The sequence below is a fragment of the Saccostrea echinata genome, unplaced genomic scaffold (genome assembly GCF_033153115.1).
Source record: "Saccostrea echinata isolate AGI-Se365-2 ecotype Australia unplaced genomic scaffold, CSIRO_AGI_Sech_v1 ptg000022l, whole genome shotgun sequence".
In the NCBI taxonomy this organism is placed as follows: domain Eukaryota; kingdom Metazoa; phylum Mollusca; class Bivalvia; order Ostreida; family Ostreidae; genus Saccostrea; species Saccostrea echinata.
The window spans coordinates 15,819,062-15,963,240 of record NW_026889771.1 but is presented as its reverse complement, the minus strand read 5'-3'; the positions used below and the strand labels follow the sequence as shown (position 1 = coordinate 15,963,240).

The window sequence follows — 144,179 nt, the reverse complement described above, 5'->3', positions numbered from 1 at the left end:
CATTATGAACTACATTTATTGATCCCTATGAGAAATAATCAACCTCTATATTGACTCTGTATGGTTACAGTATTAACCATCTCCCATGGTTATATGTACTACAATTGTGTTCTCTCCACATCAAACTGTACATCTTGAAACACATCATCATTTATTTATGCATAGGCAGGAAAACTTGACATGAAATAATGCTTTTATAAATCAGGTATTTCAAATGATAAAAACAAATTTACATATGATGATAACTGTTTGACAAAAGCACCTCACATGTCATATAACTGTCAAATTATTAAGAATGTTGACATTGACATACTGAACCATAATAAAAAATACGTTACACAACATGTACAAAGAAAATGCGCAATTTAATAGAAAAATAAATTTTATCCTGATGATTTAGGCATAGGTGTGGTAAATGCCACCTTAAACTACTGAATAAAGGTTACAATCACTGTGCTTTTAATCAGGTATTCGAAGTAAAAACTTTTCCACAAATTTCTAGATTGTAATTCATAATTCATGGAGGAAAAAAATGGCCCTTTTGACTTTGTTTTCTTTTGTTATGAACATTCATTGAAAACATTATTATAAAATATTAAGTACAGTGTCAGATGAAATTACATCACCTTTTGAATTTCTGAACAGATGCGTAGAAAATGTTAATTTTTAAAGTATTTTGTTTAGTTACTCAATATGTTTACACTTTGTTATCCAGTATATACTAATCAATATTTCAAAATGAGCAGTTCTCATAATGAAATGGATTGCAAAATTTAACTGGTTCTTCTGAAGTTCACAGAAGGAGAGACTACATGTAAAACATGTGTCTCAAATAGTTTTTTTTTTTTAACTATAAATACACAGCTGCAGTAAAAGATGGTTATAAGAAAGTCACTGGGACTTCAAATTTCACATCTTTATGAGGAATATTCAAGGAACATAGTGGGAAAATCCCTTAGGGGAGTCATGAAAAATTCTTCAAAATCAAGATTCCCTTATAACCGAGTTCTTTATAACTATAAATGAGTTTTACTGTACATTTATTTACATGAAATTTTGATTCACTCTTTTATAAGGAACTAATTGTAAGACTGTTTTCTCACACCAAAGACTGATAGTGTTAACTATCAACGTTTGTTGTATTTTCTTTTGTAGGCAATTTATACTATTATAGTACATTAAACAATATTAACCCACTAAACTTCAAAGAGAAAATTCTCCATACAATAAGGCATTTTCCCAATTTTTTTATCACTGACATAGAGGAATAAGCTTTTAATTACTCGAGTAAATGCAGATATCAGTATGCAAGATACATTGCCATGTACACTGTATTGACAATATTTCAAAACATCTCTGATTTTATGGTATTTTAATACATGTATTACACTTCCAATTCATATAAGCCTTCTCTTCAATACTTAGCAAATAGTAGCAATGTTGAATACCGTTTTTTGCAGTTTACCAGGGTAATTAATTAAATGTCAGGTATTTTATGTTCTGCTTTTCCTTCCTCTTTAGTTCCATTTTGTGACCCTTACAGAATTACACGTGTTATTCTGAAATCACGTCTCTGTTTTGATTTCAAGAACAATTAAACAGGTTAAGAAGCTATACATTGTACACACTTAATGGTCCACTAGTTTGGGATTACCGGTATTTCAGATCAGAATTCAAACACAAGGCCGGACTTGCAAGTCCAAGACAGTGCGTCAATACTCAATAGCTTCACAAAAGATCAGAGCACAGATTTTAAATCCTTCATCAAATTCAATACATTTTAATGAAGGACAAGTCCTAACATGACCTTGGATTAAGTGGGATTTAATTGGCTTTAATTATGCCGACAATTAACATATTAAGAATTTTGTTGATATTTACAACTCTCTTGTAATAAAGATTAGACTGTAGTGCCTTAACTTTTGCCTTTATCATTTTTTTTAGTTTTATCTTTTAAATGTTAAACAATCTACTACTATGTATTCCAGATAATTTCTGATGAATGCTAAATATGTGGACTGAAAACATTTTTTTTTCAAGTTATCAAGTACAATGATGAGTTTTAAAATGTCATATTTTTGTAATTCTAAAATTTCTTTGGTCTTAAATCATTCTGACATTTTCCAATTCTTGATTGTATTTTTTTCTTAACTCTGTATTATATAGTTCTTATATATTCTTAATATTATCCCAATGTTTTTTTTACCATTTTCTTTTTTTAAGGAGTAGTATATGACAAGGAACATGAATTTGATTACAATCAACAATAAAACTTAAGGCCATTCCAAGTTTTTTCTATGTTTAGCGTCCGCGTGCGCCTTGGTTTTTGACACCCCATATCAGAAAAAACAAACAAAATCAGGAGCCCTAAAATTGATTAATCTGGTCAAAATCTTTTAAATTCTTTTAATTATTTCAATTTCTGTAGGTATTTGTCGACAATAAATCATATTGGGCTTATTTTAAGTATTTATTACATTGATTTTGCTGAAGAATAGATCTTTCTTCCAGAAAATTAGATTAACGAAATGAAATGCTTTAAATGGAGTCATTTTTAAGACTATAAAGTCTGTGTTTTATTTTGGGGGGTTATGTGTTTTTTGCGAATAGGTAGGTAGGTTTTTGAAAGATGGGTGGACGCTAAACAGAGAAAAAACTTGGATTCATCCAGGCCTAATTTAAAAAAAAAACTCAAGAAATTTCTACATGATTACTCCAAAGTTTAAAAAATAAGCTAACATACATGACCATAAGTGTCATGTCATCCAAGAAAAAAAAATGCTACAGTACAATCATATGACATGATGATTGTTGAAATGTTGAGGGGGAAATAGTACCAGTATCTCTCTCTTGAGTTTACCCCGGTGGGGATGCCTCAACAAAGAAAGGCTAAAATAGGAGTGACATGAATTATTAGAAAAGATATCTCTATAATGGTCCTTACTAGTATAATATGTCCATGCAAGAAAACACTGAATAAAAAAAATTAGAAAAAGAAGGACTATTGAAAAACATTTTGTTCTCTCTTCACCCTCCTCCAGAAACGGAAAGAAATCTAATATAAATTAAACAGACTGAGATGTAATACTGTTAAGAACACTTATACAAGTCAATGCCCCAGGTTAAAACCAATGAACCAAATGGGTTATAATAACACATTTGGAATATACATGTATCACAAATGGTACTGCAAAAAATGAAGGTTTTTCTTTAAACTAAAAATATTGAAAATCCACATCAAAATATTCAAAAAAGCAACAACTTTTGTTAAAAACGTATTCTTGGATCCTCACTGTATAGGGGATTGGTCCCTCAGAAGATGGTTAACTTCATGGGGATCAATCTCACAAACAGTAGGATTGCTTGCTAAATAGAAGTCATTGCATTTTATAATATGTATATTTATGCAGATTTACGACATTTATAGACAAAATAAAGTTTTCATTTTTTTGGCACAGTAAATTTATACCCCATTTGAGATATTCTATCCCAAATGGGCTATTATATTCCATTTTGGCAGTTGTTGCCAACCTGTTAAAGAATGACATAAGTCCTGAATTGTTTTTTTACACAATACATGGATATGCCTGTGTATGAAAACTCACTACTCTACAGTCTCAACAGCACCTTACTTTCGGAATTCCCGTCTGTGATGTCTATGTTCAAATGAAATCACAACTTGTCCATATCCTATTTGACATGTACTCTACTTTTGTATGAAAAAGAAGAGTTATGTATCGAGGATACTGGATATACACAAATGTTCATATGCACTCTATTTTCATAACGATGTGTCATTTTTTTTTATGAAACGTGTTCATCTTCCCCCCTAAATTCATAGAATCTATACGAAAATTTTATATGATGAACAGAGATGAAATTGTTCTTCAATTTACACGCGAATTCTGGATCATTTCAGCAATTGACAAATCGATCTTTTCCTACCCCGAACAGATCGGCCATTTTCTCGAAATCAAAGATCCATGACAGCACATAGTTCGCTTGAGAAATAAAAATCATCAATTTCCAATTATGAAATCTAAACTATACCTGAATGATGGCCAGAAGACTCAGCTTTAATCTCTTACTGAACGTTAAATTGTTCTCCCTCTCCATGTTTCGTTCACATGCCCATCTAAGCGACCAAGAGAGGAAGTCAACAACACAACATTGACCCCTCTTCTGCGGGTCTGACTATTTACCCAATCAATACATAAAACTACGGAAGCCTGAAATTTAAATAACCAACGTGGTTTTTTATGGCCATAATTCGTTTAGGCAGCATTGGTATTATTTCAATATTTTTTTTATGTGTATTACAATTACACATATCCATATGGTGATCAGCCCCCCCCCCTCCGGGAGGGGGGTCACTATTAAAAAAAAAAAAAGAAGCAAATTTACAATCCCCCCTTCAATAATTTTTTCAGTACATAATATTCATTAGAAAACAAGCCTTTAGAAGTGTACCCCCTCAAATCCTTTTTATTGTCCCCCGCTTTACTGAAAGTCACTATTAAAAAAAGCCGAAGCAAATTTACAGTTGCCCCCCCCCCCCCCTCAATAATTTTGTCAGTATATCATATTCATTAGAAAATAAGTCTTTAGATCTTCTTCTTCTTCCTTTAGAGTGAAGTGCCGCTGCTGCGGTATTTTCTCACTTTGAAGATGTGTGCCCCCTCAAATCCTTTTTTATCCCCCCTTTACTGAAAGTGGGGGATAATAATTTGCGTCTGTCCGTACGCCTGGTATTCTGTCTGTGTGATATATATGGAAATAACGAACAGTATTCAAGCTCAAAGGTCCATTAAATTGTAATGGTTTGGGCCGTGTATATCGGCCTGGGTAGGTCGGTAGAGCAACTGACTAGTGATGCAGGGGTCCCGGGTGCGATTCCCGGTCCAGCCATACATTTTCTCCTTTCCTGTTACAAAACAAAACAAATCAGGAGCAGAGCAAACACGGACCTCTAAAACATCGAGGTGGATCAGGTGCCATGGAGGAGTGAGCATCCCCCTGCCGACCGAGCACACCCACCGTGTGCTCCTTGTTATGATCGGGAAATAACGGAAAAAATCCGTCGACAATTCAGTGGGTAAAAAATGGCCTAATAATTAGTATAAAAAACTTCATGACTTTATGATAGATTGTATTTGCTGACAAGGTCATTGTATCGACCATAGAACTTACGAAATGATGACTTTAAACGAGACTGCTGATATTCTTGTTTCACCAACTTCTTTGTCAATAACCTACCTTGTTTTAGAAATTGTTCATATTTAGAGCATGCTCTTGCGTATCGAATCAACTGAGAGATATCTACCCCGTATGCAGATGATAAAGGTATATTGCTGCATAAGTAAGGGAAGTTGATGATTGAAAAAAAGTTAAAGTCATCACGTTTATCATAAAGTTTTGTTGTTAGATTACCATTAACTTCATTTTCTAGTAAAATATTTAAATATGAAACAGATGTGTCAGACTCTGTGGTATTTTTTTATTTCAAGCTCACCGGGATATATCGTATCGACATAAGAATGGAAATAACCATCATTGTTAATTGACAATACGTTGTCGATATATCTAAATGTCGAGTTGAAGGCCACAGCAAGTGTTTTCTTATTTTCACGTATAAGATTTTGAACAAATTCTGCTTCATATGAATACAAAAATAGGTCTGCTAATAACGGGACGCAATTGGTACCCATGGGAATACCAATAGATTGTTGAAAGACCTGGTCTCCAAAAACCACATAGATATTGTCAATCAGAAACTCAAGCATCTTTTTAATATCAGCTTCAGATTACTTGTGTGTACAATCAGAATGTTTTTTAACAAAATAATTTTGCAAATGACCAATGACAAGGTAAGTAAATTTACGAGTTCCATTTTTATTGAAAAAGCAGCTGTCAATGATGTCAAAAAGCCTGGACTTTCATTTATGGTGGGGAATGGTTGTATATAGAGTTGAAAAGTCGTAAGTTTTTTTGTTGATTTTGGTAAAAAAAAATTGTGATTTCAAATTTTCCAAAACACTTTCGTTTCAGGATGATATCTCAAAAGCCTTTGAGTTTTTGCAAAGAAATTTTATATCTCGACTCCCTATGGCCCAAAGAAAAACTATTGATTTTGAGGTCAAAAGGTCAAAGATCAAGGTCAGAAAGTTACAAATTTCAGATAATAGTTTCCCGCAGATAACTTAAGTTTTCTTTTAGCTTTTTCAATGAAATTTTATATCATAACTTGCAATGTCTTAAAGAAGACGCCTACTGATTTTGAGGTCAAAAGGTCAAACGTGAAGGTGAGAAATTTATGCATTCCTATAACACTTCGTTTCCGGACGATATCTCAAAACGCCCTAGCCCCTTGAGCTTTTGAAATGAAATTTTTTATCTCAACCCCCTATTTTATGTCATAACTCAATGTCTTAAAGGAGATCCATATTGATTTTGAGGTCCGAAGGCCAAGATAAAAAATATACTTTCTGTCTGTGTGTAACCTAATGACTTAAAAGAGATCCCTATTGATTTGAGATCAAAAGGTCAAGTTAAAAAAAATTATATCTTGCAAAAAAATGATTTTCTGGACCCCGTTGTACAAAAGAATTTACTTTTGAATCCAAAATATGTTATCGCAACTTATATTCTTCTTTACATTATATTAAAAAGGGTATATAATCTAGTTTTTTTTTAAATGTTTTACTACATTGTAAGCCCCCCCCCCACCCGCACTAAATTTTTTTCCTACGGGCCTTATGAGGCCAAATTCACAGAAATGAACAAAAACAGTTTTGCAATGGATAAACTACGTAACTTTGTTGTAAACTGGACAGTTTTCGAGGTGTAAACTATAGTTAAGGATTTGTTAACTGTAGATATGTCATATGGTACTCATCGCTGTAAACTAAATAGTTTATCGAAAAGAATGAAAAAATACATGTTTAGAATGGATTTTAATGTGAAATAATGTATATACTCTCGCTTGTAATCTTTAATTAATATTTGCTAACTATTGTTCAGAACTGAAGAAACTATTGTACGTATTTATCAGATGAACTTTATTTTACAGGTAAACTATTTTAGAGTTTTTCACATTGTCGTTGTAACTTGTGAACTATTTCTCGAATATGAATGGCTTTGCAGTAAATCAGTTCAGTTTCAATTATAAAGTAAACTAATTAATTAGGAAAAACAAACAAAATCACTGTTAACCGAAATTATGCATCGCCTTTCAATATTTAGAGTTTTGAAATACATGTATAACTTTACAAAAAAAAAATGAGCAACTTTATTGCAAAATTATAATTCTTGTGATCAGATGCTCGTCCCCAACGTCGGATATCACGGAGACAACCGAGCGCTTGGTTGAAAACTCTGGAGTAACATTTTTTTCAAGAAATAAAAAAAAGTAGATTGTCTTTCGCAGATACTAGTACTTTAAGTAGTGAAAAAATATAGATGAGATTCAGATATATACATATATCACATATTATTAAAAAAAAAGTCTTATAATTGATTTAATTAATATAAAATACAGGTATGAAATATGGAGATAACGAACAGTATTCAAACCCAAAGTCCATTAAAACAATACAAATCGGGAGCAGAGCAAACACGGACCTCCAAAAACATCGAAGTGGGGTCAGGTGCCATGGAGGAGTGAGCATCCCCTGCCGACCGGTCACAACCGCCGTGTGCGCCTTGTTGTGATCGGGAAATAACGGAAAAAATCCGCTGACAATTCAGCGTGTAAATAATGACCTAACAAGAAGTATGAAAAATGTCAGTCAGCATATGACTTAATGATAGATTGTATTTTCTGACAAGGTCATTGTATCGACCATAGAACTTACGAAATGATGACGTTAAAAGAGACTCTTGATATTCTTGTTTCATCAACTTGTTTGTCAATAGCTTACCTCGTTTTAGAAATTGTTCATACATAGAACATGCGGTATGTGTTTTTCATTATCTAAATTTACTATTCTGAAAAAAGACAAGAGGCTTAAGGGCCTTAACGGTCACCTGAGTATAATACAACACTGTAAAGGATCCATAGAAGAAGAAGAAAAAAAAAAATAAAGTGATAGATCACCCCAAACAAGAGAAATAATGTATTTTCACAATATAATCAATAGCACCCCCCCCAACACTGAACCCCTGACCCTGGGGCCATACATTTTACAATCCTTGTTAATCAAAACTAAGCACTTAGTTTAATCTGGTAAATACCTAGGAGCAGAGAAGAAGATATTCAAAGCAATATTGCATTTTCATTATATAATCAATAGCCCTCCCCCTCCTCACCAGAGCCTCTGACCCAGGGGCCATGAAATTCACAATTTTGTTAGAGGTATCCTTGTGTATCATACATGTAGCTATATGCACATAGTTTGTTGCTTGAGAAGAAGGTTTTCAAAACAATAATAATTGGTTGAAATTGGTTCAGCGGTGCCAGAGAAGAAGCTGAAAATGTTCAAATGTTAAAGCATGGCGAACGGCGACGGACAAAAACAGATAACTGGTCACCTGAGTGAACCCTTATATATATGACTATTGACAATTATTCAAGTACTCATTGGCAATTGAAAATTGTTAATTAGTGAGGCGAATACATTGTTTATAAGGATATACTTTTATTCTAATAACTTTAAATAGATAGATTTAAATTAATTTATTAATTTCTTTTTCGGTCTGCTGTACAAGTCGACATTTTTTAAAATCAAATTAAGGACGACAAGAAACGGACAGATTTGAAGATAAGAGTTATTATCTGATAAAAAAACATTTTAGCGGATGATAAAAGTTTACAGGTACGTAAAATCATAGGTCCATATGCATGTCCATTGCTTAGAATTCTTTCCAAAACTCTACCATTCCAATCAAATGAACTGAACAACGAATTTTACCGGCCTATAAGAACCAGAATTTTTAGAACCAGTATAATACAGCATGTTAACTGCTTAAGTAAGACAATTTTCTTAAGAGCATCATTTATATGACTACTTTGTCACACTAAGCGTTGGGAAATCAATATTTCGCTCATGATTTCAAGACATAGATAAAATTAAAAAAAATAAAGATGACAACAGCTACACGTTGTCATGGTTACAGGGAATTTAGTAGTGCTTAAAACAAGTATCGATGGAGCATATGGTCTTTTACACTTTGTCGGGAAATTTTAATATACTTCAATTTCTGCGAAACTGATATGTTTTATCTGAATTGATCGAACTACATGTAGTTATATAAAATCGAAGTACTGAATACTTGCCGAAGCTGTTTACCGTAAGCAAATGCGAATACGTTAAAATTCAGTAGAAACTGTCCTGTAAAATTATAAGCATTTATCAAGACTTAGCATTTCGTTTTCATTTTCAAGTAAGAAAGGGTCACCAGGACAAGTAACGACTTTTATAATTGTTCTCGTTCCTTTAACTTTTTTTTATTTAAAAAGCCACGAAATCCACAAAATAAACACACTACAGTTATTTAAAAAGCTTCAAATTCAATCTATTAAACCATTAATCACGATTCTTAGCTATATAAACTCACTGGTATATATCTCTCCTGTTATTTGACTTTTTTAACATCCTTTCCTATGAAATCTAAAACTCTAAACTCCCATTAAAAAGGACATAAGAATATATCCGTTTATCCGTTATTACATGTAACAAACCCCTGACAATCTTTTCCGATCTTTATACAATAACAAAGGTAATCTTTATTATGGAAACATAATTACATTATAAAATTTGTATTTTCTTTTCCACTGCAAACAAATATAAAAACATTCGCACATCTTTGATAGAGAAAAAGAAAATCTCGAAGTATGAAGTTTCTAAGAAGACTATTTAAAGAAAACGTTACGTAACACCAGTAATTAAAGGGCACTTACATGATAACTAAAGAACGTGAACTAAATTGGTAATGTCCATCAAAATAGAACGTTATAGACATACCTTGGCAGTTAATCGTGCAAAAATAGTTATAAAGCAATATATGTTACTAATTATGGTTAGAATTTACTTCCTTTTGTTCATCGACGTAATCAGAATAATGATGGGTAATCTAATTATTTACGTCATCAGAGTTTAAATGAATCTTTTCCAAAACAAACGCAAGCAAGCATTTTTTTTTAGATAAGTATCAACGGAATATTACGAAAGCCCATTGGGCTCATGTTCGTAGGTTAAAAAAAATATTTTTCGCGTTATAACGCAAAAGTTACGCGTTATAATGCATATATATATATATATATATATATATATATATATATATATATATATATATATATATATATATATATATATATATATATATATATATATATATATATATATAACGTTATTTATGTCTCAAACTTGACTAGCTGAGGGTTACAATAAATGAGCACTTGAAAAATCTTTAATATCCATAAACAATTAGATCATTTAGGAGGCTGGGTGATCATAGACATTTAAGGCTATTAAAGCCTCTTGGAAAGGAGCTATAAAACTATTGGAAAATGCATTAAATTTAACAATAAAGTGCACCACAACAGCGTATGATACGATCACATCACGGTTCCTGGAAAAACATGACTTTATATATAATTTCGCGTTTATTCGTGAAAGTTTAGCGCTATAACGCGAAAATATTTATTTACATACGAAAATGAGCTCAATGCACTTTTGTAGAATATTACTCAAATGTCCGATAATAAAGAGAAAAATTGTCATAGTTTTCCCAGTTTATTAATCTTTTTTCGGTGGAAGGGAAGGTATTTTCAAAATAAAATAATTAAATTTCGTGAGTTCCGGTATTGGTAAAGGTTCGTAGTCAGAGATATTCCTCCCTCCTCGGGCTCTACTCGTGTCATTGAGGGAAAATTGTACACGTAAATTTGTCTTAGTTTCTTTATGAGTTTGAACTGAGACAGAAACACACTTATAGATGTAAACTTTGTGTAGTTAACCCAAAATTGAAAGTAGTGGATACATGGGAAGGGGCTTCATTCAATAATTGAATTGTAAGGATTTCATAACTAGAAATCATACTCATTCTAGCCCGAATAATTCTTCACCTAAAAAGACAATGATCAGCGGAACTACCCCACTTAAACTCATTTCTAATTGAAATTCATGCATAAATCTCGCAAGTTTTGTATCCATGCAATCACATTCTGATACCTAACAGATTTGTTCAAAGTATTCAATCCAATTTTGATACTGAATAGATTTCCATACGAAACAGATGAACGGCTCTCAAGGAAGACATTAATATGCCACAATGGTGCCAAGCTTTCATATTCTAAGTAAGGTTTTTTTTTTCTTTTAAGGAACCTCAAACACTGCTCACTGAAGAGTTCTAATTATACGGCAGTTTATGCAGTTAGAGCAATCTACCCTTTGATATGAAATAAATAAACAGAAATATACAACAAATGACATAATTTGAAATAGATTAAACTATTCTTAACATTATATTAGACCAAGATAGAGTACATGAAAACATTGTTTCCATGTATTTCCCCCATGTACGTAAACAGTAATTTCTGATCATTAGTTTTTCATTATCTTTGAACATTTTTTTTCTGGAGAAATATGGTAGGTACCCTGTGAATTAGATAAATACAATATGTACATCTTTATAAGATACAATTTTCTAAAAGCCAAAAAAAAAAAAATCATTGGTGTATAGAGATTCCTAAATAAAGTAACTGAACGACTGACAACATTTGATTAAATACATTTATAACCGTTTACAGGCAGTGGCAAAACAAAATATGATACGTTATAAACTGAACAAGTATTCTGCACAGTGCTAAGTATTAAAAATAGAGAATATCTTCTTTATGTTTTTGCCAATAATTTTGAATTTATTTTCTTATGGATGAGCAATCTGTGAAATTGATAGAAATTTAAATCGCAAAGATTTTAAGATGATATGACTTTTAAAGTTTCGAGAGGTTTTTTTTTTTTATTTTCCTTGAAGTTCATTGTTTTCCCAGCTATGCCTTACCCGTGTTGGTTCAATAAATGGGCCACTCAATCAACCAAGAAAGCAGGAAAGTAAAGTGCCACATCAATTAAAACTACGATTTTAAATTCCACCAATGTTATTTTTATTTAAGAAACGAGGCTCCTTTCTCATACATGTACAATGTTAAATCAAAAGAACATAAGCTTCATTAATATACTGAGTATATAGAATTCTGGATAGGTCCAATGCATTTGAATTTTCTGCATTTTAATTGCACATGTGTTAATGAACTCAGTAATCATGTATTCTGTGGAAATGATTTTTTCCGTATTGATTACTGTTGACCATTTAATCGTTTGTACATGCTTTTTCACTTTTACAATTTTAAAACTGTTTCCTGTTAATTTTAGCTCAATTATTTTCATTTTAAAAAGTAGGATCTTTGTGCATTAGTTGGCTCACTTTACTTTACCTCATAGAGTCTCTAACATACATGTAATTGCTAATTTATTATAGACTATAATTTGTTAATAGTTTCATTTGCAAAAATAGAACCTTAACTTTATACATGTAGTCTTGCATTCTTTGAAAATTATTTCCATTGACGAATAGATTTCGACTAATTCGATGATTATTATCTAACCAATTTTTGGATAATAAAAATAAAATGAAAATACATTTATTCAGCAATGGAACTCTCAAGCTATAATAAACTAAAACCTATGATATTTTCTTTTCATTGAACATTCATTAGCGCACTACATGGTTCATCGACTCTTAAAACGCAATCCCGAGCCCGTAACAAGACCCTCTAATTTATGTATGAATAATGAGACCCTTGTCACGAAAATGCTATCAATTTCAGTAGTTTGTTAAATGTATATTTTAACTTGTACACATGTCAATATAGTCGATCGGAAATTTTTAAAGTTGTAGAAATATACAGTCTTATGAACAAGTGGCAATGATCCAATACAATCTTTGTCTGCTTTGTCAATTTTAAGAAATCTTTCTCAGTGCAAACTGAGCGATTTCAAATTAATGAAAAGAATTCACAAACCAAAGATTTTCTTATTATACAAAACACTGCACTGAAAAATGTAGAAGTTGGTTTGTATAGGTGTGATCGTTTATTTTTTCTTTTTGTATGAGATAGCTTTCCTTGTTATTAATCAATGTATAATGTTTAAATAATAATTTGACAAAGCGATGTAGATCTATATTAATTTTAAATGAAGACTTAGTTTGTAAACGAAGTACACATATTCAAGAAAATTAAAACAAAGCAGAACCCGATTTGAATACCGCTTTTTGAGATATTATTAGTTCAGTAATTATAACACTCAATTGAAATTAAGAATGGCACTCTTCTGAAATGACTGCATAATTATGAATACATATACACCATTGCTATAGTAAGAATGTGATCGGCTTAAATTCTGAGAGCAAGCTATAAAGTCTAAATTTCAAAAGGTTTGCAGGTGGAAATAAAGAAGCCGGCAGAAGTTTAAGAAAACAAAATATAAATAATGACCCAGATAATTTGTGAGTAAATGTCGAGGACAGCTGGGTTTTACTTACCCATTGTGCGCAGGTTGATTTGTCAGGAGTCTGCGACATTGAAAACAGGAAGGTTCGAGCATGCTTAAGGTCCTGCCATTCTTCCAAACCTTCAAGAGAATCAGACACACAAGAACGATAACAGTCTATTTAAACTTTTTAAAGTTTACACAACTTTCCAATACTATCAATAATACTGTTGACGAAAGGTGAGATTTATGATGAGGTTTTCCTGTACTGTCAGAATTCTTATCGCCATAGGTAACCAAGTACCCTACACGCAAAATACTCTGTGCAATCAAGAAATGGAGCCCTTTAAATTTGCACACTAAATTTTTTTTTCTCCAAAGCAAAGAATTTCCATTGAAATATTAGATAATGTTGCGTATTGATGATTTAAACGGCTAGATTACGTTTTGCTCCATTTAAGCGAGCCCTCAAATTAAAAAAAACAGTAGAGTTCCCTGTCGCCTAGGTCACTGGCCTCTGATGTTTTAAATAAATATACCAGTTTTGAATAATTGATCGTGGTAAACACAAACGAGCTTCAAACACGCTTTGAGTATAAGGGTTTACGATTTCTGTGTTGAAAAGATTACCTTATGTCCTTGCCTTTTTCCTGTTTTCCAAAACTGCCAACGGAATCTCAGACTAGGAAGACAGTACTGGAGAATTATACTGCAAATAAATCCAAATAAATCATTTCAACGTTTTAAAAAAAAATCCAATTGAACACAATATAAGGAATATTCTTCGATTTTTCCTTAAACATAATAAGCAATGACAATGTCTTATTGTATAAAACCAGGAGACATCGTATTGTTATTCACAGCGCCACATACCCGCTATATGGATCTATATACCTATTAAATATTCACACGAAAACTAAAACTGCTGCCTTTGTGTAAGTGCATTGATTTTCGATACATAAATGATAAAATGACAAGGCTTGAACTCAGAATGTCGAGACTTGAACCCCTTTCCTTCTGTTGGTAGCTTGTCTCAGAGACATGATGATAATCTTGATTTTAATATACAACAATCATTTGATTTATTTTCAGTCTGTTTGAACAAGGAACATCGATAAACCCGTTGTGACTTTAGCTTGCCTTTCAAATTTAAATAACTTCCGGATACGTCCTCTCTGACCATTTTCATGCACTTGGAAAGCTTTTTTTCCACCACTGAGCACGGTTTGGATGTAAGAACGAGTTATTAATGAGATGCTGCAGCTAAAATAATCAATATTTTTTTAATCGTTCATAAAATGATACGATTTGGAATTAAGGATTAAAATACGCAGTAGTGCCGATCTAAAGAAAGAAAACATTAAATATACCCAGCGTTTGGTCACTATTACAAATTACAACTTGAAATCACAAGGTCATTGAATTCAATCATATCCTAGTGAAACAGATTATTTGAACAAAAATCACAAAATTATTAATTTCAGGATTATTAGATCATAAATGATTATATGATAAATTATACAAACATTGTAAATTGCAAAATTTCTGATTTATAGAGAATCATGTCGTACGGCCTTGAAACCTTCTTCTTTGTCACTTGTTGCGATACTGTCATGTTCTAAATTTTGTATTTACTCCCACCCGGTAAATTCAAAATTTAGAACATGACAATACTCTAATGATACTTAAAATGTTGTACTGTAAATTTTAATTTACTGAATTGAATAAATATAGAATATATATTTTTGACATAATAACACTCGAGTATATGCATAGGACTTTTCGAGAAAAAAATCTAGAGTCACTGTAAATATTTTGTATAGTTTCTCATATTCTACGAAATGCAACATCTGAATTAGATTTGCTATTTCGATACGTATAAATACAACAACTGAATTATTTTAGTTGCTGTATTGATACCTGAAAATACAACATCTGAATTATTTTAGTTGTATTAAAACCTGTAATTACAAAATATAAATTATTTTAGTTGTTGTATTGTTATGTGTAAATACAACATCTGAATTATTTTAGTTGCTGTTTTGATGCCTGTAAATGCAACATCTGAATTATTTTAGTTGTTGTAGTAAAACCTGTATTGATACGTGAGACAACAGGCAATTGTCTTAAACGAATGCAATTAAAAAAAAAAAAATAAAAAAAAAAGATTTTTTCTTTATCAATAACGCTCGTCTTATTCCACCCTACCCCACATGTAATTCTAATAAAGGAGAGAAAGGCAAAAAGCAATGGCTTCCTGGTGTTTATTTAGTCCGATAATCCTTCCCCATTGTTACATTCTTTACACTGATAATGGAATATTTATTACCTTTGAAGTTTTAATCCGATGTCGCATTGAGTCTAAGACAAACCAAATTTTCTTCTCAGCGACGTATTTAGGATATTTACATGTAATGTTGCGATTGCCCCAAAATCTAATAAATACTACGAAAACTCCGCCTTAAAACAATATTTATTCAGAAAATTTGAATGGATTGGGCAACAGGCAAGTCTATAAATTGTCCGTCCATACAAAAAGTCAAACACCAGGGAAGATCTTTTATCACAGAATTGCGATAGATATTTCACATATCTATGTTATTGATAAAATTAAGCATCATGCTCATATTCATCTAGATCTGTGTCTGTGTGTGTTTTGTTTGTTGGTTTGTTTGTTTTCGTTTTGTAACATTTAATTCAGTTTACATATTGCACACCGTTGACTTCAGTTTTCAAATAGACTGAAAAAAAATCAATAAGATATCATGTAGCTTATAATTTTCATATCTATTTTTTTATTAAGGGGAAAAGGGTTTACAAAGGATTTATTGTATCAATTACAAATATGTAACATGGGATCAAATTTTTTAATCATTAGGATAAATGAATCTTAAAATTTGTATGCTATCGGAAAGCACCGGTGCGCGCCCCTAAAATTGTCAAAATCAAGATAAATCATGGTTCCTTGTAAGAAATTAGTTATCGAAAAAGAAGTGCAAATAAAAGGTTTTACGTCTACATATATATTTTGCAAGTCAGGAACTTCTGGAGTCCTAACTTTAAGACTGATCCCACAGACCTTAAAATATTCGTAATTATATTAATTCTCACCATAGATAACGACGAAAAGAAGTAGAAGAAAATTCCATTTTTGACCTATACGAAATCTCTAGAATCCAGGAGCTTCTGGAGGATTCGCAACCTGGGCCTCAAAGCGACCCCCAGACCTCCTGCATGTCTAATCAGCTGGTGACTCTTTAACTTCGAATCCTGGATCCGCCCCTATAATTTATATTCGGTTAACTTGCAATTTTAATGTTGCAATTCACTGAAGAATTTTTTTTCTACGGACGGAACCCTTATCACCTTTCACTTCTTCAGAATCGGTTGACCAATAAATACTTTAAAAAACTGTTGTTCATTAAAAGAAAAACTAGCCCGGAAAAAGGAAACTGTGTGTTAAAGATACTTTGCATAACTCATGTTCAGTAGTGACAATATTGATTACTTTTAAAAAAAATATCAGATTTCGGATATTTTGATAGGAAATCTAGAAAATATAGTCAAAGAGGACCTTAGACCGAGATTTTCTTGATGTGGGCTTTCTTTAAATCTACATGTATATCTGAATCTATATTTTGATATCCATATCTTGCGGCATAAACGAAAAATAAGGGGATAATTGCCAACCACGTTGTACATGTACTGTTGTATATTTCACGTAAAGCATTTTTATTTCCAGACTTTTTGATGTTAAATTTCAAACAATTTTCCCTCGCATTCCACTTGACGTTTGAAGTGTGACGTATCCTCTTAATGTCAAGGTCCAGAATGCGGCCAAGAGGGTGACGTATACTTGTTTGCCGTAGTCGACAAGCCAGTCGAAAATAACGGTTTTCAAAAGCTACATTAAATGATAGATTAAAATAGTAAATTATTGTTAAAGCAATATTCCAGTGGAGATTCTTTCATTTTCAGTGAATTATGTCCACTAACTACACCGCAGGCTTTCCAATCGATATTTTCTGCACAACTGTCGGCAGGTTAATTTCGTGCACATTTTGTCGAGTTCGTCAAATATGATCAATGTACAAGGAACAGTACGTTTGTTATGAAATTAAGTTTCTTTTCACATTGTGCAATTTTTTTGTCGATGAAATGTCCATAACTGTCTCTCAGGAGCAAAAGTTGTCAGTTAGGTAGTCAATCGTCACTTTAAGCTCATTCCATTTTCTTTGGTCACATTTTTACCCTGCACAGTGGTCCTACACACTCGCGGATTGGGGGGGGGGGTAAAATTTCCAAATAAGGTTACCTGTGTATACATATAAAGGAAAAACTGTCATGATATTAAAATGAGTATATTAAAAATACGGTGAACATTTAAATAGAGAAATGTATAAAACACATTTGGCACTCTTGCAAAAGCAGCAGATAATACATGGATTTTACTTTTCAAGCAATCAGTATCACGGAGAAATGATTTCCTAGGCCTCAGTCATCTATTTCCACAATACAGATTTGCCATCAGTTTTTGATACCAAAAATTATTTAGATAATAAACTACTAAAGAATTACTAAAGAATTAGCAAAGCATTTCACACGGAAATATAATAAAAGCGTGTTCGTATCCTTATTTTATCTGGAAATTATTGAAACTACGAATTTCGGGACGCGTTTGACACATGATTGACACATGATAGAGTTTACTTTGTGAAAGTGCAAGGATGTGTCAATCAAACGCGTCCCGAAATTCGTTTCAATAATTTCCAGATGAAACAAGTTTACGAACACGCTTTTATTATATTTCCGTGTGAAATGCTATAAGTCATGATATTATACAGAAAATTTGAGAAAATATTAACTTCAAATCTGTGTCTAGGCTCTTTTAATCTCGGAAAGTGAAGAAGACTGATTTTGTTTACACATGAAAATAGCGATCGTGAATCGGCAATTTCCTGATGAAGGCAATGTGAAGAATTTTTGGGGAAAATAAAGTGAAAACATCAGTACAGTGAAATGTTTTGAGATTTTTGGCATAAAATACTCTGAGATAGCCCTGCTTAGAAAAAAAGGCCCAAAAGTGGCTTACATATATTGCACGTCTACATGTAGCTCTATGATCTGCTGTATATTTATTTTTTCATCGAGTTGTGCAGCTTCGTGTTAACATGTATACCAGAAAGCAGTTTAGTTTGAATGTTTTTACATTTTGCCGTAGTCGACAAGCCAGTCGAAAATAACGGTTTTCAAAAGCTACATTAAATGATAGATTAAAATAGTAAATTATTGTTAAAGCAATATTCCAGTGGAGATTCTTTCATTTTCAGTGAATTATGTCCACTAACTACACCGCAGGCTTTCCAATCGATATTTTCTGCACAACTGTCGGCAGGTTAATTTCGTGCACATTTTGTCGAGTTCGTCAAATATGATCAATGTACAAGGAACAGTACGTTTGTTATGAAATTAAGTTTCTTTTCACATTGTGCAATTTTTTTGTCGATGAAATGTCCATAACTGTCTCTCAGGAGCAAAAGTTGTCAGTTAGGTAGTCAATCGTCACTTTAAGCTCATTCCATTTTCTTTGGTCACATTTTTACCCTGCACAGTGGTCCTACACACTCGCGGATTGGGAGGGGGGGGGGTAAAATTTCCAAATAAGGTTACCTGTGTATACATATAAAGGAAAAACTGTCATGATATTAAAATGAGTATATTAAAAATACGGTGAACATTTAAATAGAGAAATGTATAAAACACATTTGGCACTCTTGCAAAAGCAGCAGATAATACATGGATTTTACTTTTCAAGCAATCAATATCACGGAGAAATGATTTCCTAGGCCTCAGTCATCTATTTCCACAATACAGATTTGCCATCAGTTTTTGATACCAAAAATTATTTAGATAATAAACTACTAAAGAATTACTAAAGAATTAGCAAAGCATTTCACACGGAAATATAATAAAAGCGTGTTCGTATCCTTATTTTATCTGGAAATTATTGAAACTACGAATTTCGGGACGCGTTTGACACATGATTGACACATGATAGAGTTTACTTTGTGAAAGTGCAAGGATGTGTCAATCAAACGCGTCCCGAAATTCGTTTCAATAATTTCCAGATGAAACAAGTTTACGAACACGCTTTTATTATATTTCCGTGTGAAATGCTATAAGTCATGATATTATACAGAAAATTTGAGAAAATATTAACTTCAAATCTGTGTCTAGGCTCTTTTAATCTCGGAAAGTGAAGAAGACTGATTTTGTTTACACATGAAAATAGCGATCGTGAATCGGCAATTTCCTGATGAAGGCAATATGAAGAATTTTTGGGGAAAATAAAGTGAAAACATCAGTACAGTGAAATGTTTTGAGATTTTTGGCATAAAATACTCTGAGATAGCCCTGCTTAGAAAAAAAGGCCCAAAAGTGGCTTACATATATTGCACGTCTACATGTAGCTCTATGATCTGCTGTATATTTATTTTTTCATCGAGTTGTGCAGCTTCGTGTTAACATGTATACCAGAAAGCAGTTTAGTTTGAATGTTTTTACATTTATAAGAAATTATAATTAAGATGAAATATTAAAATGTCCGACTAGAATTATTATAAATTTGACTTTTTTGTACGAAAGTTACACAATTTTATGAAAGGACAAGATAGGATAAGACCCTTTTTGGCCCCTGGTTTGGGATGTCTCTTAGAATGATGCAACATTTCATCAATAAAAACCTGTTGTCATCCCTGTTACAAAATGAGTATTGATTCTGTTCTGGGATACTCAAAGTCACAGGAAAGTCACAAAATTGTTAATTTCCGAATTTTCTCATTTTAATGCAAATTTCATCAATTTTAAAACACATTTTGTTTCAGAAAACACAGAACACATGCTTGCTTTTCACTACCAAATATATATATTTCATTCATTAGTATCAGATGCATATTGTGTATAAAAATCTCAGATAGACCAGCTTGTGCTCAATATTTCCTGAAATGAAAAGTATCTCAAATTTGAGGAAATTCCATCAGAATTGAGGAAATTAGGAAAAATGTCCTACTTCCTCACCCTCCTGTAGCCTCCCTGTACGCTTTGAATCAACATTAGTGCTGATTTTAAAACAAGCATTATTTTCAGTTCTTAACTGCAAACTATCACAATTTTAACTGTGTTTTGATTTTTACATTAAATGTGGGACCAGATTCGGCCGCGTTCCCATACCCTGTCCTTTAAAGATACTGTAAATAATTTAATATGTTACTACAGAAGGAAATTCTCTGATGAGAATTTTCACATATTTTGATTGTTAGTCTAAAATGTGTTTGTGATTGTAGGAAGGGGTGTAACTACACCTGTGAAGGCTAATTATAAGGTTAAATTATACTTTTGAAATCACTAAATACAGTTGCTTCCAGAGACTTCGGCCCTAGGCCCCCACCAGGGCTTCAGTCGTCCTGGACCCACTGGGGGTCTTAAGGCGGCCCCAGACCCCCTGCCTCTGAAAAAAAATTCACGTCCCCCAAACCCAAGTTCCTGAATCCGCTCGTTCTACACATGATGGGGCCAATGGGAACTTATGAGACCTAGAAATCCCGGGTTAATATGAATTATCATTATTAGCAATAACTATACTTTGCAAGGTAGGTAGGTGAGAAATTTTTTTCTCAGAAAATTTCAATTTCAATGTTGAATTTCCAGAATGCATAAAAAAAAATAATTGCGTACTGGATGATAAAAAAAGTTTTGAGTCTGTCCATTTTTATAGTCAGTCGGTCGGAAGGCAACCAAACAATTTTTTAAAGAAGGCCCTACAGCTCTACAATATTTAGCCATTTTTACCCGAGAGAAATTGTCGGGAATTTCTTCGACTGCGCCACTCGGCCTCCTAACTTGGCAAAATCGCCGAAGTAGGCCACTGAAAAAAAACTTTGGAATGTCGCAATTTGTTTCCTGCGCCAGGTAAAAGGCCCGGTAGGGAGCATCCTATTAGGACTTCAAGAGAGGCCTTCCAGGCCCGTAGGAAGCAATTTCAGTTTGGGGGGGGGGGGGGGCACAGCCATACATTTTCAGTTGACAGTTGAGGGGGCACTACCAAAAATTTCCTGACAAGCAAAAAAAAAAAAAAAAAAAAAAAAGGTCATCAGACGTTTTTATTGAGGGGGCACAAGCATATTGTATCTATGTTTATCTATTTTTACTATAGTAATCTATATATCGGCAAAATTATTGGGGGGCACGCCCCCCCCCCCCCCCGTTTCCTACGGCCATGCCTTCAAAGATACCTTTGAGATTTTATATAATTGATCTCTATAAATTCAGTTCGATGAAGGTTGGGTACTTTTTTCAGTCCTTTCGATAGCACTTAGAAGAGTCTGGGAGATGAACCATGATGGTTGTACTTATTTGCCAAGAAAAACTATCTTTGATTTCTTTTTAACAGGCAAATCGTTTCATAATTTTATTGTCGCTGATGAGAAACTACATGTATTCATGTATATACATGTATGAGGTTATTCGAGGAATCGGAGTTAGGATGTTTGTTAAGTTTCTAAAATCATAACTATGAATTACAGCTTGATGTTGTGATAGATCCAAAAATAAATTCTTGTATTTAACAACAATGGATCGGAACTAATCCATACTGCATACATATACAATATTTTAATTCGGTGAAATCCTGCCCCATGCTAGTTTAATTTAGAGTAAATTCCTTTCAATTCATTTGACATCATTTTTCAATGTGCAAATTATCCACGTCTTTCGTCAAATAAGGTTCAAAGCATAATCAACCCATTGGAAAGCAGTTTTTTCCCTCTTATATAATCAGCTGATAATGGCAGCACTCAGTGTTAGTTGGGAGGGAGAATGTAGTCTTTAAGTTTTAAAACTGCACTCTTTTTTCAATCTCTTTAAGAAAAACAATGTACTCATATGAAAAAAAATCCAGCAAATACAGAAACTTAATTGTTTCAGGAATGTTCTAGTATTAACAACCAATGACACACATCGGCATCCATAGGCACTGTCTTTAATGTGTTTACATATCATAAAATTATGCAACATTGAGTTTGAACATACTTCAAAGGGCATTCTGTCACCTAACTGTTAATGTACCAGCGGAAGAATATGTGTAAATATCAGCAGAACCTTATAAATCGGTCACATCATTAAACGAACAGGCTTCAGGTGGTAGTAAATTCTATAGCTATGCAGTGGAGATCAATTCAGATGACTAAAGTACATATCTATCTTTCGTTCTGAGATCGTAAGGATGTTGTCAAAATTGTGGCAAAATTAAAAAAAAATGAAAGGAAGGGAATAGCAGAGAGTCACTTTTTTTTTATAGTTTGAAGACGAAGCAATATACTCAAGTGAACATGACATATATGTTTTTATTTATGTTATCTAAGTCAATATTAACTTTGCTTTTAGGTGGTTTAGCTCTTACGTAATCGAAAAAAAGAATAAAATAGGATTAATAAATAGGATCTCTTTCACTACATTATTAAAACATTATGAAATATTAGAATGAATGATTTTTTTCTGCTCATGAACGAACCGTGAGAATAACAGTTCAGGTACTGGAAGAAAGATTATTTAGAACGAGTTAAAAAAAAAATCACACACAAACATACAAATGAAAGAAATGAAGAAAATCGAGGTGTATTCTTGGCAATTGAAGTTATTATTTTTTTTAAAATTTAAATCGTGGCCAGATGATTTTTATTCCTAGGTCTAGATTTTGAAATATTTAAATAGTTACCGTTGTCAAAAGATCATGATCTCAATTTTAAGTTTGAGAATAGAAAACATGCTGAAATATGAATGGGTTTGTAAGAGGAATAGATATATATCAGTTAGGTTTTAAATACTTCAGAAATTCCAGCTGTAGGTATGTGAGAATTCCATTTTATAATTATTGTCTGCGACAGGGGCTTGTCATCCTCTCCCCTTTATATTATATTTTTGTAATATCATGGAAAAACGTTACAATATGTAATCATAGCAATAATTGCAACGGTAAAAAAAAAATATTTATGTATATACAAGAAATGACTCTGTCTTCGGATTAAACCTGCAAAAGTTATAGACTCTGTCTAAAACATTTTGTTATGTAATCCTTTGTTATTTTCGGCTGTTATACGCAGTTATACAGCAGAAAGTTCCTGTAAATTTAAAAGTTACATGCCTCAGGCAAACAGTTTGGTTCTTGGGGCCGACAAAACGCATTTGCCCGAGAACACAGTCAATAAATGTTCTGTTATACCTTTCATTTATTTTATTATTATTATTTAACATGTATACATGTATGTCGAACACCAACGAATGCAAATGAGATTTAACTGAACCCGCCCATTGTATGACGTAAGCGGTCCAACATCTCATCGACAGGTCCAATATCTCACTCCGCGGTCAAACATCGATTTTTTTTATGACCGCTCAGCAAAACATTGGAAATGTTAGACTTTTATTAGTATTGATTTATATATGAACAAATTTTTCAAGTTATAAAAAAATAAAAGTGTCACACAAAATCGAATTAAAATAAGTAATGTCACGGTAAAACATCAATGTCACAATGAACCTGATGGAATTCCTAATACATTTTTTTTAACTTTAAAGATTCACAATTCACATTTACACAGTTGATTTTAAGGAATTAATTTTACTTTATTTTACGTTTTAGATTCAAAATTCACATTATTTCTCTTGATCATGATTTTTCGCTACTGAAAGGCATATATCCATGCTTTATATGAATTTCTTTTCATCTAGAGGTACTTTACGAAAAGGTCCAAGACCAGTCTGCACTCAGTCTCCGTATTCTTAGATTTCCCGTCTTGTATCTAATCTATATCTTTTTGATTTAAAGATTATTGAAACTTTCTTATCTATTTCCTCATCAGGAATAGACATAGCTTGTTGAAATTTGGCTTCCTAGCATTCTCACTTTCTATATCTAGGATATCACTCAGAACAATCTCGGTAGCCTATTTAAATGAATTGAATTATGATTAAGAAAAATAAATGCTCTCGCCAACAGAGAAAGACATGTTTATACGGCTTAATAGTGAAAATGACTGATAGCCTTATATTCAAATCTACCTCAAACTGCCCAATAAGTGACTAAAAGAAACTGATTTTATTGTTAAAAATAGTTTTACTTGGGACAGTACATTATGAAGACAATTGCTAATATGAAACATCATCACTGTAAACAAGTTTACCTGATACTATCCAATCTTTCTAACACGTAAGACACAAAATATACAGAGAAATTCAGGAATTCTAAAAAAAACAAAACAAAAAACAAACAAACAAAAACACGCGGATACGTTTTCAAAATTTTGCAAGTACTCGTATATGCCTCATTATGATTTTGATTATATTAATATGTCATAATAGTTTGACAGTTTCAGAAAAGGGTAACTCTATACAGAGATTCGCGGAGAAAGAAAATTTCGTTATTTGGTGTTGGGGAGATAACTCTATCATAATACCGTGTCACGAAAATTTTATCTGTAACATTCATACGTTTCTTCAATGTTCTAGGCCATCAGATGGCTTTGATATATGTTTTCAGTGTATAATTTATCGCAAAGATATTTGATGTTTGAAAAATTTCAGTTCGTCTATGTGCTCACTGTGGCGCCTGAACCTCAGAGGCTCACATAAAGTAATTTGATGAATACCACAATGCATAAAGTTTTTCTTAATAAATGTCGAGGAATAAATCTTATTCAAATGTTCGCCGTCTTTAATATTTTTCAATGTAGATGACATACCGAGCTCCACCTGGAACCTGAATTCTCGACTCCTGGGACAGGAATTTCAAGATCTTTGCAGAGGGCTCAGTAGGTGCTTATTGTGATCGTGCAAAAAGCGTGTCTGCTAACACTGGCTAAATGTCCATGAGTACAAATCTTCAAACGTTAAATAATTTTTTTTCAATATACAGCCAACTCAGCCCATCCCTAAACGCAAAGGACATAAATTTCACAATTTTGGTAAAGCAAAAAGTGGTAATATAATCACAGTTTGGTGTCTCTTAGATGATTATGAATAAAAATCAATTCATAATGAATTTTCAGTATATGACTTAGCCTTACCCTGTGGCCTGAACCAGAAATTACGAGATCAGCAATAATACAATTATGGAAGAGGACAAAGTGCTTATTCAATATTTTAATCGCAGGAACAGTTTGTCTGCAGATGTCCGTAAGAAAAGATGCCATGTACATATGACCACAGGAGTTCGCAAACCTATCAATTTCACCGAAATTTTCAGTAAATATAAAAAATACGTAATACCTATAATAAGAACACCGTATTTTTTTTTTATATTGACCGAAAATTTCGGTTACCAACTTACCCCCGCGGCAGGGCCTGAAATCCAAGGACCAAGAATTGAGTTTGGAATATGGTTGAGTGTTCATTGTAATTATGCAAATTTTTTTCTGCTAAATATTCAACTTATAATATTTTCAATATATTACCAACTAACCCCAATCCAATGGCCTGGATTACGATATTTAATTATTTTGGTAGATTGAGGGCTATCTGTCTTACATTATCATGTTAACAGTTTGCCCATCATTAAATATTTTAAAGCTTGAATGTATTTTCAATATATAACCAACATATTTCACAGTTTTAGTAGAGGGGCTCATTTGCTAACTGTTTGCCTGATTGATGTCCATCCGTAAAAGAGGAGTTTTTCAAAAACATATTGCATTTTCAATATATGAAAACCCTGAATCCAGGGATCATGAATTTCACAATTTTGGTAAAATGCTCATTCATTATTTGCTAAATATAAATGCCAACAGTTTGACTGCTAAAAGAGTAAAGAAGAATTTTTAAGATTGCTCTAATTTTGACCGTTTTTGTCCCACCCCTCAGGGACAATTTTTGTTCCTCTTTACCCGTGAATGTTATATACCTAAATTGATTAAAATGTTTAAAATAGGAAAGGTAAACAATAAAAATATTTAATAAAACATTTGTACAATTATAGTATACCAGAATACAGATAAGTATATAAAGAAGCAACAAAATGTACCAAAAAAATTCTGAATACATACACAGCCCATACAGAATAACATATATTGCATCATTAACTTGAGGAATTTAAGATTTCACTGACATCAGTGATATCTAGACCGATAATGTTTTCATGAATACATGGATTTCAGATACATTGATGTCTATCTGGATTTCCAAAGCATCACCTTCTATTTGGCTTCACGACTGACTATACGTACATGAACTCCCAAACCATGGCACTAAATATAAATGGCTGTTTCCTAGAAATCACATTTAATTATATACGACACTATCCGGGGCACCGAAAAGGTAAGTTCTTCATGTTACATTAAAAGTTGGACTTCAGTAAAAAAATTGGAAGCTTGAAGCAATTACCTCCCAAAAACTTTAAATGTTCATACTGACTTCGTGCAGATTCCTTGAACGGAGCTGTGAAAGCTTATAACTTGGTGGATTCTCGCTCGCCTGTATAACCCTGATTGTCGAAACTTTTATCCAGAGAATCATACGCCGGAGGTTTTTCCACGTCGACGGTTTTGTCTATTTCCAGGATTTGCTGTTCTTCCGGTTCTCTGTATTTATAAAAGTACGCCACAACGATGAAAACAAGTGTGTTAGCTGCCATAAGTCCGGCAAGCATGAAAAACAAATACTCTGTTTTTCCATCGTTCATTTCCTCGGGAAACCAAGCATCTGAAAATAAAAGAGCGTTCATACCGTCATAATTATGTCGAATACAATGTATTCGTAATTCTGCCAAGTAAAAAACCTTGCAATATCGTAAACTTGATGTGTTTAACGGAGACATAAATATCATGTCTAATTATGTCGAAAAATAATATTCACTTTAAGTTTTTAAGTTAACAACAGGCATAAACCGAAATAAACCTTTTTTTTTTGAAAAAAGAAAAGAATTTACTAGATGGAGGAACTTTTTTATTTAGATTTACACCATGATTTATACAGGAAAAAAGGACAACTTCCGTTACAAAATGTAAACTGGTTTCCAAATATTCACCTCCTCTCGATAACTCTCAAACTATTTTTGCCATACCAAGTTCTGCTCTTGCCATTATTTTTTGTTAATTTCATATGCCTGTGCCTCTGATTAACCCTTCTGAACTCTTGGAATATATTGGCGCTATAACTGAACCCACCTGGTGGTTTAGTTCCTGATGCTTCTTTGACTATCTCCAGAATTGCCTCAGACACGTAATTACCTAATCCCGACATCATTAAAAACAAACCCATAACCAACCCCTGCATAAATGAGGGTGCCTGAGAGTATGCAAATTCCAGACCTGAAAATCAAACATTTACAATCTTATTAAAGGTATAACGGCGCAATTTTTTTTTAAATTTTCTTTTCTTTCCGAGAAAGTCATAAAAAATCGTTAAGGTTAAATAAGACAATTTTTCATCATTTTAAAACCTTTGATAAAATAAATAGAAAGATAATAAAAACAAGAGGCCCATGGGCCACAACGTTCACCTGAGTCAATATGGCCCTGCTGTTCTTCATCAGCAGTAGATTGTTTCCTATGTAAAACTTTAATCCCTATTGTGACCCCACACTAGACCTAGGTGTCATGATTTTTCTAGATGTAGTCCCGCCCTACCCCACAGGTTCATGATATGAACAAATTTGAATCTTCACTACTTCAAGATACTTCTATATCAATGTGACTAAACGTGGCTTTGCTGTATAGAAAAAGATATAAGAGAATTTTTCCCTATACATCCATATGTTAAACTCTGATAGTGCATTGTGGCCCCATCCTACCCCAGAGGTCATGATTTGAACTAATCTGAATACAATACATGAGACATGGTTAAACACAGTGATTAAATCAAACAATCAAACAGTTTAAGATCTAGTTAGCTCACTTGTACTGAAAGCATTTTGTCCGTCTGTTAATTTTTAACATTTTGGGTGGGTAGGGTGGGGCCACAATGAGAGATCAGAGTTTTACATAAGAAAATATAGAATTGTTTGATTGTATGTTATTTTACATCCAGTTCGAGAATTTTTCACTCATGCAGAGACTTCACCATATACCGGTGAAGGGCTTCAAATTTTGAGCTTTACTCGGCACTCAGGGCCATTGAGCAGTGAGGGATCTTTATCGTGCCTATGCCTGCTGTGACATGGGACCTCGGTTATTAAGGTATCATCTGAAGGACCCGCAACGTTCACTTCAAAGTGTCGAGCGCTTGGCGAAGGAACAGTTGCTACCTATTTTTATCAACTTAGGTCAGTCGCGGCCGGGGCTCGAACCCACGTCCCACCGATCACGGAGCGAGAGCTCTACAGAATGAGCTACCGTGACGTGACGGTAGAAAACACAGGAAAAAAATCTTTAAAATTCTCTGTTTAAGAATAGCAAAGCCATGATTAGTAATATTGATATGGAAGCATCCTGAGATAGTGAAAATTAAAGTTTGTCCCCCCTCTCCCTTTTCATTACTGAAATGATTTCTACTTCGTCCCAGCCAATGAGCTCAGGTGAGCGATGTGGCCCATTGACCTCTTGTTACTAGTGTTATTTTACTAAAATAACATTGACTTGAAATAATTGAGATTTCCATCGATCCTGAATTATTTGAACATTTGTTCTGCTTACCAGAAACACTGGCAAAAACTTCACTAGCTCCCACTAAAGCAAATTCGGGGACTTGGGCGAAAATAGAAATGTGAGAAGCATTGAACGTGTCCGATGCCAGATCTTGTTGAATATATCCATTATTTTCAATATCTTTCTTGCGATAAATTTCCAAAATCCCTGCCACAAGAACTGAAAGCGCCGATAAGATGAAACCAAAGGCTACAACAAAAAACAAAAAAAAAAAAAAATATCATACGTTGACTGGAATAAGAATAATCTAAGGCAGTCATGCTACTGTTAAGAGAATAGAACTGTTGTTGAAATTTTCAGAATTATTTTGATGGTTAAGCAATGATATCCCATTGGCCAAATTTGTTTATTCGGGCTGATTGCATGAGACATTTGAATCAAACATGACAACGTAATCCAAATAAACTTTAACTGATCACTATGTTTCTTTATCGTCGCACACCCACGGCCAATCGCGCATGTGCTTACTGTAGGCGTAGGCGAGATTAACGGTCCTGAGTACGTCATTCTCTATCCATAGGTTTCTGCCGCTACGCTCCCAGCGTAGCGACAGACAACTCTGGATAGAGAATGTGACGACGTGCCCCTTAAAAGCAGACAAAATCATTTTAAAATATCATCATATCTGACTGTTTCTCTATTTAGAGCCACAATAACCTTTGTCATGGGGTGAGATCATTGTTTCTTTAATATGTATTTCATTTTTATGACGATCTCTTGACAAACTTAATTTGTGACTAAATTTTAAAATTTCAAATTGTCCTATGTAACGGTTAAACAAAATTGTACCTACGTTCCAGAATCATACCGTGTGTGAAAATTGAACTGACCTATTCTTTGTAAATGTGTAGGACTCCTGTTATGCTTAGCCAAAAATGGATAAATGATTCTGTCCATGATAGGAATAAGAATTAGGATGATAATGGTATTGAACACATTCAGCACGGCTATTGGCATCGTTACACTGCCAATTTTGGCGTCCATTCGTTCACCTTGCAGAAAAAATGTTGACTGCATCTACAAAAAAGATGCTTCACAGATTCAGATAAGTATTCGGTATTCTGAATTAGTTTTTCCCTTAATCGATGAAAATTTTTATTGTCTTTAAACCTTTAAATGTCAATTAAGTAAATCATCTGTACCTCGTTCAGAACCCACAAAACATAGACAATCTGAAATTTAGTACCAATATGTCATGAAGTCTAGATCCGAGGTTAATACAATAAAATCTGGTCCCAAAAGTCGTATTTGACTTGTCATTAAAACCCAAATCATTGAATGCGAACTTTATAAGACTCCCATACCAAAATTAGCTCAGTACCTGAAAGCACCTAAACTAAGTGTAGGACTTGCACTCGGGTGAAGGACGAACTTCTGAACGGTTCTGTAAGGGGTTTCATATTTCACATGCGTATTTCTTTTGATAAGACCTTTCTTTGAGTATCAACACTTTGACCTCTTGATCTTGAAGTTAGATCTACTTTTGCAAGACTTTAACTTTGACCATGAGCTGCTACACGGGGGCATAAGTGTTTCACAAACTCATCTTGTTTGGTAGTAGTTTTTTTCAGTCCCTAACTACCAAATGTCAGAGGGGACTGTAAATTTGCACTCTGTCTATGTATAACTAAGGCTAATGTTTTTCAAAAGTACATGTAGATCCAACTCCAAGATCGAGGTCATGTGGTAAAAAATGTTGGTACCCAAGGAAAGCTTTCGTTACAAGACCTCAGAATGGATAACTCGGAAGTCTCTGGTTTTATCCTACATTTATAACCCCAACCGGAAGTTTTGTATCCCGTCTAGAGTCTTAAAATGTATCAAGGTAATTTTCGAGGAATAAATGAGTGGTTTACAATAAAGAAGCTCGACCAGAGATGTCTGAAACGATTTATTTGACAAGAAAAAAGTCTCTCAAAGCGAACGATGTCATTTTAAAGTAGGTTAATGATGGATATATTAACAAAATACGAGGTTGAAGCGGGGGTGCCTGAAATTGAGTTAGGTACCTTGTGGAAAGAAAAAGAAGGATATACGAAACAAGTGCTTGTCTGTGGATCAAAAGGCTAACCTTTTTGTCAGCAACACGTAAAAGTCCAAGCTACCGGTAAAAATGTTCTAGTACCCAGAGAAAGGCCTTGCCACATAAAATACACATTTGAAATATAAAATTCCTAGCAATAAGCGTTAAGAAGTTATAGCCAAGGTTAAAGTTTTTCAAAAGTAAGTCAAACTCCAAGATCAAAGTCATGAGGTAAATATGTTGACACCCAAAGAAAGGTCTTATCACTAGGAATACGCTTGAAAAATGAAAGCCCTTGCACCAACTGTTTAAAAGTTATAGCCAAAGTTTTTGTGGGCAGAAAAACAGATACATGAACAGACCAATGACAATATGTCCCCATATCTCCGATAACTGAGGTATAAAAATCAGAAAGTTAATCTGAGGTTGTATCTTCATTGTAAAAATATAAAAACCTTTGGTATTCCAGTATTGAAGATAAAATTCTAGGGAAAAAATCCTGTCGCAATCTATCTTGACCTTAAAGAAAACTGAATACAGGTTACTAGACAAACCTAAAATTTAACATGGTGATCATAAGTCATATCATAGCTTTAGAACATTATAACTGAATACTTTCAACTAACCTGAGAATAAATGGCCCAATACAAGATGATTAATAAAAACACAGGGATAATTCTAAGGACAGCAACCACCCCATCCACAAAGTCATCTTTGTATTTTCCTCCATTGGCGTTTCGGGCTTTGTCGAAGTTTCTGCAGCCTGCTTGACAGCAAACTCCCAAAGAATCAACGATTATACTACCTACAGACCAAAAATGTTACATATATTAATGGTAATCTGCCTTTAGACCACAAACGTAACTTTTGTTATAATCTGCCTACAGACCACATAGGTTACATGTATTATTGGTAATCTGCCTCCAGAATACAGACTATCTATATTATTGGTAATCTGCCTATGTACAGACCACAAAGGTTACTGATGCTATTGGAACCTGCCTACATATGACAATATATCAAAGATAACATGCAAAATTTATGGATATGAACAACTTGTGTATAATTAATCCAACCTTGGTCTTTACTTGAACTAATGAGCATGTGAACATTTCTTACAAGATGACACTGATAAATGTTTTCATCTCTCTACAGAACATGTACATACATGTACTGTAAACCAACTTCTATTCGCGTGTGAGAAATATTCGCGAGTTTTCGCGACCTACATTTACTCACGAATATAAAAAGCTGCGAACCATTTATTTTGCTTTGTATTTGTAGAGAATGTTTCCTCAGTCGCGAAAATTAATCGTCATATATAGATTTTAAACCGACGAATCGCGAATAAAAGATGACGCGAATATTAGTTGGTTTACAGTATATTTTTTCATTTCATAATATTATAAATGTAATGGATGATGGTACAGATACACTGTTGCATATGACAGGGCATGTTAAAAATTGCACTCATTTGCCTTTCAGTAAATTTAAATGACAATACATGTGTTTAAAATTCATTGCATACCTCCTGGCGGATATTGCTTGTATTTAGATTTCACTGCAACAAAAATGATGAGCGCTATCACCATAGATATGAATGGGATGAGATAGCCCAAACTGAAGCTAATATTTTGTTGTACATAAGCCACACCCAGGAATGCCACGAACGACCCAGCGTTTATGAACCAGTAGAACCTGCCGACACAATAAAACATTAACCGTTATGCCACGGAAGAAATTATTTACAGTTCTACAGGGATTTACAAGCAAAATCGTCATACCAGTTGAAAAATGACTGGACTGCCTCTGGTCCTAGATCTTCTACTTGTTGTGCACCAAATGGACCAACATTTGCTTTTATGCCTCCTGTTCCTATGGCAACGAATACTAGACCCATAAAATAATAAACCCTCCGCATTTCCTGGAAGAATACAAATAGAACTTGAAGCATTATTTACCTTTGCTAACAGTTCTTTGTTTTGATTCATGAAATTTTGGTACAATTTAAAATTTTGATTTCCAATTTAAAAAACGCTATTTAATGCAATGCATCTTACATAAATCATCAATCAAGTTTTATTTTTTTTTTAATGAAAGAAATGCAGAGACTACCGTAGACAAGTCGTACGAGGAGCCATCACCGTCACTTCCAAACCAATCCGTATAGTTCATTGCTGAGGCTGGCAGGAGGAACAGCCCTGAAATGTGCCGTTTAATGCAAATGTCAGAAAACAACTGTACCAAATATTCAGATAACTGGTCGACAAAACTAGCAGTGCAAGTTGTTCAATCAAATGCTAATATGAAGATATGGAATTTCGGTTTATATAGACGTACCTAAGACGTATATCAGTCCAGAGCCTAAAATGGTATTGTATTTTCCCGCCAAAGTGTCTGCGATATAACCACCAATTACAGGGATGATAAACACAGTCCCTGCAAGGAAATAATTATATATGAAAAATGAGAAAAGCTTATTACTTTTTCAATAAAAGAAAGTTTTACTTTCAGACTTCGCAGATTTTATTGTCGGGGAAGAAAGAAACTAACTCCTTTTCTTCATTTGAACTTGTAAAAAGTTTATTATTGATGCCTAACTGCCCAGTAAGGCAAGGATACTTGATTATTTTACCACTACATCGAAGAACACAAAGCAAATTTGCACGAGTAAACATGATACATTTGAATTACTTGACTCACCCTGTGAGTGAATATTGCACATTTTGAACCAGAAAAGCAAAGACTGAGTAAAAAATAACTAACCTGAAAACTTAAGACTCAGTGAGTAAATAAATGAAACACTTTGAATAACTAACCAGTAAATCGAAGACTCACTGAGGCGGCCGTAGTAGTCTCAAGTTCTAAAATCGAGGTGCAATACAAAACCATATTTGCAGTAACACTGTAATATGTTAGTCTTTCACAAAGTTCTGTGAACAATATAGCCACAGCCAAGATCATATGATTCCCCCTCCAGAGAGAAGGTGGGGATATTTTGTCACCCCCTTCCCTGCCACTCGCAGATAACAAAATTGTTCTTTCTTCATCCGGAGCTGCCATTTCACTTGAGTATAGGTCACATGATATATATATTTTTCATTAATGTACTCGAGTAGATAAGTGTATATACCGGGGATACCCCGATGTTTAGCGTATCTTCGTTAATCATAATAAACCCACGTTATCTTTTGTTTGTTTAAATTGTAAATCGCTGATATTGGTAGTATATTTAGAAGTAAAACAGATTTTCCTCTCATCTCTCGAGAATGCAGGATAAAACAGACAGAGGAAAGAGAACAAACTGAGAAGGGGAAGGGTCTATAATTGTGTTTTTAACACTGTAATCATTGGGGTTCTATTATTATGTCGAACGATGTTTATTTGGTAGGACTGTGGCAAAATAATTCAATTCTACCAAGACTAGGAATTCAGTGGTAACTTGTACAGAATCTAAGGTTAGCGGTTCATTTCTTTGACTGTTAACTGACATTTATTGGATTCTTCTTAATTAATTTTGTTGGGGATTAATATCTGCGACTGAGACAAATGAACAACAGAAGAAATGTTTCGCTGTGTGACAAATCTCACAAAATAAATAAATAAATAAATAAAAATCCCAACATCCAATAAAAGTTGGTTTACTGTTGCTTGAAATGTGAAGATAACGAGCAGTGACCATTCTCTCAATCCAGATTATGAGCAGAGACAACATGTGCATCTGAAAACAGAGGTGGGATCAGGTGCCATGGAGGAGTAAGCATCCCTTGACTGGCCACACCCTTCGTTGGCTCTTTGTCATGATCGGGTGAACTTAAAAGTCCGTAGACAAGTCAGTGTGAAAATGATGGCCTAACCATTTGTATAGAGTCAGTTTACATTCGACTTAACGACAGATTATATTTGCAAACAATGTCAATGTATTGACCATAGAATTTGCAAAATGTTGACTGTAAACGAGATTGTTGATATTCTTGTATCATCAATTTATTTGTCAATAGCCTGTCTCGTTTGAGTAATTGTTCGTAGGTAGAACATGCTCTTGCTTCTACTGCAATAGTGCTGACAGTGCGATTGTACTGGACTGGAAATCACAACCAGTATTACTTTATAACTTTTTATGGGATTTACCCATATAATTTTTAATAAGATTTAGAAATGTAGAATATTTCTTCTTTAATTTGATAGAGCTTCCTTATTTCAGTGGAAGTCTAAAAAATAAACGAGAAAAATTTCAAAGGGTAATAAAGTGCACATACTGATTAGTTAGTCATTGGAACGTTTTTCTTTGTAATTATGATTATTTCATAATTTTACATCGATTATTATGAACTTTTTAATTACTAGTCCAAATTCCTTTTTTCAATCATAAAGAAAATACTTTTTATTTCACTTTCCAAGCTTTTCCTTTTAGACAGGGTCTTACCCGAGAACACCAGGCTGACGGTGGCGGCTTGTGTACTTTCCAGTTCCAAAACATTGGTGCAGAAAAGGACAACATTAGCGGTTACACTGTAGTACGTCAAACGTTCACATAGCTCACACATAAGAATACATCCCACCACCAACAATTGTTGTCCAGACATACTCCGCTTCTGCCCCATCTCTTTCTTCTCCTCCATATTGAGTCCGTTGTTTACTCCCTTCTTCAATAGAGGTTCTGATTCGTCTTTGTCTGAACTTGCCATATCAAGGGACTCTGTACCTAGTCGATAGAGGTATTTTGCCTGATAAGAAAACAGTATTTATTTGAATTTTGTCTAAGACTTGCATATAGGTAATGCTGGTATTTAGGTAAAACTGAAATGCCCATGAAGATAAGGTTCCATTGCTGCCTTTAAGGTGGCGGGTATGACTTTCATTGCAGAAAATCGAATTCAAACGGAAGTTTTTTTCTCAATTAAATCATATTTACACTAGTTTTTGTGTCTTTGTTTCTACTCTTTGTACCAAGGTTTGATGATTTTCAATAAGTATTACCTTGTGTGTGGAGGGGGGGGGGGAGTGAATTATTTATTTTTTCGCACCTTGAAATAGTGTAGATGAGTCCTTATCTAATCAGTATATGTATTTAAGTTTGATTTTCACGGGATGTAACATGATTTATCTTTTATTTTGACCTGCCTGTGTAGTGATTTTATGTGACTTTTCAATTATGACACATTAAATTGGAAGTGATGCTAGCCCTGCTTTGCCAAGTTTATTCTAGTGAATGTGAACGAAACTCTATTCATTGTCAATAGCAAGTGGTGATAGAAAATGATTTTAGTGTTTGTTTTGCGTAAAAATTTAAGCTCCCCTTCCATATGAAATACAATTATACACTATCATGAGCAAATAGAGCTAGTTCTAATTTTTAAAGAGAAAAATTAACATGTCAAGGATATCTTTCCCATAAAATTATGAATAAAATTCGTGACTCTTCTATCGAAAGTTGTGCAAAAATAATGTGTTTTCTGGATATTAAGGTCCGAATTTTTAAAGTTGGTAAAGTTTTATCAACTTTGAGGGTTGGCCTCCTCTTACAGAGTGTTGCAAATTTATTTGAAATGTGGCCCTTCTAATCTTGATAAAAAGATTTTGAGCTTTTCCCCCTCTACAGTCTATTAAAAATAAAATTTCTATTGTGACCCCACACTGGCGCTTGCTTCGTTATTTGTTTAATTTTTGAAATTTTATACAAATATACAAATGAAAAAATACAAACTTTATACAAATACAAGAAAACTTTCATATAATCTGAGGTTTTTGAAAAAATGATTTATAAATGTCCATATGCTATTTTTGCCATTTATATGGTATATTCCCTTGGAAGGGAACCTTGCAATACATTTGAAAAATATAATATGTTCAGTTAACCAAAAGCCTACATGATGAGGATAAATCGGTCATATATTGTACTATATTTAATGTATGAATTCATTTTCTTCACTTCTGGAAATCTAGTCTAGCTGGCAACCAGCCTTCCACCAAGTCTGAATTCGTGTTCTCTGGGTCCAGGACTCAGCATTAGGGTTTATTGGTAAATCATTATGGAGTTTATTTTGTAAAATTTATTGATTCCTGACATTGAACAAGATTGTATGCATTTTGGCAGTAAGCTATTTTAGCATTTACAAAACATAATGTGCGTCCCAACAGCTTAGGCACAAGGTGGGGCTAAGTTGATCATACATGTATATTTGATATGCTTTTCTTTAAAAATCTTTTTATCCTTTAATCATCTATAGGAGCAAGCTTCAAAAATATGATAGTTAACATAGTCCTCACCATTTTGTAAAATTCATGTCACATGACTTCAAATTTCCAATTCTAGGTGGGGCGGATTCGAAGTTGGTCATAATCATCTAGAGAAATTCACGTTAATCAGGTGACCATCAAGGCCCATCGGCCTCTAGTTTTAGAAAAAAATTCAGTTGTGGAAATTGTAATTCAAGGTTTGTGCACACAAAATGAAGTCCCTGTTTAAAAAAAATTTTTCAGTCATCAATTTAACAATTTTTTTGTATCCTCAAACCGCAACTATAAGGATTCCACAGCAGAGCAAAACGCCACATGTTTATTTTTGACCAATAATCAGGCCCATAGGAAGCAATTTCAGGTGGGGGGCACAGCCATACAATTTTCAGTTGACAGTTGAGGGGGCACTACCAAAAATTTCCTGACAAGCAAAACGTTTTTATTGAGGGGGCACAAGCATATATTATCTATGTTTACTATAGTAATATATATATCGGCAAAATTAATGGGGGGCACGCCCCCCTGCCCCCCCCCCCCCCCCCCCCGGTTCCTACGGCCATGATAATAGAAGTTACAATTGTGAAATTCAGCACAAGTAAATATTCTGAGTGCAATAAATTCATTTTTTTTTTAAAGTTGTTTCCTTTTTACACTTGATGATTTTCTTATTTCATCTCATCTTTTGTAATATTTTGTATAATACGTTAATGGATTCATCAAACACTTAAATGAACACAATGTCTCATTACAGCTGAGCAATATAAAAAAAAATATTTCCTCATTAAATATGATTATATATGAATCATACATATAATTAACATAAGATTTCGCATGATGCTTTGATTAATTGTTAATTGATTAATTGTTTTACATGTAAGTAATTAGAATGCTAGAAATCTAGGATATTAACTTTTGTTGATAGGGACCAACAGATTTAAGAGGTATACCAAGGACTACCAGACAATATAGTACTTATGGAATTAGCATAAGAATACCTGTAAAAAATTGAAAATAAAAAGGACTCTGACCATTTCTGCGCTTGCTTGTTTTTTCATTAACGAAATTCCTTTCGTATATATATACGAATCACGAAAAATTTAAGAAAAGTTTGCTACAGACCCCTTTGATAACATCCTAATTTTTCCTTTTTAAACTACCTTTTTAAATATTATGTTCCTAAAAATGTTAGAATTCAAATTCCTATAAGTCTCTGCAGAATTACCTCTCATCAGGTAAGAATATTGTATTTTGACGTTTCTACCTCTATATATTAGGCAGGAAATCGTCATCATGGCGAGATTTATATATTTCCATAACTATAAAAGATCGCGGAATAATATTGCATAATCACCTGAAATATTATTACATATTATAAAAATATATACATTACTTGAAATTTTTTATTTTGCAGATCGGAATGCATGTACCAAGCGCCAAAGGACTTAAATAAAAATTGTATTCTTTTGAAATAAGGGGTTCAATTATCAGTGGCACAAGCCAGTACATATTGCACTTTGACCACCTTAGAAAATTATCGAAATAAAACATGACCTGCTTTCCGTAGAATAAGATTTAAACAGTTTCGTAATTTTTTATATCTATACAAAGGGTTACATAAAATTTAATTAATTATACCTCTTATGTAACATGCAATGACATTAAAATGTTATGCACTTGTATATACTTAATATAGACCCTAAATACTACCTAATTGAAATATTACCTTATTACCTGTAATGTCCAAAGAATATTGACTACGATGTTCTAGATAATTGTTTTATTATCCGCCTCCTCTCCTAGCAGCTGATGAATAGGAATCATCCTCTCATTTAGTCTTCATCATGAGTTCATTATTTCCCTGATTAATCACACTTATTAGTTCTAAAATAATCTATCAAGTCTGATAGTGTGTTTGTATCACTCGAGACATTTTAGAGTCATATGATCTTTCACCTATAAATATCCGCAAGTCAATTAGGAACATTTAAATCGAGGTCGGTTTTTGGAATATAAACATGTATGTATAACTGATAGTACATGAATTTCCTTAAAACTCATGCACAATAGGATTACTGTGGGTTTATCTGTGCTATTTCCGGAAATAAAATTATATTTTCCTGAAACCTTACTAAATATACAAAGCTAATAACACGTGAAATTTATTTGCTTAAAATACAGTGTAAATACCTTTAAAGTCACTACAGGTGCTTGGCGAAGCCCCCCCCCCCCCCTTCCCCGCGTTAAGGGTTCTTCGACGTTTTTTAAAAAAAATATTTTTCCATGGCACATTTATAAAGTATTACAATTGAAAAAATTGAATAATGATAAAAATTAAAAAATTAAAAATAAAAAATCCACACCCTCTGATACTAAAAGTGTTCTCTTTTACCATTAGAGAGTGTGAATTTTTATTTAAGGAAAGTTTTAGATTTTAATTTGGATGGTAATACTTTATGAAGTGTGTGACAGAAAATTTTATGAAAAAGCCGAATAACCCTTGGGGTACGTAATGCGGGGAGTTGGGGGGGGGGGCGGAATTCCGTTCACCTAAAAGTATCTGCATGAGACCTACATAGACCTTTAAATAAAATAATTTCACTTGGCAGGATTTGTAGAAAGGAAATAATATAATATATAATAACACAATAATAATTACTATTTTATTTCCAAATCAATTTCACAATAGACTAACAGGAAATTAAGAATTAGAAATTATACTTTTAATGAAAGATATCATCATTTGACTAAAGGTGGATCGATATTTTAAGTAAAAGAAAACGGGGGATATATAAGTAAAGTTAAATTAAAAATATCCAACATGATATTTCTGTACTTCATGAAAAAGAAGCGGTCTGTTCAAGCAGTTAATAGCAATGCATTCAAATATCAATAAACAGAAATTTAACAGCGGGAAATACACGTGTAATCATTTGCACTCATAGGGTATATAAAGAGCAATTTCAAATTTGATCAACAATTTTTAGTTTTATCCATCTACATGATGTCTTAAAGAAAATAGAATAAGGACAACTGTGACGTTACACAATGTTGTCCTGTATAGTTATTGTCGTCAGCGACAATATTGCACCTACCCCAGAACCCTCACCAGATATACCGTTCGACCTTTATGTGGCCGAACAGGATCACTTGATTGTTCAAGAGTCCTATACGTCTTTTTGCATGTAAATACTCTACTAAAGCATTCAACAATACTTTGCTATCTGGAAAACGTGCATAAAACACTTCTTTTGAATGACAATCTCTTAGCGTCTTGGTGGTACACCTGATGGTACAACTTCGGTTGCATGAAACCCTTCTCTAATCTTGCAATTTCTGAAACTATCTTTAGGGCAGAAACAACTGAAAGTACAGTCAACTTTTTGACAAGAGTTTGAGAGAAAGTTCTGTATTAACTGAGAGAGAAAAAATAATCAAATATAATAGAAACTTATTAACATTCCATGTTTCTTTTGTATTTTGGTAATGGGGGATTTCGTCTTAAAATTCTCCTCACTAAAAGTTTTACCATGGTATGCTGACCAATGGGTAAATTATTGACATGGGGAAGCACAGAAGAAAAAGCAGATCTGTGAACATTGATCGTTCTATATTGAAACCCTCCTTAGTAGAAATGGCTTTAAAAATGAAATACTAAATCTATCGGGGCTGAAAATGGATCAGCCTCTCTTATGACACACAAAAAACCCACTTTTTCCAGGCTGAATTGTAAGAAGATGCTGTGCCCTTTCCATATGAGTTGAGGTTTTCAGTCTCTTGTGATAACTGCATTGTTTTCATGCACCTCCTGAGGCATTCTATCCGACTAATTGAAGAGAGTTGTTCCTCATTAGTGGGCGAGGTTCTCCCTTGTCTGACATAAGGAGATAAGGAATTATTGGAAGGAGAATGGCATCCTGAATGCACATCTTCAGAATTGCTGTATACCACGGTTGGACTGGACATGCTGGGCTTACCAGCAGAATTGTTGCTCTTTCGCTCTGGACATTGAAAAATAAGACAGAATGGGTGAGAATGTATAATACCCCTTTATTCCCATCCAGAGTTGCAACAGTGTTTTGTGTGCCACAGCTTCTGAATCTGGCATCCAACTGACAAATAGGTTTAGTCTGGCTTTGATTCTGAATGCAAACAGATCTACCTTGCAATCTATTGTTTTTATTCATAAGAATCTGAAATTTTATTTATACCGTTATAATTCCCAACTACCCTTCTTCAGACACAATTCTCATAGGTCCAAGGCTAACTCATTGCACATCTTGGATACCGTTCCCCATGCATTTTGTTTACTAGTATGTAATTCATAGCTGTCTTGTTGTTTGAATGAGAACGACCATGGTTGATTCCTGCTTCAGAAATGCTTTTACGGCGTGTGTTATTGCTAAAAGCCTTAGAACATTTATGTGATTGTGAATCTCGCTAAGTAACCAAGCACCCCATTCTGACATTTTTGCAAATAGCCCCCCCCCCTCCCCCAACCTAGATTGCTTGCATCTGTTTGAATAGTATAAGTTGTTGTATATACTCTTTCCATTTGTGTCTCAAAATTGTGACTCCACCAAAGTTGATCTCTCTAGGCTTCTAGAATTAAGACAACTTGTGCATTGTAATCTTTTGGCTTTGAATTTGGTTCTCAGCCTTTTGTAGATTACGATAATGTAAGGGGGCAGGGTGTACTGCTTGTGTGCATGCTGTGAGATTTCCTCTGACAATTTCCTTACTGAAACAAGATTTGAACTGACAACCTCTTGATTAATTGATTTATTGTCTTGTTTTCTTTGAATGTAAGGATCGCGTCGTTAGACTGTAGTCTATTTTGAATAGATAGTGTCATTATATTGGTTATATTGGAGTCTAGTCTATTTTGAATGGATAGTGCCATTATATTGGTAATATTGGAGTCTATTTTGAATTGATAGTGTCATTAAATTGGTTACTAGTATATTGGAGTCTATTTTGAATGGATAGTGTCATTATATTGGAGTCTATTTTGAATGGATAGTGTCGTTATATTCTATTTTGAATGGATAGTGTCATTATATTATTTTAGTCTAATTTGAATGGATAGTGCCATTATATTGGAGTCTATTTTAAATGGATAGTGTCATTATATATTGGAGTCTATTTTGAATGGATAGTGTCATTATATTGAAGTCTATCTTAAATCTCAGTTATTCTAGAACTTAAATGGGAAGGGACTAGGTTTGATTTCGAAATTTATCATTAACCCTAAACTTTCTAGCAAATTGACTGCTCTTTTGCCATCTATCACGCCCCTTCCTTTCTCTTATTCATGATCAGAACATTGTCCATGTATATCACTAGTCTCACCCCAACTTTCAAAGGTAACTCATAGAAATTTTCATTAAATTGGCGATGACCCAAGGGACTACTATCATTCCAAACAGAAGACAAAGGAATTGATAAACCTACCCTTTCAAGATTAATCTGAGATATTTTTGATCTTTTACAATGGGAATGGTGAAACAAGCATCTTTCAGGTCAACTTTTATTAATCAGTCCTCTTTTTGAATCATATATCGAACTAGATTGATTTTGAAATGTATATATATAATGTTACAATTGAATTCTTTCAGGTTTATTACAGGTCCCTGCCTCCTCTCTTTTTCTCGACAATATGGGGCTTATGAACCCGCCCAATGTGAATTCGACTATAAATTCGTAACCATAACCAAGTGAGCTCTTGCTGTCATCGCTATCTGAACTTGGTCGTTCGTTTCTCCACTCTTTTCCACGAACCCTCATCAGAGCGAGGTTCTTCATTAGTGCCCCGCACTGGCGTACAAGTATTACCAGTGCCTCGTATTGGCGTATCTCGTGCCCCATATTGGCGTGTTTTATCTTTAGTGCCCTATATATTGGCGTATGTACATGCTCATTTTCACTTTTTGCATCGTCGGAAATTTCGTTTGGCGAGACATGAACCTGTAGTCTGTCAGAAGACGGGGTTCTCCCTAAAGCAGCTCTAGAGAGGAGCTGACTTTGTGCCATTCTAAACATATGCAATGCCTAGTAAATCACGTGAAACATAGAAAGATAAATTTTACGTTCATTCACTCAGAGAGCTAAAATCTAAAGCATTGTTTAGTGGTCACTTAATCCATCTGTACATGCACGAGTCTTTAAACAGCTGATTTTAAACTAAATTTGAAGGCAATTGCAATTTTATATCTTATGATGGTTTCTGAAATATAATCGAAAATTGTATGTCCAGTTTTCATGAGATTACGTTCAATGAAAAATAAATGAATTTTTTTAAAACATTTTTATTTTAACTCCAAAGAAGCACCTACAATAAAATGCTCTTTTTTAGTATACAAGTTGCACAATGAAGAGGGGGGAAATGGTCCGATTAAAAGGATTAATAAACATTTATATATAAAAAAAAAATCTCTCTCGATCGATCGATTGATCGACAGCGATTTGTTTAAATCTTTTATAGCTGTGGTATCTGTCAAAATCTCATTTTTCTAACCCAGAAATATAGTCAATTGCTGAAATATCTATATATCCGTACCTTTAGGACATTTTTTGACGATATTGGCTGTAACCATCTAACATTTTAAAAATTTTGGTTCATTGACTCTTTGCAATGCTATGCAGTCGTCCGTTCTATATGATACTTCTTGAAGCAGGAATTGTTATTGTAATTGAAATCAACACTTGATATTGCTACCCACAACTCCATAACGTTTATCCTTGTTCTTTTGAATCATTCGTTAAACTCTTATCAAAATTTAGCAAACCTAAACTTCACCATTCACTGAAAATAATTAACACTATCTAATTTTGCCATCAATTCTTCTTACACTATTTTTCATATTAATCAACTTGAGTCACAAATTACACATTTTCTCTTTATTGAAACAATTATATAGGAAAGTATATACACTGTACCACAGTATTCTATTCACTTTTATATTCAAAACGTCTGAAGAAACTTCGAATTAGAGAATGTGCCAATTTTCAACCAGCTCTTAAGATGTGTTGATGTTAAAAGTAATGACTACGTTTATTCATTTTCTTCTTCGGGAGAGGGATTAATCAAAAAGCTAGAGATGCCGGACATTACAATGCAGTGCAATTGCACTGCAATATGGTTATTCTTTAGTGAGACAGAAATTTTTTTCTCTCTGTTTTTATTTGCCAAGAAAGATACAATTTTTGCAGTTGCACTTCAATGTTATTTAATTTTTCCCCCTGTTTATTTCACTGAACTAAATTCCCCCACCTCCACCCTTCACAAGCTTCTGCTTTATACTATTTCTGTATGTGATTGGTTGTATTTTTTGAAATTTGCATAATGACCATCTGTTACTAAAGTTCGTTAACTCAGATCATGTCCATTTGAACAACGTGGGGTAAACGGTCACGGCTGTTTGCTCTCATATTATGCAAATGTTCAGTCACTGTTAACCAGCAATAAGTTTGTACACTATAAAAGTGTTTTCTGGGGTTGTGAAATGAATTTACGGGTGATCAAGAGTAAAAGAGAGTCATGTATCTACCATGAGTATTTCTCACAAAACAAAGACAGCAAAGCAGGACCCATCGGGCCATTAAGATTCCATGTTATAAAAATTGGCACTTTTTCGTGCCATGTTAAAGATGGAAATGTACAGATGCACCTCTGCAAGCACAAAAAAAGAAAAATATATATAAATTTAATTTCCATGTACTGCAAACATTGCCCTTTTCCGTTAATGATTAAATTATATAATGCCAAAAAAACCTCTTCCCGATAGAATAATTTTGTTCACTACTAGAAATGTTCTGAAAGAAAGATTTCAATATTGATAGTGTTTATATTTTACAGGTTAATGAAAGATGTTATTTGAGGTACTGAATATAAAACAAAAATGGAAACTACAAAGAAAGCTTTATTATTTTTATATTTTGAAACAAAACTGTTTGCAAGAAACACAAAATTTAATGTAAATTGTTAACCAAAGGAGCAGTGTTTGTCGTTCATGGAAATTCAATAATTTTTATGCATGCAAAGGTGCTTCTGTACATTTCCATCTTTGAAATGGCACGAAAAAGCGCCATTTTTTTTAACGCCCCGATGGGTATTGACGTTGCGCACGGTGTTGGTACTATAAAATCTGACTCTTTAGATGTCATAAAGAAACTGGCGTTTTCAAGATGATAAAGATACTAGAAATTAAAAATGAAATTAATTATTTTATCCAAGGTAATAAATTATTCTAAAAATTCTCTTTTTAATAATATAAAAATATCTTAGCTATGATATGGCTTTATTCATTATTGGTTATTACGGCGAAATTCCCGTGTCCAACGTTACATAAATTATTGTTCGCGCAACTACAAGATATAAAAAGATCCACTTCCAATCCTCTAAATTAAATAAAATTTAGGAAATACAATAATATGTATGCATTCTTTGTGATATTGTTGAATTTTTAGCATCATTTTCTCAATTTCACGAGTTTGGGCTGTATCTACAGTGCGTAAGTAATATGTCCAACAGGAAAAAATCGTTTCCTAAAGTTGACATTAGCCCGCATGGCGATGTGTACTAGACATAAATGCCACACAAAGATAAATTTTGATGAATAATCTTTAAGTACATATGTTTCTAAAATTAGTTATGTTGATAATTGCTATATAACTGCTGATACGTTAATATTAGTAAGGCTTTGTTAAGTGTAGCCATTTTGTTATGCACGTACGAGTCGCTGTACTATTACTTAATATGTCTCAGTTACATATCAAATATACATAAATTAATGTCATATATATACCAATCATTACTGTATCTTGAAAGAACATTTCATACTGTATTAGATAATAACATAATTTTTACGGTTATCATCTACATGAAATAAACGCAAGCATTAATATAGATGTAGCCATTTTGTCACAGGTACGAAAAACGTCATTTTACACACTACATATATACGAATGACGTCGGGAGCGTCAAATTGTATCGCCGTGCTCTTTTTTTCCAATTTTCTGCAGGTCCGGAGTACCAAGTAGGGTAAAAAGTCCTTCTCCAATTATTTTAGAACAATCTTTTGTTTTAAATATTCTGAAAATTTTCATTCAAAGGCCGATACCCCCTTTTTATTTTGCTGCAGCAATATCTAAACATATCACGTTATTGTTCTCTATCTCTCTCTTTGCTAAAATGAGAATGAGAGCCCCCCCCCCCCTCCACGAAAAAGTAAAAGGGTTTCTGAATTTTATTTTTTCTGGCTAGTTTTTTTTTCAATTTAGTAGGGTTCTTAATAGCGAAACATCCCCATCCCTTCTTTTTTGCATGTCAGTACCCCCCCCCCCATTTATAAAGAGCTTAACTACTTGGGGTGAAGAAAAAAAAAAACAAGAAAAGTTTAATTCAGTATAAGGCCATTTAATTTTTTTTTCCCGTTTAGCTATCTCCTATAATTCTAGAACCTATCTACCGATTCAAAAAACATATCAATACAAAAGCCCAAAATTAAAACAAGAACTTTATACCGGTCTTTCCCCTCTTTTTCGGAAAACTGGCTCTTGAGTATAATTTCCCCTTCATCAGAAATCTCACACCACATTCAATTTTCCGGGAAAATCCCTACTCTGTGTAACAGTTATAAAGTGCGATTCCCTCAAGAGCCAATTTACCCCTTCTGCTATAAAATATCATGCCAGTACTTATATATGAGGGGGAGGGGGCGACATATGGTTACAAATGTACTTTCTGTAATTTTTTCACAGGTGCTCTCGCAGTAGACAATTTTAATGAAACTTCACAAAAATTGTAATAAAAAAAAGTCTAGTTGTGTCAACATTTAATTTTTTTAAAAAAAGAGGAATTTTATTTTTAATGGATTTTTTTTTCTCCAGTTATATTTCATAAAACTACATGTGCATAATATTGATTAAGTGTCTCGCCAAGTTTCTGGGGTTTAAAATAGCTATCCAGTATTACACCTCTGTGGTCGAGGGGTCATACCTATCCTACGGCTTGCAAGAGCAGTGCTTCTTGTATTGTATTTTTTTAACTACTAAAACTTCATACTAAAGGATGTTTTCGTTATAACAAAAGATTTGACCTATAGGAGAGAACAATTTCCTGAAAAAGTCACATTTAAAAATCAATGTTCTTTAGTTGTTTTCTATCGTATATTTGTCTAAATTTTTCAAATTTGCATTTTGAACCTTTTTTTTTTTTTTTTTTTTTTTTATTTGCAACTTTGAAATTAACCTACAAAGTTGGTCAAGACAGTATATGATCCGTTAAAGCACTAAATTTTGCGTAAATTTTGGAATAGAAGTCCTTCAGGGCAGGCCTACCCCTAATTTAAATTATGAAATTTTGATAGATTTTGATCTGAAGAATGATTTAAAACAAGGTTTTTTAGGGACACCCCTGCCCTAGGGTCGAAATTCGTAAAAAACTACAAAAAGCGCGAAAACCTATTTCTATCATACTGGATTATATTTATGTCAGACGTATGTTCTCATAGTTAGTATAGCTCAGAGAGACAGACCGTAGACTTTCACCATGGACAATTTTAGCGTCCTGGTTCGAATCCACCTGTTGGCACACTTTTATTTTTTCAAATTTTTCACCTGTATAAACACGAATTTAATTTTTCATACAGGCTTTTTCATTTTACTTCTATTTTCTTCCTTAAATGTATATGTTTGCTGTTGATATAAAAGACATTTATAGAAATGCAGATCATAAATTCTCTTTAACTAAACGCAATCAACCGGAACTATACCTCAGTGTAAGCACACTTTGTTCGAGGACACGAATCATTCACTTTGTGTTACTCGATACTGCAGGTGTCACGAAAAAAAAAAATCATGCCGAGCAAATATTGCTGTGTTTGTCTTTCAAGAACATCTCTGGGTAATAGTACTGGTGTGCCACTGGGAGAGATACTGCGCTATGCAGAGTATAGATGCAGTTCATTCCTCGGGAAAATTGTGTGCATTGGCGACATGTTATGTCAAAAATGCAGGGGACGTTACAGATTAGAAAAGAATGTGGTAAGGTCAGTTAAGGTTTTATGTCCCGTTGCCATTACCCAGGCATCAAGTAAGGACCCTCGTATAAAGGATGTTTCTGTAAATATCGATGTAGGGTCATATGAAGACAGTTGACTAGAACTAAAACGATACATGAGAAACAAGAAACTACACGCATGTGGCCTAAAGTCAGGGACCGGAACGGATATCGATAAGCTTTCTCTAAAGACTGAAACCAATATCGGCCATATAAGTCAACGTATATATTTACCTGGAAGTGATCCTTTGAAAAATTTTTGAGCGAAAACACTCATATTTCTATTAAAAAAACCAGTTGACTTTCATATAAACTTTAGCAATGTCGATATGATTTAAGCATTGATAAAACAGGGGAAAACCTACTCTGAGAGAGAAAGAGAGGAAAATTAGCTCTAGTGTAAGATTCCTGAGTATAGATTCCTGGGTGGGGTGGAGGGCTGGTTATGGGGGAAATCCTATTTTGTACAGCGGTTGTCATAAAAATTACATCATTCATATGTTTTGATTTCATAATTCCATTTTTCTCGTAGAAAGACATATTTTCTCTATCGTAGAAAAATATATTCCTTCGCAAAATCAAGGCTGTAAATGCTAGGTACATTTGTACCTGATTTAACATATTAGAAAAATATAGAAAGAAAGTTTCAATAAAAAAGGCAGGCGGGGGAAGTCGGGAAGGGGGTTCCGGACCCCCCCCCCCTGGGATTTTCAGTTATATTTTTTTTGCTTGTCAAAAACTTCGAGTGTCATATTTTTTTAATTGGCTGGACCCCCCCCCCCCTCGCAAAATTTCCCGGAACCGCGCATTAACCGATTTTCTGTGCTTTTCTCTGATCTTGGTTGTCAGAAACCAAGGCGCATGCGGGGCTTGATAGAAATAGAAAACTTGAAATGATCTAATGGAAAAAAATGAAGGAGAAATGGTTGAAAGAGAAAGCTACTTGATGTGTTTTTCTCTTTGCAAGACAGAGCGTACAAAGTGAGAAAAAAGAAATAGAAAGAGGAATCAAGAATATGAATGGGGATATGTATGCCTGTGACAATTTCATAATAAAAATCTGACAATTTATTAAATATTTATAAGATTATAAGATTTTTAGTGTACGTCTTAATATTTTCAACAAAGATTCAAAAATTGAAAAGTTTGTGCTCTGTTATTTTATTTAGATTTTTTAAAAAAAATTAATAAATAGAATTCACATTAAACAACTAAAATTTTCAATTAACGTTTAAAACGTTGTAACAACGTTATGACTTTCATAACGTTATTTTGACGTAACGTCAATGTGTACCAACACCGTGCGCAACGTCTCCTGCTTTGCTGTCTTTGTTTAGTAAGTAAAACTCATAGTAGATGGCATTCCCGTTACTCTTGATCAGCCGTAAATTCATTTCACAATCCGAGAAAACACTTTTATAGTATACAAACTTATTGCTGGTAAAATTGACTGAACATTTGCATAATATGAGAGCAAACAGCCGTGACCGTTTACCCTACGTTGTTCAAAGGGACATGATCTGAGTAAGGAACTTTAGTAACAGATGGTCATTATGCAAATTTCAAAAATACAACTAATCACATATAGAAATTGTATAAAGCAGAAGCTTGTGAAGGGTGGAGGTGGGGGAATTTATTTCAGTGAAATAAAACATGGGGAAAAGATAAATTCACATTGCAGTGCAATTGCACTGTATTGTAATGTCCGGCATCTCTAGCCTGTTGATTAATCCCTCCCCCGAAGAAGAAAATGAATAAACATAGTCATTACTTTTAACACGAACATATTTTAAGAGCTGGTTGAAAATTGGCGCTTTCTCTAATTCGAAGTTTCTTCAGACGTTTTGAAAATAAAAGTGAATAGAATACTGTGGTATACACTTTCTTAAATAATTGTGTCAATAAAGAGAAACTATGTATTTTTGTGACACATGTTGATTAATAGTGTAAGAAGAATTGATGGCAAAAGTACAACGTAGATAGTGTTGATTGTTTTCATTGAGTGGTGAGGTTTAGGTCTGCTAAATTTTGCAGAGAGTTTAACGTATGATTCAAAAGAACAAGGATAATGATTATGGAGTTTTGCGTAAAAATATCTTGTGTCGATTTCAATAACAAATGCTGCATTAAGAAGTATCATATGAGAGGAACACCTGCATAGCATTGCAAAGAGTCAACGAACAATTTTTTTTAGTTAGATATGATAGTTGGGTTACAGTAAATAATGTCAAAAAAACCTGTGCTAAACGTAAAGATACATGACAGATATAATTAATGAATTGACTCTAATTTTGTGTTTAAAAGTGAAATTTGTATTGATACAACAGCTATGAACACACACACACACACACACAGAGAGAGAGAGAGAGAGAGAGAGAGAGGAATGTTAGCTATATAGCAATTATTCCAGGGAAAAGGAATACTATACGACATCAGTTAATATGGAGATAAATAAATTACCTGTATTCCTTTGCCTTTGTTTTGTTTTATGAGGACTATATATACCTTTTTCATAAACAAAGAATATATTATGGTAAAATATGTATCATATGTCAGATAACCAATATCAGTTTGAGACTGAAGGCCAGGGGATCTTAATTGTACTTCTAGAGTTGAGATTTAATGAAGAGTTGGTTAAAATGTGTTCAACATATATCTGAAATAGCAATTCAAAAGTATTCAGTGAATTCAAATGAATCAGTCTGCAAGTATTTGAATTCAAAACATCATTTATTTATAAGTACAGTAAATAAAAGTAAACATGAAAAGAACTTATATAGCAGTTCAACGATACATTATTCAGTTGAATATAGACACACAAAATGATCTAGTGCCTCTGAAATACTGTATACAGGGTTATTTTCGCCCTTTCATAGTCGCAAACAATTTTGCCCCGTTTTGAATTCGCCCAGTCACAATTCTGTTTAACAAATTATACTGAATTTTTTAATTCGCCCCGTTTTAAATTGTAGGGCGAAAGGGGCGAAAATAAAACGGGGGCGAGCATTTCCCTGTATACAATAAGTATCCTAGCATTTTACTTCTTCGTAAGCCATCAAGTGAACCTTTATTCTCCATTTGAATTTTTTGAATTCGCAAGTACAGGGGACTGGAATCATCTTAATAATGAAAAACCATGAGCATAGCAAACCATGACACAGAATTAGCATATAATGACTAAATGTTGACACGTTTTTTCCAACTCGTCAGAAAAGCCCAAGATGTTCTATCTACCTTGTCTTTCGAATATGAAAAATCTTTTTATCACTGTTAGTTTAATGGTTAACATTTCGGAGGGCTTGAGAAAAAATGCAGTTTGACTTTTGGCCTCAAGACCATAACTGAGAACAGACTTACGTCAAAATTTTGATTTTGAATATCATGAGTTTTACTTAACATATGTGCTTTAAAAAATGTGCAAATTTGAATAATCAAAGATATAACGAAAATTTTGATTTATAATCAAAATAATTTCAGAAGTTATATTGATTTGAAAATTTGTCACTCCTCAGCTATTGGAAAAGTTCAATCAGAACCTTTAACTTCAAAACTATTTAATACAATTCAATTTTTATAATATATTTAAATTAAACAATGCAAAATTTTCACCATTCAATAAAAAAAAAATGCTCACAAATTCATAAAGAAGCAAGATTTATTAGGGACAATTTTTTATAGTGGAAGGATATTTAGAAGAAACTTCTTCAAATCTACACATTTGTTAAATTCAATATTTTGGAACTTTAGCCCCACATATTTTTACTAAGAGAATACTTGATACGCCAGGAAAATTAAATATAGGTCTAAATTTATATTTTTAGAACAAATTTTACACATTCACTCAACGGACTTCGCCAAGAAATGGAGATATATTAAAGAAGTCAAGGTAAAATTTACACCGTTTTTTTTTTTTTTGCCTGAAAATCTCACATTTTGACCAATATCTCAAAATTTACATCACTGACCCCAACTTTTTCTTTCATTATTTTAAACAACACGATACTTCCAACCTATCAGCACTTAAGTCATATAAAGTTTGATACAAGAAAATATTTTATTTGTCTATTTAGATTTTTTATACCCCAAATATGATACTTTTTTAGTGCAAAAAGTCACACAATAATTTATGGGGTACGTATCATTACCGCTACATTTTCAAAATTGTCACTACCGCTACATACTCATTACCGCTACAAAAAAGGTTACATTACCGCTACATTTGAAAGTATACATTACCGATACATTGCCTCTTTCGCTAGCCGGCGGCTTAGATTGAAAGTACAACATATACATACATGTACATAAGACCTGTTTCCCCTGTTCACCACGGGGAAATTGACGGGGACTTTGAGCAGGATGGGTTTTTTTTATTTTTTATTTAAAATCTATTTTATCTAATCAAACATTTTAGAACGTTATAATTCCGAGCATTGTTCATGGATAAAACACACAGGCTTTATATAATTGGTAGAGCTTTGAAGGCCATTTGCCTGGAATCTCTTACAATGAATCGTAATGAATTGAACTTATATTCAGTGGCATAGCTGGCTGATTCGATATGTAGCGGTAATGTCTTGTAATTGGCAAGAGTCTTACTGATAAATTGTATCATTGCTGCGGTGTTTTTCCTTTGATGACCGCTGTGTTTTTATTTTTGATACACCATGACTAACCATGCTCTATCAAGATAGAACACGCCAGGGTAATGATGCAACAATTCCAATGACCCTAGATTAAGAAAAAGAATATAAACAAAGTAGCTGACTTTATAAGCAAAAAACAAGCACTTATAAACATAGTGCAGGTATACCTTTCCTTAGGTCTACATAAAAAAAATCTAAATTTTGCACGTCAATTTTTAAATTCAAAATGAAATTCACACAAGCACATTTTTATAAATGAATGTTTTCGTCTCTCATAAACTTGAAGCGTAACAAACCACACACAATGTAGTACAGGGAGCGAGGTGGATATTCCTTGTTTTCTAATTATTCCAACACAAATCGCTGCATCCAGTAATTTAGAGAATCGCTGTTCATCTCGGTCAAAAGTGGACATTTTCCCGTGCCGCACGCCACTCCTTAGCTTGAACGTCACGAGTGTTAGGATATTTTTTTGAGAGTCTATCAAACGCTGAATTTCATAATCGGACACTTGTACAAACCTTTCATTTTTCGTCTTCGTGTCGACCTCGGGATTGGTGAAATTAACGCCATCGTGTCTAAAATATCTCCTATATATCGAAATCCATAATAGGATCAATTTTAGTTCCGGAAGATCAAACGTAATACTTCCCAAATAATCTTCAACCTGCATCTGGTTTCCTACCTGATCTAAGGAATTTTCCTTCATAATTTCGGTTTCCGTGTCTATAAGAATTGCGAAAGCATAAAATCACAACCGTCATCCATGGCGTTCAGAATATGAATGGACGAGGTAGAAAGTTCAAGAAATACAGCGCGCTATACTTTTCGAATCACATGCTCGTTTTTCATTGGTTATATAAAATGGTATGATGAAATTTTGATAGATCTTGGCTAATTCAGTGCATGAGAATATGTAGTTAAACTATGTCCTATTAACTTGAAATTGATAGATCATGGATACCTCAATACCTGAGAACAATGATACACAAGAATAGATATGGGTTACCCCATATCCAAGATATTCGACTTTTAATTTATTCGAATTTTCATTGTGCTCAGATGATTTCTAATTTAAAAAAAACTATTTACTGATAAAACGTCAGAGATACTCAAGCTGTAGAAAGTCAACTAAACAATGGCCATAAATAACCTAAAATGACATAATATTTAGGCTACTGCGTTTCAACATCTTTTGTTGAATAAAATATGCATGTACTAAGGAAACTGCATGTACATACATGTATATAACGTTACATGCGATTAGTGACTTTTATTATCACAACGTTGCAGATGCCTATAGAAATAGTTTTAATTTCACATAGAACATAGACTAAATATAATTAACCGTATAATTTTGAAGATGTATTTAACAGCTCACTCATTTTCAGGAATATTTAATCCAAATAGCATGTTACAGGACTGTAGCAACGTTTTCAAAGTGAAAGGGGGGGGGGGGGGAGTCCGAAAAAATCCCGCGTACTATGGGCCTGTGCTACATGTGTACCATCTAACTTTCCAATGTTAGAATCTTCTGTAAAAATTCGAAACAAGTCCAAGCAAAGATCAAAGATAGCCCAATTTTTTAAATAGCAAAACTATAGATCTATCAAGAATAGATTTTAATTTATTTTTTAATTTTGTGCTATTAAAGTACTATCACTCAAAGTATAGGCAGATGTAAAAGATGGGTCAACAAGAGTGTCTAGAGATGCATTGACGGCCGTTGTTAAACGCAAAGGAAAGCGCGAGATCGGTTGCGGCTGTGGAGCACCACTCCTTCGTCATAGAATAAAATCCGACATTTAACACTTTATATAGATTTTGAACATAGAGACGTTTTGAAGATAAACTTCATTTTTGTTTCTAGAAATGTTTTTATTTACAAAAATAGTATATTTTCGTGTTTTTAAACTGAGTAGATCAATGACCTAGCATCATTTTAGGTAACTCAGCCCCTCTAGCCCAGTCTAGGGCTTGAGTAAAAAACCTGCACTTGTTATGAAACTGGTGTATAGTTCTTCTTCATGTCCGTAGCAAATACTGATACAGTCTACATGATCTAAGCGTCACTAACGAACGGTGCACATACCTGTGCTTGCAAGACCAAATAGACTAGGTTTACACACGTGCGAAGATCCTTTCAGACGAGCTCGGCAAATCACGGCAAATCACGTTGCTTTACCGAGAAGTTACGATTGCCGGGGTTTTAAACCACAAAATAACCATTCCGTTATTTAAAAAAAGAGAGAAAAAAACCCACACACACACAGTTTATGATTAATATTCTCACTCAAAAGAAAATATACGGCAATTAACGAACAATAATCATGACAGTTATATAATTGGTGAAAAGATTTATCACTATCAATCGAAGGATGACCTATATATTTTCGTGAAAAAGACTGAGGAGGCAGCGAGCGTAGGAATATGAAAACTTTTTATTTCCTTTTCTGGGGAAAAGTGATTTTCTTAAAATCTTTTTAAGTTAATTTTGTTTTCTTTAACGTATTAAATATACATCATTATTCTTAACATTTGTTGTAATGTTGTATCTACTGATCATGAATGGAACTATTTCCTTCGGAGCAATTGTGTGAAGAGTACCTGACTTTAGTAATATATCTTGAATAGATAATATGCACTGATCGAATATATTAAAAACATATAGAGTACCTTTTAACTCGTGCATCTTCAGATATCAGACTCGGGGGACAAGCCCCCTCGCCTGATATCTGAAGATACACTCGTTAAAAGGTACTCTATGTAATATTTGTATCATTGCTGCGGTGTTTTTCCTTTGATGTCATTTTCATTTTCGTCTTCGTGTCGACCTCGAGACTGGTGAAATTAACGCACTCAACTCAGTCTCCATCATGTCTAAAATATCTCCTATATCGAAATCCATAATAATAAGTTCAATTTTTAGTTCCGTATTTCAAACGTCATACTTCCCAAAGAATCTTCAACCTGCATCTGGTTTCCTAACTGATCTCAGGAATATTCCTTCATGATTTCGGTTTCCGTGTCTATAAGAATTGCAAAAGCATAAAATCACAACCGTCATCCATGGCGTTCAGAATATGAATGGACGAGGTAGAAAGTTCAAGAAATACAGCGCGCTATACTTTTCGAATCACGTGCTTTTTTTTCATTGGTTATATAAAATGGTATGATGAAATTTTGATAGATCATGGCTAATTCAGTGCATGAGAATATGTAGTTGAATTAAGTGCTATTAACGTGAATTTGATAGATCATGGGTAGCCCGGTATCTGAGAACAATGATACAAAACATATAGAGTACCTTTTAACTCGTGCATCTTCAAATATCAGACTCGGGGGACAAGCCCCCTCGTCTGATATCATTCTGAAGATACACTCGTTAAATTTCACCAGTCTCGAGGTCGACACGAAGACGAAAATGAAAGGTTTGTAGAAGTGTCCGATCATGAAATTCAGCGTTTGATAGACTCTCAAAAAATATCCTCGTAACGTTCAAGCTAAGGAGTGGCGTGCGGCACGGGAAAATGTCCTCTTTTGACCGAGGTGAACAGCGATTCTCTAAATTACTGGATGCAGCGATTTGTGTTGGAATTAAAAACAAGGAATATCCACCTCGCTCCCTGTACTACATTGTGTGTGGTTTGTTACGCTTCAAGTTTATGAGAGATGAAAACATTCATTTATAAAAATGTGCTTGTGTGAATTTCGTTATGGATTTTAAGAAAAAAAATGACGTGCAAAATTTAGAATTTTTTATGTAGACCTAAGGAAAGGTATACCTTTACTATGTTTATAATTATGTGCTTGTATTTTGCTCATATTTAAAGTCAGCTACTTTGTTTATATATTCTTTTTCTTTATCAATGTAAGGTCAAGGGTCATTGGAATTGTTGCATCATTACCCTGGTGTGTTCTATCTTGATAGAGCATGTTTGTTAGAGCACAGTTAGTCGTGGTGTATCAAAAATAAAATACAGTGGACATCAAAGGAAAAACACCGCAGCAATGATACAAATATTAAATGTAGCGGTAATGATCACCCGATCTTTCGTCGAAATGTAGCAGTTTTCGCAATGTAGCGGTAATGTTGACCTCCCAATTTATGCGCATTAATTTGCATGATTTGTTCAATGATAAATATTATTCAAACTGTTTTACATAAAATAAGATTATATTTATTGCCATAATTACATCTGATAAAATATGATAAAGATAAAAGTGATAAACAAGAGTTACAATTTAAGTGCAGAAAGGTCAACTTAATTGTACCGGAGCAATCTCCCTTGCAGAGTTGTCGTTCTTTTCTCTCTCAGACACCTCTGCGATGGGCTCACGTCAAGATTTTTGACATAGCGTAAAACATGACATTTTAAGGATTATTTCTAATTAAACTAATAGTTCTAGATATACTTAGTAAATATCTACCTTAAAAGAGAAACATTAGCTCAGACGTTTAATTATAATGAATTTAAACAAACGCACTATTGCTCGTGCTTATCACTGTGATATACGCGAGCCAACGACAGAGCTGAATGTATGAGCCGATGGTAGAGAGTGGTACCGGAGCTCAGTGAGATACACACTGACCCCCCATTTTCTTTGCGATTTTGAGTCATTCTATATGAGTACTTATCTAAAATATACTTCTAAAAATCCTTGATATAACTAATTTCACGAGTGGTCTTGGGGCCAAGTGTCAGGTTTATATCAAATAATTAATCTATTCCTTCACATATCTACCAATTATTCAAAAATGTGAGAAAATTATTCTTAACTGAGGTATTCGGCTTCTTGACAATATAAATTTGACAAAATGAGCCTTTCAAAGATTTCATTATTATCATTTCTATATATTTTTATCATTTCTGTGGCATTAATTTGGCAGCGGAGCAGGGAGAAGAAGCCTAAAATCTACGTACAATGCTTGTGGACGTTTGTTGACATTTCAGTCTCGCAGCCCCCTGAAGTAAATTTGTCTATATGTCTGTATGGACAGTTTAAGCCCTCAATGCCCGGTAGGTGTAGTCGTGTCTCAGGAAACGTGATCCGGCTAATTGACAGTTCGTACTCTGACTGTTTATATAAAGATTTCCCAACACATACATTTACAAGTATTGTCATTTTCAGGTAAACATACCTGTATTTTAAATATATTTATTCCCCTGATTTTGAAATTTTATTTCTCGTAATTTTTCGAATACTAAGATTCAAGAATCGTTAAAAGCTAAAACAGCTATCCCCTATCTCTAGACCCTATAGCAGAGTTCTTCGGCTGTATTTGCAAGTAGCTGTGAAGTAGGGAATTAAAAGATACTCAAGTCACTCTTGATGGTCCAATACTGAATTCAATAAAGTTTTGCTCGGACCGAGAACATCTGACTGCGTACAGGCCCAACATAGACTGCTATAAATCATATCTATAACTTCCTCCCAGGTTTATCCACCTGCACGCTCAGACAATAAGTATTTCATTGACAATCTTACGTAGTTTTGTTAGCACTAGTTTTATCAGAGGATTAAAATAAATTGAACAGATATATATTCCTTTACCTGAGCTTATCAGTAAATTCACATGTTATCATGAATATTCATAAGGTGTGCGGGAAATGTTCAATTCACTGGCAATCCCACTCAGAGATTGCACCACTGTACAGGATAGACGCCTGCAAGGCTAAATTAGTCAAACGATAAGGACAAAACGCTTATATCCAGTGATCAGCCATTTGTTATGTAATCTACACCACAAATATGGACGACAAATACCACCGAGCCGCAAAAGATGGCTTCCTGGACATCCTTCGAAATGCCACAAAGAAGGATCTTAATTCATCGGATGAAGATGGGATGACGCCTACTTTGTACGCGGCAGCCTTTGGGAATCTGGACGCGCTGAGAATGATCGTAGGCAGAAGGTACGTTTAAACGACGCAGAATGACGTAGAAAACTCTATATTACATTTTCTTTTACATTTAGGAAAAAGAAACTTGTCATTTTCTTGTAAGTGAATGATGAGTTATTCCTAGAATTGATATCTAGTCGCGTGGTATCTGTCCTGTTATTTATATATACGTCAAGATATAATCCTTTGATAAATCATTAGGATCGAAGTCCTGTTTACCACATTTTTCACATAAGTATTAGCTGAACCTGCAAATTCATGAGTGATTTTAAAATTGAAGTATTTTAATAATAAAATAATCTTGTTTAAAACTTTTCAAATCCTGCTTAAATTCGCGAATATTTTTCAAGTTCTCCATTAAAATAAGAATAATGTAACATGGCTGTGTTTTATCCAGGTGTCGTGTTGACTCAAGATAAATTTCATCCGTTATCAACGAAAAATCAATATGTACAGAAATATTTGGTTGATCTTGCCAAGGCGCGAATAGCCTGTCGCCAATGTTTTTCCTTAAATATTGTAGACAGATCACCAAGTTCTTATACATCTATAACATGCAACCCTTGATCAGAACAAAATTTATGGTTGCAAATATATTTTTAAGTATATATACCTACCTATAAGTATTCGCCAGTTACGTGTGCGACGAAAAAATATTGCTTTAGAATTTCTTAACAAGAACGAGGAAGTTAAATTCTAGAAAGATTTTTGATATTTGGCAAAGTCCTATGCTGCCTTTTTATAAGTATTATCAGAAACAAGAAGTTTCTTTTTAATCGAAATTTTTTTATTGTCCTTTTTCAGAGTAGCAGCAAAAAATCCAAGTTTTTAAAATATTAGTAACACATCTCTAATTCTGTTCGACGAAAATGGTTATTGATATAAATTAAAATAAGAGGCGTTTGAAGTTTGTTATTTGACTCAATGAGTTTGTGCTTTATCGGCAATGGTATTCATGTTTTCATAAAAACATGTGTATGGCGAACATCTCCTAAAAATACTCAACAATTCTCTCTTCGAGTGATGGAAAAATATTGGCTTTCTTTGCTTGACAAAATAAAAGATAGCATTCACTAATTTATCGGGAAAGATTTTCTGAGTTTCCCATATCACTTATTGCATTCTTTCAAGTAATTGTAAGCTGAAAGGGTTCAAAAGTCAGGTCTACCTTTCTCTACCCTCACGAAACCTGGAAACCGGTGATCTACGTGTATAATAAATCAAAAGATTTATCGTTTTAGATAGATTATATAATCGAATATATGGGTTACATGCCCTATTAAATAGAGTTGATAACGTGGCTGTCAATTCAGGAATTATACACCGGAGATAAAAGAAAACATATAGTTATTGATATGTCATTGCTGCAAGAACAGAAAGAGAATATCAATAATACATATGCTCTCTGGGATTTTTATTTAACTCATGTCTACAATTAATAAAAATAAAATTTCGTGTTATCAACATATTTTTTGATTATGTAATGCTAAGAAAATAGAATAAGAAATTAAGTGATAAGAAATATAGAGTTAAAAAATGTTATTATAGCAAAATATTAAAATTTCAAGAATCCAGTTTTCCCGATGCATAAGAAGTAGTGTATTATAATGCTAAGAATCAAAACTGATCATTTTAGAGCAGAAAATAAAAACTTTTGTGTGCACGTGCACTCTTCCATAGAATTTATGAAATCAACTTATCTGTTAGTAGCCCGTTTCGGTTTAAAAATTGATCTTACACAGAGTATGTTCTTGAGGATCGAATAAGTTGGGAGACTTTAACATCATATGCAGGTGATAACGTAATATTACTTCATAAATAAGAAAAGTTGAAAAGTTGAAGTCGTCTCGTTTGTCATACAATTTAGTTGTTAGTTGACCCTTATCGTCTTATGGTCAATAAAACATCCAAATATAAAATAGATGTAACAGACTCTGTGATATCTTTTATTTTGAGTTCATTGGGATATATCGAGTCGACCTATGAATAAAAGTACGATATATCTGAATGTGGAATTGAAAGCCACAGCAAGTGTTTTCTTCTCACGTAGAAGTTTTTGAATAAATTTTGCTTCATAGGAATATAAAAACAGGTTGGCTAATAAGGGAACACAATTAGTGGCCATCGAAATTCCAACAGTTAGCTGGAAGACCTGGTCACCGAAGATTACATAGATGTTGTTAATGAGAAACTCCAGCATCTTTCTAATAACAACTTCCAAATACAATTAAAACGTCAAGGAAAAATATTCTTAATTTAAATATTTATTTCATAAAGAATGAATGATATATCCAAGATAAAAACAACAACAAAAACAAACAAACAAAAGAACAAAAACAAAACAAAACAAAAAAACAATCGTATTATCGAGAAGATCCAAGCAAATATCACATATTCACTGGTGAACAACTTTCTTAGATTCGGTTATTTATTTGCTTCATATTTACGTTTTAAGAGTTTCATGATTGAGACGTTGAAATGTATGTAATTGATAGGAACGGATGTTGAGGTTAAGAAAAAGAGAAGAGATTCTGATGCATTTATATATACATGTAGCTTAAATTGGCATAAAAGATTTAATTAGTAATAAATCTCTGTTATATCAAATCAAATATATCTTTGTTAACTCAAATACTTTGAATTGCTTCACAGTGGTGATCCGGACAAATGTGACCTGCAAGGGTTTACCGCCCTCCATCATGCAGCAAAAAACGGCCACTTAAACACCGTATCATTTCTAGTTAATTTCGGCTGTAATATCTGGGCACTTGACAATGAACTTCACTCCGCGATGGATATCGCCGTGATAGAAGACAAAGTGGATATAATAGCATTTCTTGATGATTCACAATCAAAGCAACAGCAGAAAAACCCCAAGGTCGTTCAACATATGCGTGAAAAGGCAACAAAAGATGCAGAACAAAATATAAAACGAATGGAAAGAAGACAAAAGGAGGCAGCCAAATACGCCGAGAAAGAACAACGTAGAATTCAGGAAGAGCTCAATCCTGACTTTAAACCGCCGAGCAAAAACCCATTCAAAACCCTGACAATGAGGCTAAAGCCAAAAAGAAAAGATCCGACCATTGCAAATGGAAATACCACTTTCTCACAGATTGCACAGCCTAGTAGGCGGGGATTAGGTGGTGCACAAAAGCGAATCTTGCAAAATCAAAGTAGCCAGAGCAGTGGGACAATTGGTGATTTTAAAACCAGTGAAAATATTGACGGTAAACGAACTCTGCGCTCCTTAGCAGGGACAACGGGTGTGCGAAAAGGTTCTGACATCATGTACGTGACGAACCGTGAAAATGATCCTGCTGCCAGAAAGCCGTTGTCTAATGTGTTTCCAGGAATGAATGGTGTGTCAAACAGCTCGAAATGGAAAAGTGAGTCCGAATTGCTAGATTCTGGAGTAGACAGCAATGACTCGATTGGGTACGAAGACGAAGAAGAAAAACCAGGCATATTCTCTCGACCAAATTTTGGGAAAATCGCTTTCTTATCAAATAGGGGAGTTACTGGAACTTTAAATGCAATGGGTCGATCTGTTTCCGCAGACTTTTTAGATAGTCAGGATCAGGGTTTTGATGACGAGTTGAACGGATTAAAATCAAATCGTGACAGCGGAAGTTCAGAAAGTCTCGGGAAAAATGACGTCACGGAAGCGGGTCCAAATGTGCCATGGAACCCGGATGAAGTGTGTTCTGATGATGAAGAAGAGGATACACAATTTTCAGATTTAATCCGTTTCCTGGCTTCGTGTGAGTTAAGCCATTACACTTATTTATTCACAGATCAAGATGTGGACTTGCAATCTTTAATGACACTGGCTGAAGAAGACCTTGAGGAGCTTGGATTGAAACTTGGACCGAGGCGGAAGCTGCAGAGAGCAATCAAAATCAGAAAGGAACGTCTGTCCACGCCATCAGCAATAACGGATTCCTACCTGTGAAATTCACAGATATCGTTCTGTGCATATAGGAATACCAACCTGTGAATAATTTATTGGATTATAATGGACTGCTTTCAATGTGATAAACATAATCTTAAGAAAATGTTTCATGCATTTATGATTCAAATGTAGTTCTATAAGCGGATTGTCAACTTGTTTGGTTTTTGTTTCCTCCTGCATTTATAGGGATTCCTCAGTCCGAATCATGTCTGCATCATTGTGTTTGTCATTCATCCAGTAAAGAGTAGTTTTAATGAATGCGCTCATTGGATTGTATTCAACATGTTTTACTCTTCATTCTTAATCAGATGTGGAAAACACGTCAGAAATAAAATTGTTTCTGAAAATACATTGTTTGGTTGATAGTCATTCCATAAAATCAGTTTGTACTACATGTACAATGAAGCTAAATTTAATAATAAAACAAGTTATATATTCATCTTTATTCGATTTTTTGAAAAAGATGGTCATTAGGAAGTTATAGAATGTAAAAGGTGAAGATAACGAACAGTGATAATCTCATAAATCCAGTAACAAAACGAATCGTGAACAGGGCAAAAACACGGACCCCTTGAAACATCAAAGGTGGGTGCCGAGGAGGAGTAAGCAACCTCCGTACAAAAGTATTCAACATAAAGCGGATTCAAGATTTTTTTTGTTTTGGGAGGTGGATAAAAGTATGTTTGTCCCTCTCGAGAATTTTTCACTCATATGGAGACGCCACCACTTGCCGGTGGAGAGCAACAAATTTTGACCTATACTCGGCACCTAGGGCCATTGAGCAGTGATTGATCTTTTTCGTGCAAGCACCTACTGCGACACGGAACCTCGGTTTATACAGTCTCATTCGAAGGACCGGTCTCCACGTCCCACAGTGGGATTCGAACCCGCGACGTAAGGAACAACTATATAAAAATCCGTAGCTCAAATTTCCTGAGAGGAGTATGCTGAATCTTGGAAAAAAATCATTTGAGATGGATAAGATTTGGGGATTTGGCATTACATATAATCCGTTAATCAATACCATAGGAGAAATGGCTTATCTTTTCGGGATTTATTTTACAGTGCACTGTCAACTTCTGATAACTTCGCAAGAAAATAATATTTTTTTTATCTATGTATATTTTTACGGAAGCCCATTTAGGACCTATCAAAAAATATTTTTGAATTCGTTATAACGAATTCAAAAATTCGTTATAACGAATTTAATTCGTTATCACGAATTTTTGGACATCGTTATAACGAATTTAATCTGTAATAACAGATTTGTTGAATTCGTTATAACCAATTCAAGAAATTGTTATAACGAATTTAATCTGTTATAACGAATTTAAAAAATTGTTATTTCAATTTCTTAAATTCGTTTTTACGGATTTGTGAAATCTCTTATAACAATTTCTTTCGAATTTGTAATAACAAATTGCAAAATCTGTGAGAACAAATTATAACTATTTCAAGTTTCAGTGTTAAAAATTCTTTATAACTGAGTGTAATTTGTGATAACGAATTGTTGAAATATGTTATAACAAATTTTTAAAAAAATGTTATTTCAATTTCCAATCCGATATAACGAATTAAAGAAATCTAGACGATAAACGTTTAATTATCGATCGATCGAGAGAGAGACCTCGTTTGCACAAATACCTCGCTGAGAAAACCATATTGCAAGAAAAAGGTAAGATATTTTTGCATTGGAAAGTAAATTCCAAATTATGTTTATGAGATATATTTCAACAAAGGTTTTCTAGAAAAACTACGGAAGCCCATTTAGGACCTATCAAAAAATATTTTCAAATTCGATATAACGAATTGTAGAATTTGTTATAACAAATTTAATTCGTTATAACAATTTCTTTGAATTCGTTTTAACAAATTTAATTCGTTATAACAAATTTGTTGAATTAGTTATAACGAATTCAAAAAAATTGTTATAACGAATTAAATTCGTTTAAACGAATTCTAAAATTTGTTATAACAAATTTAATTCGTTAAAACAAATTCAAAAATTTGTTGTAACGAATTAAATTTGTTAAATCAAATTCAACAATCGGGGCCTATAGAAAAATATGTAAGAATTCGATATAACGATTAGTCGAATTCATTTTAACGATTTTAATTCGTTATAACAAATTAAAGAATTCGTTTTAACGAATTTAATTCGTTATAACTAGTTTCAGAATTCGTTATAACGAATTTAATTCGTTATAACAAATTTTTGAATTCGTTATAACGAGTTCAATAAATTTGTTATAACAGATTAAATTCGTTATAACGAATTCAAAGAAACTGTTATAACGAATTAAATTCTTTATAACAAATTCGACAATTCTTTATATCGAATTCAAATTTTTTTTGATACGTCCTAAATGGGCTTCCGTACATTTAGGACTTATCAAAACATATTTCTGAATTCGATATAACGATTTGTCGAATTTGTCAAAACAAATTTGATTCGTTATAACAATTTTTTTGAATTTGTTATAACGAATTTAATCTGTTATAACAGATTTATTTAATTCGTTATAACGAATTCAACAAATTTGTTTTGACGAATTCAATTTGTTTTAACAGATTCTAAAATTTGTTATAACGAATTATATTCGTTTAAACGAATTCTTAAATTTGTTATAACGAATAAAATTCGTTTAAACGAATTCGGCAATTCGTTATATTGAATCCATTTATACTTTTTTATTGGTCCTTATTGTCGTATTTCATTAAACAACTTTAATTCGTTAAACAAATTTTAGAATTCGTTTAAACGAATTTAATCTGTTATAACATATTTATGAATTCGTTATAACAAATACCAAAAAATTTTTATAACAGATTAAATTCGTTTTAACTAATTTGTTGAATTCGTTATATCAAATTCAAAAATATATTTTGATAGGCCCTAAATGGGCTTCCGTATATTTTCTTTAAATCCGTATATTGTATACACGTAATGAAAAGAAGCTATGTGGCTTCTAAGGGTTTCTGGTAAAATTCATGAAAATTAACCTCCACGAAATATGATTACATAGTGTATTGTTAAATGCCCCTGTAAAGACAGTGCTGGACTAATTTCCAAATGTGCAATTATGCTTAATTTTGTCATATAATTGATAAAAAATCCAATAAAAAAAAAAATAGAATTAATGTCTAAATTGACTTCATCTTTCCAAATTAGTCGTAAGAATGATCTGTTATATTCTTTAGCTTTTCTGGACAATACGAGTTTTTACATTGATAGAGCGCCCTTTGACTGCCTATTTGTCTTTAAGCAATTTTTCAAATTGATTTTCCTCTGACCGTATTGTCCGTCTTTTACAAAGAAAAAAATCAAAACCCAGAGTGAGAAATGTACGGAAGCCCATTTAGGACCTATCAATAAATATTTTTGATATCGATAGAAAGAATTGTCGAATTTGTTATCACAAATTTAATTCGTTATAGCAATTTCTTTGAATTCGTTTTAACGAATTCAATCTGTTATAACAAATTTGTAGAATTCGTTATAACGAATTCAAAAATTTGTTATAATGAATTAAATTCGTTTAAACGAATTATAAAATTTGTTATAACGAATTAAATTCGTTCAAGCAAATTATAGAATTTATTATAACGAATTAAATTCGTTTAATCAAATCAACAATCGGGGCCTATAGAAAAATATATATGAATTCGATATAACGACTTGTCGAATTCGTTTTAACGAATTTGTTATAACAAAGTAAGGAATTCGTTATAACGAAATTAATTCGTTATAACAAGTTTTAGAATTCATTATAACAAATTTAATTCTTTAAAGCTAAATTTTCGATTTCGTTATAACGAATTCAACAAATTTGTTATAACAGATTGAATTTGTTATAACGAATTTAAAGAAATTGTTATAACGAATTAAATTCGTTATAACAAATTTGACAATTCCTTACGGAAGCCCATTTAGGACCTATCAAAAAATATTTTCAAATTCGATATAACGAATTGTAGAATTTGTTATAACAAATTTAATTCGTTATAACAATTTCTTTGAATTCGTTATAACAAATTTATTCTGTTATAACAAATTTCTTTATTTGTTATAACGAATTCAAAAATTTGTTATTACGAATTAAATTCGTTTAAACGAATTCTAAAATTTGTTATAACAAATTTAATTCGTAATAACAAATTCAAAAATTTGTTGTAACGAATTAAATTCGTTAAATCAAATTCAACAATCGGGGCCTTTAGAAAAATATGTATGAATTCGATATAACGATTTGTCGAATTCATTTTAACAAATTTAAGTCGTTATAACAAATTAGAGAATTCGTTATAACGAAATTAATTCGTTATAACAAGTTTCAGAATTCATTATAACGAATTTAATTCGTTATAACAAATATTTGAATTCGTTATAACGAGTTCAATAAATTTGTTATAACAGATTAAATTCGTTATAACGAATTCAAAGAAACTGTTATAACGAATTAAATTCGTTATAACAAATTCGACAATTCATTATATCGAATTCAAAAATATTTTGATAGGTCCTAAATGGGCTTCCATAATTCCTTATATCGATTTCAAATTTTTTTTTGATAGGTCCTAAATGGGCTTCTCGTACTACGAAAGCCCTGAAGGGACACGCCGATTTCTCAAAAAAGTAAATATCAATTTGAAATCTCGGAATTTCAAATCTGTTCCCGCAGATTACTTATTCATTCTCTCGATTTATAATTCGAGATCTCGAATTACATAATCCGTTTCCACTGATAATCACTTCGGTCTCATGATTTAGACAAAACACAAAATTCTAAGACTTTATTTGTACAAATATGAGTACTGTTATATGGATTTGAAAATGTAATACATGTATTCTCATTCAGGACCGTAATATGTAATAAAAAGTAGGGTGTATACTACTCATTTTTCTATTCATTAAACATATATTGCCATATCTGAGATGTACAGATAAATAAGTGCACTCAGCTGCCAGCTGGAAGACCAGCAAATGGTGCATGAAATTAAATAATGGAAAGAAGGTATAACCTGTGAAAACAAATTATGTTCCTTGCGAGAACGATTAACATTCCAGGGGGAATGAATTGTTTAAATCGAGAAAATGAATTTCAATCCGAGAGAACGGTTTGTCTTATTCGAGGGAACGAATCGAAATCAGGCGCAGATCCAGGAATTTTTTCCGGGGGGGGGGGGGTTACCCCAATCAAAAAAAAAATCTTACTCAAAAATTTCTTGACAAGCAAAAAAAAAAAGAAAAAGAAAAAGAAAAAGAAAGAAAGAAAAAGAAAAAAGACAAGAAAAAAATAGAATTAATAATCTGAGAAAACGAATTGGTAATTCGTTATAACAGATTGTCAATCCGAGAGGACGGATTGTATAATTCGAGATTTCGGTTTATTTTTACACTTTTTTGAGAATCCTTATGTCCCTTCACGGCTTTCCGTAGAAATGCTTCTTTTCTCTTAGTGATTGATTGATTGATTGTATGTTGTTTAATGTCCCGTTCGAGAATTTTCACTCATATAGAGACGTCACCATATACTGGTGAAGGGCTTCAAATTTAGACCTTTACTCGACACTCAGGGCTATTGATCAGTGAGGGTTCTTTATCGTGCCAACGCCTACCGTGACACGGGGTCTCGGTTTTTAAGGTCTCATCCGAAGGACCCGCAACTTTCGCTTCAAAGTCCAAGCGCTTGGCGAAGGAACAGTTGCTTCCTATTTTTTATCGACTTTGGTCAGTCGTGATTCGAACACACGACCTTCCGATCACGGAACGAGCGCCCTATCGACTGAGCTACCGTGACGGTCTTCTCTTATTAGTGTATTTAAAGCTCATAGCAAAGGCCTATAGTCTTTTCAGAGAGTTGCCTTCTTTTAAGCAGTGGATCTGTAAAAAGTTTAAATATTTTTGTCTTGTTTTTTTTTTTTTTTTTTTTTTGTTTGTTTTTTTGTTGTTGTTGTAAAGTTATATCTGTATCCAATACCCTCCCATGAACAATAATAAAAAATACAGTTAAACTTCGGTATCTTGAATACCATGGATTTGCCGAAGTGAGTTGAATGTCCCAACTATGTATTCTTCACCTTGATATCTCGAATCCTCGAAGTTTTTTCCCCGGTTCCATTAACTTTGAGATAATAGTTTAATAAACATACACTGAAATACTTTTATAGCAATTTGACAGGTTGAAAAGGGGGGGGGGCTTGGAAGCAAGGAAAAGAGAAAGGTGTTTTCTACAAAGATGTGGAAAAGAGCAGATACAGCCAGAAATTGTTGGAAACAACTGAATAAGTTAAGCCTGATGAATGTTGTTTTTTAAGATGTGGAAAAGTACATTGAGTTGTGCCAGCCAGGAAATGGTAGAAGCAACTTAAGAGGCAAGCCCGCTTGATGTTGACGCTCGCAGCGTCAGTCTCCAAGTATGGAAAAAGATGCCCTTTCCACATGAACTTTTTAGTACAACTCTTCTCTTTTTAATTATTTACTGTAGTTTACTAAATTTTCGCGAAATAGATATTTAGTATTTATAAGCGGGGGAAAATTTCAAGAATTTCGATTGTTTTTGTATTCTTTATTAAGGATATCTGCTACTCAGCCAGGAACTATAACTCTTGAAATTATTATTCAATTAAAAAGTCTCAGAATGAAGCAGGAAATTGAAATCTATTTCGTGCAACAATTTTCATTTTATGTATCTCAATTACTCCTACAAATAATGGCCTCGGTTAACGTCCCTACGCTCTTTATATATCTCCGCGCGCCAAGTCAAAAGTATCTCGCTGTGAACCTCTAGCATGCTGGAGTAGTATCTCAATATGATTCAAGGTTCTTTGAAGTTTTAGAAACGGTTTTGTAAAAGGTTGACATTTTTACCCCATAAAAGTACAAAAATAAATACATTTTCAGAGAAATTGAATTTCTTTTAATCTAGCCTTAGATACTAATGCCTATTAGCATGATATGGAATCAGAAGTGAAATGTGATGTCTTGCAATGATAACACAAGCCTTTTACACTATTTGAATTTGAATAATTGAAGAAAATGAAGAACTAAAATACCGCATTAGTATAAAAAAAAATGCAATTCTCCGAATACCTGGATACCTATAGTATATTTGTTGATCAATTTTCATTTAGAAAATGCAATGCTGGTACCTTTATTTGCGTTTCCTGAAGATATATTTGAGATTTGATAATTTTCTCGTATATAATATGATTAACTATAATGATGAAGTTCGAAGAAATACCATCCATGGGTAAATATACATTACTTTGTGAATTCAGAGACATTTTTGTGAGCAATTTCAATTTCTTTACTACTGGTTTTCAGAACCTGAGGATCGGGCTACCTCAAATATACTCGAGAATGAAATTTTCGGGAACGGACAATCTCGCGTAATTACGCCAAAATAAAGTTCTCGTGAATAAAAAGTAATTAACAGTACCCACTCAAACACGAAAAACACCTTTTTGCCTCATTCATCTACTGAAAATAAAAGTGAAGAAACTTAAGAGGGTATGCCTTTATGATCATGCATACAGAAGCAAGAGAATGCAGAAATCCAAGATATCCGAAGCAATTGTGAACACATCCAAGCAAAAACTTTTTTTTCGTGTTTTTATTCAAACTATTTTTTAAGGAACTTTTTTTAAGCTCATGTGAGCTGCAAGCTCGAGTGAGCTTTTCTGGTCAATTTTTTCCGTCTTTTTTTATATAATGTAAAATTTTGATCGCCCATTGTAGTTCCACCTTTCCCCTGGGGGTCATAATTTGAACAAACATGAATCTACACCATGTAATGAAGCTTTCATTTTTTTCTGGTCCAGTGGTTCATGAGAAGATTTTGAAAGATGTCATTCAATTTCAATAATTCTTAATTGTCTCCCCTTGAAAGAGAGCGTTGCTTTTCATTTAAAGAAATTTGAATCCCCTTCTCCCAGACAAGTTTGGTTGCAATTGGTCCAGTTTTGTAGGTTGGAGCCACAACGGGCGATCAAAGTTTTACATAGGAATATTTAGGGAAAACTTTAAGAAAGCTTCTTCTCAAGAACAGCAAAACAATGATTAGTCATATATATTAGGAAGCTTTAAATTCGTTCAAGTCATGACCCCTGGGGGAAGGATAGGGCCACAATAGGAGATCAAAGTGTTAAATAGGAGTATATAGGAAGAAAAGAATCTTTAAAAACTTCTCAAGAACAGCAAAGCCATGATTAGTCATATTAATATGCAAGTATACCCAAGTAGTGTTAGGTTGGGGGCCACAATAGGCGACCATATTTTAACGTAGGAATATATCCAAAAAAAAAAAAAATAAATAAATCTTTTCAAGAACAGCAAAGCCATTATTAGTCATTTATATGGAAGCATCCTAGCTAAGGTTTTGTAGACTCAAGTTTGTTCAAATCATGGCCCCTGTAGGTTTAGGGTAGGGCCATAATATGCGATCACTTTTACATGGAAATATACATGTATAGGAAAAATTTTAATTTCTTCCTCTGATGAAAAGCAAAGTCATGATTAGTGGTCATATTGCTATATATCCAGGATTAGTCATCTTGAAGTTTAACTATCATCAGGTAGTTTAGATTCAAGTTTGTTCAGATCAGGGCCCTCGGAAATAGGTTGAGGCTACAATAGGGGATCAGAGTTTTACAAAGTACCATACATAGGAAAAAAAGCTATTCAAGAGTTGCAAAACTATACTGAATTATATATATGTATACATAAACGTTTTTAAATATATTTTTTAAAGGTATTAGGCCTGGAGTAAGAGTTGGACTGAAATGAGAGATCAAAATTTTACGTAATGCAAGTGTCCTTCGTGTACAGAAAATAATCTCCAGAAAAGCAGGGTCATGTTAATCGTATTGATTTGAAGCATCCCTATGTTGAGTGGGTTTAACTTTCATTAAATCATAGCCCCCTTAGGGCTAGATTTTGATCCACAATATGGGGTGAATATTTTTATGAAATTAAAAAAATCTGCTGAAGAAGAACAGAACAACAGGACCAGTTTACAAACAGAGTAAACACGGACTCTGGAAAACATCATTGGAAGGAACATGGGATTAAGTAAGCATCCCTTTGGTCACACCCGCCGTAAGCTCTTGTTTTGATCTAGTAAATGGAGTATTCCATAGACAATTCAGTATTGAAATAATTTGTATTTGCTAACAAGGTCATTTTAACTACTACAGAATTATGCAAAATGTTGATTTTAATGAGATTATTGATACCCTTGTAACATCAACTTATTTGTCAGTGAGTTTACCTTTATAAGTTACACATCAAGTTAATTTGCATTTCCTTCTGCTTTGATGATTTTTTACTGAATTAGGATGTTGGACATTGAGATTTAATTTTTAACGACCTGGGAAACAAAAAAAATGTTATACATTGTACATGTAGTTATAGAAATGTGTAAAACATTTTTTGTGCCTAAAACACACATTTTTGTTAGTTTTTTTCTTTAGAGCCACACAATTTTATTATCATAACATCGCCAAAATCTATATTATTCGTTTGTATATTGAAACTCAATCCAAAAACATGAACAAAATATTGAAATCCCTCTTGATTAAATGTCCTTATAGATTTTTCTGGATATTGGTTTGTTTCGTGTATTAATGACATTTACATTGTTGTGTGATCACATGAGTAGGAGTGTACTCACAGATAAAGTCCCACTCTATCCGATGCTTCAAATATGTTTTCTTTATATTTTTATATATTGTATATAGAATAAGGATTGCTTTAAAGGAAAACTTCATGATAAATATGTATTTTAGAAGTAATACAGAATGCACAAGCTAGCTATATTACAAATTTCTCTTTCTTTCTTCTATTTCTAAATTCCTATGGAAAAACACGTTCCAGTTGTACTTATGCAATACTTTCAAAATGCTTGATGGACTTAAATGCTGAGAGGCAGGTCCCTCTCGAGAGAGGGTGTAACACAAACTTTTTAAATAGGGGACTTGGCCTCCTCGCCCGGTTGGGTATGTTATATGACTATGAAATTTTTTTTTTATTAATAAAAAAAATGTTTGCTTAAATGAATAAATTACTGTAGATTCTTTATTTTAGGCGGGTATTTTTATCTATAACGACAGAGCGTGAGAGCATGAATTCGCAAGTGAACTGTTGACCAAGTTTTAAACTGTGAGATGAGATGAAGGAATGAATAACAGGCTTGTTTTATCCTTGAATGAATAAGCATGGACAGGAAAAACAAGGAAGTATTTAATTAAATGAGGACGAATACTCACTTATGTTCATTCTTTCACTGGTTTAGTTTTGAATAGATACTCGTACATGAAATATATGGAGATAATGAACAGTATTCAAGCTCAAAAGTCCATTAAACAATACAAAATAGGAGCAGAGCAAACATGGATCTCCAAAACATCAGAGGTGGGATCAGGTGCCATGGAGGAGTGAGCATCCCCTGCCGACCGGTCACACCCGCCGTGTGCTCCTTGTCATGATCGGGAAATAAGTCAAATAACGGAAAAATCCGTCGACAATTCAGTGTGTAAATAATGGCCTAACAATTGGTATGAAAAACGTCATTCAGCACTTGACTCAATGATAAATTGTATTTGATGACAAGGTCATTGTATCGACCATAAAACTTACGAAATGATGACTTTAAACGAGACTGCTGAAATTCTTGTTTCATCAACTTGTTGTCAATAATTTACCTCGTTTGAGAAATTGTACATACGTAGAGCATGCTCTTGCGTATCGAATCAACTGAGAGATATAAACCCCGTATGCAGGTGATGAAGGTATATTGCTGCATAAGTAAGGGAAGTTGACGATTGAAAAGTTAAAGTCATCACGTTTATCATAAAGCTTGGTTGTTAGACTATCATTAATGTCTTTTTCAAGTAAAATATCCAAATATATTTACATCCACTGAATATTTTCTCCTAATTCTAAAGAAAACCATTGCCGTTTATCAGTTCATGAACAACACTAGGCATATCACCTGTACAGATTTCTGATCAGTGGCTGTTCCATCAATGAAACGTACTATAACGTACATATCAATAATTAATCTTTTTATTCCTACTTTAAATGATTATTTAAACGGATATAAATATAAACAATAAAATGTCTTTCTTTGGTTGTTAGTACGGGAATTACCGTCGCAGCTATTGCAGAAAAAATTTACATAACCCGCTTACGTGGGTTATGTATTTTTTCTGCAACAGCTGCGACATTAATTCCTATACTAACAACCACAGAAAGCATTTTATTGTTTAAATGAAACAGATGTGTCAGACTCTGTGGTATCTTTTATCTCAAGCTCACCGGGATATATCGTATCGACATAAGAATGGAATAACCATTGTTAATTGACAATACGTCGTCGATATATATAAATGTCGAGTTGAAGGCCACAGCAAGTGTTTTCTTCTTTTCACATAAAAGATTTTTGACAAATTCTGCTTCATATGAATACAAAAAGTTCTGCTAATAACGGGGCGCAATTGGTACCCATGGGAATTCCAATAGATTGTTGAAAGACCTAGTCTCCAAAAAAATCACATAGATATTGTCAATCAGAAGCTCAAGCATTTTTTTAATGTCAACTTCAGAGTACTGATCATGTAATCTATCTAATTCTTTTTTCACTTCTGGATTATTGAATACAGAAGGATAGATGGTTCTCATATATTGCACCTCAATCTTTTAATGCGTGATTTTAACATTCATCTGATACATTTAATCCATTCTGACAAAGTGTCAAGGTCTTCTTTTTCAAGTCTGGCTCATCGCCTGGCGTAATCCTCTACAGAATCCATAATATTTATGAAATTCCGACGCCAGTTGAAGGATAGGGGTTCCCTATATTTAGGACCTTTTAAAATTAATGATCTAAGGTACTCATTATTAACTATATTTACGTCACCAGTAATAACGTGTCCAGCAGGACTATAGGTATAGGGTGAAGAAGAACATGAACACGATGGAGGATTATGTTTCAGATAATCGATACTTAGGCCCTGTAAAGTTTTCTTGTAGTTAAGAAGTTTGGAAGCAATAGTCGATGTATATTTGTAGGAAATACAAGGTGTAGTCTTTAACTTGAAATATGGTGGATATATTAACCGCGTCAATTCCTTTGTTGGCATGTTGAAGTTTAAGGAAAAAAACGGATTGCATTTTCTTCAGTAAAACGCGGGGGTTTAAAAAGCCTATGATTTGCAATATCCATAATCACAGATCCGAGCCTATATTCTGGAGTCGAGGAATCAAAAAATGGACTTTCCTTGACCTTTTCAAGAAGACTATTTAAAAGTTTCAAAGGGACAGAGTAAAGTTTGGTGCGAATGTGATGAAGACCTAACTGTTGATTTACGTAAGGTAGTAATGAATCAAAAGAGACATCGTGTATTAAAGGTTTATTGTAAGACCGGTGCCCATGAATACGCTTACGTTTCTCTGTATGGTTAAAAAGTCCCATCACATTTACATTGTTACACTGTGGACTGGAAAGATTTCCAACACTATCGACATTATCATTACATCCATAGGGAAAGGCTGTCCCTAGTTTTCTAATCCAAAATTCTTCTCGTTGTCTACGGAAAGGTGTACTCAGTGATGGACTGTTTGTGTGGTGGTAAATCTTTTCTAGAATTCTAACTTTCATTGACAAAATAGAATGCATGGCCGTAGGAACCGCCCCCTCCCCCCCCCCCCCAATAATTTTGCCGATATATAGATTACTATAGAAATCATAGATAATGTGTGCTTGTGCCCCCTCAATAAAAACGTCTGATGACCTTTTTTTTTTCCTTTTTTGCCTGTTAAGGAAATTTGGTAGTTGATGTTTTTTTTGTTTGTTTTTTTTTTTTGTTTTTTGTTTTTTTGCTTGTCAGGAAATTTTTGGTAGTGCCCCCTCAACGTTAACTGAAAAATGTATGGCTATGCCCCCCCCCCCCCCCCAACTGAAGTTGCTTCCTACTGGCCTGGAATGATCAGGTAAATTAAAATGCTTGTATAAAAGCTGCTGACCCCCATTATTTATATGAAATCTATGATCTGATATTCTTTTATGATCGAAGTGATCCTTTGGTTCACCAACATAAACAAGTCCACAAAGATTACATTCTATTCCGTAGACAACATTAGAAGATTTGCAGTTCAGATTTTCCCAGGTTTAGGTATAAAAACTCTGTCCAGTAAGATTACTGGTGAAAGAAGTGTTAGTTATCAAAATGTCACAGGTTGTACAGTTTTTCGCAGAACATTTTGAAATAGAAGACATGAGATCGAAAAAGGAATCTTCAAATATATCTCTAATTGAAACTTTACATTCTTTCAATTTTTTGTATGAACTATTGGTTTTATACCAAAACTGGGGATCTGAAGATTGTACATATGACATATGTTTAATATCCCTGAGGATTATCCGTACATTTTCTTTAAACTTTCGATAGTTAAAGGACTTATCGCATGTTTCTAAATTATTTGAAATTAAAGGCGTAAAACGTTCCTTATGACAACAGTTTATAAATTTTGTGTTTTTACTGGGGATAAACCGCGGTAATAAACCAATTATTGACTCAAATGAAAATCCCTGAATTAAAAATCTAAGTTAATTAGATAGCGATCACGTGACCCTGTGACGTCAAAGGCGACAATGGCTGATCAGCTATTCACGTAAATCTTACTAAAATATACGCGATACAACCTGAATTTTCTGCTTTTTGGATGACCAAATCACTGTATTTATCGTTATGAAATTTAATATCCAACCTTATATTTTAGAATTGTCAGCAAGAAATAATCTGAAAAATCCGTTAACATTGTAAAAATAGCAGCGACGATAAGGAGGGAGACGCGGCGAAGACGAAGAAACTCGCCATCACAATACAATTTGATTTGTCATTTTATTACATGCATTAACTTATTTGATTCACAAATTTAATATTAAATAACTTTGTTATTCTTCGTTTTTAACATAATATTAATTTATGCAAGTATGCTTTCATATGTTTTGTAAAGGATGGCGGTCTTGAAAAATAATTTTCCGATCACGAAACATTGCCGTAATCAGACCTACAGATTCTAAATGTTTGGAATAAAAAACGAAAATATCTCAAAATTCTTATACCTTAGAACTAGTTAATGTTTCTATAGTAATTGAAAATCACGTTAGGAATTAATTTTTTCAGCATTTTTCATAATTAAGCTGCATTTGTCGTTGATAACTTCGTAAATAGTGTGCAACTTCTCTTCTCTCTATCACTGAATTGTCGCCTATGACGTCAGAGCAGTATTTCGCCGAAATCCGACTGAAATATGCATATTGCCGTATTTGAATTTCAACTCTCAATATCTCTTAAAATATGCCTTCAACAACGTTTATTGTATTCAGAATTTTAATAAACAAGGTTGTAGATAATCTTTTTCATAAAATTAAGATTTTTGAAAAATCATGCGATAAGTCCTTTAACATTACTGAGTAATTGAACTGATGTTCATGAGATGACACTGCTACATACTGCAAGCACTCAACAACTTAAGTTAGGCAACGTTTCTTTGGAATAAATATTATATACTACCAAATTCACAACCGATTTATCTAATATTCTCATGCCAACAGAATCACTTCTGAAATGGGTAAAATCCACTTTACACAGAGGGGTGACCATTGAGAGATCCCTGAGTGTTGCAAACTTGGGCAGATTTCTCAATCTCTCAGGATCTCCCACGTCTCCGTGGTCTCTTCAAAGCCAACCAAGACAGTCATTCAGCGATCGCAAAGGTAACCAGTCTCTTAAAAAACGGCTAGAGAGCGTAGAAAGATCACCCGACGAGCTCTTGGATATCCCAGTGATCATTCAGAGTCATTTCACAGAAGGATCAGCTCCCCTCCCTCTCTTTATTCACAGGAAATGAAATTTTTGGCCAGACATTATGGCCTAACCCTAGCCCAAAAGAGTCGTGACATTGCCAAACTTGAACCTACGGACATATCAGTATGGCTAATATGCCCTAGCTGATCTAGAGGCGATTTTCAAAAGATTTTTCCTGATATCGAGGAAATTTTCAAAAGATTTTTCTCTGTACACATGCATTATTTGATTTCCAATACGATGGGGGCCCACCCTACTTCTGAAGGTCATTTTTATTTGAACAATCTTAAATCTGCACTACTCTGAGGATGCTTGCATGTGAACCCACCCTACCCATGCGATCATGATTTTGCACTGAGGATGCTTGCATATTAAATAATTGATACGATTTATCGTGACCCTGCTTTTCGTGAGAATTTTTTTCTATATATTACTACCCCAAGGAATTTTACTCAGCACTACCTTAGGATATTTGCATATACGAGTAGTCACAGCCATCCTACTATATGGCTATGAGGTGTGGGGTTATTCCATTATTCCTTCAAAGAGGTGTCCCTCTTCATTTGAACAAACTTGAATCCCTTCTCCACCCCCCCCCCCCCCAATCCCCATCTTATCCATAGCAGAGGTCCCATGTAATTAAGTCATGTGTTTGATGCCGTTCTCACTATATACATGTACATGTCAGTCATCTTCGCTATCCAAGGGTGACGATCCGCTCCTCTCCTATTCTCAAAAAGAGGAGAGGAGCGGATCGTCACCCTTGGATAGCGAAGATGGTATGTCAGTGAGCTCTTATAAAGAATACCAACATGCCAAGCTTGGTTGAAACTGAGCAACACATTTTGATTATTTGTTTTACTTCCCCCAATCATCCACACCTGAATACATTCACTTTTATCCATTCATTTTGTCTACATTCTTTTCAACTGGAATACAAACTAAAAACATGTATCCTGTGATAAACAACTTTAATGCATAAAGCAGTTAACACATTTTCCTCACAAATTGGTAATGGTCAACCTTTCACTTAGTACTTTCTTTCATTTCTCCATGAAACAAATCTGAAAGCCCTTAACAAGAGAATAACATTTAAATGGCAACATACACACACACACACTCTCTATCTAAAGATTATAATTATAATTACTATAAAAAAAAAAGTTGTTTTGTTGATTCACCTATGTGGAGGAAAATGGTACAAAGGAAATAACTTACTACATGTATTTTTTTTCTTCTTTTCACATGCAACACACTAACACACTATCAATATTGAGCAGAAAAAGAACACTTTTTGTTACCCAGTAAAGAAGGTAGTAACTAAAGATTGAAATTTACTTCCTAGAATTTGAATGTCAATCTTCACTGATATATAATAACAGGATTTCCTTGAAAGCATTATAAATATTACATTAACTTTTTGATGTTCAGAGCTTTTTAAAAAAGACCCCTTAAGGCTCTTAAGACTCTCACTGTTACTTGAAATCAAACTGCACAAAAAATAAATACTGATAATATAAATTAATTCTGACAGGTTTAGCTACTATTACTAAAAATTATTCGACACCAACTGTCAAAAGTTCATATATATTGATAGATATTCAATCAGTTTTTCTGCAAGTGACCTGCACATCAGAACATTTACAATGAGGTTTGTCATTTACAACAGCATTTAAATTTCTTTGAAAATAAAGAAAAATTCTCTTGTATACTTTCAAATGTAAAAATACATCCTTGGTGCAATCTTGGACTGTTTTACCAAAGTTAAAAAAAAAAAAACAACTTAGTATTACCTTTTTTTGTTTTGTTTCATTTTAACTAAAGACAAATAAAATTGTCTGTGTGGTTTAATCTACATTTGTTATAAATGAATCTGAAGTCTGACATGAGCATAGTTCCTTTCAATCATCTATATCAGTTGGACAAGTTAGATTTGAAGATATGACATTCACGATAGAACAATGATATCTTACCAACTAGCAACTTCAAATCAAATGTATGTATCGCTAATAATGAGAAATAATGCCCATTAAAGCAGTAAAAAGGACCGACTGTTCTGTAGGTTTTACAGACACATCAATGAATGAAATAAAAGTAACATGAATGGCAAAAACACAGAAATGGCATTCTCAATGAATAATCACATTTTTAAATACATGTGTGCATACTAAGACACTCATACAATATGTATCATTATCTCTCTTAATATGATAATATTGATGTGTAACCATTGCAGATTTATTTTATTAATCTTTCACAAACATCTATTTGTGTGGGTTTTTTTAATGGAGGGATAAAATTCTAAAAGAAAATGTTTTAGTGCAGTTTCTAGTCCATGAAGGAATTTACACTAAGTCGTATGATTTTTTATCTCTGTCAAAATGATAAACCTCTTAAAAAACAACACATTTAACATTAGTTATATATATACATGAGCATATATATAAAAAATGTTCTTCCTGTTTTATTTAATATATAAATCTAAGCAGAGTATATATTAAACTAATTTAAGTAAACCATAAACTTGCAAAACTGGATTATAAATATGGATAATGCTATATTATAAAAAAAAAAAATTTAAAAAAATTGTTTAGATGCGTGTAATTTTTTTTCTTTTAACAATCTGATGCCTTTCTCCATATTGACAGTATCCATGTTGATATAAAGATAATTTTTTTTCATAGCAAATATCACATTCAGCTTGGATTCTTTAACATAAGCTAATCTGGTATCTACAGAAAATTGATGTTAGGAACAGCCATAATCAACATTTAAAACAGACGACTTTTCTTCCTGGATGGTGAATCAAAGGGTGTATTATCTGGAGATGAAGTTCTCTTTCTTGCAGAGTCATAATTACGAGAAAATTCATCTAGAATAAATCTGTTCAGTTCCTCCATGTTCCCACTACTCCTGGGTATAGCTCCGATTTGGGAGGGGGCAGTAGCACCTGGGGGCATACTGAAGCCCATACTGATGTTAGACATTGCACCATTTAAACCTGTAATAGTATGATATTTATTATCAAATCAGGATCTATGACAAAGTAATGTAGAATTGAACATATTCATTTGATTTCTTAATTCATAATTGAGTTTGTCCATTTGCTTTTCAGCTCCAATAAATGTCAAAAATAACCATAGTTTGACCATTGTCTTATAAAAGGTACTGCAACACTATCAAAATCTGTCTGAAGTTTATGTCACTTCAGAAATATAAAATCCTGTGTATTACAACATTATGAAGGTAAACATTATAGACCAAATATATACTGTGTCCCTAATAATCCCTAAACTTGCTTTGTTATTAGTGTTAGGCCACAATGATAAAATCACTTGTAGAGTGTATGCCTTTCTGCAACTGAGTGAAAAAATGAAAAGCCTCCCTCCCCAGCAAACTGTAACTACATATTTTACTATTTGTAATTAATATGGTGTTAAAGTTTGTACAATGATTTGAAGAACAAATGTGAGTGAAAAATTAAAACTGAATTGAAAATAATTTCTAACCTTTTCTATTGGAGGAAAAAAAAAATCTTTTCACCTACCTACACCAAAGATTTGATCAAGGAGAAAAACAAGAAAATTCCACAGATAGCCTTAGTATGTATCAGTCAAATATGGTGTTAACAAGATGCAATCATTTTGTTTTTCTTTCAACTTTATATCAAGTATAAATAAAGAAATTGATCCATACCTTGGAGTGCAATGGCTTCTCTAAATGCCTGAAGATCTGGTTCAGTTCCGGAGGACAGATTCTCACCTCCCTGTAGACGAGGTGAATGCGTTCTCTCTACAGAAAGCCTTGACGACTGGGAGTGCCTCACCATAGAAGAAGCATGTCTATTTCTGGCTGGGGGAGTTTTGCCGCACAAGAAAGCTAAAAGATCTTCTCTACGAATGTTACGACGTTTCTTTTTCACCCAGGCCACAATGTCTCTGTTTCTGTGCTGTTTTCCCTTTTGTATACCCAAGTCCACACAAGTATGCAGTGAATCTACCCCATCTGAAAATTATACTGTATATATTATTATTCTTAGGGATTTACATCTTTTTTTCCTTCTCAGTTGATGAACTTTAACTTCCAAACATTACACAATATCAAATGCAGTTAAAAATGGAAATGTCCTTTTCCATAATGGCAGTGCTTCTTTTCATTCAGTTGGAATTTAGTCATTTATAGACAACTTGTATACATCGTAGAATGTTGGAATTACTATAATAGAGTATGTTAGTAACTAGCAAATTTAGCAATTTTACTCTTAGGCCAAAATAAAATTACTGTTTGTTCAGAATTTCCCCTCATTGAAATATCATCCTGGAAAAATTTTATTGACAAAAAAAGACGACTTTTTAAATTTATACAATGCTTAGTCTGTTATCATAAGCACCCCCCAAAACACTCAATTAGCTTCAGATCCAAGCAAAAACAGGGTTCTTGGCATAATGGGAGATACTTTTTACAAAAAGTCAGAAAATAATAGGTTCCCTGTTTATTGAGATTCTTCTCACCAGTTTTTAATTCAATCTAATTAAAATTAGACCTGACCATCAAAATAAAGGAGTTAGTGAAAGGTTTGATTTTAATCACACTGTTTTTAATTTAACTTCAATTTGCTGAAAATAATAAGTTCCCTCCCTTATTGGTCTGCATCAATTCCAAACAAACATTTTTTTTTAAGGATGGCCTTAATGTAGTTTATATTTTACTGATTTTATGGATAATTCTATTAATTTTTTTTTTTAGACAATTATGATATATGTGACTGAATGATTAGCAACCTTTAATTTTTTATGTTTGTTAAATGGTTAGAATCTCCCTAAAAATTCCTGTTATATGGTGTTAAATTTTTTCCCCCATTATTTTGCAAAAGAAATTACTTAAACTTACTAAAAATTGTCTGGAGAAAAGATTAATTAGAAAAATAATACAAACCTTTGAACAAACTTGTAACATTTGATGCAGCGTTCTGAAATGGGACCCATAATGAGAGACCTTGATGTCGATCTGAAATACAAATTTGCATAAATTAATAAAAGTTTAAACAACTTAATATCAATGTATGTTGGTACATCATTGTTATCGGTATTCTCCAATTCTTAAAAAAGAATTCATCTGCTTTCGAAAAAAATTATGGGGAAGCACTTATGTGGGAGAGACTTTATTATAAATTTAATTATTTCAAATTAGATTTTAATCGGACTCCATCCTTTGATATTTTCTATATTTTTTTTTTTTTTTTTTTTTTAAATTTTTTCAACCATGTTTATACAAACTAGGGATGGGTGTTGCCAAACTTTCTATATCGAGATATATCACGATTTTTACAGGAAATATCCTAATAATCATGATAATAATATAATATTTTTGAATGCAATTTTTACTGTGATTTTAAATGAATTTCCATAATTTTTCCTATAAATATGGTGTGAAAACATAACTTCACCTTTTGGTTTTTATCTATATATTGATAAGGCATATGTCTTAATGCTAGGATGTCATTGTTTTACCATTTTACAAATTTCTTTTTACACTATGCAAAAGTTTGAACAATAAAATTAATTATTTCAGTATTTATTATTATTTTCTTTATACCAGTATTTTAATATCTGTATCACAATAGGTATCACGCAATACTGTTATACCGATAAAATCACGCATCCCTGAAACAGTGCGGGCTTTTAAAATAGTTGATGCCAGGACATAGTAAAATGAATTGGTTTCAACTTTCTGGTCAACTTTAAACCTCAGTCCTGACTAACTCTGTAACTGTAACCAAGTCAACTCAAACACAAAACTTCAACTTGTAACCAGACGGAAGTCAACTTAGAAAAAAGAATCTGATTACGAGTTGATTTCCTTGTAAAACATAATGTTAACTTGTAACTAAATCTTATTTCAATTATAAGCACACAACAACTCAGGGATTTTCCACTGCCCTGTGTAGGGCTGAATAAAGGCCTCATTCCCAATTGCAAAATCCCTCCATTTTTCCCAAAAATGAACCTACAAAGTTAACTTGAACAAAGTTCTGGTAAAAAAAACATGGCCAGGTTTTGGAAATCTGAATGAAATGAACAAAATTTAAAGACACTTGGCTAAAACTTTATTATAATTGATCTATTCTGATTTACATTTCTGAATAATTAAGTAAAAGATCAATTTCATTCATTATAAGTGTTTCCTTCTTTAAAAAACATTGTGCAATAAAATTTCCCAATAAGTGATAAAATGTCATTAAATTCCCAAATTCCAACGGCCTGGGCCCCATTCCCAAAATGGAGTGGAAAATTCCTGGATATTGATAATCAGAAACATCTATTTTATTTGTATTTTAAGTCAACAAGATGTTGAATAATACTTAAAACAATACAATCCATTATCACCAATAGTTTGATTTCATATTGTGCAGTTTATTCTAATAATTTGAAATCATGGTTTAGAGGAAACTTTAAATTACGAATGAATAGTCAGATGAATAGTATATGCAAAAGTTCCAGTATATATTAGGTGATTTAGTGTTTTGTTTGTTTGTTTAACAACCCTTCGAGAATTTTTAACTCATATTGAGATGCCACCACTTGTCAGTGGAGGGCTGCAGATTTAAACTTGTACTACGCACTTGTGATCTTTGAGCAGTGAGGGATCTTTTTCGTGCCAGCATCTCTGCGACACAAGACCTTGGTTTATATGGTCTCAGTTGAAGGACTGATCTCCACATTCCACAGTGGATTGGAACCTGTGACATAAGGATAAACTTCCTACTCTGCAACTCTAGAGCAAATGCTCTAACCACTGTGCCACGCTGGGGACGTGATTTAGTGTAATTTCCAATCAATTTTTGCCTAATGAAGGACTTAACTTCTCCCCTAGAATGCCAAGAGTCAATTCCTTACCAGGGTTACCAGTTGACATTTCTGAACTGACTTGGTTATGAGGTGATCACCTTAGCTGTTAACTTGACACCGATGTATCTTTATGAACAGTCTGGTCTACTGCATCAAAGCTTATACTATGATGAAAATACATACGCGATCAATAATAAGGGTAAATGGATTCCCAGAAAAAATTATCTACGATGAATGGTGACAAGTGCAAATGTGTTTAGGGGCAAATGAACAGAGATTACCATTCCCTCCCCCCTCCCACACACTCAAAGTGAGAAAATTCTGCTCAAAATGGGTAACTTCAGGGTATGAACATTTTGCTGTATGGTTGGTGTAAAACAAACAGTGGGGACATTTTTCCTGGACATACAAAATATCATCTTATTGATAATATTTATACTTTGGTCCATGTTTACCAATTCCACACAACTTTCCATTGTCTGATATTGTACCAGGAGAAAAGCATAATTTACATTATTTCATTATTTGGCATTTTTGAAACACTATTCATACCTTTGTACAACTGAGCAATAGCTGTTGCTGAGTTCTGAAATTGCAACCACAATTTCTGTTCAGCTAATTCTCGTTGTGTTTCAAGAGCTTCCTCCATATTGGCTTCACCGTGAAGATCCTCAATACACTCCTCTTCGAAGCTATTTAGCCAATTATCTGGCAAATGATCATTATGTTCATCTTCTTCGTGTTCCATTGTAATTATTTATATCAATATAAAAGTCTCTCACTTAAATTATTTGCCATATATTCGCTATTTTTGTTTACTTGACTTGGTACTCTGTCCTTTCTGAATCAAAACCGGATGTCAGGTCTGCGCATGTATAAACGTTACATTGTGACGAAAGATTCCGAAAAACGACGGTTTTACGGAACGTAAAATGATGCTTTATTGTGGGAATGAAAAGAATAAGCATTATTTTAATTCGTGAAAGATACCAAAGAAAATACAATGACTGCAAAAGTCACTCGTGCAGAGGGTAAGACAAATTACATTTTTTGACCATCCGTACATTTATAGTATCCCAGACTGCCTCAACGTGCGTCCGCCATCTTGTTTATTTTCATTCGAGATCAAGATTTGCGATGCCTTTTTTGAAAGGCATGATATTTTGTATGTAAGTCCCCTGTAAGGGGTTTATACAGCAGACATTGGGCAGATTGTGAGAAAACAGGCGAAAGTGACCGTTCCGCCAAACAGTCCACAATCTCCTGGGCGAGATCGTAATAAAGCGGTCACTATAAATAATTCCAATAACACCATGAATCATGTGAATGACAATGGTGAAAAAGATAAGACACAAGATGTGGAAATGGATATTGATCAAAAGAAGGGTGTGTTGATGCATTAAAGAAAGTAAAGCTTTCATAAACTGATGTAGTCGTATGTAAGGCTTCAATGGTGTAAATTTTGCAATAGCTTAATTCCTGATTGCATTGCACATTTAAAATGACATTTATACACAATTAATAATGACATCCTGTTGTCCATGTAATCTATTTGTATATATGTATGACTAGGGTATGTTACCTTGTACAATAATTAATCCTGAAGGATGCTATAAATGTAGAACTGCTGTACATGTAATGTATCTGCAGAGTTGACTGTACAGGAAGTTTTGCAGAAAGAAAATATACATTAATTGGATTTAAAATTGTTGAGGTGTATTCAATGGCATTTGAATCCTTTAAAACCATGTTATCATGGATGTTGGTTAAAAATTCTAAGAAACATTCAAAGGATTTTGAACCTGATGGTATGTTTTGGTCTTTTGATTGATTTGCCTTTTTGCTAAAAAGTCAGTTTTAATAGGTAATGTACATAATTATACATGACTTTGTTTTGTCTAAAGTTTTCATCTTATTACTTACAGTCATTCTTTTAAATTCACTTTTGATTGCTGAAAAGCATAAATATAAAAACGTAGCTAGAATTCCTAAATTCAATTCAGTAATATTCATATTCTTTAATTGATGTCAATACAGCACAATCATAATAGATCTTGATGATACTTATAAGAAAAGAAACAATTGCTTAAAAAAAAAGTTTTAGCAAAGACTTATTTTAACTTTTCAAATGACCTTAGTTGTTGGTTTCAAATGAAGTAAAATTCTGGGTTTGATTATGTTGTCCCTATTTCATTTATAACAGAACACTTCAGCCGTGAATGGCACTGTCCTACATCCTGGTATACAAGCAAAGTATATGACTCTACAAATTTGTAATTGAAGTACATTGTTGTTTCTAGTATCAAGCTGTCATATTGCTATTAATAAAACTGGTATATTTGAATATTTGGAGTAAATCAATGTTAAATTTATACTCCAAGTTGTCTTTCTTGAGCAATTTTTGTTGTATCCTGATTATTGTATAGAAACCACTGAGGGCAATAATTACATATTTTTTTTTATGTTTACTGTTTACTTTTTCCAGAGGAGAACAAGGAAGGCGGAGATGATGCCAACATGACTCAGGTAAATGGAGACATCCATGGGAATGGAGCGACCAGTCAGGAAGATGCTGAGATGGAGGAGGGTAAGTGGACCAGTTATTAGACCCATGAAGATAAAAACAAAAATTTGGCAATCTTTAGTAGATTCTTTGTATTATTATTATTATTTCTACTACATGTTTCCATTATAGGGCAGTTAGTCATATTAGACACATGTAACATAGAATGGGTACTCAAAAAGTCTAACTCTTTATTCTTACAATCAATATTTATTTTGATTATGGAATAACATATTAATGGTGCATTTATGAATAGTACACAGAATTACAATGAAGTGCATGGAAGTTAGGGGGTTTCTGGTTTGTTTTGTACAAAGTGACATAACAGACGTTTCTGATTTGCTTGTTGCTGAAAGCTCCATCCTACAATCAATTAATTCTTCGATACAAACAGTGCTGTTTATTTACAATTGTTAGACAGAAACTCCACAACCCCTTTTCTCCCAATTGGTTTAAAATTTGATCTTTCCATGCTAATATTTTAAGTTTGAAAATATTGTAGCTGCAGCCTTTCTATGATATATATAGTTACAAGGATAAAGTTGTATTGTCAGTTATACTCTTTTAAAGAATATCAAAACAGTGAAAACACGAAAAGCAGGTGGATGTATATGTCATCTATTTATCTATCTATATAATGTCTGTCATCACCGCTTTCATTGTATTTACCAGTACATATACCTGTATTTCATCTTGTTGATCATAGATAGTAAATGAAAACTCATATCTGAATGGACAACTAAGACCAATATGTTTTGAATGATGACTTACTTGAATATCTGTTTATAGATGAGTGTCGATCAGAAGCTACGTTTCGATATACTGTTGAAAATATAAGTAAATTAAAAGAGACGGCCCTCAGTCCTCCTTGTATGGTCCGAAATCTTCCATGGTATGTATAAATTAATGTATTTTAAACCATTTTACTTAAATCATGAAATTAAAACTTGTATGAATTGAGGAGGCTTAGTAGTATTTAAAATGAGCTTTATTTCATGGAGTTTTCATTAACTTACATGATTTGGAAATGTATTTTAGGAAAATTATGTGCCAACCTAGACCCAATACAGACAGACACAACCAAAAAACTATGGGCTTTTTCCTTCAATGCAATGCTGAATCGGATTCAGTGTAAGTATATGAAAAAGAAAAAAATCCCTTGAGAACTGTATATTTTCTCTGTTTGCTTTAATACGGCTTTCCTCTTAGTTAACAAATCTATCAGTTGTTTTATTTTAAATAAACAAAAAAGTGTGCCCTTTTTATAAAGGTTTTGTCACTTTTTGGAGACTTGTATTAAAATCTGAAAAGTACAGATTGAACCTTGGATACTTGAGTTATGCAGATATTTTAATGTTACTGAACTTTTTTAGGTCATGGTCATGTAATGCATCAGCCACTCTCAGGCTAATTAACCAGAACAATGAGTCGGAAAGCCACACAAAAAGTAAGACTCCCATTTTACTGTAAACCTTTTATCTGTATTTGAGAAATACAAAGTTATTCTTGCTAATGTTTTTTGATAGAAATAGGGCTGGATATCAACTGGAAATTTCGCATTGCGATATATTGCGATATTTTTAACTGTATTGCGATATGTATTGCAGTATTTTAAATGACAGTTACAAATGCAATTTTTCCTATTTTATCAACCTCCATCTATAAGCACAGTGTGTTACAAAACAGTTCTTGTTGATTTCACTATATTTCACCATACAACAGCAACCTTACCGTTTGGTATTGTTTAGCAGGATTGAAAATGTTCTTGACATATTCAATTTCATATTTTATTTTTGAAATCTAAAGCCCAAGCAGTTTGCCAGTATATTGGTTCTGGAAAAACATATTGCAATATGATATTTTTTGTTAACAAATCGCAATATACCAGAATATAGATATTATTGCACAGCCCTAGTTAGAAACTAATCATTCACAATTGAACAGTGTTAAAAATATTTATAGAACTAGAATACTAGAAGTGCAGGAAATAAATGTTTTAATGATAGAATAACTGTTTTTACTATTATTATTTTTTTGAATTAAGACTTGCTAATTATCTGACAATTGCAGACCTGTTTACTCTTCCGATTTCCGTATTTTGTATGGATTTTAAGTCCAAAATATGTCTCATGTTTTGCTATTATGAAAATATGGAAATCGGAAATCTGTTCGTTTGGATTATAGCAGTTAGTTTTCGTTATGATCTGTCTCAGTTTGACGCTTTTTAATCGCTAAAAAAAGAAAGATTTCAAACACTTCAGTGATGTTGGGTTGCAAAAATGCAGTGGTTTAAGGTCAGACGATACGTTCCTCCTATATATATTTTGTATATCTTCGTATTGTATGGAAAATATTCAAAATTTTAAATACTTTCTTATTTCTAAACTGGTTTCTGATTGTCTTTAAAAACTGAAACACTAAAAAGTGTGATATTGGCAAATTAATTTTTTTCCAAAAGGATTTTATAGGAAACAACATCAGAAATGTAGTTGTTCTCTAGTAATATATGTATAATCGATGGAAAGTGAACTCTTACTGGCAAATGCCAAATCTCACTGACAAATCTAATAAAAAATACCGAGAGACAACAATATGTGTAAACAGGTCTGCAATTGCAGGAAGTTTTATTAGCATTGGCTTTCCATTTCCAGAAATCCAGCACTTGTTCTACAGTAAAGAAAATGATTGGGGTTATAGTAATTTCATTGTATGGAGTGTAAGTATGTCAGTTTCTTGCTTTAAAGATGTAACAGAAAAATTTAAATCAATAAGAAAAGATGGTAAAAGATTAAGAATTCTATTAATTTAGAAAAAAAATGAAGAGTGATTATGAGAAAGAGAGATGTTTGTCATGATAAAACTTGGCTTTGTAATACACAGGATCTGCTGGATCCTAACAAAGGCTTTGTGATGGATGATAAGATTACACTTGAGGTTCATGTTAAGGCCGATGCTCCTCATGGGGTTAGGTAAGTGCTACATGTATGTTAATTGGAAATTACTTTTTCTAATTCAGAATTCTGATTGGTTTATGCTTGAAAATGGAAGAGAAATTATCTTGAAAGTGCATGTTTTTCATTGAGTACCTCATTTTCAACAAACCTGTATACAAGTAGTAGATTTTGCCCAAAGGTTCATAATCTTGGAATTGTGCCTCATAATTTTCTAAAACTCCTAATTTAGGTAATGAATTCTAATATTTTATTACAGTTGGGACTCAAAGAAGCATACAGGATATGTGGGACTTAAAAATCAAGGTGCCACATGTTACATGAACTCCCTGTTACAAACGCTGTTTTTCACCAATAAGTTAAGGAAGGTACAGTTTTTATTATCACTTCTAAAACAATTAAAATTTACACAATGTTCATGTTTGGGGAAAATATTTGAATTGAAAGTATTACGAAATATGACAATAAATTACTCATATTGATAGCTAAAAAAATTTTCTTTGGTTACCACTCTCTTGGTCCCTGTTTGTACAACATACATGTACATTGTAATACAGTTTAAAATAAAAAGATGCAAAGTTCCCACCATAATAATGGTATGTGTTTTGATATTTTCTTTTTATTAAAGGCAGTTTACCTGATGCCCACAGAATCAGATGATAGTGAGAGGAGTGTGCCTCTGGCTTTACAACGTGTCTTCTATGAACTTCAATTCAGCGATAAACCAGTAGGAACCAAAAAATTAACGAAATCTTTTGGGTGAGTTTTTTTTGTATGTGAATAGATAGGCAAACTTACTAAATCATTTGCTTTCCCTATCACAGTAAAACACACTGTAGCTACATAAAGTGCCAGGGACCATCAATTTTGATTCGTTATAAATGTAATTTGTTATATCTGTTCGATTCACAACACGTTTTTAAACTACGGGGAATGAAAATCACTTTGCTGTAAGCGTTAATTATAAGCATGTTTGCTTTAACCATGTTTTGATGTACATGTATATCAGTTAAAATTTATTATTACCTTTTTTCTGCCACCACATCATTTGGTTAAACTGTTGACTTGACTCCACAGCCCTGTTTATATCCCAGATTAAGTTGGTAGTAGCTATAATAAAGCATTATTAAATAGATAATATGTTGACCAAAGAAGTGTGTTACACTATTTGATATCAAATTCTACAGCTGTCGTGAGCAATGGAATGTTACTTATCCTACTTGTCATCTACTGTGGGGGAAATTAGCGATTAGGGTTTCTTTATGAAGTTTGAGTTTCATAGGTTTGAAAAACTGCATACTGTGGGTATATATAGGTAGCCGACAAAAAGTCATAGACTTTCCCATTGGAGTTCTAAGTTTTCAAAGAACTTCAGCTACTTTTTGAATAGTATGTACAGATTGCACTCATGAAGCATAAGATGTTTGTCCTTTTGCAGGTGGGAAACACTAGACACATTCATGCAGCATGATGTACAAGAACTCTGTCGTGTGGTAAGTGACTTTTTTAAAGCTGTTAAAATGGCAAGAAGTACGGTCATATAGGTTATTGGGACTTAAAACACAGAGACAGATATATATATAAGTGCATTTTCTGTGCCCTGTAATTATTTCATGAAACTTGTTTCTTTCAATGCATGTGTATATTTTTTATTGTAGCTGTTAGAAAACATGGAGAGTAAAATGAAAGCAACTGTAGTAGAAAATACAATTCCAAAGCTGTTCGAGGGTAAAACATTGGTAAGTGTTGAATTATAATGACTAGATATATGCATGTAGAGTGAAATTTTTTTTTTCTCATAAGAAAGAGTTCTAATGTCATTTGCACCATTGAAACATACTGATTACTTGATGATGGTAGAATCGATTTCTTATTCTGAAATATTATCTTTAAATTTCAGTCCTATATAAGATGTAAGCACATAGATTATTGTTCCAGTAAAGAAGAAGCCTTTTATGACATCCAGTTAAACCTGAAAGGCAAAAAAAGTGGTAGGATATTGTCAACATACTGTTCAATTAATCTTTCTCTGCTTATTTCGCTAAGAAATTAGTAAGAGAAATCGTTTTAATCAAGATTGTACATGTATTTCTCTTTTTAGTGTATGAATCATTTCAAGATTACATAAAAGTGGAGTCACTGGATGGGGAGAATAAGTATGATGCTGGTGAAAATGGGCTGCAGGTAACATGCTTCATTTAAAAGTTTTCTAAAGCAATGAATGTTCATGTAGTGTCATTAATCACAGGTTTACTTATGAATTAAAAAAAAAATAGTAAACTATTTAAAAATTTTACTGCAAACACTTTGTGTAATTTATAGCTGTGCTTTGAATGAAAAGGATTACCATTTGAAGCTTATTTTTAAGCACATGAAATGCAATTTGTTCAAGAAATACTGTAAGGAAAACTACTTTGGAATCCTCAGTATAAGTACCAAGGGTGTCAAAGGATAAAAGAGAAATTAACTGTTCTAGAATGAAGAAATAAATGCTTGGTTTGTTAATTATGATGGAGTTAATCTTGCTTTGAATAGGAAGCTGAGAAGGGCGTGTCTTTTTTGAGTTTCCCTCCAGTGCTTCACCTTCATTTATTACGGTTTATGTATGATCCAATGGCTGACGCCTATGTCAAGATCAACGACAGGTAAGCCATAAAACAAGTCTTTGGTAATAATTTGTATTTGTTATGACTAATTTAAATAAATTATTGAATCCTTTTTAAGAATTTTATGTACATCTGAGTTTAACTTTTTAGTAATTGAATATACATTGTAAATTTCGCATACTGTTATGTATTTCAAATAGGGTTGGATACCGGTACCCAGTACCAATACCGTACCGAATAGTTACTTCAACAATACCGGTAAAATACTGTTTCATTTAATACCGGTAATAATAACGGTATTTCTTGATCTTTGAAACATTTTAATACATTCAAAATGATTCTTAAAAAAGAGATTCCAGACTCGCTAAAATAAAATTCTCCACGCATTGAAAGGGTAGGCTAATTAATGAAATGGATGCTTAGTACGATACTTGCTTTTGACTGCCGATATTTGAGGTAAATCAATATGTACAGTATATTTAAAAATAAAAAAACATTCACATTAATCATATTTTAATTTCATTTATAAAAACTGATAATAATTGTAAATAAAAAATGCAAAATGTCGCAAAAGTGTTATGTGCATCTTGATCCATTTTTAATGTTTCGTCATTTAGTGCGACCAAACAAAATGGGTCCTAGCAAGTGGCAACCGGGTGAAGCAGTCAGCTGTATCTAGTTAAATTAATTTGTTTGAGATTGAATTTATTTGTTTTGTTGATGATTTATTAAAAGATTGAAATATAACATAGTTTATAGGCTCATTTTAGATTATAACATTGAATGGTTGAAGATTGGTGAAAGCACATTTGTTATAAAATGAGCCTTCATTCTCATTCATCGAGGTATAGTACCGTATCATTAAAAATACCTTATCGTTTTAAAAATACCGGTATGGTATCGTACCGTTTCATCCTTAACGGTATCCAACCCTAATTTCATACAATGTATAGACTGTAGCTAATTTGTCACTGAAGTCTTAAAAGATTCTTATCTTGTTGGCATTCAGGTTTGAATTTCCTGAGCGACTAATTCTAGACAAGTTTCTGAATCCAAAAGAAAAAAAAGATAAGACCCCAGCCAGCTACATTCTACACGCTGTGCTGGTTCACAGTGGGGATAACCATGGGGGTCACTATGTCGTGTACATAGCTCCAAAGGGGGATGGCAAGGTAACTTATTAGATCATTGGCAGTAGCACTAGAATTTCTTCGAGGTAGCTATCTTCATGTAGGAAGGAAAACCTTTATGTTGAATAATTTTTTGTCACAGATTGTCATTATCCTTTCTGTCTGAATTAATTTCAACAATATATGTGCATATGGAATTGAAAATAAACTGAATTTGATTGTACAAAGAAAGAGATACTGATGAAAATTTATATTTTTCCAGTGGTGCAAATTTGATGATGATGTGGTCTCAAGGTGCACAAAACAAGAAGCTGTAGACAACAACTTTGGAGGACATGATGAGGAGGTGGCAGTCAAACACTGTACAAACGCCTACATGTTGGTGTACATACGAGAAAGCTGCTTAAGTAAGTCTTACATGTTGGTGTACATACGAGAAAGCTGCTTAAGTAAGTCTTACATGTTGGTGTACATACGAGAAAGCTGCTTAAGTAAGTCTTACATGTTGGTGTACATACGAGAAAGCTGCTTAAGTAAGTCTTACATGTTGGTGTACATACGAGAAAGCTGCTTAAGTAAGTCTTACATGTTGGTGTACATACGAGAAAGCTGCTTAAATAAATCCTACATGTTGGTGTACATACGAGAAAGCTGCTTAAGTAAGTCCTACATGTTGGTGTACATACTAGAAAGCTGCTTAAGTAAGTCCTACATGTCAGTTTACATATGAGAAAACTGCTTAAATAAGTCCTATATGTTGGTGTACATACTAGAAAGCTGCTTAAGTAAGTCCTACATGTTGAGCTTCATACGAGAAAGCTGCTTAAGTAAGTCCTACATGTTGGTGTACATACGAGAAAGCTGCTTAAGTAAGTCCTACATGTTGGTGTACATACGAGAAAGCTGCTTAAGTAAGTCCTACATGTTGATGTTCATACGAGAAAGCTGCTCAAGTAAGTGCCCCCCACCACCTGAGAGATAGGGAAGATTATCATTTCTACATTCTAAAATGTTTAATTTGAACAGAATATTAGTTTCTGTTTATGTACCCTGGTACTTTTGTAACATGGTTTAAGGCATAGTGTACAATATTTTAATCCACTAACGTTGCTGAAATATAAACCTAATCACATGCATTAATTTACAAACTTCTATACTGTCATGTTTATCCTAATGAAGATTCTACCCACATTTTTGTTAGTTTTGATTATGCTAAGCTAGTGCATGAAAATCATGGTGTTTGAAGCAGAGCTTTTTCTTACCTAGAAAAGCTAACAGTTCTAGAAAGTAAAGGAATAATGTGTGTTGATATTATTGTCTGGGTTTTTGAACACTAGTTGTAATTCATTAAAAAAGTCATTTTATTAAAACCTGCATGTCTGAAGATGATAATCATTTTTTTATATGCAGAAAAGAATTCTTTAATCCTGATTTTATTATTATTATTTTTTTTTTTTGTGGTAGATGATGTTTTGTGTGAAGTAACAGAAGCTGACATTCCACAGACCTTAATTGAAAGATTAGCTGAAGAAAGGTGTGTACAATTATATCCTAAAACTTTTAAATATGCTTTCTGTTTGTGTATCAAACACATGGTGGTATCCAGTGCAAGTTGCTGTGCAAAGAATTGTAGAGAAAAAATATTTTCACAAATTTTGATGATGAATGTATTAGTTTAGAATCCAGTATTTTGACTGATGGGGGTTTCATTTGTAGGAGACTTGAAGCTCAGAAGAGGAAGGAGAGAACTGAAGCCCATTTATACATGACAATTCAAGTTGTGACAAATGACAATTTTTATGGACATCAAGGGAATGATTTGTTTGACCCTGACAGAGTGAATTTTCGAACATTTAAAGTGAAAAAATCATGTTCTATGACAGAGTTCTTGGATATAATTGCTGAGAATATGGTATGTATTTCTTTTATTTATATGTGTCATGTACATGTATATACAAGCACCTCTAACAAAACAAATATAAATATAAATTAATATAAAATGTATCTTCTAAAATTTTAACAGAAGTATCCAGTGCAGCAGATGAGAGTTTGGCCAGTTCAGAGTCGACAAAATCAAACAGTTAGGCCAACATTTTTAGATATGGATGCAAGTGCGCATAAGACGGTAAGAGGAAAAATACATACATTCATGAAAGATGAAAAAGCATAGCTGGATTTCTCTGAAGATACATGTATATACTTTTGAGAGGTGTAGTAGTATTCCTTGACCCACAAAGAATCACTTGAAATAATGCAGAAAGTTGACAGACTTTGTGGAAAAAAACAAACTTTTTTTTAGCTGTTACACATTTTATGAATATGCATATACATGTACTTCTTGTAAGTTAGGACTTACATTTTTAGGGCCACAATCATGACAATAGGGGATCAAAGTTTTACAAAGAGAAAATATTTTTAAAATTTTCTCAAGAACAGCAGGGCCATTATTAGTTATATCAATGTTCAAGCATCCTCACCTAGTGTAGATTCAATCATGATCCTTGGGTGTTGGATGGTTCCACAATAGGAAATCCTGGACATCCTCAAAATGTCAGGGGTCCTGAGTCCACTTGTGGCTGTGGAACCCCTCACAAGCATCCTTCAGTGACATCCTGAGTGTTGTTCTTATCTTTCAACCAATCACATTAAGGCTTTCATAACAGAAAAAACCTGTAGTTCATGTGCAGCAAGGTGTCAACTGCTTACTGTCTGTTTACTTTTTGTCAACTTATGGAAGCACTGATTTAATAGGTGCTTTTCAATGAGAGAACCTGCCCCCCCCCCCCCCCCCAAAAAAAAAAAAAACCAAATGAAGTTTGTCAGGGTCACACAGCCAAGAGTGGACTCGGGACCCCTAACGTTGTAAAGATAGATCCAGGGTTGCAAATAACCACTCGCCAACTCATGAATGTGAGCAATTTGTTTGTGGGCTACAAATTCTTAAGAATCTTTTTGCCCACAAAGGAGAGTAAAATTTCATCATGTTCATGGGAATTTTTCTGGAGCCTGCCTATGGTTTGATTCTACTATTAAACACACTTTTGTTTTCACCGTTTCTTACCTTCAAAAGTCAAAATAGTTTCTAGACCCTGAACTGAGGCAATATTATAACTATGTGAGGTTTTGAAGTGAAGGAAAACATGGAATTTCATACAAGGGTTGTTGAAATACACAGAAAAATGAAAGACTATGGACTACAAAGTATACATGTACTTTGATTATGATACGAGAAGATTGAGATTTTTTAACCAAAAATACCAAGGATTGTCATTGTTAAAGTATATGTGTATTTCATAATTTTAGCACTTTTGTGAATGAAAATCAATAGCTTCATGTTTGACTAATTTCCAAACGAGTCAAGCAACCCTGAAAGGATGACTGCACTTAAGGAAATGCGGAATTTGCGACAAAATAAACTTTCAAAACAAGCATTTTTCTTTTCATTGCAAGAATGGTCAACATCCAATCTACAACTTTATGTAATTACGTTTAATAAAAGTGTGTATTTACGAAGTTCGAAGTTGTTTTCAAAGGCAGGGGTCATCACAATTTCTTGAATCTCCGTTCGATAATGAGGACGCCCACTTATTTACTGACTTTATACATAGTCAGCGCATGTTTGTCTATTTTTCTACGTTTAACAGTAGTTGTATATTTGCATAAATAATAATGTGTCAAAAGGAGATTAATAGACAAACATGCGCTCATGGTTAAAAAGAGAAAAAACTGCTTCTTCTTACATTCGCTCTCTGTGTTGTAACCAAGGATTGTGACATGTTGAATATTATAATTCACCACGTGATTTCTTACCTCAGGTAACTTTGTGAATACTAAATTCCGTCACGTGACTTGTAAGGAAGCATGTGATGTGCTAACTAGGACATTGTGTTCGAACACGTTAATTCATCTGGCATTGATATAAATTTGCTTTAATTACATTGATGTGCTCATATTGTTAATTTCGTTTTGAAACCTTTGTCAGAAGTGTATTTGTGCTATACAGAATGGAGAGGGAGATTGGAAAGAGTGATCACGTTCGCTTTTCAAAACATGTCATTGTTATTTATGTACATGTAGTCTAATTTTAGAGCCATTCTTACAATGTTAGCTCCACCTCTCATGCATATCTAATGTTCAATCAAGGGCAGGTAAGTGTAAATTCACTATATTTGGAAAGCAGTAAGGACAAAAAACATTGAATCATTTTATTGTATCACATTCTAAAATCATTTTAAGATTTAAATGTGGTTCCAAATTGACAGTATTCTTTCATAAACATACAAAAGTGAGATAAGGTTTAGATATAAAAGCAACAGAAGCAACCGAAAAGGACCCAAAAACAGGCGTTAAGTGCAGTCATCCTTTCAGAACTTTTGCAAACTTGAACTCTTGATCTTTCAAAGTTTTACCATGGTCCTGTGGACTTTGAGTTATTGAGAGTCACCTTTACTTATTTAGTATAAGTCCTGCATGTACAAAACTGACAAGTAGGATGAATCTAAGGATGGGTGATAGTGATCTTGCTTTGGATGCTGAATTTACAGGACATTGTATGTGTAACTTATCTCTTTGATGAGGACAGGTAATGCATTAAGAAATAAAATGGAGAAAGGAAATTCTACAGAAAAAAGGTTTTGGTCTTTTAAATTACACACACTCTCAGTAAAGTTTAATAGACAAGTTACTATCTGCAGCCCCCATTTATTCATATATGTATTTTAAAGCATCCTTGAAGAGTCAAGCATGACCATTTGGAAAATGACTTTTTCTTTTATTAAAAGGTGCAAGAGGTAGCAGAAAATGAGAGTCCCTGGACGGTATGGTTGGAAACTCTAAGTCCAGAAAGTGGCCTGCAGGAACTTCCTGTTTTTGATAAAGACAGTATGTTGAAAATAGTCATACTCAATACAACAAATGAAAATATTTTTTAAAAAAGTACTTCTGAGATAATGTGTCTCTAAGCCATGCAATAACTCTTTTTTGTTTTCCTTCTTTAGCACTGACTGGCTTTATTTTTCAGATGATGTATTAATATTTATCAAGCTGTATGATCCAAAGTCGGCCTCTATTTCCTTTTGTGGTCATATGTATGTGCCAATCTCAGCCAAAGTTTGTAAGTACTTGGTACAAGTTGTGTTTTAGATTTGCTGAAATTATACTCAGTATTTTTCTGTAATTATGAATAATTTAATTCTGGTCATAATGTGCCATTGGGCATTTGGTTGGATAGAAAATTTAGTTTATATTGTGTAACCTGTGTTGCCTCTGTCACAGTTGCTTACGTCGAAAAGGTATCAACTTTTTGAATTGACTTTACACTTCAATTTTGTACAACTTGAAGGGAAATTGTTGTATTTATTTTACACTGTGATAAAAAATTGTAAGGAATGAATTTAATAGCTACCCAGTTATCCTTATATAACCTGGGCTGGAACAGTTTACACTTTCTTATGTACCACTTCATGGTTAATAAAGTCAGCTATGAAATTCATTCCTTAATACCTTTAACATAATACTTAATACTGAATACCTAGAAAGCTTGTTCAAAAGACCTCTCTGTATTTCAGCTGAACTGGTTCCAGACTTGTGCAGACGAGCAGGTTTCCCTCTTAACACCCCTCTAATACTCTTTGAGGTAAATAGAACCTCCAAATTGAAGAGCAGTACAATAGGAATAAAAATGGTTGTTGTCTAATTTTATATCTGTTAACTTTTATCTATTGTTCCTACAAATGTAATTTACAATAAGTGAAAATTTATTAAATGTTGATGCGTTTTATTATAAAATGTTGCATTTTATTTTAAAAAGTTTAATTATTTGAATTTCCATTCAGGAGGTGAAGCCAAATCTGGTAGAATTGATAGACGACATCAATCTTCCTCTGGAGAAGACACTAGATGAGCTGATGGATGGTGATATTATTGTCTTTCAAAGGGATGACCCTGATATTCAGCAGTATGAACTACCCACTGTCAAGGAATACTTTAAGTAAGACTGCATTGGATATCTTTGTCTAGCAAGAAATGTTTCTAATGTTTCTTGCATGTGAATAAAAGTTGATTTACAGTATAATTTAATACAAGTATAGATGAATCTTTTGCTGTTTGAGGTTTTAGAATGAGCTGTCTTGAAAAGGTAGATTATTTCTTATTGAGGCAGAAGAATAAGACAATTTGGATGGATGTCTGGTGTATTGATATTCAAACATTTGTGTTTTCAGGGATCTATACTATAGGGTTGAGGTGATATTCTGTGATAAACTTAATCCCAGTGATCCGGGTTTCTCACTGGACTTGTCAATGAGGATGAACTACGATCAGATGGCCAATGCTGTTGCCCAATATCTACAGACAGATCCATATCTACTCCAGTTCTTTAAAACACAAAGGTGGGTTTACTTCAAGGGTTCTGGTTTTTTTTTTGTAAGATTAGGTATTAGTGATGGTTCAGAATTCTTTTTCTTCTAGATAGACCTGTTTTTAACTGTAGAGGACTCAGAATACAGTTGTACAAATTGTACAAATTTGAAAATTCAGTGAGATCTCTGTTTGAACAAATCCATATTCAACTAAGCAAGATAAAGATATTTTCTCATTTTTTGTTGTTTTTATGTCCCCCATAATTGAATATTCGGGAGCATATAGTTTTTAATCTGTCTGTTTGTTAATCTGCTTGCAAAAACTTTAACCTTGCCCAAGGAAAAATTCAAGTATAGAATTAAAGAAAAGATGCAAATTATACAAATATTACATGTATTCTGATAAATTTCATTAATTTGCTTTTTGCAGTTATCGAGAAGGTCCAGGCAGTGCAATTAAATGTACTTTTGATGGAAATTTGAAAGATCTTTTGTTGTACTCAAAACCTAAACAACCTAGGAAATTATTTTATCAACAGGTAAGAGGAATAAACTGCCCATCTTCATTTTTCTCTGCTCTGTTATAATCCCTGTTTAGACAGCTTAAAGTGTATAATGTATTCTATACATTTACTACATCTAAATATAAAAATACCTTGATAGGAAAAGTCTATAGAATAAAATTGTTATCATAAGCTCTAAATAAGAATTATGCAAATGATTTTTTGGATTTTTTTTTGGGGGGGGGGGGGGGGGACTGGTCATTACATGTACATGTATTTTTTTGTTTGTTTTTGTGCTTCTTGACTTGTTTTTACACATTTTTCAGTTAAATATAAGAATCAATGAGCTAGAAAACAAGAAGCAATTTAAATGCACATGGGTTAACAGCAAATTGAAGGAAGAGGTAAGATTCATTTTCAAATTTGCCAGAATGATATTATTTTATACAGTTAGTGGACTTGAACACAGATTCAGAGTCTTTTATAGAAATATGTAGACTTCCTAAAGCAAAACAGCCAGGCTTAAATTTTTGACAAGCTTATTTTCAAGTATCAGTATGTGAACTGTAAAAAATATTTTGCTTCTAGTTCACCTCAAGCAGTATCTGAACCAAACTTGCAGATTTGATGTATGGACGCCTTGTCATTGGCATAAAAATGTAGAGTTGCTTGCTCACTTTATGTTGGAGTGATGCTGAAGCAAAGAACAGCATGTAGGGTTGCTTTTCACTTTAAAAGATATACATTTTACAAACATGCAAATATGGAGCATACTTATTCTTTCCAATGCAAAATCTAGAGGTTCCTCTGACCTACCTGTACATTTTGCTCTTCGTTGATTCTGGTTAAGGGCAGTGATCAGACATGTTTCTGGCTCATCACAATTGACATACAAACCAACCTGCATAGAGTGTTCTTTTTTAATGGTTTTATAAATTCTTGCATTTATTAGGTGCTGCATCTGCACTGCAACTGACTTAATTGAAAACATTTCTCATGAATTTGGTAATGCTTTTTTGTAAATACATGTATTCTTATTCTATGAAATTAGAAGGAATTGGTGCTGTACCCCAACAAAAGTGGAAGAGTGTCTGATCTGTTGGAGGAAGCCAAGAAACAGGTTACCCTGGCAGAAGGAGGGTCAGGAAAGCTCAGGTAAATGGGGGATCACAGGAGGAACCAAAAAAAAAAAAGAAAGGGAAATATTATAATATTGGGAGCTAGAAAAATCTGGGTATAGTAATGCAGCATGATACAGTAAAACTCGTTTAGTATGAACACGGATATAGCGAATTTACAGATATACATGTTGCGAAGTTTTTTGCAATCCCCGGCGAAATTCTTAACAATTCCTTGTAAAATTTAACGGATATAACGAACTTGGATGTAGCGAATTTGCATTTAAAGCGAACTGATTTTGTATCCCCTAGACGTTAAAAATTATGCAATTTACATCTTTTATAGCGAATTTTCATAGGTTTTAGAATTTAAAATATTGATCTGACATAATTTTCTTAGTTTTTATTTTTGAAACTCAATTTAACCAAAAAACTTTAGAACTCCAAGGTAATTTTTATATTTTATTCTTCACTAAATACATTTGGTAGTCAAACTTAAAGGAAAAAATCTATATTGCGAATTCGCTATATATTCTTTAAGGAATTTGTTACACGGATATAACGAATTATGGATATAGCGAAGTAAATTCGGAGGTCCCAGAACTTCGCTATAACCGAGTTTTACTGTAGCATTCTGTTTTGAAAGAGAAGAAGTTTTATACCCTGATAATAGAGTTGGAGTAAATGCCAGATTAATCAGTAATTTTGGAACTCCAGGGTATGCAGAAGGTATCAAATACATGAAGAAGTTAGTGAAATAACCTACATATATACATGTAAAGAATATGTGATTGTAGTAGATAACTGTATCCTATTAAACATGATATTGTATTTGACTTGTGTGATTGTTTTGTAGATTATTGGAGGTAATCAGTTACAAGATCTATTCCATACAACGTGAGGACACGCTGCTGGATCTGTTGAGCTCACAGGGTTCCACAAAAAGTTTCCGAATCGAAGAAATACCACCAGATGAAGTGACACTGAATTCCAATGAGACATTAATCCCAGTGGCTCATTTTCAGAAGGTATTAGTGTGTCCCTGTTTGACTTCCCTGGAGATTCGCATAGGAGTTTGACCAAAAATATAACCTTAATTGTGCAATCTGATTGGACACATTTTATACTGTAAATCTTTTCTTGTGTATGTTTTTTAAAAATATATTTTTTAATTTCAGGAAGTGTTTTCAACATTTGGGGTACCATTTTTATTGAAAATTAAACAGGTAAAGTGTCATTTTAATTTTTCTAGCAAAGTTCAAAGAAAAGTTCAGTTATGCTTTAATATTTTCTTCTTCTTGTGTAGAATGAACCATTTTCTGCTGTGAAGGAAAGAGTTCAGAAAAAGCTAGATATTCCTGACAAAGAATTTGAAAAGGTTTGTGTTTACTTTTTTCCACAAAACTTCGACACACTGTGTGTTTTAGTCTTATTTCAATTTTGTACACAAATAGACTACACTAAGATATATTGTATATGTTGGTTTTTTAATTTCAACAAATGGTTTTGCAATGGTTATTAAAAATAGAAATTTCTGAAAAAAGTCTTTCAAAACATTACTCCTACATTTTGGTCCAATTTCAATAAAAAGGCTCCAAACAAAGAGACTTAACCTAGGATTATCCTATTTATTGATGTTATAATAGTTTCAAGTCCAAGTGCTACTTTTCTTTTCATTTGTTGCAAGTACAAAACATTAAAGCTACAGTCTTGTCAAAGACTTCTGGTCTGGTTTGTGGATTATTTGGATGTTATTTACTAGTTTGTGGATTATTTAGTTGTTATTTACTAGTTTGTGGATTATTTGGTTGTTATTTACTAGTTTGTGGATTATTTGGTTGTTATGCATTTTGTTAATGAAAGCCACTAAGTGAAATACATGTAAATGGAGGCCATTTAAAACACATTGATCTTGGAAACTTCATGATTCCACAAATCTTATTTTTTTTTTTTAGTACAAATTTGCTGTGGTAGTGATGGGGAGAGTTGAACACATATCAGATGAGGATCAGAACATTCGAGTTGATCTCGACATATTCAGGCCTCATTCAATACAAGGTATGTTGCTTGTGTTTTAAAAGTGAATTGCCATCAAGAGAAAAAAATTTCCTCTGTTATTTGTAATGTTTATGGTTTTCTTACTTTCAGGTGCAAACATGCAAGCAAGGCCATGGCTTGGTCTGGATCATGTCAATAAAACACCCAAACGGACTAGATACAATTACTTAGAAAAGGCAATAAAAATCCATAACTGAGAAGAAGCATTTCCATTTCTTTATTTATGGATTTGTCTCCCTTAAACTGCCAAATCCAAGTGGGCAGAGGATAACAATACTAGCTACAAAAAAAAGAACAAACTCCCAGATTTATGCAGCTTTTCATTCTGAAGATCCTAGTCTTTGGTTCCGTTTGTAATTTTGACGTTCTGTGCAATCACCTGTGCTCTTGGACCGTCTTGATAAGCGTGATCTCATTATTCTACACTCTGTGTGCGTGATTACTGACAAGACAGAAGTGCTGTTATTTTGAAATTAATGTTGATCATAGATTAATTTATATACATCATTCAGTCTTTGTTTAATTTGATATTTTATTATAGTGGCTGGTGTAAATCTACGGGTGACTTGATCGTCTTCCTGCACTGCAGGTTATCCTAGGATCAGAATGATGAGAAGCCCAGTTTTAATGTAGTTCATATTTATTAGCCAGCTTTTTGCCCCAAAGTTTATATTAAAGTATGAACCTAAATATGCACCTTTTGGTGTTGTTATGAAGAATGGAAGATTGGAAAGGGATGATTTTAAAATAAAAATGAATGACATAGAGGTGGCCTGGATTAGATCCATTTGCAACTTAAAGATTTAATGCTTTTTTAAATGTTGTCTATGGAATGCATGATGTAATGTTTTATGTATATTAATTTACATGCCGTTTAGGCATAAAAAGCAATGTTACTTTATTTGTAAAAAAAAAAAACAAAAAAAAAGTAAATAAATAATTTCAACATAAATTTGAATTAAGTTATAAAATGGTACAATTTATGCTTTCTAGTTTATGCGGAGCAATATTAAATTGCCTACAAGATTTAATTTTTTTTGCAATTCACGAATAAGTGAAACTTATCTAATCTGGATGTCTAGTATTCCAAAATCTTGCTTAATATGGTTTAAACTTCCAGTCCCTTTCAGTAAATCATTAAATATGTTGTCTTATCCAAAAAGTTGTCTAATCTGGCCAATTTCTATGGAACTGCTGGTGTCCTGATTAGACAAGTTTCACTGTAGTCTTGAACAAATCAGAAAATTAGAGCATGAATTGTGGGGGAGGGGGGTAGTTAAAAAACAAACCTCTGTGCTAAAATTGGTGCATCAGGTCATTTAAGCAAAAACACATACATGTAGTATATATATGTAATACATTAAAAGCAACTTGAAATATGCTTTGTAGGTAAGCAATGTTATTTGTGCTAAACAAATAAACTGCTCAAGTTTTCTAAACATCTTTGATTAAGTGAAAACAGAATCATCAAGATAAATTTATTTTGTCCATGAGTTAACAAAGATAACATACCACTCCATTTTCCCATTCATTACATTAAATTACATAATTTATAAACAGTTATGTAAGAAATAGAGTTCATTGGTATAAATATTCAGAAGTAAATCAAAATTCAACAGCTAAAAATAATGAAAATTGAATCTTAAATATATTAATCTTGATAATTGAAGGAAAAACATATAACAGAGTTCACAATTTTCCTTTTGTCAACTTTAAGACAGTGAAATAGCATACAGTAAAACTATCAATTCACAGAATAAAGATATGTACAATGAATTAATTCTGAGGTATTTATATACTGCTTTTGTTAGATATGGTCATATTTGTAGACTTAAGGCAAATACTATTTTATTGAAGTACATTTAATGCATAAAACAGCACCTGGATTTTAAGGCATTAATTTGTTGAACATTTCATTAAAAAAAAAAACACTACCATTCATTTTTTCTAACATGAACAGAACTTGAGGAAATATCCTGTTTCTTGAGGGGAAAAAACAGTAAAGTGCATACATTGCTAACAGGTAATGCAAGCTTTAGGGGAACAAAAAAAAAGAGTTAAATTAATTTATCTAGGTAATTTAGGAGAAGCACATACATACGATATCACAGCTTTCACTTGATGAGTTTGTCAACACAGTAATTCATGTATTGACCATTGCAACAAAAACGGACTGATATGCACTAAAATTGGACACATTTACATATACATAGATAAAATTATATAAAAACACCAATAAAAATGAGGTTTCTTCGCACACCAAGAGTCAGTAATACTTAATGCATGTCTTATATACAAAATATGACATTAAATGTCTGTTACACGGTAACACCCTGTGCTTCAATTGCACACAAATTTCTTTGTTTTACAGGGAATTTGGAAGGAGATAAAATTGTGCCACATACTGCTTGAAATGCACAACAAATTTCTTCGGTTCCTAAAATTCTAATTACAATAATTATGTCTTTATATAATTGATGAAACTGATCTGTAATTTTGAATGTTGATTGATCTGAAAAGAAAGAAAGGAAATCACATTGTATTACAATTATATTTGTACACCAACTCCTATTACTTAAGGGTATTATGATACTGAAACAATGTGCAATGAAGATTTCTTTCCCATAAGTACTTAAAAATAGATTTATAGCTACAGTTGAACTTCGGTGTCTCGAACACGGATATCTCGAATACCATGGATATGTCGAAGTGGTACGTGTATTGAAGTCCCAACTGATTATTCTTTAAATATTTTACCCTGGATATCTCGAAATCATGCATATCTTGCATATCTTTTTTCTTGGTCCCATTGAGTTCGAGATAATGAGGTTTGACTGTAGCTAGTATTTTCTATTATAGAATTTTTTAAGCAATGTAACTTAAATTATATGTTAATTTTAAATAATATTCTGCAGAAACTTCATGAATAATGAAATTAAAAAAAAGAAAAGCAGCTGTATATGTGAATACATACTTGAGCACATTTTGGTTAACAATAGACACAGTTGGTGTACTCTTAGGCCCTTGAGATGGCATAAATGTCTTGCCACTCTTGTTGACAACATTAATGGAACGTGGAACTTTGACTTTGTAAGCATCAGCAGAATGTGATGGATATGGATCAAATGTTCCAGCTTTCATACCAGCAGGCTAAAAAAATTAATCATTTTATAGTTGATGAGTAGACCTTCAATAGAAGCTTGTCGTGGAACTAATTCATTAATTTTGGATGTTGTACAGCAGTTTCAATAAATAGTTCTTGAAATATATTTTCAAGTTGATTATGTTATGCAATACAACATCCAGAAAGAATTCAGCTATTAAGATATTATGAAAAATATTCTATAAGAAGATGATTTTCATAATTTTCATTGGCTGAAAGGATGTCACATGATATTTGTCCTTTTCTGATATTGATGTGAAAACGCATCCTTGGAATATGATATTGCATGACTTGCCATTTTTATACTGTAATTAGCAAATACAGCTGAAACATAGTTATGTAGAAGTCATGACGTAATAAGTACTAATAACATAAGAAGCATATTGTTTTTAACATTTTGTGAGGTAATGATCGACAGCCAAGTCAGACACAGAAAATGACCTAGCAACCTCGCAAGCTCAGTCACTATCACTTTCTGTGTCTTTGGTCAATATCACTTGACATGGGTCCATATAACTCGACCTACACTGAAGTCCATAAGTGTATAATTTTGTATATGTATATATATATATATATGACAATGAAGTTAAGATATAATTTTGGCTCCAAAGAAGAGAGATCCTTACTTTCTTTCCAGGAGAGCTTGGTTTGAAGGGTTTGATATCCTCCTTCTTTGATGGCATAGTTGCAGACCCTCCTCTGCGACCTAATTTGTCGGAGGCATATGGATTACTATCGAAATAAGCTCTGGGATGCATATTCAGTCTAAAAGCTCCAGTTCCTTTTATTGAATTCTTGTGCTGTTGTAATTCTTTCTGAATATTAAAATATGAATTAAAGTCAATTTTATATGTTAATTTTAAAACTTTTTTTTTTTTAAATAAATTTCAACAATTTCATTCATAATATTAAAAATAATTTTAGAAAAATTCAAATGTTAACCATATTCATATAGCTGTGAAAAATTAAGACATTTCTGATAACAAAAAACATTGTTAAACTTTTCGCTGATATCAATATTCTTGTTGTGAATATTTTTTCTATGGGATGACAGATTTTTACAAAGAAATTTTTTGTGATAAGATTATGAAGTGATTGAGCCATGCAACCAAGAAAGGAGGGAATAAAATTTGATTTTGTTAAAACATAGTTTTTTTTATTGCCATTTATGAAATTCTCATAAAACTTGATAGCTTTTTATATTGCCATTTACAAAATTTGTTTTTAAAACAAAAAAAAAAATATATAACATTTTTAAAGCCGAGATATGACATATTCTCTTTAAACTCGCATATATATAAATTGAATTGCAAAAATTGATTACACAAGAAAATGGAGACTATAATTTATTAGTAGTATAATTTCCATTTTGATTAAGAATTTTGGTTCTATAAATACAAGTTAAAGCTGTCCAACCTTGGTTAACTCTCTGGCTCTGTCATACGCATCAGATTGATACTTGGGATAATCTCCTAGTGTAATGCCCATATAGCTAGAAAAACACACACAGCATGATTAAAATGGAAAGCTAGGCTGGCACGATGATATTTAAAAAGAAGTGTACAAAACAGAGCATAGCTTGTGTAAATCACAATTTTACATACACCACTGCAAACAAGTACAAATATAGTTTGTTACACAAAGTCAAAAGACGTGTACTGCACAAGCTGCACACAAAGTTTGTGATATGAATGATTTGAGCATATATATATATATAAAAATTCTTAGACTTATTTAGAATGAAAAATAACTAAAATACCCATGAATTTGTAGCTCCTTTAAATTTTGATACTGTTAATGATTTTGAACAGTATATATATAATCCTTGATTTTGAAAGAACTGTAATATATTTCCTGTCATTTACAATGTTTGTCTTCAAAAATTCGAATGAGCAATTAACTGTCCCCTTTAGATAAAATGTTGCATTTTTTTAAGGGATGTTATACATTTGAAAATACTTATGGGAATTTTACTCACTTACAACTTTTTTAAAGCAATTTATACAATGATAACAAAAATTGTATGGATTAGGTAATTTTTACCATTTCTTTACAGTCATGAAATAACAGTACTTACTAGCAGCTAAATTGTTAATATTATTGTAAATCTGACAAACTTAAATATCCATAACCTATTTCGTACAGCCACCCTTCATCCCACATAAATTAACACATATATTTTGTTGGTACAAGCAGTACACATGTCATTATTGTACAAACCCTTGCTATATCTTTGTGTTTTTCATATGGATCAGGCAAGTAGTTTGGATATTTGCCAAGAGTCACATTCAAGTATCTATGTGAAAAATCATTGAATTTGAGAAAAAAAAACATTTATAGTTCCTGAAAATTAAGACTGATGAAATGCTGCTGATATTGATGCAAATATGACTTAAACCCAGAAGGAACAATTCAGTATGGGAAATTCGTCCTGTTTTAAATACAAGAAAAGTGTCAATTGCTGGTTGACTTGAATTAGTGCAGGAAAAACAAAAAAAAACCACCAGCATTTGAATTATGAGCTCAGAGAAATAAACAAACCCGGGCAATTTCTTTATGCTGATCAAATGGGTCTGACAAGTAATTGGGATATTTCCCCAATGTTACTCCAAGATACCTGAAACCATATTAGCCATGTCAACAATCTATTTTCCTCATAAACTATTTTGTAAAAATTCTGATTATGCCAGTTGACTCTAATTTACTAAACAATTCTTAAAACTAATACACTAGTGTTCAGGACATCAAAATATAATATTTTTAGGAATATTTCTAGGAATATTATGCAGATTTAACATATTTCTTTACCCAAATCCTGTGCCTCTTTTCCCAGGGTTTGTTTGGAAGTTTCTGCCTGGAGATTTGTATTCCTTTCCAGGTCTTGCGGCAGGACTAAATGCACCAATAGGTCCGCTTAGTGTTCCATAATGGTTTCCCAAGCCAGAACTAAAATTATCATTAAAAAATATTTACATTATTCATAAGTTACTCAACCCATCAAAAAATAAGACAATGTAAAACTAAAGAAATGCTAGAGCATGTACATTAGTGTCAAAAGGTAAATATAATAACTTACGGCTTTTTTTCTCCACTACTTGGTTGAAAAGGTTTTCCAATATTCTTTTGCATTTCTTTTAACCTGTGTTGTCTCCGCAATTTTATTGGATCTGTGTATGATTCTCCCTCGTATACACGAGTAAATGCCTTTTGGAAATACCCTGCCTGTAGTGCAGATCTGTCTTTTGAGCCTTCTGTTAACATTTGTTTACCCTTCTCAGCTGCTTCATTGAATTTAACTGAAAAAGAAACAATGATTTTTTTTATTATGATTTGGTTGATGTAAAATCCTTCACTTGACTTGTTACATGCAACAGAGACGTATAAAGATTTCATAGCAGCACAGACATATAGTCTTCAACATAAATTGAGGCTATATATATGCTAGCTAGGTCATCTACCTAGAGTATTCTCTAATGAGAAATAACATGTGCACATTTTCTAGTGGAGATGCACCTGGATGTCATACTCTTATGTTATTTGTTTATTCATTTATTGTACAAAACATACCATATATCATATTTGTTTGTTTGTTTGTTTTTTTTTCAGTCTGGATATATTATGCTAGCTTTATACAAAACACCAAAAACACATATGAGTGTACATATTTTCAGATGTTTCAATTGAAGAATCTGTGAAATAAATTTAGCTTACTTCCTCGCTCCTTGTATTTATCATTGATTGTTACATATCCCATCTCCTGAAATAAGCCAACACGGTCCATATCCGTGCGTCCTCCCTTTTCCCCCATTTTGGCCTGTTTGTTGCTCTGTTGTGTGATTCAACGTCCTCTTTGCTCCTGCAAATTCAATTAACCAATTAGTTTACTTAATTAAGCCGATCAGAGGTTTCCACTAAATGCATATCACGTCGGAAACATTGATAAGGGAAACGTGATGGTCCAGTTCCCTTATTGTTGGAATAATCGCTATGGAGATTGCCGTAGCGTGGCGCTAACAGGATATCCGGCGGAACATCGGAAGGCGTCGGTAAATATCCATTACTACCACTGACATTAAAAAGAAAACGCGCCAAATAACCTAAAATCGTAAGTTGATTTATCAGTATGTTATCAGTATTTTTTTTTAAAAGAGAAAAATCTTTTTTTTATGGAAGGGTATAGAGAGATTTCATGCGTAACACATAGGAATAAAAAAAAAAATAGTACCCGAATTTCCTCACTTAATTTTTCATGTTGTCAGAACTACATTGTAACTGAACAAGACTTACAACATGTACAATAGAAACTCCCTAGCATACTGAGGGCTACTGCACAATGTTCGTCAAAACTTTACTTTATAATGCAAGCTCTATATCAGTCTGTCTCGTGCATCCGAAAGTCATCTGATCTTGAAATGTTGTGGTTTATCCCTCTTTTGGGAGACAATTACCCATAAGCCCTATAGGTGTCCAACTTGATGAAGGAAAGAGTTGTACCCGGGCCTGGCTATTTATATTCGGCTTAATATTTTAATTAAAGATATAAAACTGACATTGAAAAGAAGTATGTGACTACAGAGACATATATATGTCTCTGGTGACTACCGGTATGTGTTTTTATCATCACATAAACATATATTTTTCTGTTTCGTAGCTGCCATGCCAGAAGACTCAACAGATGATGTGTTTAAGATCATTGTGGCCACAGACATACATCTAGGGTATGGTGAAAAGGATGTTATTAGGGGCAATGACTCACTAGTAACCTTTGAAGAAATCTTGGAGAATGCGAAGAAGCATGAAGCTGATTTCATTCTTCTTGGTGGAGATCTTTTCCATGAAAATAAACCACCACGGAGAATAATGCATGGATGCATAGCATTGCTCAGAAAGTATTGCTTTGGAGACAAACCCATTCTCTTTGAATATTTGAGTGATCAGTCTGCAGACTTTAAGCATTGTCAGTTTCCTGCCCTTAACTATGAAGATACAAATTTGAATGTTTCCATTCCAGTGTTTTCTATTCATGGTAACCATGACGATCCTTCGGGACAAGGCAATTTATGCTCACTAGACATTCTCCACAGCGCAGGACTAATGAATTATTTTGGTAAAACGACAAGTTTAGAGAAAATAGAAATGTCCCCTCTTCTAATGCAGAAAGGGAATACAAAATTAGCCCTTTATGGTTTGGGTTCAGTGAGAGACGAACGTCTTCATCGTTTATTTGTCCACAAAAATGTATCAATGCTTAGACCAAAAGAGAACCAGGAAGACTGGTTCAATGTGTTTGTCATTCATCAGAATCGGGCCAAGCACTCTACAACGAGTTATATTCCAGAGCAGTTTCTCGACGATTTCTTAGACCTTGTAATTTGGGGACATGAACATGAGTGCAGAATTGAGCCTGAATGGAACAGTTCACAGAACTTTTTCATTAGTCAACCTGGCAGCAGTGTGGCAACATCTTTAAGTGAGGGAGAGACAGTTAAAAAGAACATTGGTCTATTGAAAATTAAAGGGAAGAACTTCAAAATAACCAAGATACCACTAGAGACTGTTCGGCAGTTTTACATGGAAGATGTGGTGCTTAGTGAAACAGAACTTAACCCTGCAGACCATGACATTGCTAGGCAAGTGGAAGCTTACTGTCTTGAGAAAGTGGAAGCTATTTTAGAGAAGGCTTGTAAGTATATGTATAGATCTACTCAATTTTTGAAAAGTCAGATACATTTACATTTTTAGATGCTGTTTTATGTAATGTTGTTTGTAACTATTGTATTGTTCATTTGGTGTATATTTACAAGAATGCATAGAATGCATAATAGTTTTATTTATCTGTAAAGAGGTCATGTTTATCATGTTTATTGCAGTCAGGAATGTGGGCAATTGAAAGCCACATCATGGAATAGTTACGTTATTAGTTTCTCATCTTATTTATCGATGAGATAACACTGCAAATATTTTATTTTCTGTACAGCTTTGGAACACTCGGGTAACAGAAGGCAGCCCGATAAGCCCCTTGTCAGACTCCGCATTGACTACAGTGGTGGATTTGAACCATTTAGTGGATACAGGTAAAGTGTCTTGTATTATACTTAATTTAGTTGTGTTAGCTTCACAGTATAGCCTGGAGCAGGATGTGATTTTACCACATGAATGTTCTAATAACCAATGAGTAGAAGGTTTAGTGATCATCTAATTTTGTTTTTAATAGCAATGATATCATCATTGTTTAAAAAAAATATTCAGTAGCATTTTATACTGTTGTATATTGTATAAATAGTGTTTTTATGCCCCCGTATCAAAGATTAGGGGGTATATAGTTTTTGCTCTGTCCATCTGTCTGTCTATCTGTTTGTCTGTTGGTCCACAAAAACTTTAACATTGCCCATAACTTTTGATTGATTGGAGTTATGGCTCTCATATTTCACATGTATATACCTTGTGACAAGAGCTTTCTTTGGGTACCATCATATTTGACCTTTTGACCTTGACCTAGGAGTTTGACCCAGTTTTGCTATGTTTAACCGAACTTTAACCTTGGCCACAACTTTCGAACAGTTGGTGCTAGAGCTTTCATACTTCACATGTGTATTCCTTGTGATAAGACCTTCCTTTGGATGCCAACAACTTTGACCTCTTGACCTTGACCTAGGAGTTTGACCTTCTTTTGAAAACTTTAACCTTGGCCATAACTTTTGAACAGTTGGTGGTAGGGCTTTCATACTTCACATATGTAATTCTTGTGACAAGACCTTCCTTTGGATACCAACAACTTTGACCCTTTGACCTTGACCTTGGAGTATGACCTACTTTTTGAAAACTTTAACTTTTGAATGGTTGGTGCCAGGGCTTTCATATTTAATTCTTTCTATCCTTGTGACAAGACCTTTCTTTGGATACCAACAATTGTGATCCATTGACCTTGACATATGATTTTGTCCTTCTTTTGAAAAACTTTAACCTTGGTCATAACTTTTGAATGGTTGGTGCTAGGGCTTTCATACTTCACATATGTAATTCATGTGACAAGACCTTCCTTTGGATACCAACAACTTTGACCCTTTGACCTTGGAGTTTGACCTACTTTTGGAAACTTTAACCTTGGCCATAACTATTGAACGGTTGGTGCTAGAGCTTTCTTATTTAATCTGTCTATTCCTTGTGACAAGACCTGTCTTTGGGTACCAACAATTGTGATCCATTGACCTTGACATATGAGTTTGACCTACTTTTGAAAAACTTTAACCTTGGTCATAAATTTTGAAGGATTGGTGCTATGGCTTTCGTATTTCACATGTGTATTCCTTGTGAGAAGGCCTTTCCTTGGGCACCATTCATTTTGACCATTTGACCTTGATGTTTGACTTGCTTTCGAAAAACTTTTAACCTTTTCCATATCTATTCAACGGTTGCTGCTAGGACTTTCATATTTCACAGGTATATTCCTTAAGACAAGACCTTACTTTGGGTACCAACATATTTGATTTGCATTTGAGAAAGTTTAACCTTAGCTATAAGTTGCCATACGGGGGCATCAGTGTTTCACAAATACATCTTGTCCTCTTGTATTCTTTATAAATTTTCACATACAGTGTATATAAGTTTAGAAAGATTCACTAATTTAAGTATCCAAATGGTGCATGTGTGAATTAAATTTTTATTGGTAGATTCAAGGTCTTAATCAGTAAGGATTGTGTGCAAATTGCATGTTGAGACAAATAATTAAATGCCCTGATCCATGATATTCTATAGTTCTCAACAGAGAAATTATTATCTCTATCTTTGGATCATGAACAGTATGAATCTACATGTACACTGACTTTCTATTTTACTGTGAACTCTTGTTTGTGGCCACGCCCTTGTCCAGAGCCATAAGTTGAATAGAAAATTTAAAGTTAATCTATTGTGGATGATATAAGGAGTGAGAGGTTTTATTTTCACAAATAAATCACAACTACCCAAGATTGTTTCTGCCAAGTTTGTTTGAAAATAGGACGAAAATTAATACTGACAGACAGCTTACTGACAAGTTTGGTACAGAAAACTTGCTTGAAAAGTTGATACAAATTAGCTTAGATCGTAAAAAGGATTACTGGGGCAGAAACATTTTCTGGTTTGTAAAGTAACTGATTTTTAGCTCACCTCGACGAAGTCGAGATGAGCTTATGCTATACCCCCGGCGTCGGCGTCGGCGTCGGTGTCGGCGTCGGCGTTAGCGTCGGCGTCCCAGGTTAAAGTTTTAGGAGCAAGTCCCATTCCCAAGTAACTATAAGCCCTACCTGGACCAAACTTGCATGGATGATGCATCTAGGGATGAACACTACCACACTTGCTTCGGATGCTGGATCTGACCTAGATTTTCCAGATGAGTGACCAAGTTAAAGTTTTAGGAGCAGGTCCATTCCCAAGTAACTATAAGCCCTACCTGGACCAAACTTGCATGGATGATGCATCTAGGGATGGACACTACCACAATTGTTTCGGATGCTGGATCTGACCTAGATTTTCCAGATGAATGACCAGGTTAAAGTTTTAGGAGCAAGTCCATTCCCAAGTAACTATAAGCCCTACCTGGACCAAACTTGCATGGATGATGCATCTAGGGATGGACACTACCACACTTGCTTCGGATGCTGGATCTGACCTAGATTTTCCAGATGAGTGACCAGGTTAAAGTTTTAGGAGCAGGTCCATTCCCAAGTAACTATCAGCCCTACCTGGACCAAACTTGCATGGATGATGCATCTAGGGATGGACACTACCACACTTGCTTCGGATGCTGGATCTGACCTAGATTTTCCAGATGAGTGACCAGGTTAAAGTTTTAGGAGCAGGTCCATTCCCAAGTAACTATCAGCCCTACCTGGACCAAACTTGCATGGATGATGCATCTAGGGATGGACACTACCACACTTGCTTCGGATGCTGGATCTGACCTAGATTTTCCAGATGAGTGACCAGGTTAAAGTTTTAGGAGCAGGTCCATTCCCAAGTAACTATCAGCCCTACCTGGACCAAACTTGCATGGATGATGCATCTAGGGATGGACACTACCACACTTGCTTCGGATGCTGGATCTAGTGTAGATTTTCCGGATGAGTGACCAGGTTAAAGTTTTAGGAGCAAGTCCATTCCCAAGTAACTATAAGCCCTACCTGGACCAAACTTGCATGGATGATGCATCTAGGGATGGACACTACCACACTTGCTTCGGATGCTGGATCTGACCTAGATTTTCCAGATGAGTGACCAGGTTAAAGTTTTAGGAGCAAGTCCATTCCCAAGTAACTATAAGCCCTACCTGGACCAAACTTGCATGGATGATGCATCTGGGGATGGACATGGCCACACTTAGTTCGGATGCTGGATCTGATGTAGATTTTCCAGATGTGTACCAAGTTAAAGTTTTAGGAGCAGGTCCATTCCCAAGTAACTGTAAGCCCTACCTGGACCAAACTTGCATGGATGATGCATCTAGGGATGGACACTACCACACTTGCTTCGGAAGCTGGATCTGACCTAGATTTTCCACATGTGAGACCAGGTTTAGATTTAGGAGTAGTCTCGTTCCCAAGTAACTATAAGCCCTACCTGGACCAAACTTGCATGGATGATGCATCTAGGGATGTACACTAACCAACCTGCTTCGAATGCTGGGTCTGACCTAGATTTTCCACATGAGTGAATTTTAGCCATATTTTAACCAAATTAGCATGGATGATGTATCTAGGGATGGATACTTCCAGACTTGCCTTGGATTCTGAATCTGACGTACATTTTCCAGATGAGTGACCAGGGTAATTTTTTGGAGTAGCTATATAATATTATGGCCTGTTATGATTAAACTTGCATAGATGGTGCATCTAAGGATGAAAACTTCCAGACTTGCTTTGGATGTTGGAACTGACCAAAATTTTCTTGATTACTAAACAGGTCAAAAGTTTTTTGAGCAGATCTATAATTAAATCAAACTTGCATGGATATTGATCTTGGGATGTACCCTAACTAGAAAAAAATATGATGTGAAATTTGCCTTACATGTAGATAACATTCGTCGAGGTGAGCTTCGTAATCTTTGATTACCTATGTTTTAGGTCACCTGAGTCACTCAGGTGACCTATTGCTATCCGTTCTCATCCGTCGGCGTGCGTCGTGTGTTAACATTTGAACATTTTTAGCTTCTTCTCTGAAACCGCTTAACCAATTTCAACCAAATTTGGCATATAGCATCTATGGGTGAAGGGGAACAAAAATTATGAATTTCATGGTCCCTGCCCCCCCTGGGGCATGAGGGGTGGGGCTAAAACCACCAAAAATAATGCAATCTTTAAAAATCTTCTTCTTTACTCTAGGACATCAAGCAGTCAAACTGTTGGCATCATTGTAACAAGCATTGAGCCCTCTACCAAAATTGTGAAATTCATGGCCCCAGGGTCATGGGTTCTGGCCCCAGGGTGGGGCTATATACATCATATAGTGAAAGTGCATTATTTCTTTGAAAATCTTCTTCTCTGCTCCTGGGTATTAAATAAAGTAACTAAGTACATAGTTGTGAAGAGCAAGAGTGCCTCTTCCAAAATTGTGAAATTCATGGCCCCAGGGTCAGGGGTTCTGGTGTTAGGGTGGGGCTCTATTGATTATATAGTGAAAATGCATTAATTCTTTGAAAATCTTCTTCTCTGCTCCTGGGTATTATTTAAACAAACAAAGTGCATGGTTATGATGCATAAGGATGCCTTTTCAAAAATTGTGAATTTCATGGCCCCAGGGTCAGGGGTTCTGGTGTTAGGGCAGGGCTCTATTGATTATATAGTGAAAATGCATTGATTCTTTGAAAATCTTCTCCTCTGCTCCTGGGTATTATTTAAACAAACTAAGTGCATGGTTATGATGCATAAGGATGCCTTTTCAAAAATTGTGAATTTCATGGCCCCAGGGTCAGGGGTTCTGGTGTTAGGGCGGGGCTCTATTGATTATATAGTGAAAATGCATTGATTCTTTGAAAATCTTCTCTGCCACTGGAGATTATTTAAACAAACTAAGTGCATGATTATGATAGGCAAGGATGCCTCTTCCAAAATTTTTAAACCCCTGGCCTCAGGGTCAGGGGTTCTGGTGTTAGGGCGGGGCTCTATTGATTATATAGTGAAAATGCATTAATTCTATTAATTAATCAGTAATTAATCTTGTCTGCTCCTTAGCGTTGAGCTGATGAGCTTCGAACAGAATTTTTAAATCTTATGGTCTTAGGGTCAGGGGTTCTGGCATAATGAAGGGGGGGGGGGGGGTGGCTTTTGATAATATAGTGGAAAAGTGTTAATACTTCGAAGTCCATAGTTATGATGATGAGGGTAACTCTTCCAAATTTGTAAATTTCTTGACCCTTGGTCTTGGGTTCTGGTGTTAGGGTAAGGCTTTGTTGAATCTGTAGTGAAAATGCATTGTACCTGTGAAATTCTTCTCTGCTTCTGGGCATATCGGAAGGAAACTGAGTAAAAGTTTAAATGATATAAATAAGCATATTTCTACCAGATTTTTGAACATCTGGACCATTTGTCTAAGCATTCTAGTCCTGGGCAGGACTCTATTAATTTGTATTCTACTGAGAGAAGTTATTCCCCCTTTCCGTTCACCTTTGATAATTAATCATTGTAAATAATGTATTTGAAAGGTTAATAGATTAAGATAATTATGCAAGAATGTTTATCATATAATTCAAAAAGTATTTTCTTAGTTTTAATAATCAGGTAGACCTGTAAGTAATAGATAAATAAAAATGAGACAAAATAACTTATCTTATTAAAAGTTCTTCAAAGACCATAAGAGAGGTCAATGCTAGAGGTCTTAATATGGGTTTTAAAATAGTACAGAAGCACTAATAGTTTGTTAATAGTCTGCATGGTGATAGTGTTAAGTGGGGGACAGATTAGAACTTAAGGTCAGACGATACGTTCCTCAAATATCTGTTTTGTATACCTTCGAATTATGTGGAAAATATTCAAAATTTTAATAACCTTCTGATTTCTAAACTGATTTCTAATTGTCTTTAAAAAAATGAAACACCAAAAAATGTGTTATTGGCTAATTGAGTTTTTTCCAAAAGGATTTTATAGGAAAAACATCCTCTGGTATCTTGCACAAATGCCTGGTAAGGTACCTTAATTTTTTGCGAGTAAACATGTTAAAGTAGCAATACTTCAATGACAAAATCTTAGAAAAAATTAAATATTATTGAGGAACGTATCGTCTGTCCTTAATTTATGAGTTGATACTGAATACTAGACTAATTATTTTGTTGATCCTGATCTTCCTACTTCTCTTGCTTTAGGGCAACAAAGCTTCATCTATCAGTGTATTTAACTTCTAAATTGTTGTATTATACTCAGGTGACCGTTAAGGCCCTTGGGCCTCTTGTTTTTTATAGGTTTGGACAGCGATTTGTTGATAAGGTTGCCAATCCAAAAGAAATGATACTTTTTTCAAGAAGGAAGGTCACCAAAGTTAAATCAGATGAAAAAGGTAAACGGAATTCTGATTGCTGTAAACATACTTTTTTCCATGGGGTCACAATTCTGCAGAAAAACAATTTCTGTTCAATCTGCTGGTAGAAAATTAAGCAGATTTTTTGGATTGCCATTGTGTCTTAAATGCACTTTAGGTACACTGTGACAAATTACTGCAGACAATTTGTGACCAGTCCACAGTAAGTTTATCCCACAGGGAAAAAAGTATTTCTATATCTCTCTCTCTCTCTCTCTTTTATTTTTAACACCCAGATGACAATTCTTATAAGTTGTTGTTTTGTTTGTACATGTATATGAATTTTCCAGATGCAATGTTCTTACAATTTTAACTTGGTGTATTGAAATACTAGGTTCTGGCCCCGGGGCCATAAAACTTAGACAAGCTTACTTTTGATCTCAGTCTCACTTTTACCAAAGGAATTAATAGTGGAAAAGTGAGACTTGAGATCAAAAGTGAGCTTGTCCAAGTTTTATGGCCCCGTGGCCTAGAGTTTAAATATAAGTTATATATGAGTTTGCTTCATGATATGCAGTATTACTTTTACACAGTGTAATGCTTATTAAATCTTGTTGACAGACCCAGTGATAGGCGAGGTGAAGGTAGATAATCTGGACACCTCCAGAGTGGAGGACATGGTCAAAGATATATTTAGCCAAGCTGATCAGGTGAGTAGACACACCCTCATTGAAGTACAGATTCTCAGCATCTACATACAGTTTTAAACTTGCATATTATACATCAACAATTTTCATTATTGAAAATTAGATTTTTTTTTTTTATTTTGATAAAAATTGTGTTTTGTTTGGTTGTTTTGTTTTGTTTTGTTTTTTTTTTGGTCATTTTTGAGAGACTATATATGAAAGAAATGGAAAGCATTATATTACAATGAGTATACATAGGTTCTTGAATTAAAAATAAATGGTTTGGATGTTCATATTGTTGATTTTTATTTTCGATTATAGTACACATTGATTGTCAATAAATACATTTAACTCTGTTTAGAACTGGCAGCTGAAGTTGCTGACAGAGAAAGGTATGGGGGATGCTGTACAGGAATACGTGGACAAAGAAGAGAGGGAGGCCATCTCTGAACTCGTCAAATACCAGCTAGAAAAGACACAGGTACATTTACTGCCTTGCGACTGATTCTCTTATACCCTTTCTATCTTTGCTTTTAGTAGGATTAATTTTCATGGTTATTTCTGCATATTTTTGGTACTAATTCATTTGTCAAAAGTGGAATTTTGTCTGATTAAAAGTTATATTTACCATAATTTCTTATTCAGTTATTATAAATCACTTGTTATTCTTGAGATCTTTATTTTCACATAATAATGCAAGACTGTCTGCTCTCAACATTTTTATTCTCACTTATATTTATTATTGAAGATTATATACAAAAAATTGTGAAAAATTTCTTGTTTATAAATACTAAATTTTCTAGCAAAAATAAAGAGCGGCAAAAATCAGCTCACATACAGTAGTTCCTGCAAATGAAAAATATGTTAATTAAAAGAAAAACGGTAGTATACTTCACAAGCATCCTCACTAGAAAAGATATAATTATATGGCACATGACTTAAAACAAAAATCATCATTTAATATCAATATGATTCAACTCTCTATTATTATATGGTGAATATTAATGTACAGTTGAATTTCGGTATCTTGAACAACGATATGGGTGAATTAAAAAAAATGACCAAATGCATATTTATCAACCCACACTAAAAATACAGGCAATGAAAATAGATTTCTATGTCTCAGCATATGTCTTTAGATAGTGTCTAAATACCTGCCAAATATCTCGTTGATATCTCAATTAACAAAAAAGTTATGCCCAAAAATGATGCTAAAATTGTCAGGAGTGCAACACCTTTTTGTGACATTTTGAAATTTCAATATTTTTTGGAGATCTGTGAAATGAAAAATAATGCTTCATGTTGAAAATAAAGACTTTCCTGATAATATTCAAAGTATTGAGCTTTAAATGTGGACTGTCATAACTTTTGTTTAATCAAGTTGTGGTCATGGCTGATGTTTAAAAAAATGTTATACCATGTCAGGAGTGCAACAGAAAAAATGTAGTGTTGCCAAAAAAACATCAATTGTAAAATTCTGATAGAAAATTAAGACAAAAAAGAATTTTGGAAGTGTAAAATAATAACTGATATACATTTTAAAACTTAAAAATGTTATATAAATCACAAGCAGCATTAATGAGAGTCAAGTATATGTGCATACCCCAAAATGTCAGGAGTGCAACATTTGATGTTTTGCTCCCAAGCATGAAAAAACTATTATCATCATATGATTTTCTGATTTTTATTTTGGAAAATAAAAGACACAAAAAACAATTTTACCAAATAGATTTATCAATTACAGGATCTGTCTGTTATTCAGATCCATATTTCTATGGTCAGAAGTGCAACACATTTTTTAAAAGATTCAAGTTGTGTGTCGAAAAGACTTCTATTCATGCATAGAAGTATTCATTAATTAATAAGGATCTTTTTGTATAATTTAATGCTAAATTATTGACAGTTTTATTATTAAAATCCTTCCTTTTTCCATTTTATCAATTCATATGTGTTTTTATCTTTTTGTGATTTTTTTAATGAACGTTAAAAATAAACACACTAAAACATTGTCATAAAATTCAAGTAATTCCTCCTCAACTTCACTGAAACAACAGAACAAGTTCTTATGTAATTTTCACTTCACAATTCTACTTTAAGGACATACGCAACATAGTTTGAACTTTATTGTCTTTTTCCTTGGAGTTGAAGAGTTCCAATACTTAAAGGAACTGTGTGCTACATTTTAATGTCTATATATGCTATTGTACACTTCTTCTAAAACAAGTTTGGATAAACAAAACATCTAGAATATATGTTCAGTAATTTTTGTATATTTTTCTTTGAATTATACAAGAATTTTCATCAATTGATATCTTTTCAAAACCCTGGTAATGCATGCTGATTTTTTGTCTACGAACATCTGATAGCACTATAATCTTAAATTAAGAATATCTCGAAAAATTATCAGTAGGTAAGGTACGTTGCATGTGTCCTTAAAGGCCCCAATGCTTTTGGTCAGGAGTGCAACAAATATGTTAGAATTATAAATCATCCACTAAGAATAAAAATAAAGAAAAAATGATGAGTAGAATTTCTCTGGTGGGTTACTGTGTTTGTCTTCTAAAGGAAAATATGCTTTAAAATATATTTTATCTTCTAAATATACATTTAAGCTAGTTTTTGGGCATAAAATAGGGTATAATTCCAGATAAAATGCGAATTTTAAATACTTTCATCTGTTTTAATTATGAAGTATTGGACTATAAGTATTGCACAATTTCATTACCACTTGATGTTGCCAACACTTTATGAATTTTTGTGTTCTATGGTTTTAATTTTAAACTTTACTGCAGTCAGGAGTGCAACAAAACTGCTTCATAATTACCGATGCTTTTTAACTATCTTTACTAAAAAATAAGTTGAAAAAAAATGCTTGATACTATTTGATGTTCAAAACACTATGTCTATCAACAAATTACAGAAATTTTACAGTCAATTCAGGGAATAGTGTTCATCATTTCACATATATTTTAAATACATTTTATATATATTACACTTTGCAAATAATCATGTTTTAAGGTCTTCAACATATGAAAAACCTGCCGTAAACGATGAAAAATATCGACACGGCAAATTGATTTACAAAGTAAGAATGGGTTATTGTGTGTTATAATTTTTAAAACAATGTTAAATAAAATACATATCAGATGTCAGGAGTGCAACACAATAATGTAACATAGGGTCACTTCAAAATCTAGTATTTTTTGTAAGAGAACTCGTATAAAACAATTCTTTTTTGGCTTTGATTTAAAGAATTGACTTGAACGGACAAAAAAGTGAATTTTGGGGAATTTTATTCTTCATATTTTTTTCATATTAAAACTTTTCAAACCAGAATTAAAAAAATAATGTAAAATAACAATCAAAAAGCCAATTTTTTGTCACATGTACAAGAGAAGATACTCATTCAAGGTCTAGATTTAATCATTTATACCCCTTTTACCATTTTGAAGCATAAAAAACTATAATTGCTTGTGATTATGTATTTTAGAAAGTCTTTTAAGGTGTAATGATATTTTCTTTTTTCAAAAGAAATTTTTCTAATAAAAATTCTGAAACTTTTTAATCCAATTGTCTATTCTATTGCCACTTCAGGATTTTAAACTAGAATGCATTTGCAATATGGTGATATAAGTGAAAAATATGTTACAAGTAGTTGAATTTTGCCAAAAAAATTCAGTTTGGTGGTCATTTTTTTTTAATTCACCCATATCTCAAATACCATGGATATGTCGAAGTCATTTGGAGGTGCGAACCACTTTTTCTCTATGTATTTTACCCTTGATATTTCAAACCCTTGGATATCTCGAGATATTTCCTTGGTCCCATCAAGTTCAAGATAACAAGGTTTGACTGTACATGGCTAATATGGCATGGAAACTTCAAAGCCTGCAGCAAGACTTGTACTCCCATGTTCTTGTTGCAGGAAATATACATTTATATATCAAATTTATTTGTGCTTTACCATATCTTAGTCGCTGTCCGAGAATTGGTTTCAAACCCTATGAAATTTTTGCTCTTGTTCTTAATTGGTAATTTTAATGCAAGTGTAGGGTAATTAAACTGTAAAAGGTTGTAAATCTAAATAGCAAAATGAAAAGAAAATTGTGTAAAATATTTAGATTGGGATATTGATGTACTGATGCTCAATATTCACAGACACATCTAAAACAAAGGAATATCAGTGAAGATTTAATCATAGAGGAAGTCAACAGATATAAAGAGGAGAGAAAGAAGAAGAAAGAAGATGAAACAGAGGTCAAAGAGGCCATTAAAAGAGCCCAGACTAAACGTCCTAAAGACCTAGAGGAAGATGATGTGGATATGAACAGTGATTCTGATGAGAATGAATCAAATGCTCCATCAACCAGTTCTTCAAAAAGAGGCAGAGGGAGGGGAAGTCGTGGAGGCCAAAAAGGGGAAACTACAAGAGGACGAGGCTCCCGAGGAGGAAGAGGAGGTAGAGGGAGTCGAGGAGGGAGGGGCAAAGCTGCAGTTGTGGAGACCTCCAATAGTTCTATTTTAAATGCTTTTGGATCACAACAATCAAAACAAGGATCAAGACAAAGTAGGAAGAGCACTGTCAGGTAAATTATGTTGACATTTTAATTTTTCAATAATAAAGTTTATATGCAAGTAAACTTCTAAAGACCTTTTTTCTTCCTCACGAGAAAGTTCTGATATTGACTCTCTACAATGGTTTATTCCTTGCACAGTCAGATAAATTTACATCACACCTACATGTATCTAAGTAATTAACCCAAGGCTTTTTAAAGAAATTAAGGAAACTTGTTTAAAATAAATGTAAGAATATTGCTTTTTTTCTTTTTTGGCAGCTACTTCGATTCAGATGAGGAAAATGAGAGCATTACTATATCTGACGATGAAGACTTACCGAAGATGTCTAAAAAATCCAAACCAACCCCACCAAAGAAGAAAAGGGGGATCACATTTGACTCCGATTCAGATGATGATATATACCCAACAAAACGCAAACGATAACATTCATAGGGTGCTTATGTTAAATTTTATTGATTTCATTTTGTTAATGTTTCCCATTTGTTGTGAATATGAAGTACATTTTGTACTTTTATTCTTGAATAAAATGAACTTTTCAGTATACATTGGTATCAATTGGCTACAAACAGGCATACTTAGATTCACAAGCAAAATTCTGACTGGAAATTGTGTATCTTGGTGGAAGTTTATACACGAAGTGTATCCATCTGTAAAATTTTTGCTTTGTACTTTTTCTTAAGAATCAGTGGGCCAATTCAAGTAAATCTTGCTTCCAAGTTCTGTTTAAACATATTCAATTTGCTGCAATAATGGGCAATAAAGTTCACTTTCATAGGGAGGTAAGGAAAAAAGATTACATTTTATTGAAGAATAACTTTGCCAGTTAAGGCAAAATGTGTAAAAACTTCCAAGCACTCAGGGTCAAGGTTGGGTACTAATGTGCACACAAGATATAAGGATTATATGATTAACATTTGATTTATTGAACAGAGTGGTTTGTCAAATACATGTGAAGTGAATCTTAAAGATGCTAAAGGAGTCTGCAACTGGAAGTAGAGCAGTCTAGCAAAATTCTTAGGCACTTGAAGGTGTAAAAATGTCTCTTTCTTAAGGTAAAATGCACTGGAGCGGAAAAAAGCAAGATATACATGTATATTGTAAGTAAAGTATGTGGGTGGATTTATCACGTCAGGCCGTTTAAAAAACATCCACAATACCCCAAACCCGAATTTGCCCTAAAAAAAAGAGTGTCCTACCCTTCCTTTTTTACACATGCACATACTCAATATTTACATTAACTTCAGTGCCCGTGGGTTTTGCTATACTATCTCAGGTCTATCAAGGAGGCACCCTTAGTTGTTCTAATTGATGATGGGGATCTCTTGATATAGGTCACAATCATGTAACTCTGAGGACAAGGGATGTACATGATTTTAACGAAGGGCCACAATGCTTTGTAGCCAACTGCTAAAAATAGATTTTCTAATTGCATATTGGATTCAGCATTATTGTAGATAGCTAAATAACACTTGCAACTAATAAAATACATGGTAGCTCTAGTTTTAATGAAGGCAATATAATGGAACATATTTAGTTTTCTCAAAACATTGCATCTAAATATGAGGATTTTGTTGGAGTCGCTCTTATTTGGTTTCCTGTATGGAAAATCTAGTGGGTGAATGCAATGTCTTGCCAGAGTCAAATAAATGCTGTATCCAGGATGTTGGCTTCACCATTTAAGAGACTTGTTTACCAATGTAGTCAGGCTTAGACATTATTTCCATCACCCCTTTTTTTTCTTAGACATGACCACAAGGTAAGCTGATAGTTATTTCTTATGTAATGATTTATTATGAACAACCTAGTACAATAAATGTGTACAAATCTTAAAGTTGTCACCCTATAATACACTTTACAGAAATATTTAAATCAATAAATAATTCTAAAATTCTTTCACTTGCAATAAATACATTCATAAAAATGATCTTCCCATCAAAATATACAGACATGGACAAAATGGAAGAATTAAGCTGGTGTCCATTTAAATTTTATTCAGAAAACATGCTCTAGAAATTATGAATTCAGAGTTCTTACAATTGCACTTTTTGTATCTTCTATCACAGACTAGTTTCATCTCTTGGAAAGCTTTGACCTTGCCTCTTAAAGCGACTGTTTTGACATTTTTCAATGTCTTACACTAAAAAGCGTTTAAAATTTCAATCAGTTTTATAAATAAACTATTAAATTTTTGTTAATCTTCATCAACATCATCATCTAAATCATCGTCATCTTCATCATCATCATCATCTTCTACCTGAAAATAGATTTTATTATTCAACAAACTGTAAATATATAATGTATCTCCTTTGAACAAAAATGATTTTTTTTAACTATGCATGTGACAAAGCAACACAAACACTTAAAATAAAGCATAAAAAAAATCAAAGTGAATCTGAACTTACTGGAATATTGTTTTCTTTCAGTAATTTTTTGTAGTTTTCTATTTTTGTATCTTGGTCGGCCAGCAGCACCAGAAGATCTTCTTGTTCTTTTTTCAATGTTTCTAGTTCCTCTTGTACTCCTCCTTTCTCTTTAAGTACATTATTCTTTTCTTCTTCCATTTTCTTTTAAATGAAAGAAACATGCTTACATTATCATGTCATAAATGTTCTATGGATAAACCAGAGATATGCAAGAATAAGTAGTTCTTCTCATGACACAAAAACAAAGATTCTCAAAAATTAATTCAGAATTTTCCTTCTCCTGGCCCATCCTATAATGATATTTTTCAGTGGCCCTGCATCTATAACCTCTATACTTACATTAAATTTATCCAATAGTTTTAAATTCTCTTCATTTGACTTTTTAAGTCTTTCCTGTAGGGTCATTTTTTCCTCCATTAGTTTGGCCATTTCTGCTGGATCTGCCTGGATTTCAGCACTGCTCTCTAACCTTTGTTTCTGCAACAAGCACAATGGTTTTAATAACTCAGAAACTATGAAGAAAGCATTAAATACCTATTAAACTAAACTGATTTCTAGCCATTTTATTAACACATGTACATGTATTTGCATATCAGTTAGCATACTTGATTGTGATAGAATTCGGCTGAGCTGAACCAAGCCGGGTAAACCACGGTACGCTCTTAGAATCAAGCAAACAGGCTAATGTAAAATAAAAGAAATAGAAATATTTCTATCGTACAACATTAGCATAGAAAAGGACTACACTTTTTGCAAATATGTTCATTTCACAAGCCTACCTCGATCAAAAGCTTCACGTCTTAAAACAAACAATTTTCAACACTACTATCCCCAAGGATGCCATGTTGAAGCCGCCCGAGCCCATCAAATTTTTCCAGCTCAATCGGCTCACCCGGCTTGATGCATGTGCAATACCGGCTCAGAATCAAGTGTATCATCGGTTTACCCAGGCGCGCTGGATGGTCAGAATCAAGTATGCTAAGTATTTACTACAGAAGTTTCTGTGGGTTCTTAAGGTACCTGTCCTCACTGTAGCAAATTATTAGCAAATATAACTCAGGGACTGTGTGGCAAACAATTGAATTAACGCTACCAAAATTTTATCATACAGGCATACATCTTATATGTGTACTCATTTTATCATACCATGTATTTTGATCCTGATCAATCTGATTTTTCTGCAAAGTCATTGTTCTCATTTATTTCTAAAGATTTTCATGATGAGATAATGTAATTTGTTTAATTTTACAGTAAATAGTTCTTTCTTTCTCTCTCTTTCTCTCACTAAATTTGATAACATTTGACTTCCTGATCTTACTTACTAAGGACTGAATTTGGCTCTCTGCCTCATTATTTTGAACACCAAGGCGACTAATTTCGTTATCTTTTTCTGCCAAGCCTGTCCGCAGTTCATGTAATTCACTTTGAAGTCTATTAATGGTTGTTTGTAACACTTCCGATTCACTAGGGACAATATTTTCCTTATCCTCCTCTGCATTATTCACTATTCTGGCTTCCAACATTGTAACATCTGTTTTCTGAAATTGCAAATTTAACTAAAGGCATTTCTTGAAAATGGTGATTTTTTTTAAACAAACAAAAATGCATCACCCTTTTCCCTATATTTGTTAATAACAAGTCAAAACTTCTCAATTAACAACTAGGTTCCCATTGTTCTCATCCCCCCCCCCCCCCCCCCCTCCAAACAAAAAACATTTTTTTCCTGGGGAATAGAAAGATAAGACAACAAGATAACAAGATAAAAACAAGAGAGAGATGTTATTTATGATCTCAGTAATGGCAGTAGTTGTACAGTTACAAGGCTGTTACATACAGTTGTAAGCCACTTACTAATTTTTCTATAGAAGAATCTTTGTTAGCATTGTCTAATCTCATTTTCTCCAGTTGTTCTTGCAGAGAGCGGATCTCCTCATCTTTCTTTGCATCTGCTGCCTGATTAGTTTGAGCACCTTTTATAAAATAGACATCTCTTAATTTTCCATATAACCAGTATATTACCAAAAAACAATAGGTAAAGTTTGTCATCATAAATCTTATGATACTAGTTACCTCTTCACACTTTCCAAAGAAAAAAAATATATTTACATGTATATTCTCTTTCACATGTTATGTCAAAAATATACTGCACATGTATGTGTATATATACATTTAAGGAATTTATTTGAATATTTCAACGTTCAGAATGAATCAACAAGATTAGATAAAAATGCCAAAGGAACATATTCAATTGCTCTTCAGAATGAATTAACTAACATGAAACATTCTTTAGCATGTTCACAACCAATTAATTGATATCTAACCTTTCTGCACTTTGAGTAGAGAGTTCTGATCCTTGAGTTGTTGCACCTGTTCCTTCAGTTGACTGATTTCTTCTGCTGACATGGAATGTTTAGACTGTAGTTCTAGGTGTTTTTGCTGAAGGTCATTCAACCTTTGATCCTACATGTGGATTCAAAAGAAAAAAAAAACAATCACATACACGTACTACAGATAAATCCATTTATCATTGCCCAAGTGAGAAATGAATCTTGTCCTAGCACTATTCATTTGTTACTTAAAAAATCATCTATCATGCCCATGATTTCATCTCACAGAATAACCATTTTTGCCTGACCAACATATCCTCAGCAATGTTCCCTACAACAAAAGCGAAAATTTGTCTTTTCGTACCTGCTCCTGGATGATGTCTTTATACTGGTTGACCACCAGTTCATGTTGCTGTAGGTTCGCTAGCTTGGCTTTGTTTTCCTTCCTTCCTGCCTCTGTTGACACTGCATCTAGAGCTTCAACTGTCAGGGAAAACACACTTCAATTCAATTGGATTTGATCTTTGGATTGAATAATTAATAAAAAATTTTATGTACAAGTAATTTGATAAACACTAAACAGGAAAATAAAATTACGAAGTTCTACTCTATTTCTCCAATCGCCATTAAAATATACAAATACTTACCTTCTAGAGCTTTAAATAATCTCGTGAACTCATAATCAAAGGTGGCTTCAATGGGTTGTTTGTAACTAACATGTGGTTTCTTGGCTGCTTTTGTGTAACTTTCACCCTTGGGAACTTGTGATAATTTTTCTGTGAAGGTTTCAAGTCCTATCCTCTTTTCAATAATCTGTCTCAAAGAGGCCCTGCAAACAGAAATCGGAAATTAAATTCCGATTCCATGTATATGAAAAATTGCTTTTTTTGGGATATATTCCAGCTGCAGAAACATCACTTTAAAATAATACCATCAATGTTTATCAAGTTTCCTAATATAAATCAGCTGTGAATAGCCAGTGGTATACATACTTGTTAAATGTTTCATTCTGTTCATCATTATACAGAATGGTAATGCCCAGTAGAAAGGCACACAGACCTTGCACCATGGACTCATTTTCATCACTATCTGAGGCTGAAACTTGTGTGATAAGCTAAAAATGGCTAAGGAATAAATAATCTAGACCAAGGTCTCAGCAGAAAATTAATTAATGATACCATTTTTAAAAGATAAGTATGGCTAATTTGAAAAACAGAGATAAAATGAATTAGGAGTGAAATGGGTCAGTCAACCACCATATTTGTACCCTAATTTACTTTACCTGCATGTATTTACTTTAGTATGCACCTTTTTCAAGCAAATTCCCCACATTCTCCATGATATCAAAATATTAACAAAAATCATACTGCAAAATGGTCATGCACTACATCTCAATATCATTTGATATTCAATTCTCAACAAAATTGAATTCTTCTTAAATATATTAAACTACATATAGGAAAATTAATCCAAACAAATTATCAGGCACTAAATAAACTGTTGTAAAAGGATACATATGGTACATTAGCAGTGTTGGCAAGGAAATGAGCAACAGTGATGGGGGAATCTGTCATCCACACACACAGCAACTGTAACAAACCAATCCTGGTCTGCAGTTTTCCTCCCTGAAGAGAACAGAAACTGTGTTAGATTCACATGAAATTTTATTGAATATTTCAAATGTAAATCCCAATCATCTTTAACTGTAGGATTAGCTTCATTTGATATGTACATGTACATGTATTGAATATAAAGAAACAGATCAATATTACTTCTGTACAATATTGGAAATGGTGATTCAGTTCTCAAATTTCATTATGAAAACAAGAGGCCCAAGGGCCTTAACGGTCACCTGAGTATCATACAACAATTTAGAGAATCCATAGAGTATAAAATGAACTAAAAGGTGAACCTTTGTTGCCCAAAAGCAAGAAAAATAGGGTGATCAGGATCAACAAAATAATTAGTCTAGTATTCATTAACAGTTCACAAATTAGGTTCTAATCTCTTCCCCATTTATCACTCTCACCATAAGTATATTAACAAACTATCAGTGCTTCATTTCTTGTTGAAATCTCTTACATTGGCCTCTCTTGGTCTTTGATGAACATTTCATAAGACAAGTTATTTTTGTCTGATTTTTATTTATCTACTACTTACATGTCTACCTGATCATTAAAACTAAGAAAGTACTTTTTGTATTATACAATAACAATTCTTGCATAATTCTCCTATTCTATTAACCTTTCAAGTACATTATTTACAGTGATTAATTATCAAAAGTAAATGGCAAAGGGGAATAACTCCTCTCAGTAGAATACAAATTAATAGAGCCCTGGACAGGACCAGAACACTTGAACAAATGGTCCAGATGTTCAAAAATATGGTAAAAATACCCTTCCTTATTGAAACTTTTACTCTTTTTGCCTCTGATATGCCCAGGTGCAGAGAAAATTTTTAAAGAAATAATGCATTTTTACTACAGATTCACTATATTATCAATAGAGCACCCCCCCTTCTCCCCACTGAGAAACACCAGAGCCTCTCACCCTGGGACCAGAAGTTTGCTCATCATAAGTAATCACTTTGTTTGTCTGCTTAACACTAAGAGCAGACAGGATTATTTAATAGAATTAATGCATTTTCACTATATTATCAAGAGCCCCACCCTTACACCAGCACATCTGACCCAAGGGGTCATGAAATTCACTACTCTGGAAGAAGCACTCTTGCTCATCATAACCATACACTTAGCTTCTTTGCTTTTTAACCAGAATATTTTCAAAGAAATTTTGCTTTTTCGCTATATAATCAATAGAGCCCCCCCCCCCCCCCCTTTTTCCCCAGAACCCTTGATCCTGGGAGCCTGAAATTCACAATTTTGGAAGAGGCATCCTTGCATATCATAACAATGTATTTAGTTTATTTAAATAATACCCAGGGGCAGAGAAGAAGATTCTCAAAGAAGAAATTCTCAAAGAAATAATTCACCTTCACTATATGATCTATATAGCCCCACCCTAGCACCAGAACCCCTGTCCCTGGGGCCATGAATTTAACAATTTTGGAAGAGGCATCCTATCATAACAATGTATTCAATTTGTTTAAATAATAACCAGGAGTAGAGAAGAAGATTTTCAAAGAAATTTTGCTTTTTCACTATATAATCAATAGAGCCCCCCCACCCCCTTTTCACCAGAACCCTTGACCCTGGGGCCATGAATTTCACAAATTTGGTAGAGTCAGCCTATCATAACTATGTATTTAACTTGTTTAATTAATACCCAGGAGTTGAGAAGAAGATTTTCAAAGAAATTTTGCTTTCTCACCATATAATCAATAGAGCCCCCCCCCCCCCTTTTCACCAGAACCCTTGATCCTGGGGCCATGAAATTCACAATTTTGGAAGAGGCATCCTTGCATATCATAACTATGTATTTAATTTGTTTAAATAATACCCAGGGGCAGAGAAGAGGATTTTCAAAGAAATAATGCACTTTCACAATATGATCTATATAGCCCTGCCCTAGCACCAGAACCCCTTACCCTGGGGCAATGAATTTCACAATTTTGGTACAGTCACTCTTGCTAATCATAACTATGTATTCAATTTGTTTAAATAATAACCAGGAGTAGAGAAGAAGATTTTCAAAGAAATTTTGCTTTCTCACCATATAATCAATAGAGCCCCCCCACCTTTTCACCAGAACCCTTGACCCTGGGGCCATGAATTTCACAATTTTGGTAGAGTCACCCTTGCTTATCATAACTATGTATTCAATATGTTTCAATAATACCCAGGAGTAGAGAAGAAGATTTTCAAAGAAATAATGCACTTTCACAATATGATCTATATAGCCCTGCCCTAGCACCAGAACCCCTGACCCTGGGGCCATGAATTTCGCAATTTTGGTAGAGTCACCCTTGCTTATCATAACTATGTATTCAATTTGTTTCAATAATACCCAGGAGTAGAAAAGAAGATTTTCAAAGAAATAATGCACTTTCACTATATGATCTATATAGCCCTGCCCTAGCACCAGAACCCCTGACCCTGGGGCCATGAATTTCACAATTTTGGTAGAGGGCTCAATGCTTATTACAATCATGCCAACAGTTTGACCCCTTGTTGTCCAGGAGTAAAGAAGAAGATTTTTAAAAATTGCATTAATTTTGGTGGTTTTAGCCCCACCCCTCAGGCCCCAGGGGGGCAGGGACCATGAAATTCACAAATTTTGTTCCCCTTCACACATAGATGCCATATGCCAAAATTGGCTGAAATTGGTTCAGCGGTTTTAGAGAAGAAGCTGAAAATGTTCAAATGTTAACACACGACGCACGACGGACGACGACGGACGAAAACGGATAGCAATAGGTCACCTGAGTGACTCAGGTGACCTAAAAAGTAACTAAATATTGCCACAACTTTATGAAAAAAAAACCCAACTAATATCAGTAATATTCATAAATCTTAACCACACAAAGCAAAAAAAAACAACTTAAGATCTTTTCTTTACCTGAGCCAGTATATTACAACATTGTTGTAGAAGTGAAACTGGTGGACTACCAATACTGGTGGCCAGCTGGACTCGCAACAACTGTTCTTTCTGTGTGTTGTTCTCTAGTATGGCATGTAACAAAGCCACTGATGCAAACCAATTAGACAGCGAGTCTGCACTGAACAGACCTCCGCACAATAACTGCCCTGCAGTTATCTGGTTTGCTGTAAAACAGATTGTTTTTATATTACTGTCATTCACTTCAATATGGTGGAAAAGACTAATCAATATAAAAAGAACCCTTGCTAATGATTACATCTACCCTTAAAACATTTTCTTCATGACAGATCTGCCTTCTGTGAAATTATCTCTCACTCTCATTTCATTTAAATTAGAGAGCATTTCTATTTTTTGTTAACCAGTGTCCTAAATATAATGCTAAAACTTTCATCAAACAGAAAGCAACATATGTACAAATACCTGGTAAATAATTTCATATACCTTGTTTATATTTTTGGATTAAGGACTTCAGTGTTGTACATTTATGCAAACTAACTTTCATCCGCTGCTCAAGTTTTAGATGATACTTTTCTTTTAAATATACCGATATATGATACTTTTCTTTTCATACTGTATCATACATTTCTTTCCATTTTATATACTTTTCTTTTCAGAAGCATCAGAATTACCATGAAGCAATGTATGTTTTAATAAAATCATTTTAAACATTCTTCAGACTTTATTTTTCTTATTAAATATTAAAAAAAAAAAAAAAAAGAAATGCTTCTACCAAACCACTGATGAATTCACCTAGCAATGAAACATTTGAAACTAAAACTTCCGTACCATCTGATGAGGTGGGTAATAAAGTAGTTACAATCTGTGACTGGCCAACTTCATTCTTATACAAGAAAGACTGAAAGCAGTAGAGAACAGCACACCTCAGGGGGAAGGGTTGTTTTTCATTCACCATAGACATCAAAAGGACTACAATGGCTGGTCTACAAATTAAAAGAACGAAGACATCAGAATGTAAGACTCAAGGGAATACATGTAATATTTAGATACATGTATCATCACATTACTTCATGAATATAACATAAATCATTTAATGTCTGGGTCTAAAATTAGGATTTATTAAAGACAGCTGTGAAGTGAAACATCCATGTGATATTTTAAGATAAAACACCTTGGGGGATTTGAAGGTGCCATTACAGAGGCAAAATATTCTTGGTTTTGTAGGTTTCCTCTGATGACCTCTGCCACAGTATTAATTGTCTGCAATGAAGAAAAAACTTGATAAATACATACATATATATCATAATGATAAGGAATTTTCTGTTCATTATCTGGCAGATACATCATTTTAAGTTCCTTGATTCCCATTACCATCCTGCCAATGCATTTAATTAAAAAAGTATCCAAACAAATTACCAAGTGATTTGTATCAATATGCTAAAACCACTCACTTCTGTTAAAACATCAGCAGGTACTCCACTGGCCATCAGTATTGTACAAAGCTGCTTCAGCAAACCTGAAATAAACAAACCAATCATGTCATTTGCTGTTAAGATAAGCATAGATGTGTTTACATTATCTGGTTTATTACAAAAGGAAGAATTTTAAACAAGATGTTACATTTAAAAGCATTTATTCTGTACACAAGCTGTAAAATTTGTAAAAAAGACTATAAACCTACCACACTGAAACATGGTCCTCTGACAGGCAGTTATTTGTTGCTGGGGACTATTGGGTGACACAAGACACCTCACCAACTATAACAAGTAGAAAACATGTGTAAAGTCAGTAAGTATAAAATAAGCAGTAAGTTCAGTCTAAATGCTCAGGTCATGATGGTGGTTCTTATTTCCCAATCATGCACCTTTCTCAACAAACATCTAAAATCTTTAAATGTTCCAAGAATAACATAAACTTCGGTACACCACAGAATATTAGAAGTACATTGGTTGAAAAAAAAAATCCTTTCCATGGCATCAACGTTTTCCACTACTCTATAATGTACAAAATTCAGAGACAATATAATCTTGAAATTTTTCCAGGATAGCCAGTTAGAATTAATGTTATAGAGAGATGATATAATATTCTGTGCCTGACCTGCAGCATGAGGTGGAGATTGGTGACTTTTTGTGCTGACCAGCCTGCCTGGGAATGAGTGTGTTGTGAATCTAGGTCAAAGTATGAGGTCAATCGTTGGATGTAGCTGCTCTCCCGGAAAAAATTCTGGTTAGACGAGTTGTTCTTCAAAAGTGTAGTGAGTAGAAGGAGACAGTCCTCCACAACTATACCTTAAAGGGTAATACAGGCAAGGTAGAATTTAAAAACATGGAATAAAATAAAAGGTGGGAAGATATATGAGACAATTTATTACAGTCAAACCTCGTTATCTCAAACCCTATTGGACTTGAAAAAAAAATTTGAGATATCCAAAGATTCAAGATATTGAGGTCAAAATACATAAAGAAAAAGTGTTTGAGACTTTAAACTCACTTTGACATATACGCGTATAGACATACCTCCATCACTGTTGCCTTCATCTTTCACGATGTCCAGCAATCGCTCAAAAGCATTCTCAAATGCCACAATTTTCTGTAGGTTTGTATTGCCTTTTGTTAACTGAGTCAATAGTAGCAATGCCTGAAGATACAAAACCAGGAGCATGTACATGTATGTAAAATATCTCGAAATTACACACTACGTAGATTCCTATATCCCAATGCAATGTATCTTTGACTTCCTATGTCTCTGCATGTGTACGTGCACTAAATGTCTTTGACATTGACCCTTTTATTTGATGAACTAAATGGTATCAAATTAAGTTTCTAAAAAACATAGTCCTTACATCATTACGAATAATCTCTCTACTATCAGATAACAGGTCCATTAATTTGGACACACCCATCGGACTGACAAGGATAGCCTCTTGTAGTTCTTTGCCTTTATTAGTTAAAAGAATGGTCAACAGCTTAACTGTTGGCCATCTAACATGGAAGTCATATTCCTGCAAAGAAAAAAAGTCACATCTCAATTTTGTACCAATGAAGCAGAATCAAAATCAATGTATTCAGGTCATGGAGTTTCCCATTTTTTCAAGGTAAACTAACCTCCAAAAGTGAGAGAAGGAGGGAGACATTTTCTTTTTTCTTGGTAAATATTTCGGTGAACTGTGCACCCAGATCACCAGGAAGGTTTGCTGGGACATTAGATTCATCATCTGAAATGCAGGATAATTTTAAATTTTTACTATTATTCTGTATCATATGTTCATTAACATTTATCTAGTAATGCAAAGTCATATTATTATACTCAAAATCAATAAACTCTCTCTTTCTACATATGTAAAGTTTCATAGAGGATTTAATTTATATCTTAAGCTGCTACAGCATCATTGGATACCCACAGGTGATCTTGTCTTAACGAGATCCCATGTGGGTATCCGATGATGTTGCTAGAGTCACTTATCATGACTCTTCCTCTGAAAAAAAAAGTTTTTGGAAATCCTTTCTATACTCTTTATCTGGTTATAAAATAACATCCTTTTTTAAAAAAAAAAAAAAAAAAAAAAAAAAGTCCATTTTTATTTCACCCATAATGTGAAACAAAATATAATCAGTATCCATTGCTATCTAAGTATTTCAGCATACATTCTGCATTAACCTCCCCTCTTTCAACATCTTGATGCTAACCATTGCCTATCAAAATCAAGTGAAAACAATGAAGTGATTTGTGTCTATGTTTTCAGATTTCCCTCATGAATGAATAATATAAGATACCCTAGAAGTATGTCAAAATAAAGTCAAAGTAAAAAATTTTCAAAGAAGGACTGAGAGCAGTAATGCAGTATACTATTAAACTTGTATAAATAATATCGTTGTATAAACATGTAATCACTTTTGACTATGACAACTGAACTTACCATCATCTGAGGGCTCATTAGACAAAACGTTACAGAGAGCATCTAATGCATATCCAGTTATTTCTGAATCACTCCTAAAAAAAAACAATATAAAACACATATAAACAGATTAAGATTGAAGTTTATACCCTTATACTTCACTTGAAACTCTAAACATCTTTTTAAAAAAATCAAATATAATTCAAACAAGATGTGTTTGTGAAACACTGATGCCCCCGTATGGCAGCTTATGGCGAAGGTTAAAGTTTCTCAAATGCAAGTCAAAATCCAGGCCAAAAGATAAAAAATGTTTAATTTGAAAGCCCTAGCTGCAACTGTTCAAAAGTTATGGCGAAGGTTAAAGTTTTTTAAAAGTAAGTAAAACATCAAGGTCAAGGTCAAAGTTGTTGGTATCCAAAGGAAGGTCTTGTCACAAGGATTACATATGTAAAGTATGAAAGCCCTAGCACCACATGTTCAAAAGTTATGGCCAAGGTTAAAGCTTTTCAAAAGTAGGTCAAACTCCTATGTCAAGGTCAAAGGGTCAAAGTGGTTGGTATCCAAAGGAAGGTCTTTTCACAAAGATTACATATGTGAAGAATGAAAGCCTAGCACCAACCATTAAAAAATTATGGCCAAGGTTAAAGTTTTTCAAAAGTAGGTCAAACTCCTAGGTCAAGGTCAAAGGGTCAAAGTGGTTGGTATCCAAAGGAAGGTGATGTCACAAGGATTACATATGTGAAGTATGAAAGCCCTAGCATCAACTATTCAAAAGTTATGGCCAAGGTTAAAGTTTTTCAAAAGTAGGTCAAATTCCAAGGTCAAGGTCAAAAGGTCAAAGTTGTTGGTATCCAAAGGAAGGCCTTAACGAGGTTCGCTCCTGAGCTTTTGAGCAGATTTATATCTTAACCTATATTTCAAAAATTCTGCATAAAGTTTTAATTCTTACAATAAATTTGGATTCTACAATGCCAATTAAACTATATTCAGTTAAAACTCCATGATTAAATTCCATACCAAAAGCATTAAGTGAGGAACTATATTTTGTGGCAGCAGGTTTTTTAGAAGAAAATGATCATTTTTTCTCTTTCGAAGTATTTAAAGTATGTTAAGTTTGGATTCCTATTTTTCCATGCAGCCTGCACACAGAGTTATTTCGTGCAGTTAACTATTTTATACTAGTCCTATATTATATATCAAATAAACCGTCATGAATTCTATCATCATATTTCATAAATATAGCAAATATATTGTGTAAATCAAGAAAAAATATCTCTATTTTAAGCTTAAAATTAGCACTATTTTAGTATTTATCTAAAAATTTACATCACAAGCCCCCACCTTTTATTTTCTTTTCTGAAAACATAAGATGCCTTTAACCATTATTCTTAAATTCAGTAAAATGTCATTACTTTCAAATGATTTTTTTTTGCTTGTTAAATTTTTAATGCCAGAAAAATGAAATTTTTTGAGTGCAAAAAGGTCAAATAAATTAACATGCGGAATAATTTAAAAAAAAATTTCATTGTCACAAATTTTAGTGTGTCTATTCAAGATGAAATAAGGCTGTGTTTGTTCCCATAATTTATTTGAATAAAAAATATTGGAGGAAAACTTCAAAAATTGATTTATGTGTAAGACGTATTTACAGTGCAAAAAGGTCAAACTAAATGCTCTGTAGCGCCAAAAGAAGCGCATTGACCCCCATTTTTTGTTTTGAATTTTAATTAAGCTATGTGTATAAATTCTAAAAATATACTTGATAAAAAATTCTCATTACTTTTGATGGCAGGATCTAACCTCCTTAACACAAAGAATACACATGTGAAGTTTGAAACCCCAAGCACCAACTGTTCAGAAGTTATGGCCAAGGTTAAAGTCTCATAAAATTTTGCAAAAGTGGGTCAAACTCCAAGGTCAAGGTCAAAAGGTCAAATATGGTGGTACCCAAAGAAAGGTCTTGTCACAAGGAATACACATGTGAAATATGGAAGTCATAGCTCCAACCAATCAAAAGTTATGGGCAAGGTTAAAGTTGACAACAGACAGACAGACAAACAGATAAACAGACAAACAGATAAACAGACAAACAGACAAACAGACAGACAAGACAAAAACAATACACCCCCGGGATCTTTCGATCCGGGGGCATAAAAATGTCTTCCTCTTATCTTAGAGGATTAATGTCCAAAAGTCTAAAAATTGCACTTGGACTAGAACATTTTTTTTTCCAAAATGTTGGAGGGATAGCATTTGGAACAATTGTTTACAAATGAACAGACAGACAACGAACACTTAACCATCACATATTAGGTTTTTCAGATCTACAACCAAAAGAGTTAAAGAACTAAAAGCCAACTTTTCTTTTTGCCAATAATGTGCAAAGTTGTTTTGGAGGCATGTTCTATTTTTCAACTGAAATGTCACCTGTCTGTTTCCAGTGTCTGTATCAGTGTATCCATCGCTTGAGTTCCAACTTCCAGTCGAAATTTCTAAAAATCAAGAAATATAATCATGTGAACAGTTGCATTGTTTTTTTAACATCACTCAGAAAGATAAAACGTTCTGTTACTTAGTTGGATATTAACCTTAGACATTGCTTTAAGTGCACGAACTGCATCTCTTCTGTCTTCCAGTAATGTAGAGGACTGCACCCTATCAACAAGACGTTCAACCTACAAATAATGTAATCAAATTGTATAATGAAACAAATGCTGGTACATTGTACACTAAGAAAAGGACATTGTTTCGTTTCTCTGTTTGCTTGGAAGTGGTGATGTAACAATTGTCGCCGATTTTTGATTAGCAGTTGTCATAAATGAAACGATGTGAATAACCGATTGTTATTTTCATAATTGAAAATCGCCAACGTTAGTAATTTTTCATTGTATGAATTTCTCTTTTTTTACCTTGACCTCACCAAAAAAAAAAAATGGCTGACCTACTTTTGAGCCAACATGACATGTTATAAGATACATCAAATGACAAGATTTGATAATCCTAGCCCTTATAGTGGGCAAAATATCAAAGTTTTAACAAAACATCATTTTAGGTCAACTTTGAAGTGACTAGAGACCATGCCCTTTGCCCCAATGTTATGCCTTGAATGCATATATTTGGTGATAAAATGCCCTATGGTTCTCAAGAAGAAGATTTTAGCAACCAATACCTTTGTTTTTATTTCCCTAATTATCTCCCCTTGTTTAAGGGTCACATCCCTATTTTTAGTATAAATGAAAGCCCTTGGGCCAAGGATACCCTGTGACAAATTTGATAAGAATTGATCAAGGGCTTCTTGAGATATGGCCCATATTCCACACTGCACAAAGGGCCATAGCATTAGCTCTTTAGAAGAGCTAAAAATCAGTATTAAAAAAAAAAGTGTTGACAAAACAAACAGGCTATGAATATGTTTTGATTTTTTTTCTTTTAATTAAGCACACAGTTAGTAAGATATTTTGGACTACCAAGAGTTCATTTGACTTCCATCGTGTGATTTGTTTACAAAGCCACTGCAAATCCGCAAGCTTTGCATTCTCTCTATTCTTTGTGTGACCCAACAAAAATTACTTGACGTCTTAAAATTTTATAAATTAATATCTTTTGAAAGGCACTGACTCCAAGAATATAATTTAACAAAATTGGAAAATTTCTCAGGAGAATTATTTTTCATGAATAACCAAAATGATATTTTCCAAACCAATCAGAAAAATTCTGAATATTTTTTATTAATTGATCGAAATGTATCTCCAATTAATATGATCATCGATTATTTTTTTTTTGTCTGATTGCCCATCACTACTTGGAAGTTAATTCATCTTTTGAAAACACTGATAACAGTAACAATCTGAGCAATAAGGTTTCTTTTTCTTTTTTTTGCAATATGGTCATGAATGTTCTGCCATAACATAGTCTGGGGTGTTTAACTATTTTTTTTTTGCACTAAAAACACATAGATTTAGCATAACATGCAAACTGCTACCTTTAACTGGCTTAACTATAAAAGGAAATGTGGATAAAGGATATATAAAGGGTGTCATGCACGACACAGTTGTAAACAATATCATACTGATGATTGCATCTTTGGGAAAATTGAATATTTATATGTCACATCTGCTCTTATTTCAAATCTCAATCTCACTTATCCATTATATTACTCATTCAGACTTTCAATTTCCATTACTGGAAGTCTTCAAATTAGAGGCGCGTTTGGTCGTCCTGACTGGGACAGCATGACATAGCAGAGAATACAAAACTTGCCGATCTCTATCCAATTTTGAATGTTAAATGTATTTGTCATTCCCATTAAATAATAGAGGAACTAATATACATATGTGAGAGTGCAAAAGCCCTGAAATTATCATCCATTGATAAAAATTACGACGTTCCCTGGGCATGTGCATTGTATTTCGAGATGGACTGACAACACTTGTCAACAATTTCCTATAATAGATATATATTGATATCGTTGTCATTCCTAATTTTGATGCACGTAAAGTCCACCACAATACAATGTCTTATTTGCATGTTTGTTAGGCGTTTTTTCATCGACATTCAACATATTGTTTACATGTTGTTACAATTGTCCTGGAAATCCCGCGAGATTTGTATATTTTCTGACTTTTTCACAAAAGAGCACACTCAGAACTATAACTCTTCCATAGTGGAAATAGAAAGTATTTAAAACTTGGAATTGATGATTCAAGGCTTGGGAGGTAACTCTTGACAATGTGCATCGATCCTAAAGGAAGTTTGTAACCAAAACAACACAGTGTTCTTATAATACTCAAAATAAGTTTACAGATGCAATAAATTATATATATTCTTAAAACAGATTAATTTCTAAAGATAGATCTGTAGAAATTGAACATTTGCTTCAACGATAGAAATGAACATCTTGTTTAGAAAATTTTAAATTAACATTTGTATCCACACCATTCTTTTCATCAGAAAAACAAAAGTCAAAAAATAATAAGCTCAGCTTTCGTATTAAACGACACAACTGACAAGTATATTATCTGTTAACATTGTTTACGTTTTAATTTGGCAGAGAAAATTCGAACAGTAGGTAACACGGCATGTATGTTTTTAAACAATTTTACGATGCAATTTCACTAAAATGAGTATTTGCGCTATTTTATGCTCATCTTATGTATGACTGAATGTTTATTTTGTACCGTTTCAACACCAGTTGGCTGTCCAGCAGTCCCTTGTGGAGCACTTAGATATTTTCGGAAGTAGTCCATCTTTCTGCTTTCGTGGACCTTCTGAGGTACGCATGCGCAACTTGATCGGATCGGGGTCGCGATCCTATAGTAGCTAAGCCGGAACCGGCGTGATAGCTATACGGATCCATCAGATGCTTTAGCAGTTTAGGGGGGCAGTGTAAGTTCTTTTTTGTATTTTTATTAAGTCAAGTGATTTGACAGTCTTCTTTTAAAAAATACATTCATGATGTAAAGATAAAATCCACTGTCATATTGTTTGAATAAGGCGTCACATAGCATCAAAGATCTTATAATCAGATAACATGGTGTCTTATATATATAAGAGTTCTACTAATTCATATGCAGAGAAATCTGCAGTTAGATGTTAAATAAATTAATTGGAATCTGCAGAGTATTATTCAATTTGTAATCCATGGAAGCATTATAGTAGGCCAAGATAAATTAACTCAACACTTATCATAATTTGCATTTTAATTTTCCCAATTTAAGCAAGCAACACTCAATCAGATTTCTGCATGTTCATCATGTTCATCAATACTTCATGGTCTTTGAAACATTTTTCCTCTGTCCACTGGTTCTTGTTTACTGTATAGTTCACTAAATTTTTGCAAGATGATGTATTTGGTATTTATAAGCGAGACAAAATTTTCACGAGCTGTGATTTCTGTTGTTTATTATCCTTATAACAATACAAATATATATGGGAGAATAAAATTTTCGTGAGCCGACAGACTCGTGTAATTATATATGCAAAAATAAAGTTATCTCAAATAAAAAGTGATTTACAGTATATTTAAAACATGGCCATCTTATCTTTGAAATATGCAGTTTTCAGTTGCGGCGGCCCACTACATAGAT

At 33.4% G+C, this 144,179-nt stretch overlaps 8 protein-coding genes across 13 annotated transcripts in view; 3 read left to right on the top strand and 5 right to left on the bottom strand.

The window, feature by feature from the left end:
• LOC133190543 (uncharacterized) overlaps positions 1–14,194 on the bottom strand; it is a 15,636-nt gene extending 1,442 nt beyond the window's left edge. The window contains exons 1-2 of one of the 2 annotated variants that reach the window (XM_061326228.1): positions 14,124–14,194; positions 13,546–13,634 (exon numbers count right to left, since the gene is read on the bottom strand). In XM_061326228.1, coding sequence (XP_061182212.1) covers positions 13,546–13,584 — 39 coding nt within the window. In that variant the 5' untranslated portion in view covers positions 13,585–13,634; positions 14,124–14,194. Of the gene's footprint in view, positions 1–4,050; positions 4,172–13,545; positions 13,635–14,123 lie in introns of those variants that run through there. The other variant, XM_061326227.1, reaches the window with a different exon arrangement.
• Positions 14,195–26,480: 12,286 nt separating this feature from the next.
• Positions 26,481–39,200, bottom strand: LOC133190542 (solute carrier family 15 member 4-like). The gene is made up of 11 exons (XM_061326226.1): positions 39,180–39,200; positions 35,635–35,935; positions 33,549–33,647; positions 33,324–33,409; positions 32,993–33,132; positions 32,737–32,906; positions 31,835–32,013; positions 30,016–30,202; positions 29,174–29,374; positions 27,707–27,850; positions 26,481–27,242 (listed from the first exon to the last, which is right to left on the bottom strand). Exons 2-11 carry the CDS (start codon positions 35,894–35,896, stop codon positions 26,989–26,991), a joined length of 1,722 nt encoding a protein of 573 aa, XP_061182210.1. The 5' UTR covers positions 35,897–35,935; positions 39,180–39,200; the 3' UTR covers positions 26,481–26,988.
• Positions 39,201–58,721: 19,521 nt separating this feature from the next.
• On the top strand, positions 58,722–63,360 carry LOC133190968 (pre-mRNA splicing regulator USH1G-like). The gene is made up of 2 exons (XM_061326649.1): positions 58,722–59,068; positions 61,709–63,360. The coding sequence occupies exons 1-2, from the start codon at positions 58,905–58,907 to the stop codon at positions 63,009–63,011; spliced, it is 1,467 nt and encodes a 488-aa protein (XP_061182633.1). The 5' UTR covers positions 58,722–58,904; the 3' UTR covers positions 63,012–63,360.
• Positions 63,361–78,839: 15,479 nt separating this feature from the next.
• On the bottom strand, positions 78,840–85,619 carry LOC133190540 (HUWE1-associated protein modifying stress responses-like). Its single transcript, XM_061326223.1, has 4 exons — positions 85,286–85,619; positions 82,821–82,892; positions 81,582–81,890; positions 78,840–80,886 (listed from the first exon to the last, which is right to left on the bottom strand). Exons 1-4 carry the CDS (start codon positions 85,479–85,481, stop codon positions 80,657–80,659), a joined length of 807 nt encoding a protein of 268 aa, XP_061182207.1. The 5' UTR covers positions 85,482–85,619; the 3' UTR covers positions 78,840–80,656.
• Positions 85,620–85,624: 5 nt separating this feature from the next.
• LOC133190539 (ubiquitin carboxyl-terminal hydrolase 7-like) lies at positions 85,625–104,973 on the top strand. Of its 2 annotated transcripts, none has more exons than XM_061326222.1 (32): positions 85,625–85,764; positions 87,219–87,320; positions 88,086–88,188; positions 88,335–88,427; positions 88,670–88,743; positions 89,948–90,012; positions 90,177–90,265; positions 90,507–90,615; positions 90,876–91,006; positions 91,686–91,740; positions 91,906–91,986; positions 92,148–92,238; positions 92,349–92,431; positions 92,783–92,892; positions 93,863–94,025; positions 94,246–94,390; positions 95,448–95,517; positions 95,700–95,895; positions 96,007–96,108; positions 98,765–98,864; positions 99,004–99,096; positions 99,551–99,618; positions 99,818–99,972; positions 100,205–100,372; positions 100,773–100,881; positions 101,172–101,249; positions 101,897–102,000; positions 102,820–102,991; positions 103,142–103,189; positions 103,270–103,341; positions 103,919–104,021; positions 104,112–104,973. In XM_061326222.1, exons 1-32 carry the CDS (start codon positions 85,737–85,739, stop codon positions 104,216–104,218), a joined length of 3,267 nt encoding a protein of 1,088 aa, XP_061182206.1. In that variant the 5' UTR covers positions 85,625–85,736; the 3' UTR covers positions 104,219–104,973. The 2 variants fall into 2 exon arrangements, with proteins under 2 accessions (XP_061182206.1, XP_061182204.1); XM_061326220.1 differs by lacking the exon at positions 85,625–85,764 and adding an exon at positions 85,812–86,119.
• Positions 104,974–105,485: 512 nt separating this feature from the next.
• Positions 105,486–111,188, bottom strand: LOC133190967 (cilia-and flagella-associated protein 96-like). 3 transcript variants are annotated; one of them, XM_061326647.1, is made up of 7 exons: positions 110,896–111,188; positions 110,261–110,480; positions 109,993–110,130; positions 109,726–109,801; positions 107,811–107,999; positions 106,996–107,171; positions 105,486–106,533 (listed from the first exon to the last, which is right to left on the bottom strand). In XM_061326647.1, the coding sequence occupies exons 1-7, from the start codon at positions 110,990–110,992 to the stop codon at positions 106,488–106,490; spliced, it is 942 nt and encodes a 313-aa protein (XP_061182631.1). In that variant the 5' UTR covers positions 110,993–111,188; the 3' UTR covers positions 105,486–106,487. The 3 variants fall into 3 exon arrangements, with proteins under 3 accessions (XP_061182631.1, XP_061182632.1, XP_061182629.1); XM_061326648.1 differs by lacking the exon at positions 109,726–109,801 and adding an exon at positions 109,405–109,480; XM_061326645.1 differs by lacking the exon at positions 109,726–109,801 and adding an exon at positions 108,601–108,676.
• Positions 111,189–111,260: 72 nt separating this feature from the next.
• Positions 111,261–125,470, top strand: LOC133190538 (double-strand break repair protein MRE11-like). The gene is made up of 8 exons (XM_061326219.1): positions 111,261–111,289; positions 111,836–112,867; positions 113,162–113,258; positions 119,612–119,706; positions 120,289–120,377; positions 120,715–120,834; positions 124,512–124,939; positions 125,189–125,470. Exons 2-8 carry the CDS (start codon positions 111,841–111,843, stop codon positions 125,352–125,354), a joined length of 2,022 nt encoding a protein of 673 aa, XP_061182203.1. The 5' UTR covers positions 111,261–111,289; positions 111,836–111,840; the 3' UTR covers positions 125,355–125,470.
• A 1,229-nt stretch (positions 125,471–126,699) lies between these two features.
• Positions 126,700–143,396, bottom strand: LOC133190541 (general vesicular transport factor p115-like). Of its 2 annotated transcripts, none has more exons than XM_061326225.1 (23): positions 143,271–143,396; positions 140,682–140,768; positions 140,521–140,585; positions 138,115–138,188; positions 137,303–137,412; positions 137,041–137,199; positions 136,715–136,835; positions 136,296–136,486; positions 135,880–135,955; positions 135,650–135,714; positions 135,370–135,458; positions 135,027–135,181; positions 134,199–134,404; positions 131,196–131,306; positions 130,674–130,795; positions 130,329–130,510; positions 130,046–130,164; positions 129,676–129,814; positions 129,206–129,324; positions 128,677–128,892; positions 127,694–127,831; positions 127,330–127,495; positions 126,700–127,178 (listed from the first exon to the last, which is right to left on the bottom strand). In XM_061326225.1, exons 1-23 carry the CDS (start codon positions 143,337–143,339, stop codon positions 127,123–127,125), a joined length of 2,835 nt encoding a protein of 944 aa, XP_061182209.1. In that variant the 5' UTR covers positions 143,340–143,396; the 3' UTR covers positions 126,700–127,122. The 2 variants fall into 2 exon arrangements, with proteins under 2 accessions (XP_061182209.1, XP_061182208.1); XM_061326224.1 differs by having other exon boundaries at positions 126,700–127,185; positions 127,334–127,495.
• Between the last annotated feature and the right edge of the window lie 783 nt (positions 143,397–144,179).

What these genes read in the sequence shown, in the direction of transcription:
- LOC133190542 (XM_061326226.1), bottom strand. Translation starts at nt 35,896, where the DNA reads ATGGCAAGTTCAGACAAAGACGAATCAGAACCTCTATTGAAGAAGGGA. An exon ending in TGGACTGATATACGTCTTAG is followed by an intron (nt 33,410 to 33,548) that starts GTACGTCTATAT and finishes GGCACATTTCAG; the next exon opens with GGCTGTTCCTCCTGCCAGCC. An exon ending in TACACATTTACAAAGAATAG is followed by an intron (nt 29,375 to 30,015) that starts GTCAGTTCAATT and finishes TTTTTGTTGTAG; the next exon opens with CCTTTGGTTTCATCTTATCG.
- LOC133190968 (XM_061326649.1), top strand. Translation starts at nt 58,905, where the DNA reads ATGGACGACAAATACCACCGAGCCGCAAAAGATGGCTTCCTGGACATC. An exon ending in AGAATGATCGTAGGCAGAAG is followed by an intron (nt 59,069 to 61,708) that starts GTACGTTTAAAC and finishes ATTGCTTCACAG; the next exon opens with TGGTGATCCGGACAAATGTG.
- LOC133190540 (XM_061326223.1), bottom strand. Translation starts at nt 85,481, where the DNA reads ATGGAACACGAAGAAGATGAACATAATGATCATTTGCCAGATAATTGG. An exon ending in TATTGCTCAGTTGTACAAAG is followed by an intron (nt 82,893 to 85,285) that starts GTATGAATAGTG and finishes TTTGTATTTCAG; the next exon opens with ATCGACATCAAGGTCTCTCA. An exon ending in AGAAGCCATTGCACTCCAAG is followed by an intron (nt 80,887 to 81,581) that starts GTATGGATCAAT and finishes ATACTATTACAG; the next exon opens with GTTTAAATGGTGCAATGTCT.
- LOC133190539 (XM_061326220.1), top strand. Translation starts at nt 86,047, where the DNA reads ATGAATCATGTGAATGACAATGGTGAAAAAGATAAGACACAAGATGTG. An exon ending in TACAAGAACTCTGTCGTGTG is followed by an intron (nt 91,741 to 91,905) that starts GTAAGTGACTTT and finishes TTTTTATTGTAG; the next exon opens with CTGTTAGAAAACATGGAGAG. An exon ending in CAGTTCTTTAAAACACAAAG is followed by an intron (nt 100,373 to 100,772) that starts GTGGGTTTACTT and finishes TGCTTTTTGCAG; the next exon opens with TTATCGAGAAGGTCCAGGCA.
- LOC133190967 (XM_061326647.1), bottom strand. Translation starts at nt 110,992, where the DNA reads ATGGGGGAAAAGGGAGGACGCACGGATATGGACCGTGTTGGCTTATTT. An exon ending in AGTAGTGGAGAAAAAAAGCC is followed by an intron (nt 110,131 to 110,260) that starts GTAAGTTATTAT and finishes TGATAATTTTAG; the next exon opens with TTCTGGCTTGGGAAACCATT. An exon ending in CAAGCTCTCCTGGAAAGAAA is followed by an intron (nt 107,172 to 107,810) that starts GTAAGGATCTCT and finishes TAATTTTTTTAG; the next exon opens with CCTGCTGGTATGAAAGCTGG.
- LOC133190538 (XM_061326219.1), top strand. Translation starts at nt 111,841, where the DNA reads ATGCCAGAAGACTCAACAGATGATGTGTTTAAGATCATTGTGGCCACA. An exon ending in AGCTATTTTAGAGAAGGCTT is followed by an intron (nt 112,868 to 113,161) that starts GTAAGTATATGT and finishes TTTTCTGTACAG; the next exon opens with CTTTGGAACACTCGGGTAAC. An exon ending in GAACCATTTAGTGGATACAG is followed by an intron (nt 113,259 to 119,611) that starts GTAAAGTGTCTT and finishes TGTTTTTTATAG; the next exon opens with GTTTGGACAGCGATTTGTTG.
- LOC133190541 (XM_061326224.1), bottom strand. Translation starts at nt 143,339, where the DNA reads ATGGACTACTTCCGAAAATATCTAAGTGCTCCACAAGGGACTGCTGGA. An exon ending in TGAAGGCAACAGTGATGGAG is followed by an intron (nt 136,487 to 136,714) that starts GTATGTCTATAC and finishes TTACCCTTTAAG; the next exon opens with GTATAGTTGTGGAGGACTGT. An exon ending in ACACTGCTAATGTACCATAT is followed by an intron (nt 130,796 to 131,195) that starts GTATCCTTTTAC and finishes AGCCATTTTTAG; the next exon opens with CTTATCACACAAGTTTCAGC.